Source organism: Chaetodon auriga, chromosome 2 (assembly GCF_051107435.1).
Source record: "Chaetodon auriga isolate fChaAug3 chromosome 2, fChaAug3.hap1, whole genome shotgun sequence".
Classification (NCBI taxonomy): Eukaryota; Metazoa; Chordata; class Actinopteri; order Chaetodontiformes; family Chaetodontidae; genus Chaetodon; species Chaetodon auriga.
Genome location: NC_135075.1, coordinates 9352924 through 9476246, shown reverse-complemented (window position 1 = coordinate 9476246; position 123323 = coordinate 9352924). Strand labels below are relative to the sequence as shown.

The following is a 123323-nucleotide window of genomic DNA, read 5'->3' as shown; positions in this document are numbered from 1 at the left end:
CACCAACTCAAGGCCTCTAAACAAAGCAGGGGGTGAGGAGGTAAAATGGTGGCCTGTGTAGGAGCCACAAATCATTGATGAGGGTCAGACTGTCTCAAACTGTGAGAACTCACCTTGGGTTTGCCTTCTTGCAGCCCTATAAATGAAGAGACTTGTGCTCTCTGATGGATGAACTGCAACAAAATGAATTAGAATTGCAGCATTGTTTGGCCATGATAAGGACTGTTTGAAAAAGCTGCAGACTCACATATCACGAGCACATATTTGTACAAGTAAGTAAAGAATATTCAGCGGATTTTCAGTTATCGCTATACATGCAGAGCTGATGCTGACATGACGAAGTCAATCACACTAATTAAACTAGATGGAGCTGTTGCTTGACTGTGTTATGTGTTGTGTAATGAGGGTGCTAATGATGCTTTAAAAGTGCCCATCGAAATGTTTGTTGCTGAGTGCATAGTTCACTCTTTTATTTCATAGCTTCATGACTAACTTCAATATCTTCAAATGACAATATTTGTCTTTGTGATTGCGAAGAAGGATGTCGATCCACTGCACTGGAGTTTGCAAGCAAACAGCACTGAAGAGAAGATTGCTTTCTACTTTAAAGCGCATGAAGAAAATAAAGGTTTCATGGGTAATAAATCCAAGAGAATAATGACACTAATACTTCATATGCATGAAAATGAAATGTCAGTTACCGTAAACACATGAACATTTCAAGGTGAATTTTGTAAAATGATGGTACTCAACTCTAAATCACAATGATGTAGCAAAAAGAAAGGGAGCAGGTTGTGAATTCTATATTGTAGTTTGAAGGCATTTGAATATGAATTCCAGTTTAAGACAGCTTGTTTTTTTGTTTTGTTTTGTTTTGTTTTGTTTTGTTTTTTTGTTTTTTGGGGGGCCTCAGGAGTACAGGGCACACTCGTGGTCTTCAGTGGAAATAAAGCGACACTTTCTCTCCAATTAGTAGGCTGCAGGCAACATGAAACTCATACGTATGTTGTTGGAGACAATGAAAGTATTTAATATACGACTTTATTGATGCCACGCCGGGGAAATTCACTTGATGTAACAGCAAGAATGAAAAAGAGAGGTAGAAAAAAAAAAATAAACAATAAAAAAAGATACAAAAGTATAAAAAATATTGTCTTGTGAGGAATGGCTCAATTTCAAAATCAAAATGCAAAACAATTAATAACACAAGCAGTCCCAAAAAGTTGCCTATCAATCAAGCTTCGGCAGTTAGTCTTCCAAAGTCTGCAGGCAGCTTGGAATAATATCCACCGGCTAACAAGCACTGAGTCTATTATCTGACTCTGATACATGAATGAATCTGGTGAGCCTAGAGGCCCTGGAGAGGTCTCTTCAGCAAATGGGCTGCAGCTTGGCATACAGGTTGAGGGCAGCGTGTACGTGCAAGAACTGGTATCAGCAGCAGCCAAGTCGAGTCAGATTGAGTATACAGGTTTGTAGTCGCGAACGGTCTCAGCAGCGATACAGCTACGATGAGCCCCGAGGGGAAAACCTGGGTCAGACAGTCACCACCTGCACTGCTTAAAGCAAGCTAAACTCTGCTTCCATTTAAATGACTGACAGTTAGTTTGGTAAGCTATGAAAGTGGAGAGCCTTCATTGGTGTCAGACTTTAAAGTGCAAAAAGAATCAGCAGAAGAAAATAGTTCCGTCGCAATATTTCAGAATAATAATTAAGCTAACATGAGCAGTCGTTCCCACTTGGCTGCTTGTAATTGCAGTTTGAGTCAGATGATTGTTCACACAGAGTTTTTCTCTGCAATGAAGGATTATTACAGATATTTCTAGCAGACTTCATTTTGGTTTTAATGAAAATGGTTCAAATAATCTGTGTTGACTGTTATCTTGTTAATCTGATCATGTGATTTGTTGCCTGATGTGACTTCATAGCTGGGATGTCACAGTGTTTACAGATATCAGCTGGTACTTGCAATGGCAATATATTCAAAAGCTTTGACACCCAATTTCCATAAACACCTCTTCTGGTGTCTTTCCTGTATGACACTGACTTTTTCATGCCACGAGCAAAGGTTCAGTCTATATGATGTGATAGTGTCATGTTTTGACAGCCAGTCCCTGTACACACTCCAAGAGCTATAAACAGTTTTTGAGCAATTCCAAAACCCAGGTCCCAGGTGGCGTCAGTGTTCCCACAACCGGTGAAAATGTGGATTTGACAGTTTCAATAACACAAATCCCTAAAAGAAACACGTTCTACCTGCAGAAGGCCTATGTGTCGTGTGGGAGTGGTAGCAGTATTAGTGCAGTAGTGGACTGATGACACATGGTGAACAATAACAGACATCAAACATGTTGTGGGCTCATAATCTTACACTGCTGTGTCCTGTAGAACAAAAAGTGCAAACGTTGCTCCTCCACCGGAGTGTCATGATTTTGCATCAGGTATAGTCTTGTCCTGTCTCTTAGCAACTAATTCTGGATTTGATGTTGGTAAAAGATAGGCACCTTGCACCTACAGTAACCAGCCTTTCCTGTGCTGGGTCACCGTCACAAATGGAATTACGTTGTAGTACAGACGAAAAAAAAAAGAAGAAACATACGTATTGTATGCATATTTACATGATTTATAATATAGATTTTGCATTTTTCTCATTACACACTGCATGCATTGTTTTGAATAAGCTGTATGATAATAAAAAACACCTATGGTCCTTGTTTTTTTTTTTACTTAACTCAAGTGTATCACTGGCACATTATAAAGTATGACCTTATTAATTCATCTTCATCAGTCATCATTGTCATTGTGACGGATGGAGACCATCACCAAAAAGCATGGTGGCCAATACTGTTGACTCCAATCATCTCAGCAATTGCATAAATCATTAATGGCAATTATACCAAAGTATCAACATGACTTAATGGTTATTTGAAGCAAAATGAAAATCTCCAAAAATGATAAAATCCTCCAAACAAACAAATGATTTCAGTGCGTTGGCACATCAGTAATGTTTCACTGATTATACACACTCTTGTTGTTAAGACTCCTCTGAGATTTAAGCTTCTCTCTGGCTCTGGTTATTGTACAAGAGAATCGTAAGAGGAACACATTAAATCAGCACCTGCCAATTGCAGCTGATATCTGTGATTCTAATCTGTGTGGTCATAAACAATCTCTGGTAATACACATTTCAATATTTACTTTAATACCGGCATCCCTGGATTATGGATGCTTATAACTGTGATCGGAAGGATTTTGAGTACGGAGTCTGTGCTCAACACTTCTCTAAATATCTTGGATATGTGGGCCGCTATTTAGAATGATTAGGCTCCATCTGTCAGTTTAAAGACAACCTCCACTGACGCAAACTCCAACCATAATGCACAACTACAGAGTACAAATCATTCACTGATGGGGCAGAGCACTCAACACTATGTACAGTGGAAACATAATCAAAGCTCTGTTTTGGTCTCCACCAACTACTTGAATCATGTATATGGCTCTTTAACTGCAGCATGATTCACCAGCAAGACTCTAACTTTATCAGCTGAGCTGAGCAGGCAGCATACAGTGGATCTATCACAATTTTCTTTTTTTTTTTCCTTTTAATAAAACTGTCTGTTGAGGCAGTAAAGAAGGTTGATGAAAGCTGTGAGAGTGAACCAAAACAGTTGACTTACAGACCATAAAACCTAAACAATGAACTGAGAGACGCTAACATGCATCGTAAAGCTGAGGGGAACTGCATGGTCGGGTGGTAATTCTCATGTGGGTTTGTCACTACAAGCAGTCTCTTTCACATAGTAATTTGATGCAATGATAATGAGAATGTATTGAGTGAGTGCAGCTTTAAAAAGAATAATGTCCAATGACAAGGATGCAAAGAGCACTTTGTCCATTGATAACTGAAAATGTATGTATGTATGTATTATGTAGAATTAATTCATCCAGATAATTTGCGAATCTGGAATGAATGAACGATTGTTTGTGAGCATCAAACCCTCCTATGACCACCAGAGACTCTATCAAGAAACATTTCTGACTGATATGATCAACAGTGAGCAACATTTTGCTGATCAGATTGAGGTCAGTGATGTTCAGGTTTTGGTCATGCTGAATGCAGCCTCTAGCACGTGTGCAGGGGCCGTGCACTTCTTGGTTGATGAAACTGTGGCTGTTTTTGCGCCTTTTCACTGCTGGATGGTACATCGCCACAGTGATTGAGCACAGGAGGTAAAGTTTCCAAAAAAGATTCATTTTGGAATGAATAGAAGTGAGTAGTTTGCACATCGAGTCTCCATACCTGACAAAACAGGTTGTTTTTCTGTGTTCTGCATAACATGTGTTATTATCCCAACAGAAGGTGCATGAGCTGATCATTCTCCTTGAAAGAAATTGATTCTTCAGATCTGACAATGTGTTGTACTCATGTCCTTTCTTGTAAAAAAAAAAAAAAAAAGAACAAAAAAACAACAAATTAAGAATCTCCACATGCTGAAAAGAGGGCACAAAGAAATGCAAATGTAAATTCAGGGTAAATCTCTTTGATCCTCTTTCTCGCGTTCTTTACCCTCTGCCATCTTAAAGAGGGTCAGAGATTACACGTTGAAATGCAGAAAGCCGCTGTGGCTTTTCACAAGACACAGCTGAAAGATAAAAGCTGCATTATACATCCAGTCCTGATAGAAACCGGCAGAGATGATCTGGAAGAACTAACAGCTTTTACAGTATGAAACTCTGTGAGCATATGGAGTTCATATTACGATGAAACAGGCTGTGCTGGTAGACATACTGTAAGTTAAGAGACAGCGGATAAGAAATAGCTGGCTATACATTACAAATCCCATTTTGCAGATGACAGTGGCAATTGCTTTTTGTGCTTTTATCAAGTGGTTCAGGCTTACTACGATGTGCAGAACTCCAAACTGTGAAAATTGTCAGCAAAAGCAAAATCCCACCCCACGGCAAATAAGGCGTTTCCCATTTCCCCAGTGTCAGTCACATAAAAACAGGGAACAGCTCTGACAAATCTTTCTCCTCTTCATTTTTTCTGTCCTTAAATCGACTGTCAACAGACACTCAAGAATTTCAATTCTGTAATATTTGTGGGCGAGCAATTCGAGGCTCAGACTGACATGAAAAAGCATTGATATCCGCAGAGATTTTGAGAATATGCTACAACATTTCCCAAAAACACAAAACTTGCAATTGAAAGTTTCAGAGAGGAGGCAATGGCCTCAGACACAGCTCAAAGACATGGTTACTGGACTGTTCAATACTAAACGAAGACTTTTTCTCTGGAGACCACTGAAGCCTTCCTGGAGCGCAGCGCTGCAGACTTTTCCTCTGTGGCAGCTTTCAAGGTGCAGAAGATAAGAAAAATGAAAAATGACACTGTGGGGAGGCTGAGCACTGTTGTTCTGAAAAAAAAAAAAAAAAAAAAAAAAGACATGCCCTCTCCAAAGCATTGTTTATTTACAGTTTTTGTCCTCAGGATTGGTGTTTTTTATACTCCTGGTAATACCTCACAAAGCTATTCACAGTGAATGTTTGTCCTATCTTATAATCCTATTCCTATAGTAAAAGTGTTCCTATTGAAGATTTAAAATGTCTCACAACATACTTTTGTTATTATGGTTTCCTACAGTATCATTAGACTAGAAGGTCAGTGTTAGAAGATCCTGCAAAACTCCAAATTGTGACAATATTTTTTTGGAACAGCCGCACATGGCAACTACAGTATGGCTAAAGTTAGGAAAAGACTGCTTGAAGTTAATACAAATACTTTGTTGAATGATGCTGAAACATGGGCAGTGGACGTGAGGTGCAGAATCATCCGATATGGACATAATGCTTAGGAATACATACATACATACATACTGTTTGGTTAGCAACTGGAGCTGCAGCACAAAGAGAGTGAAACACAGTTGAAAAATCATCACCTTTTTAAGTAAATTTTTGCTAAAATAATTTTAATAGTTTCTGTTTGTGACTTTATTATTCTGTTGTGGTTCAAGTATGAAAAAGGATAAACATATATATGGTTTTCTACCCAATACTGACACCTATAAATTCCACCAGGAGTGTCTCTGATTTAGAAATGTCCCAGAAGCATATACCCTGCATGCAGTCTCCTATTTTTGAAGGACGATGCATCAATCTGCACAGAGCAGATCGAGCAAGACAGGAAGTCAGACACCAGAACAGTGAAGTGAATCAGGTAAGTTTACAAAATAAAATAATTTTTGCAGACTCCCGATCATACATCAACAATAAACACAATTAAAACAGACAAATAAAGAAACCGTTTAACTACGAAGCCTCCTTGCTCATGGTAGAAGTACAAATATCAAGGCAAAATAATGCAGGCAAAACACTTGCACCCTGTGGGGTTTGCAGCCACTTCGAGGAGAGAAAAAAAATGTGTTGCATACATGACGTCACAGACCCAGTGGAACCTAAGGGTAATGCTGAGTGGCGATGCCATATCCAGTTCGTATAATACATGCATGCTTGCAGGTTTAAATATCCTTGATCCTTTGGATCATACAGTTAATCCTGCTTTTTTCATGCTAGTGTCAGATTTTACAAGCAAAATGTATCACAACTCCGTCCGATATTTATTCTTAACATTTAAACCCGAGCTGTCATATGCATGAGGCTGGACAGCTTGTGACTTGACACTGGAGTTCATCGTTTATGTCCCATCTCCTGGCAAACAGCAACGTTGGACTCTTCAAATTATTAAGTAAATCTATTTGTCTATATATCAACCATGGCTTTGAGAATTTCCTAATCTTAACAAAGTCTTTTTAGATTCTTAAATCGTACCGGACCTTAACCATAATGTCATGCCCAAGATTTCTAACCTTAACAAACAGATTTTGTGTCTTCATCCTACTGATGGAGCACAAGATCAGCAAAAATTGGCCACATTAAAAACTACAGACTGATTTTGTCCGTCAGGCATGAGGACTTGTTGTAAAGGAAATAACAGCGACTGACTCCTCAGCTGCCAGAGACAGATGTTTCCCAGCCACAGATTTCAATTGCAATTCAATGCAATTTTATTTATATAGCGCCAGGACACTTTCCATACAGAGCTGGTACAGACCATGCTCTGTATCTACAGAGACCCAACAATTCCCTCATGAGCAAGCACTTGGCGATTTCAGCTGCCCACACTTGCATCACATGTTTAGACTGTTGCTTTTGAGGCGCTGGATACAACGGACATAACTGAATTCAGAGCTCGTCCAAACTTAGTCAACTTTCTATTATCCCCAGTTTGCACAACCCGTCATGACTTTTCTTAAGTTCTGTTATTTTATTATATTTCCATTCTCCAGTGGCCCTCTAATTAACCTCATTTCATTCAACCTGCAGGCAGTGATTATCTGGTGAACACACCCGTTTAATGGGCGTTTTATGAAAGTATTATTTGTTTTATGCCTCGTCTTGAGGCGATGATGCAATTATGCTTGTAATTATGTGTTATTCAGAGATATTCCACGTCATTAGATTTGATGAATTGTGTTTTATGTGTTATACACAATGCAGCTGAGTCCACTCTAAAGGTACGGAGAGACTGAAATAAAAGTTGCAGAATGAAAAGGATAAACTCTCAGTTTCCACCACGTGAACTCTGTCGAGTTTGTGTGGAGCTACATTTGGGGCTTCTCACCCATCGAGCAGGAGCCTGAGCTGGAATCACAGCTCTCCAATTTGAAATTGGCTTCACAGAGGGTTTGATGCTCCCTGCATTGGCGACTGTGTTGAAGGGAATGGACTGCATCTGTGCTACAAGCTGAGTTGACTTAAGCCTCCTGGCAAGCGTTTCATTTGGAGAGCGGCTGCGCTGGAGGGAGCACAACACTTTTCTGTCTTTGCTTTTGTATTACATGGTTTGTTTCAGTCAAACTTCTGTCTGTCTGTTTGTCTCTTTTAGGCAAGACGTACAATGGTTGAGGTCTTGGAAAAAGGTTGCTTAGCAACAATGGCTGCCATCATCAGTTTTATACATAACTTGTGTGTGTTGTTGTGCCAACGTTTGCAAGACTGCTTCCGAGAACAAACCTGAAAAAACAAATATGAGAAAGAACACCATGAGAGGACGAAGATGTTAGCACCCACCTCTCTCTTATCTTCTCAGCATTTAGCATTTCCACCTAAATACCTTGATTTGTCTGAAGTAGGACAGCACTAATGGCAGTGCCAACCACATGTGTGGCAATAATGAAAATTTATTATTATTGTTATTATTCTATCTAATATTTCACCAACAATGAGTGTCAGTCAACCAACACATGCACATAGTGGCTCCCTTTGCTGAAAGGTGTCCTCAGGATTGCCTTTGTTAAAATTTCACAGGTGATCAATCAAAGCAAACATTTAAATACATGCACAAATACAATACAAGTACAATAAGAAGTAATATCAATGTGAGCCATATGGCCGAATGTAAAACACAAGACACATCTGTATGGTACGCAACAACGAACATATGGTATGAGAAAAATGTAAACATGCAGGTTGTGACAGGAAATTATCATCATTTAACTGGAGATGGCATTTCATGTGGAAACTGAAATGTTTCTCTGAGTCTTTCTTCATTACTATGTTTGCGTGTTTGATCAGGCAAGTGAATGAAAAGAGCAAATTTTTCCCCTTTTTTGTCTGTGGTTGAGCCCAATGGTTTAATGATAAAAAGGTCAGAAAATGTCTGTCGAAAGTATTAGTTCAGAGCCAAGAATGACATAAAAATGTTCGAAACAGATAAAATATGTTTTCTCTGGTCCAGCGTTGGGAAGTGTCTCCTCTTAGCTGTTCTTTTGCTTAAAATCTACAACATTACATAATATGAACCCCCCATATTGATCTCAGCAAGGAATCTGCTGTGTACGAGGGCCATATTTCAAAATTGTGGCAAAAAAAAAGCAACTGTGTCCTCTGGCGTACAGTATGAACTATTACGCCATCCTTATTGTTCGTTCTCTACAGTTTCATCAAGCCATGAAGGAGATGAATGATGTGTGAGGAAGCCCTGTGGAAAGCTCGGCTGTGAAGCGGCGGCAGCTCCAGCTCTGTTTACTGTTCTTTGTAGTCGCCAGGCCCACAGCCATTTGTCACACGATTGTCGCATCGGCATACAGTAGAGCACACAGCCCGAGCCGTTCTCTCATTCATCAAATCGAAAGCTGATGAAAGACTTTTGACTCAAATTGGGCAAAAGTGAATAGAGCCGTTGCATCGTCCCAGCATGAGCATCCTTTGTCATTTAAATGCATAATTTCAAATAGCCCATATTGCTGTCCCGGCTCTCTGCGTGCATATAAAAATACACAATGACACTAAATTATCATTTAAATGAGAAGTACTGTAGCTAGGTTATTTGTAAAATACAATCATCTTCGAATGTGCCAGGCATATAATTGCAATATGATGATTTTTGCCCGAATTCTAATTTAAACAAATTAGCATGACACTGATATGAGCAGCTTTAGTCGAGGCTGGAGTTTGAGTGAGTTGTTTGAGGAAATGTGTTTTGACATGAAGAACAAAACCAGCCAGAATAATAGTGCTACTACAGTCAATACTGGCAGTACAATAAGCACAAACGTACTTATGTTGGAGAATACTGAGAGGTTTCATCCAGCTGTAATTTCAAAACAAGACAATTTTCTGTGTTGAAGGAAATGTGTTGACTACACAAACTGTTGTCTATGCACTGCAGGGAAAGTTACAGAGAAGAGCAGCAGACGGGTCACTGCAGTGCAGACAATAGTGTCAATAGTCCATAATGCAGCCACAAGACTAGACAATGTACTCTGTGTACAACCCTTGTCTGCAGGTCATTAAGTTACTGTGTGAAATATAAGAAATCAGAGTTCATTAATGTGAGTAATACTGGGTTCAAAGGCAGCTTCTGAGGCCTGAAGCCATTTTAAAAGTACGCCCCTTATTTTTTTTCAAGCAAATTAAATAAAAATATAGATTAGCCTATTATTACCTTAATGAATATACAAAGAGGTAATATATGCAATATGCTAATTAATAGAAAGCTATCATCTGTGCCACACTGCTTAGTTTATTGTTATGCTAAGTTTCTCTCTGTGTCTAGTGAATTCTAAAACTGCATAAACTGTTTTTGTTTGTTTGCTTGTTTGCTTGGGTTTTTTTTTTTTTTTTTTTTTTTTTTTAGCCATTTGAGGTGAAACTCCACAATGAGCTTAGAAAGTGCACATTGACATGTTACGACCTTGTAAAGTTCATATGGCTGACATTCTAACAAATCTTTAGCTCTGTTCTGGTTTCAATCAACTCTTGGGGAAAACATGTGGGTCTTTATTTTGCTAGATTCTCAGAAAGTCCATTAGCTCGTGGCTATCTTTGTCAGTCTGCCTTTTAGTGTCCTTGAGTACCACTTTAGTAATATTTGAAGTGTAAATAGTATGATACATTTTTAACTTTCAAGTGTACTGAAGTACACCAGTGAAAATCAGGATTCATCAGCATTCAAAACACAGTTGCAGTACACTTGTATTATATCACCAACGTGTTGGAAATGTGCTTAAGTATACTTAAAATGAAGTGACATTAAAGCACACTTAAATCAATTGCAAAGGACTTTAAAATAAATATACTTTCCATGAGTACACTTTATTACTATTAAACCTATCTGTAATTTAGTATACTTTTTATAAGTACTTTGAAATACCACTTTAGGTATTGCATTAGTTATTATTAGTTATTATTAGATCTTAATTGGGTAGAAGTATACTTTTTGAAAGTATAAGTCAAACATACTTGAAATTAAGCACAGAAAGTAAAAGTGTACTCGTAATGACTTTTATGTACTTAAATTACATTTCTGACACTGAACTATTCTACTTTATGAGCTGGGAGTGTTGCAGTCTCAAAATCAAAAACAGAAAGATGCTAAAATACTGAGGGAAACTTCAGGAGGAGGTCTAATTACTTAACTTCAGTTCTCTCGGTCATATTATATATAATCATTTGATTCATTACATATAAAAAAATGTGTGTTTGGTGCACTTTTAAAAAGGAGAACTGTCACATTAGTCTGTACTCATTATCAGCTGTATTACTGTCTGTAACACCTGTTTGGAGAGGGATTTTTTAAAGCTTCTTGGCCTGCCTTCTGCCTGTGGCTGGATCAATATCAATAATCAATTCTTCATTCTAGAAAAATACTCATTAATGCAGCTTTAAATTTCCAGATATTGCAGGCAAGGCTTTATCTCCTCTTTTCAATCAAGACCGTGATATTGATGTGTTGTCATTCGTGGAGATGAACGGAAGAAGGGCTGCATGCAGTCATGATCCGTTGGTGTCAAGACACCATCTGAAAGTTCAAATCCAGATTGTACAGCCTCCATTTAACTGAACCCAAGATAACGCCTGCCTCCTCAAAGGTGATGCCTTGTGGTTGGGAAAAGGTATTCAAGATGTGTAATATCTCAGTGTCTCTGTCCTGATGAAAGCTTGATCCAACAGGGCGTATAATGGAGCACAGTTTCAAATACACGAGTGCACGAGAGATGTGAGAATAGCAAAGAACATAGTGTACATGAAATTGAACAAGCATACAACCAAACTAATGTGATAACCAAACAAGAGCTTCTATCTTAGCACTACCAACACGAGTACCTGCAATGACTGTAACATTAGAGCTATAAAATACACAAACTTTTTTTTTGCCTTCTTCTTTCACACCCAGCTGTTTGCTTCTGTAGGACAGGACAGAACATAATGGAACAATAATAATCCCAAAAGGGGATTTTGTGCATTACATCAGCTAGAAAACAGCATATAAGGACGAGGCACCAATAAATGATAAACAATGCATGTAAAAGCAATAAAAGATTGGAAAGCTAAGTTGAGAGAACAAAGGAGCATAACGGGTCCAGAGAGGCATGTAAGAGACTCTAATTAGCGTAGTAAAGAGCAATAGTATGCGATAATATTCACTCTATTTATCCTTGTGAAGTTTCTATGCCATGAATAGAAGCTTAAACACCTTCAAAAAAGTGCTCAATGGAAGTTCTGAACACAAAACTGGATCCAAAACAGAATTAAAGGAAAATGATGAGGGATCTCCCAGGAACGTCCACCTGGGACACCACCATGTCTTTATGGTTCACAGCATCATGGTCATCATCTTTTAAATTTGAGGACAATCATGACTTGGCAGCAGTTAATGGCCGAGTCTCACCGAGGATTTTCTACCGGCAGTTCCTGCAGTTTAGCTTTCAAATCTGTCTTTTAATTATATCATCGCCATCCTCTCATGTTCACCAGCTGAGGATGGGACATCATTTTGGGGTTTAATATTGTAGCTAAAATTCTAATCAGAATACTACACAGGGAGGTCTCCACAGAGAAATTCTAACCATGGACACATGAAGACAATCTGAGCCTGTTTATTAGACTTGGACTTCCTACCACTGAGATGACAGACAGCCTGGATCTCATCATCAAGATCCCTTCTCATCTTTGATGGTATATTAGTTGTATTATATAATGTCTTAGAGTATATTAAAGTTAGAATCCTAAAGATTTTCATGATATCAAACCCTGTTATTGATACTATTTATGATGGACATTTCTCTTTCTTGCATCTCAGCAATAGCCGGTCAGTGCATTTGCAGAATGTAATTACCTCTCTATATTGTAGTTTTTATTGTTAGTGGCGAAGTCTGCCATTCCCACAATTGCCTTCACAGAGAGGGATTCACATGAAACAACACAGAATCCAGGGATGCTGTTTTTATTGGATCTGATTTATAATAATAATAATAATAATAATAATAATAATAATAATAATACATTATGCTTATATAGCACTTTTCAGATCACTCAAAGATGCCTATAGCCTCACACTTTCCTGTTTACTCTCTTTACATCATGTCAGAGCGTCACATTAAAAGGGTTGAACTGGTGAAACATGAGGTGGCTTTAATTGTGGAGCAGCCATAAACAACAGAATGCCTTTGTTTCTAAGGAAAGGAGTCTCAAGCATTACAGCTTTAATGCTGAAACTGCTGCTGCACAGTTGATCCATCCTGCTATTGATGGGATGGAACTTGAATTTCTTCTATTTCCGACACCAGTATTGTTTTAAATATCACTCCTGTCTTGGAGAGTCTGGTCTAATGATCCGCAGCATATGGCTGAATTTATCAGTGACACATGCAGGTAGTGACGCCGACAGTTAAATGTGTGCTGTTTTTGCCACAATAATTTAAATCCTACAAAAGATAAAGCTGTAATCCTGAACAAAGATGACTCTGACTCTTGTCTCCATCTATTCTCCAGAGCAATACCCCAAACCCCATACTCAATCTAACTAACTGGCAAAGTAAAAATCGTTCGCCAGGAGCACAGGTGAGGTGTCTAAATTCTGGGGGAGAATGCCATGTGTTTGCCCAGCAGGCACACACCGCATTGCAGAGAGTGTGATAGTGTTGATGCACCGAGTTCGTGTTGCCACCGTCATCTTGCGATTGGGTTGGCATCCTTTTTTTCAGATGTTAACAAACCTTTAATACAATTTAGCATCTTCATTATGGCCTTTTGTTTCAAATGATGCATTAGTCTCTCGTGTAAAACTGAATATAAAGGAAACGCGTCTCTGCAAGTAAGAATTCTTTATCTCATAGCAAACAGTATTAGTCATTGTTTATGGCGTTTGCTCCTTTGTCAATTCAAACGCCATCTGGGTAAACACAGTTCCCGCTGCCCATCTGTTTGCCCAAATTCATTTTCTGTTAATTTCAAAGACAACCAGAGTGTACGCTGCTTATAACTTGACAGGTGGGAAAGGTGTGAAGTTGGCAGTGTTCCACAGCATCACAACCAGCAGCCCAGTTGCTTGTTTGTGTGATAACCTACATTATGTTACTGTACTCTAGACAGAAGCCAGTGGACAATAATGACAATTTATATGACTGGTGTCAGAAGCAAGTAATTAAGACATATTGAGATAGTATGTGCAGTTCAAGCAAAGTGAGGCAAAGTCATGAAATGTGACAGAATATTATCAACTCAAGGCTCATGTTCAAGACTGGTGTTGGTCTATGTTTTCCTTATTGTAAGCAATTCCCATGAAAGACATTGTGCTCGACCATCTACTGTCTGCATTCTGACGTCCTCTAACCTGTCTTCAGTAGGTCCATTGGTTCCTGTGTTGAAGATTTGAATTAATAAAAATGTTTCACAAATATTCACTTAAAGAGAAAGAAAGTCTTCACTTTTTTCGATTTGGGCTGTGACACATAGACTCTCGTTGGCGTAATGATGCAAATACAGGTGAAAACAAGCATTTTTACAAAATCCGTAGTGTGGTTAAAACTTGTATTTTCCTGCTTGGATTTGAAAATTTGGTTCTGCTAAATTCTCTGGTGCCTCTCTAGCCGTGACCTTGCTGCAGTTTCGATTTGTTTTCTTGCACGTGGCTGCTAGTTGCATTAGCATTCGTAAGCCTGATGCCTGCAATTAGATTTATTTCTCTTCTGTGGCAATAAATGCATCTTGGGCCCATCAATAAATAAACTGTGCCATCTTCAAAAGATGTGCAGGGCTGACAAAAACTAACTATTTTAATGTACAGCTATGAACTGACACTCCCCCCATAGACGCAGACAGTAGGAGCTCAACACAAGTACCCTCACAGTGATGATCAGAATGGGCCACAAACACCCTACTAGTAACTGTCAATGCACCAACAGACTCCCTGTTTTCCCAGCACATACAAAGACAGTCTGGTTGGCTCTGATTAGCAACTCTACTTTGCTGTCAGTGCTTCAATGAACAGTGGTCAGTCAGTCCCCCCCTCCCTGTCCCCTGACTCTCATACACTATGTAGCCATAAGGGTAGTGCCTCCTACAGTCACTGCTCCCTTACTCCTCTGTTGCGTGTCTTGAATATAATGGGGAAGAGATTCTAGCCGAATTTGATGGTGGAGTTATCCTCTAAAGGACTCAGATTGGGATCAGGACCAAACATACTTGTTCAGTACGTCCCTAATACAGTATGCATTAGATGGTCCAATCACAGACTGTCAGTCACTATTGCTAGTCCACACATCATGTTCACAACACAAGCTCACGCACATTAACTTAAGACAGACAATGTGAGAAATAATAAAGGAGATGATTTTGCAGTGCACCATCCTTCAAACCGTTAACTGACTCGCAGCCTTGCAGAGACTGTGCAGTGTGCAGTCCAAGGCTCAGTAATGATGAGCGGTGGTCAAGCAGCCAGCAGCAGAACATGGAGGCCTCCCTTTGAAAGGAGACTCCGATAAAAAGAAGTGGATGGAGACAAAATGAAATACTCCCTCTTGCAATGAGAATAAACTGGCCTTTGCTGGCTCAGCAGACATGAGATGATAAAGGGAAGGCTGATGCACATTTGATTGTGAAATCTCCGCTATAAAAGAGAGGATAAAGTGATTCTAAACCAACCATAAAATTGCAGATGGTAATCCAGTGTATGCCCGTAAATACGTTAAATGACTAGCATCATTATCGCCTCTCCCTGCCTGACCCATGGCATACATCATTACCTTACCAATGAGATGGAACTTCATCTTTCTTGGAGGAAAGTGCTTTATTTGATTCTCACAACAAAGCAGTCATTGTAATACTTTGTCTTGTGGCATATTTTTTTTGTGACGAATGCAACGTATATTTAATATCCGCAATATTATTGGACCAAGAAAGCATATGAGTCATATATTACTGCTCTGATGAGGCTGTGGAATCACTTCTCGTCTGTCATCAGTGAAGTTTAGGCATTTATGGATTAACCTTTTCTATTTTCTTGAACAGTCTCAACACACATAAATAGACAAAAAGCCTCAAATTGATTTATAGACTGAGATCAAGTTAAGATATGTGAGCTCTGCAGAAGCAAAACAAAAGCAGCAGGATTCCGGTCAGTTAGACAATGAAATCAGATAATCTGCTCCAACATCAGATAAGCTTCACCTGTTAGCTTCTTTCATCCCTTCTCATGCAGAGAAGATCAATGTCAACAAGGTCATCATTCCTGAAAATAATCTTTCCTGTGGCACTGCTGGCGTATGATGCCTTCGTTTGAAATGTTATTACATCTTTGGCTGTCTGCTGTAGCGCACAGTCACACTCACACTCACTCGTGGACACATCACAGTATCACTACGTGCTCCTGCACACATTTTGGGTTGATCTGCTCGGAGGTACAGAATTACGAAGTCAAATGCATGATCACAGCAGGTGTATGCAGATTCATTAAGCATTAAGTAGATATTCCTTGGTGAGTAACTTACTCGGCAAGAAATATGCAACATTTTTTCTATAATATGTGGCAACCTTTTATCAGCTATATGGAGAATGTTCCAGCTCATGATTGATGATCATCTGCTTGAATGCTCTATCTTAATGTTTTTTTGTTTTTTTTTTAATTGCTATGTCTTAATTTATTTTATTGTCTGTTAGTTTATCTTTACATGTCTGTAATGCATAGTGAGCATTTTTGTATTGTGTGTGTGTGTGTGTGTGTGTGTGTAAAAAAGGCAGACTAGGTCACTCACACAACAAAACGCTCTTCATGAATGTCTGGTCCTCTTGAACCTATGGTTTCTATTTAAAAGTCTGGTTCAACCCCTCAATCTGTCGTGAGTTTTAGCAGCTCAGATTTTGAGATCTGTTTCCACCTAAATTCATGACAGGAAACAAATTAAACAGCAATATCTCTTTCCATAAACGCTGCCCTCATTTATCTGGATAATTCACAGAGTAGAGGATCTTGCACTGATCAGTTTTTTTGTGGAAGTACTTTCTAACCCAGAAATAGCACCTGTCAAAACTGTTGGCAGTGATGTGAGCAATCACTGAACGTGGCAGGATGCAAAGTTTGCCCCTGTTCATTTTCTATGGCACGCAAGGGAATTGCTTCGCAGAGGTATTGTGGGTTTCCAGGAGATGCAGGGCTGACCAGTGACGCGAAACAGGTGAAGGGTAGAAAGCTGAAAGATTTTACCTTTTTTCAAAGTCAGCAAAATCCGCTTGGAAGCTCTGCATTGATTTCTTCTGTTACTCTGTGGTTACATGTTTGCGGATGAAACCACTAAAGGAGCAGAATAGGTTATATGGCCATTTGTGGGGTATTGGCAATGCTAATGATCAAATCTTATGAACACACATTTGGGAGTTGCCACTGCTCTCCAACACTGTAGTGGGCACTGTGGAGTAATCTACATGATGATGTGTTTCCAGAGGCCAGTGCAAGGAACATGCAACAGGCCTACATGGAACACTCTCTGACACAAAACTGTCTTTTTCTTTCCTTTTGACAAGACATTAGACAATTAGAAAATTGTATACTTGAGTAAACGACTTTGCAGCTTTGGGTTGGGTACAATGTAAAAAATGCATGTAAAAAAAATTCTGTTGTTTATTTTGTTTAAAGCTTTTTTTAGCCTGCACCATTTTCTTTGGTTCAATTCCAAAACATGGAAGTTGATGACTAAAATGTATTTAATTGGCTGAAATGTTGGAAAGCGAAACAAAATGCGAGCTAGCTAGCTTTTTATTTCCTTAACTGCTACACATGCAACTTTCACCAGTTAAGGATTTGGCATCTTGTCTGGAATTTTCAAATAAAGTTCAAACAATGCCTCCATGCCAACATACATTTGTTATGAAGGACGTGCCATTGGCTCTGGCAGAATAGAAGAAAAATATTGCAGGAGGACACACTGTGCATGACAAATTTTTGGTGAGGGAGAGAGAAATTGGATTTTAATGTGTATGCCACAGATGAACTATAAAGCCCGAGCTGCATGTTAATGCCAGGTGAAAAGGGTGCCACCGCCTGAGGAGATTTCCCTCTGAAACAGAGAGAGTAAAGGATAGACAACGACTTTTGACAACCAAAACTCTCCCCTCCTGAGTTGAATTTGTGGGCTCAGACCCCCTTCTGTTCTCTGGAGATTTACAGTGGCCATTTTGTGGTACACATCAGCAAAAATAAAATCTTATTTAGTATTTCTTTGCTTACTGTTTCATCTACTCTCTTTTCCTCGCGAAGGTCAGACGCAACAGAGCCTAAATTTCTATGACTGATCCTGATCCTCTCAAAGTAGGAGGGTATTTCAAAGTGCCATGTTAGGAGCTCAGCTTAGAGCTTATCCAGCAGTAACTGCTGTGAAAAATGAGGACTGAATCTTTGACAGACCTGTTCCTGCCTCTGGAGGCCGCAGCCCCTAGTGAGGCGGCCCGTGCAGGTGGTTGGCAGCGCAGGTGAACTCGCAGCAGATAGCACAAGGCCTCACCTGATTGGATCAGAGTGGAGGTGCCTTCTCGTTGGCACTGCAGCAGCTGGGGGGCAGAGGGACGGTCCACAGCAAGGCTCAGGCCACTCAAGCCAGAGAGCCATTAGTCTTACCCCGAGCTAAGACTGGGACCCAGAGGGAACACCGCACCTCATACCAAGCAGGGGGTCAGAAAGAGGCTTCGTCTGATTGATTATTCTACAGTATTTCTGCAGGATAACATACATTACTAAAATGATCAGGGCAAAATTGGCTTCACAATAAGTATGCTGACAGTAGAACTGCAGCAGCTGACCACAACACGCTGGATTGATATTCTGCTAAAAAAGAGTGTTTTCCACAATTAGTTCCAATTTTTTGTGTTTCACCCTGCTTTGCCTGCACATTTGATGCCTCATTTTAAGCTTTGAAAATCAAGTCTAGCACAGGTGAAGTGTCAAGAGACCATGTATCTTCCCCAGATTCCTTACTGCACTGCAATAAAACTTCATTTGAATGAGCGCTGCTAATGTGTGCATCAAAACCCCACATATTCTAATCTGGCTGTTTACATTATTCTTCCCCAGATGGTCCGTAAATTCAACTGCTAGTGCTCTGAAAAGCCTTATGACCACAGATATAGTATATTAACATTAGTATTGCATGCACTTACATTGAGAAGTCTGCTGTCCATTGGAGAGGATGTTGTATCCAGGGTAATAATTGCCAAACCAAAATACAGTGACGCAGGACTTGAAGGGGCCATTTGGACAATAAAGAAAATTTGTTCAGTGCCCTCACCAGCACTTCAATAAATAATACAAGCAGCCCTGAAATTGCATTGTTATTGAATACAAGCCGCAGGCCACTCCTGGATTACCCTTTTTCCCATGTATCAATTCATATTACACAGAGATGGGGAGTATTTACTGTGGAGGACCTTTATGGGATTTAATCATCATTTGAACTTTTGACTTTATTTAAGAATCTGCTAATCTATCCGTTACATGTAATAAGTGCTGTGACAGTGTTTTTATGATTTCAGGTGTATCCACCACAGTTCCTGCAATAACTGATTTTTTGGCCATTTGGGGGCAGCTTTTTTACACATTCAGCTGTTACGAACAACATTGCCATTAATTTGAAGTCATTTCTAACAAGAAGAAGAATAGAAGAATCAGAGGGACAATCCCCTTTATTTGTCACACAGTAACATCCACATGCACACACACACGTCATGCACTGGTGAAATTTGTCCTCCGCCTTTGACCCATCCTGGTCGTCCTTCCTCCGCAGCAGACCAGGAGCGGTGGGCTGCCATCCCGCCGGCACCCGGGGACCCAGTTCTTTTTGTCACCATTGGTCAGGTGGTGATCTTCTTGCATGTTTTTAGTGGGGGTATATTATGGAGGATACCCCAGGTGAACACAGGGAGAACATGCAAACTCCACACAGAAAAGCCCTTTTCCTCGAGCAGCAGGCACCGAAGGCATGTTGGAGGACACGCCCCCGGCGCCCACAGCGAGAATCCAACCCGGGACCTTCTAGCTGTGAGGCAACAGTGTTACCAACGTGCCACCGTAACAACCATGTAAGTCCAATATTCAGTTTCTTTTTTCTTTGTTTTTGGTCTCTTCTAACTCATAACTACCAACACTGGGATTTGAGAATACAGGAAGTTTTCCGGCTCGCTGCCTTGGACCATCTCACCACCCTTATCACCGCCCACATACCCCTCACATTTAGACAAGAGTACATACAGTCAACCTTAAAACTCTTGACTTTGACTGATGTTGTTCTTCATTGAGTATGGATAAGCCTCCTCCCATTTGATGAGATACTTGTACACATGCTTAGCCTTTTTATGCTGATACTCCATTAGTCCATCTCTCTCACATTCATCCTTCTGCTTCTTCTTCTAGCTAATGTTTTACATACTGCCATCTATGGGAGAGGAATAGCAAACATATCAAATCATTAACCTTTTTTTATTTTTCTTGCAGAAAGGTTAAATACATGCGGAGGAGCAGAAGAGAAGTGTAGAAGCATAGAATTCTGGGAAAACCTGGGTTGACAGGTATGACCAACTCCCATGGGAAATATCTTGCTTCTCCAGGTGATAAATGCTCCACTACGTTCACTAGTCAGTCACTAACTGTGTCTGCTGTTTGGTGCTGAGCAGGTAGTGTACAGAGGCTTTTAAGAGCTTTTTCAGACCCTGTGACAAATGTAAGGTATATTTACAGTCTGTTATGCTGATTGTCCATACTGTCATTTTACAGCGTTGGTCAATTCTGTACACAACATCTATTGCACATCTGCTTTTTCTAAGGTTTCTTCCATTTTTTTTCCCTTTTTATTTGTCATGCTCATCAATGCAGTGCAGAGCAAGGCGTGAAAGCGTGGCTGCAGATGAATGGAGAAGTGAGGTCAAACATGGAGCCACCTGGATCTGAAGAGGCCAGTGCTTCACTCTCTGACCTGACAGTGTTGGGCAGCATCCGGGGAGAAGCAGAGCTATCTGAGATGTCTAATAGAGGCCCATCTGCCTGCCTCCCCTGAGTCCCCTGCTACCTTTGCCCCGCCATGTGTTCCCCCATAGCCTGCATTCCCAAATCAGTGGCAGCCGAGCCCACATTCAGCATCTGTCTGTGCTAGATACGTCAGTCTGTGCTGGCCCGCTCACAGCCCCTCCACAAACACTCAGAGGATATTCTTCCACTCCAGGCTTCCCACACCTCTACAGTAAATTATCACCTCCCCAGAAAGAAAGCGCAGCACTGCCTGAGAGTTTGGATTACACAGCATCGAGTGCTGGGCCCAGACAGTTGACATTGCTGTGTAATCATCATTACCCTCACAACTGCCTCTCAAGTAGGGTCACAAGGAAGTCAGCGCTCAAGTATCATACAATAAACGCTATGTAAATGCTTGAATGTTCAAACTGCCCCTCGTCTGAGGAGGTGTATGTTGAAGTGCCTGGTTAGCTGAGCTCTAAAGATTTGGAGAGATTGTGGTGATAAAAGCAGCTTCACAGCGACACTGAAAGTAAACAGTCTGCAGCGTATGATGAAATATGTTTTCATTGAATTAAGTGAAAACAAATGACAATGGTTGGCCCAGAGATGGTGTGCCTGGTGTGCCACAATATGGATATTTACCTATGATGCCTCGTCTATGCATAAACTTTTACCCTGCACTGCAAAAAGCTTCATCTTGTCATTTTTGACAACAATGTTGTCAAAAATTTGACAACAATTTTCTTTTAAAAGTAAAAGATTTCAGTGCAATGAGATTAACTCCACCTGACTACAATCAATTGTAACCTTTCATGATTCTAATGAAATTTGCTTTATTCAGTCACCTTTCAAGAAACTGACTTCTACCAAATTCTCGAAACAACTTGACTGGTGTTGGAAGTAAATCTTACCTCAGATTTTTGGGATTTTGGTCCTGTTTCAGGTCAACACACCATGTCGAAAACGGAGGGGAGATTTTTATTTAACCTTTGTTTGTCTCACTGAGATTAATAGAGAGAGAACTATGCTGTTTGGTACTTTCCTTCTTCTTCTTCTTCTTCTTCTTCTTCTTCTTCTTCTTCTTCTTCTTCTTCTTCTTCTATACAAATAATGGCTGATGCACAGCCTAGAGGTCAGTGTACAGCAGATTATCTGAACATGTAAAAATGTCAATTGGACAATTCAACGTATGTGGACAATAAAGTTTCCAATAAAAATTAATAATCAAATATCGACTTGGTTTTAAATGGTTCTTCTCCATCAGAGAAGTGAATATTTTCCTTAGAATTAGTATCAAATGACATAGTTTTTTTTTTTTCAGGAAGCTTCCTGGGAAATTTTACCCCGTGTGCACACCCAAATGCAAAGTAAGTACATTTTGCATGGGACATATTTGGAGTGAGAATATTAGTTTTGCGCCTTACCTGAGAAATGCGGCAACCTACAGACTATAGTTCATGATCTCGTTCCACAGATGTTCCACAATGCCACATGGATATTCAGCACGCCAAAAAAAAAGTTTTGCTACATTTCTTCCTGACTTTTTTTTTTTCAAAAGTTGCTGCTCACAGGGAAAAATGTGTTGATGAATGAAGCTCTCATACAATGTGAGTTGCTGACAGCTCTGGAGACCTGGGGGACCAATTCATTTACAGCGCAAGTGCGATATGTTGAGATCAGTCCCTCAGATGTCCCAGATGCCTGAGCACTTTGAAAGAGTCACAGGCCTGTGCTGGCACTGGAAATTCAGCTGCGCTCCAAATGCATCAGAGCTTTAGAGCGCAGAGCCTTCTTCTGCCACTGTAATGCAGGATTTCTCATTACTTGACTATGAATCAGGCATCCACTAGTGGAATTTCCACTTATAATTTCTGCTGTAGAGTACAACAGGCCAGTAAGTGGCTTTACGCGTCTGTCGAAGAAAGGGATTGTAATATCTTGCTTTATCAGGGAATATAAAGTCATCTAGCAGGAGGCAACAGCACGCAGACCCCTACCCTGTGAAATGATAATTGGATCCACTGTTTCCTTTGCTTTTATGATGTTTGCCTCACAGCATATTTTGGCAACATGGGAAGAAATTTATGTGGCCAGGGAAGGAGTCCATTTTCCCTCTTTATTTAATTCAGCTATTTTTTCCCACTCTGAGCCCTTCGAGGCAATTCTGACATTCATTTGAGTCTTGTATTATTTATAACTCTGATTTCGATAAAACGCTGTTGGAGCGCTTTGTCTGAAAAAAAGGCTCTCTCACGTCATTGGAGCTCTTAAAAGTCCACCTTGTGCTTTAAGTCATTGACCCTCCTTCTCCTCTATTCATCACTCAACAAACGGCGATGCCTGAGAGAGGCTCGCTTCTATTCCCCACTGTGAATTCCATTAGAGGTACGGACACACAATAGAGCATTTTTTAAGCCTTTGACATTGCCATTGTAATGGACTGGGGTCATGGAGTGATATGTAGGATATAATGCATAAAATGCTGGTTAAATATATGCAACTGTGCTTTATGGCTTTCACATTACACGCAAATCCTTTCACCTCTATCCTAAGTGCTGCTCGAGGGGTGTCACAGAGGAGTTTTCACAAATACATCATCGTCAAATTAATTATGTGACCCCTACGACCCAATGCACACAACACAATGGGACTGTGTGTGTGTGTGTGTGTGTGTGTGTGTGTTGACAGTGATATTCACATAAGTCATGCCCAAGGTCCTCCTGGTACAGACACAGTGAGCAGATACTATTATAGAAACGACAGCGTTAAGCCAAAGTATTGAACTGAACTGGTGTTCAGCATGGTCAGCGCTTGAATTGATCAGAAAAATGCCCTTACTGCTACAAAGACATATGAGACATATCTTAGTTGATTTTGTTGAACGCGTGGTCCCCATTAACCACAATGTTTAATTTAGTCAGAAAGCTTAATGAATCATGATTAAATATTTTTAAAAGGCAATTGATTTAGGTTTTACTTTTGAAGCATTTTAATACTGCTTCAGATGAAGTCATACAATATAAAATCAACTTCAAAAATGTTTTGTATTCTTTTTCTGAATGGGCGCCATCCCAGCGAATACACATTATTTAAGATTAGCTTCTATCTAATATAAGTCAATGTGTGTAAACAGGGCGCAGGAGACCAGTGAAACAATGATATTCATGACTGAGCAGCATTTCATCAGTCATTGTAACTTATGGTCAGAGAAACAGAGACTTTTAGCCACTCGGTTCCACTCTTGTTAACAATACGAGGCACACACATTACATTTGTTCAACTCGACATGTAGCATGGTATGGTAGATTTGTATGAAACACTACATATGGCCATTACTACAATATGAGCCAATTTCCAGCTCCAATGGTCCAGTCTAGCGGATAGTGACAACACAAGAAAACGGAGCATTTGATGTCAAGACGGCCTGATAGGCTGAACTGCGACTGAATGAATATTGAGCTTTTATGTTCAATATGAAATTAATATTTATTAAAATTGAAACAACATTTTCTTTTTTCAAGTCCAGATTTGTTCTGTTTTCAAGAGGGTTTTCATTCTCAGTGAGAAACGAAACAGAAGTAGCAAAGCTAAGCTGCTGGACAGACTGTGCTTGCTCTTCTGATTCAGTAGTTGAGGAAATGTATCTATCGTTTGAGTCTAAGCTCAGACAATCACATTGCTTGTGTGTAAGCACAAGCCCTGACCGCCTGCAGCCCAACTCAGGCAAATAATCACCAGCAGAAAAAAGACCCAGTTGTCTTTTGGTCTGAGGGTTACAGTGATTGCTGATGCAACATCCTCATTTGATAGCACTGTGTACATAATATTTGTTATTTTGACCGGTGAGCGTCTCGTGTGAACTTTTTTCCTTATAAGATTCCATCATGAAACCATCTTCATTTATTCATTGTTGATTCTTTTTCTAAGGCCAACAGCACAGCACAGCCAGGAATATGTACAAACAGCAATTACTCAGGAGCCAGTGATGTGAAGCAGGTGCTGAAAAATTACCCATGGCAAAGTTCTCCTTGCAAATATGGAGTGAATAATTTGACTTCCTTGTATGATCCTTCATTTTGGGCACTCATATCTTGTCATAGAAATATTTTATAATCTTGTGGTCTGTCAGTTCTTCAGTCAGGTGGCAAAACCAATTGGATATCAAGCAGGTGTATTTTAAGGAGGCCTAAAACAAAACTAAATAACAGCATGTGTAAAAACTGATGCATTAAAAAAAAAAAAAAAAAGACACTGGTAGAATTATTACTGAAGATAGGTACAGCAGGTGTGCTTCCCATGAACATGTGTGTTTCTCAAGGCACAATGCAGATGATCCTGGTGTGACGGCTGTCAGTCAGAGGTGTCTCATTGTTACACACTTACACAGATACTCCTGTCCTCACTTGAAGTGATAACCAAAAGGCATCTTTCTCATATCAAATACTCACCCTCTGTAGGCTTGAAAGGTTTGTCTTAACGACTGGCAAAGCAAGGCAAACTTATTTCACACACAACAGAGAACTAAATGTACATCATATTAACATCATAAGAAGAAAAGAGAGGGTTACAATTACAGTGATTGATGCTAAAAATACAATCGTATGTAGCTGATTATGTGTGCTTGGAACATGCTGCGCCTACACTTGAGGTCTGGTTTCAACGTTACCTTCTCACCTCTACCCCTGAAAACTTTCCTGGCTCCCCTTAACCTCCCCTCCCCTCCCTCTCAATGTCTGCAGACATCATGTCAGGCTAAGAATGGAATGGACAAGTACTGTGTGGCCTTTGTGAGTGAATGATGCCAAAACCTTCCTGACCACTTGAGGAAGAATCCTCATGGCCATATTTTTTAACTTTTGAAGTGCTGCATTGACAAAAGATGTTGTACATTTGAGATTTTTAGCATTGCAGTTTCATTCCATTGTTACCATGGTGAAGGCAGTGTGTGCAAATGCCGCAGCCAGTTTCCACGAACTTTCACTTTTTACATTTCTGTTTTCGTTTTTTTACTTTTACTGTTATTACTGTAGCTTGTAATACTTGTGACAGAAAGACAACATCAGAAAATGAAGCGCAGGGACTGGATTAAGTGCAGCAGACATTGAGACGATCACTGCCCACCACAGCTTCCAACCACCCAGCCAGACCAGCTGTACCAAATGCTACCGCAAGTGGTGTGATGACCCCGAGCAGAGAGGGAAGAGAGCCGCGATAAGCTTGGACTTTAGGCTGTTCCGCCACCAGCCCCCTCTTGACAATTGTCCAGTCACAGGAAAATAAAACAAGTAAAATAGACTCAACAATTAGGAATGCCACATCTTCACAGAGACCTTGCTCCACCACAACATCTTGTATCAAGCTACTGGGATTTTCATTTCCCAGATGTTGACTTTTTAATGTCGACCATGTGTAGATATTTCTCCAGTGTTGTTGTTGCTGCTGTTTGTCTTCCCACAGATGCACATTCAAAAAACGCACTAAAGGAACTATATGAGGTCATCAGCAGTCACATGACAAAACATCTGGATGGTATTTTTATTTCGGCTTGTGATTTTAATCAAACAGAACCATTTTATCTAAATTCCACTGGCATGTCCACATCCCCACCAAGAGAAACCATTACCTGAAGCATGTTTACACCAACATTCCAAGCAACCACAAAGCTCTCCGACCCCATTCTGGTCCCTGCGTCTCCTGCCTGATCAGAGGGTCAAACCATCAGAAAAAAACTCTTTAAGTGGCTGCCACAAGTGAACCACATCAATCTTGAAGAACATCATTCTCCGTTCAGAAAGCCTGGATGAATGCAGAGGTGAGGACTCCATGCAGAGCCAAAGAAAACTGACTTTCAGTCAAATGACAAGGAAGCATACAACACCACCAGAGTGAGACTGAAAGCTGGCATCATGGAGGCAAAGCGGAGACATCAGGAGAAACTAGAGAGAGACCTCAACACCAACAACACCAAAGATACGTGGCAGGCGATCCAGACCATCACAGACTATAAAAGCAGAGGCACCTCCATCATGTGTGAGGCCACATTGCCAGATCAGCTTAACACTGTTTATGCTCACTTTGATCTCCTCAACAAAGAGTCAGCTGTCAAGTCTACTCTGCCTCCAGAGGACCTGCCACTGTCAGTATCCACAGTGGATGTGAGAAGAATATGAAGATGAAGAATAAAGATGCTGGGAGTGATGACCTGCCTGACTGTGTACCAAGAACTGCTGTTTCTTGGAGTGACAAGGTCTGGGCTCAAGTCCAGACCATCTGTGGTCAAGGACAGGATGTGCACATTTTTGGGGGGCGGTCCCTTGCTGTTCTGCCTGAGCGGTCTAAATTTTATTTTACTGCTGTGTATGACAACTGCAAACATGACATTTCATTTAAAACTGAAGATGTAATAGTACTGTTGACGCAGATGTTCAGGACAAAATGGACATCTGCAGGGCAGCTGAAAATTCTCTTACCAAAATCTCAAATTTGGTGATTTAAATTCTGTCTGATAAAGGATGAAGTGTTGCATTGTGAGTTGAGAAAACTCTCCTACTTCTTAAAATGCTAAAAGCTGAAAACAGGGCTGTTTTTCTGAGATCATGAAAACTTGACTTTTTAGAGATATGTGGCTCTCATAGAATGCTACAAACATATGATGATCTATTATATTTAATATATCGTAATAACACTAAATAACTACCCACGCTCCATCCACACACAGGCAGCGGTAGGGGGTGAGGGTGGTTGGTAATTAAATTACTTACATTCTGTGATGATTCTACATTTTTCCTCTGTCTGAAACATTCAGAGCTGGCCAAAAAACAATCCCGGCTAAAGCACTGGAAGCTCAACGCTGACGATGCCAATGACTAAGAATGTGTCCCAGTCGGCTAGTTGATGTTATTACTGACAACAGTGTCACAGGAGAGTGTTCTCACCTGCTCAGACAGCCTCCGTCATCCCTGTACCTTAAACAGAGTGCAGTGTCTCATCGAAACGACTGCACCCAGTAGCACTCACCCCCACTCTGATTGGAGAAACTGGTCCTCCAGCACACATCAAAAACAAGATTCCAGCCACCCTGAACCTTCAGTTTGCATTCAGAACCAACAGATCCACAGAGGATGCTGTGTCCACTGCCCTCCACTCAGTCTTCACACACCTGGAAAACAGTAACACCTACAGCATTGCCCGTGAAGCTCACAACATCACCTTCATCATCATAATCATCATGGTTCAGGCTAAAATAAGTACATGAGTTATATCAGTTAAGTTGCGTATGTATAATAATGGGCCTTCAGAGCAATGGGCGTTTGCTTTGGGAGTAACTGGAGTTGGATAACTGGGCTTTTGGTCCAATGGGACATTTTTCAGACCACTGGGGTTTTGGAATAATGAGACGTCAGAAGAATGGTGTGGCACCCTGTGGTGTTCAGCTCAACTTGTGACTGAACTCAGAGGTCAGCAGAGACTGCACTTCTTCCTGTGATTTCCCTACACTGTCTCTCCTTCTTCTTCTCATCACATTCATTAAGCCCTGTGCTACACAGACTTCTAACCAAGTTGAAACATTTTCATCTTGTGCAGATATTGCATGCACACAGGGTCTAAAATTTGCTGTGCTTTTTGTCTGAACAAATAATAATAGTGAGACTCTAATCATCAAAAAGTGTTCGTAGTAGTAATAGACTCAAACCACTTTTGATTTGATTAAACAGAGCTTATATTACCATATGAGTGTAGAAAGACTTATTGGTTGATTTTCCAAAGACTGTAATCTGGGGATACTCTAGGAACTTCATTTAGCTGACTGAGCCTGCTGAAGCCTCGTATTAGTTTCGGTTTCAGTATGTACACTTCACTGCCAGTGTGGACAGCAGGAATTCTTACACTGGCTGACTCTTTCAATGTACGTACATATGGCAATGTGAGTGTTGTGTGAGTGTATGATAAATGCTCAAATCCAACAAATCCTGTAACTGTGTATCATTTTGTCTTTTTCAAAGTATTTTCTCGAAGAAGCTTTGTCGAAACTGTATTTCTCTAGCTGTGATGTAATTACGTTTCCCTCAGTAATGATCAATAATGGTTATGTTGCAGTATTAAGCTCTGTAAGTAGCTTCCCACACCAGACTGCATGTGCAGAGACACGTCCAGCTGTTCAAACTGTTGCCAAAGAGCTGAGGACTTTCAATATGGCTAGCAGAGGGTCTGTTGTCAACACCTGAAGGTCGTATTTGTGAAAGCTGGAGCCTCTAACTGAGGCAAACCTGGCTGAGTGATGACAGAGTATCTGAGGCAGATGTGACCCATGTGGTGAGAACCCTCACACTGACACTTTCCTCTCCCTACTATCAACCATCAGACATGATTATAGCTCTCGCTCCACGATCCACTGCTTGCCTGAGCCCACTCGTTGATTTCTCACGATTCTCTCCTGCAGGCAAGGTAATCACACGAGATGCTAAACTCAGACAGAGAATCGACCCCGGCACGACATTTGTTAAAGTCATACCGCAAATGGGAACAATTTGTCAAGCATCCTCTATTTTATTCAGAGGGAATCAGGACGTGTCACCGGGAACTGCTGTGTCTCAAGTCATATCTGCTTCTGACTGGAGAGATAAATTCAGTCATGTGTTCATCTGAGGAGGAAATACAAACAGAACTTTAGATATCAAGAATGTTAATGACCCTCCTTTGATGATGCTTGTGACCAAACAGGCAGTCAGACCATTACCAGGATGTAAGAAAGTAAAACAATTTTAATGACATCAAAAACACCAATTACCATTCTGGACATGCAATGAGTGATTTTTTTTTTTTTTTTTTTTTTTTTTTTACAGAACATTGCAATTTTTCTGAATATGGTGCTGACGTTAATGCAGAACATGATGCTTGTGTTTTGAATGGCAGGACATTGAAAGTAACAGAGTAAGGCCGGTTTAGACTGATGTAACAGTGACTACACTATATTTATCTCAGCAGGGTTGGAAAATGTCAAATGCAACCAGATTATAGTAATCTGATCACAAAAAATCCATTACAGGTATTATGCACTCTTCTTAAATGGGCACTCCACCAATTCACACATGGAAGTCGTTATGATCATGGACCATGGAGAGTTTGATTCAGTGTGTAAATACCAGTTCTGTTGCTCTGGAGGAGTCAAGTCTGCAAGAATAACCCTGATAATGTCATTGTGATGTCACCACAGTCTTAATTTGGGTTATGAGACTACAAATTACTGCCTTACAAAAAGGTGAATGACTGATTTACAGAAGTTTGAATGGTAAACGCGAAGTGTAATGGATTACATTTTTGAAAAACTCTTCCAGATCTTGTCGGCAGTGATGTGTAATGGGCAGTTATAGTAAGCACAGACTGAAGTTTGTGATTTATACTGACCAATGCTAAATGCTAAACAAGACACAACACTAAATTATATGTTCCGCTAACTTCACAGGGTGATTCAGGACTCAGAGTTCATGATATGTAAGCATACATGATGTAAATGTCCTTGTTACTTTGTCAGGTAGAAAACCACAGGAAAAAAATAAGTTAATAGGCAACTTTCATACACATCTTACATCAGATTTAATGAATCCATTTCAAATATAAAAGGTCAGTAATCTTTGCTGCAATCGAAAAATATCAACTTGATATCTCCACTTCTTGATACCCACATCTGTGGTCTGCTACAAGATGACGTTGGAGGCAAAGCTGCATATAATGGTGTGCAATGGAGACTGAAACATTTGTACAAACAGTACTGCAGCTGAAGTAATGGAGATCAAAATCAGAAAAACCAAGCCCTCTAAATTTGTTTGTGTAATAATAATTATAAAAAAAAGACACTCCGCACACACAATATACACTATATATACACAGTATTTAGTAATGGTCATTCTGTTGCAACTTGACAAAACAGAGCTTTATAAAATGAGAGTGGCAGTGTGCAAGTGGCAATGACGCATTACATTTGACACAAAACTTGTGCTCGGTATGGATAATGTTCATTTCCTCCTTCATTTGTTCCTCCCAGCAGGTTTAATGAAAACGGGGTCCAAGGGACGATGGATGGCGGTTCCGCTCCTCATGCTGGGGTCTGAACAGTGGCTTTGATCTCAGTGGACACCCTCTTCTCCTTTCGCCCGGCATACTCGCCGATAAAGGAGCCGTCCTCGTTGAACTGAACGTCCTCATCACCGTAGTCCACCAGGCTGTCCCCGCTGTCCTGTGCTTTGATCTCTCTGCTCAGCGAGTGTTGGCTGCCATTCAGCGGCTTCTCGTCGTTGTCGCTGCAAGAGAGGCACAGTGGATTTAGAATCACCTCATTTCACCCATGGCTTCACTCTATGGCTTATTGCAGAGGATGGGAGTGTGCAGGCTCGAGCCATCACTGCCTCTACCATGAGCCTCTGTGACTGACATTAGCGTTTACCTCTGGCTGACCAATGGGAGATAATCACAGAGATGCACATGTTGAGAAAACATTAATCATTACACTACATCTGCATCAATGCATGTGACAAAGCGATGACTGGAAGAGAAATGAGATACTGAAAGGGATATTATGCCGCTGCTGCCTGTTCAGGCTGCACATGATGTGGTCCTGTAATGCCTTTGAACTGCCACACTACTGTGAATGATAAGACTGATACCACTCTCATATCTGTCCAGTCAATATGAAGCTACCACCAGCAGCGGGTTAGCTTAGCACAAAGACTGGAAACAGACGGAAACAACTAGCCTGGTAATAAAATCCACCTACCAGCACGTCAAAATGAACACATTACATATTCCATTTGAAAGTCTTCCGTAGCTGGGAGCAGTCACTTCCTGGTGAAACTCACGAGTCGTTTCTACTTGGAAGGTCTCTACACACAAACTTTGTGAAAAGTGTATTAATAGCTGGTGCAAACAGCTCCTGGAGTCAACGTGCCAAAGTATAAATCCTGTCACACTGAGCCACTTTTGACTTCATCACATCAGCATGTGTTGTGCTGTGCAGATCCCACTGATTGGAGAATTACACTGGGACTCATACTGCGGTAGACTGTTATGAATTGGACCACTAAAGGATTAATGAAACGTGCATAGATATTACTGCCCTGGAGATGAGCTGCTTTCAATTACACTGATTGGTTTTAGCCTCCTGCTGCGTGTTGGGCAGCCTGCATTTAGCTCCATCCGGACAGAAAATGGTAACATCTTGAACTGCCCCGCGGCTCCCTTTATGATGCAGCGTCGCGCACAAACACCAACATAACACCGTATCTAAGCTCACGACGTCCTATAAAGGGATGCTACCACTACACTGATGCGTAAACAGCTCAGGGATGCTACCGCTGTTTATCACATACTTTGCAGTTACTCAGTCCATCAAACGTCTTGAACAGAAGAAGTGTAAGGCTCCACGTGAACCTCGTGCACGCTGGGTTGTCTTTTCAGCGAGGGGAGAGATGCAGAGAGAATTACTGAGAGAAGGGGATGGAAACAACCGCTAGCAGGAGAGAAATTCATACACTGTTGCGCCTGAATTGCAGTGAGGTGGTGAAATAGTGCTCGGAGGGTTAAGCTTACCTGTATTCACAAAATGTGTCGTCATTCATGCCCTGGGACTCCACGTCTGGGTGGAGGTCCTCTTTCTCTTTTACTGTTCACAAAAAAAGAGAAGATATCAGTGATTTCCACAAGAGACAGCAGCTGATGAAGATCACTGTGTCCCCTGACTGATACATTGTTGAGTCTCAGTCCCTGATTCCCTGAACTTATTCAATGACTGAAAGATCAGTGCAAGCCTTCGACAAGATTGCAAAATGTCAAAAAAAAAAAAAAAAAAGGTTTCCAGAAAAGTTCAGATTCATCTCTGTATCATATTTCTAATAATTAATGTAAATTCATAGAAAAATCAAGCTTTATGTTATGTTAAAATATTTGTATCCGTTTTCCTTTTAATTCATGCTAAAAAATAAATACAAAACAAATGAAAATGTTTGGTTGTGTAGGTTATGTAACGCGAAAAACACACATGGCTCGAGCAAATGAAAGAAAAGGCTGTTGGAGCTACGGGTGATAATGAGAACTTAATGAGAAAACAAAGGACAGAGCTGCATCCCGCTCTTTCTTTCTGCTGACGAGTGGAGCGATCACTGCCCAGACGACAACCTGATGGCCATTAGCTGTGAATAATAAAGCCGATAAGGGCTCTCGTGTCCCCAGCAGGAGGAATAACACTGAGATACCACGGAGCTTATGTCATCATTCCCTGCGCGGCCACCCTATGTGCAGCATTTGCATTTTGTCTCGCTGTGGGCTGCACTTTGTTTAGATTGTTGCTGGAGAAAGCTGCGTGTCTAAACAATGCAAAATTCAAAGGCTGGACATACAGTAGAAACGCTCATTTTCCTATCAATACACGAGCCTTTTTTCTGTATAAATTTGCATTAAAATAATTTTGTGGACAGAAAGAAAAAAACGTATCAGCTTACATATTCCTGAAATGGCTTCTCGGATGATTGATAATTTCTATCATAGCAACAAACTGCAAAATGGAAATATAATGAAGCTCAGAGAAGCGATTAGTATTCAAGCAGGGTGAGATGTGTGTGTGTGTGTGTGTGTGTGTGTGTGTGTGTGTGTGCTCGTGAGTGAGCACCTACCTGAATACTTTCCTCCTTTATTTCTGTTGACAAAGCAAGCAATCAACACAATGAGCGTGAGGAGAGCGATGGCACACATCAGGCCGATAAACCAGCCCTGGGTGGATATTCCTCCGTGGATGCTGGCCAGACCTGAGGAGAACAAAACCCGGCGACTTTGACACACCTTGGCCTTTTCATCAGGACACTTGATTGAATGTTTACAATCGACAAAGCCTATCTGATGCAAAGGCAGAGGTGGAAGGGTGAGCTGCTGCTGCAAATGGTCCAGTATTAATATTAAACAGCTAATCCTGCTTGTCTAATTAATCAAGTAAGGAACGCTGTACAAATGTAATTCCTCTCAGCGAGTCTGTGCGGCTAAATTAAATCCTAGTGACACGGCGAAGGACCACACACCGCGGCTTGAGTCACTGCTCAAGGACGCGCTGGGTGCACCTGCACTCTGTTCAATGAGAGGTCAATTAGTTTTGCCTGCTTTTCTTTAAACTTGTTTGTGTTTCAGCCTGAACGATTTTTCTTTCCCTCCTCACCTGCAGACCTGGTCGAGATAATATCTTCAAATATACTAGAATTATCAACCCGGCTGTTAGGAATAAGGCGCACAGTGTACTCTGTCCCAGGTTCCAGCCCATCAATGATGTGGAAAGTCTTAGAAGTGTTTAAGGCCTCTGATATCTTCCAGAGACCCTCACCTGTGCAGAGGGTGGATGATCAGAGGGGTTAGTACTCATGAGAACATGAAACTATTGAGTCTAGTGAAGCCATGAATAAACAGACACGAAGGACCATTTCAGACACAACACATCTAAAGGACTGAAACGATTCACCTAAAGCATCTACTTTGAATCACTCTAACAACATCCAGAAACGAACAGAGAAAATATGAGCTTACGGTTGTTCATATATGCAATATAAAACTTTGTGTGCTCTCCTCCAGATATCCAGCTGATATTTGCAAAGCTGTCACTAACAGCTGAGCTAACATTCAACAGGGCCGGGGCTGACGGAGAAACGAGAGAAGATGAGAAAGGAGAGAAATGGTAAAGAAGGGTTAGTAAAGGATGAAGCCATCATGGAGGGGTAAGGAGTGCTGTCATTATGAGATGAAGGACGCTGCTCTTCACCTCCTATAAAAGAACCAAGTGTGCTCTTATGTTTCCTAACACGAGTGTAAGGAGGCATCAATTACGCCTGACAGAGGCGGACATCGGGTGAGTCCCTCAGCAATAAAAATGACACCAGTAATGTGGATTATGGAAATGAAATCACAGGTGGAGCCTGTAACACTAAATGGAGATCTGCAGAGATCTTGTGAGAGATGTGCCATCGAAACTGCCTGATGATTTTTGAACGTTCTATATTTCCATATCGTTCTTATTTTACATCATTATTATATTATATTTCACACACACGCACACACACATACTGGTCAGCACTATTTCAGAAACTGTCTGTTATACTCAGGGGATTGAGAAATACTGAAGTCAATTTAGCCCAACAGAATTTTTATGAGCCAGAAGAGATGATCAAAACAATTCTGGTGAAGACATACTATACTACACACATTCATTATATTCTGTTTAATATTATTTTCCTAATAACAGTCCCATTTAAAGATGTTTAGTAGGACTGCAACTAATGATTATTTTCACCTGATTAATCATTTAGTCCATGAAAATAATGAAAACTAGTGACTCAATGGTAGCCACAGACCTGATTATATTCTCTTTTCTCTCATGTATCCAATTATTGGTGGCCATTAATAATCCCATTTTTATGTCAATTGCTCGGAAAGCAAGAGCACATTTCTTCTGTGCTTAGTTTTATCTACCTCAGACATATCACGTAAAGTAGCCTTTTGATCCCCAAGAGGGAAGAAAAAAAAATCTAATAATGTAGAGAATGATGTGCATCATTAGTATGGGAAAAGTATGCTTTGACAGCAGCTGTCTGAAGCTGGTCAACAAAGCACAATCCACTCCATTTCCCCATGGCAAACATGCAAATCTTCTGCTGTGTCTCCAGCTCAGGTGCATTATTTGCTCAGGTGATAATTCAGCACACAAGGACACCTGCGTCTGTGCTGCCCATCCCGACCACTGCAAATGACACTCTCTGACTAATGTTGATAGATTAGTCTGCAACTACGGTAATTCCAATCATTGGAACTGCGCAGTGACTCTGACTGACACAGGCCCCTGAACTAAAAATATCCCAAGGCTGGCTGCCGTGGTTTGTCACCGCGCTCCTCAGCTTGCTATTATATGCTGCAGAAAGCAGATGCTCACCCAGCAGGTAGCTGATGCCCTGCAAGACGCCCCTTCAAAGTCAGGAGGCTTTTTTTCATAAGGAGAGGCCAGAAAATATTCTGATATAGGAGCTTTCAACAGCTTCCACTTATCCACTTATCTCAGTGTCCTGTAAATATCACCCTCCCAGTATGCGCTCACACCTCCCTGGCATGGCCCAGGAGGACGTTCCTCCTCGCTATTTTCTCTCTGCTCAGATGCTGCCACGGACAACCTCTTGTCCCAGAGCGGCGTTGCTGTTTACTCCGTTGAAGATTATATGGAAATGTCAGATGACTGTTGGGTCAATACAGTGACGTGTACAGGGGGGGGACAGGGGCCCAACAAATCAATCACTGACAATTAGACATATTTGTCCCCCTCAAGTGACTACACTCTACAGCTACACTGTCGGCTCAGGATATAGATCTAGTTTCCTAGATTTCCCCCGTGGTACAGCAGAGAAACTAAAACCACCTTTTTCATCAGTATGCGCTTGTCAAACAATAAAATTGAGCTGTTGCTTAACATTACCACCACCTTTCCACTGGAAACAAGATAAACTATAGAACAATACCTCAAATAGCTTATTAGCCTACGGAATATAGAGCAATTTTGTGTCTTTGTTTTTGTGCTATCGAGTTACTTTGAGCCAACAGCCAAGCAAATGAGTCCAGGGGGTTATCATGTGACCCGGCAACGGCAAAATGTCCTGACGAAGCATGTATCTGGTTTCATATTTTTCCATATTTATTTCACTGTTTTTCTTTGTCGCTGTGGTTTGATGCTCGTTGTGTCAGAATGTGCTGCAGCTCTACCTATGGTGGAACGAGTGGGATTGGTCACTGGGGGCTTTGGAGGGCTTGGAGGTGAGGGGGAAGCTGACTTGCCTGAAAAGAAAGACAGACCTTGTGGTTATCAGTTGAAATAGAGCTTGGGGCGCTACAGTCTACTGTTAGCATACATGCTGCTGTCAGCTAAACTCTACCATTAGTAACTAATAATGAGGACTACATGTCTACGCTGAAACATAATCTAGAATCCAAAAACTACTTTGAACATTTGGTTTATACACGAGGTGAGGCGTCGTGCTTTCAATTGATCTTGAATTCATTTGCTTTTTGCACATCATTAAAAGGAAGAAGGACAGATGTGTGGCGTGTCTGACACTCTTCCTGGGTTTGGCTCTTAAAGCATCATTTATTTCCTCAGCTTGAGTTAGACAAGTTGTACTCAGTCTGCTGTTGCTAGGATAAAAGTCAATATTCGTTTACAGTCACTAATGAGCCTAGATTAATGTGAATTTATAATTAGGTTACTCATTATCATTGCTATTCGAGAGGAAGCCACAAACTTTATCTAAGAAGAAGTAGACATTTTTCTAATGAAAGGAGGCATCAGAGTGCTCTCTGCTGCTGGCAAGGGCAAACAGCAGACAAGGTCAATTATCTGCAGAGGAGCCGAGTGTTTGGAGCTTTTTAATTCTGCGCAGGCAAAATAAAATGTGTTGAACTGTTTGACGCTTGAAAATCTGATGATGAATTCAGGCCTGTAGCATCCACACCTGTCCACATTCCTAAATCTAAAGCATGCACCAACTACCTAAAATAATACTCCAGACTGTTACACATGGCAAACCAACATACAGCATATTTAGAAGTGCTAATTCTAAACTGAAATGAAGAGTTTTTCAGGGCAGTTTGAGACTGTGTGAGTTGGTGTGACGTGCTACAGTTTCTACATGAACACAGATCTACATACTGAGGTGAACAGTGGAAGCCAAAGTGGAAGCTGCAGGGAAAAAAAAGAAGAAATGAAAGAAAGAAATAAAAGAAGGGACAAGCAATGCATCGCTAAGCAGACGTTCCACAAGCATTACCAATACACACTGTTTGATCAAAAGCAATGCTCAAAGCAATGTGCTTTTTAGTGGCGTCAGAGAAAGCAGGCGGAGGACAATTAACAGAAACAACATGGACACACACACACAGATAGTACAGCTGCCATGAATAACTTTCAGGCTCAAATCTTGAGAGTCTCACGCACACACATGTAACAGCGACACAAAATTGTAATTCAGTATGTTAAAAAAATGAGTCCTACTCCCTGTAATCATTTTTGCTGGCTTTTCAGCATGCAAATAAACAACCCCAAAGAGCCAATTAAGTTTCTTTCTGTGATTGTGAGGCTTCTTCCAGTCAGCACTAAGTAATCGTTCGCATATTCAACACCTGCAGTGACTTCTTGTTGTTGCATAACACAACTTGAATGACACACTGAATTTCTTTGCGGTGCATGTGTATTAAAAGTGCCACCCGATTGTTTATGCTGACAGTGTCTGTTGCTGCAGTCCATTTTAATGACGCTCAGGTGAATCCACGTACGGTTTCCTGTTTCATTTCCCATCCAATCGTTCATGCCGCCGCCTGCAAGCTTGACTTGATTCTGAGCCAGCTGAAGTATGGCGTGCAGTCCTCTACAAATGATATGTAATTGAAAAGAAGGGATTACATGCTACAAGCTGGCTCATTATGATTACTTACCCACCAACTCTTCCATGATTACACAATTTTCAGAATCAAAACCTTCAGTTTCCCCCCTGCTCAAAGCAATTTTCTTTCTTAGCTGATTGTTTCATAGCTCGCACTCTCCGTCCAATCAATAAGCACTTGCTCTCTCATGACAGTGACAAATGAAAACCTCCACTACACCCATATGAAATTGTTTATCCACAAAAATTACTTACATGGAGATATGAAAAGCTTGGCTGCCCAGGCATATATCATATTCTACTAGTTCAATGCCATTCTGAAATAGTGAAATGGCTTTGTCACCTGCTTCACTTAGTCTGAATTCTACCCAGCCGCCTCTGCACCTCAAAGCTCGTCTGTGTTCTTGTTGTCTCCAACAGGAAGCAACTCACTCGCCCATCCCACCCACACATGCACCACCTAGTCCACTGCTTTCTGGATCCTCCATCACTCACTTGTTTCCAGGGTAGTGGTGCACTCCTCGCTGACAACTGGCCCGCAGCCCACCGTGGTGCAGGAGCGCAGGTAGAACTTGTATTTGCTCACAGGGTCCAAATCGCGCAGGATCCACTTGGTTGTGTCGGGGTTGCTGATGTCTACTGTCTGCAATGGCCCCACTTCCTCAGTGTCATTGACTAGATGTGAAAATGGCAACAAAAAGGTTAATGCTTAAGATTGGAGTCCAGAAATAATAGCGTAAATATCATGCACACTAGGGGTATCTTATTGGAAGCTGGTGGTAGGCACAGACGGGACATACAAGGCGTAAGGGGGTAACAAATGATCATTTAGGAGATCATTTAGAGATAAAATTGTCATAACATTGAAAATGCAGGAAAACAAGGAACATTTCACGGTCCGTAAAGCAGCCCGTTCTCAGCCTTCTTGCTCATTATCAATTATTTGTCCTGATGGTATTATACTGTCGCTGAGGGTTAGCGGCCATTAGCTCAGCTGCAATTACTCATGCTTGCTTTTCAAAGAAGGCTGACTGAAATAGAGAAAAAAAACCAAAAGGTTCTTGGATATTTTCTTCACTTGTTACTGAGTGATTCCTGTACTTCCTGTACACACTGAGATGTTTAACTATCAGCTTGCGCTCTGATGGGAAGCAAGAAACTCTCCACTGGCATTTCAAAACATTTCCAGCTGACAATCACAAGACATTTCAGCAATGCCAAAGAAAGCAAATGTCACTTGTCATTTTGGCTTCCGCATTTGCTTTTTTGGCTTTAACAAAAGACAACTTGTCATTTGCTTGTTTGGATTAACACGACTTTAAAATGTTATTTGCATTTGACAGACAAACAGATTGTGCCCTGCACATTCACCACTAGAATTTATCGGTGTTGTCTCTGTCTACATTGTGATGGGATCTCATTTTTCAGTACGTAAAGCAGCCCAGTAGGTCAGGAGGTGGCATTTATGTTCTTTGTAACAAAAACAAACACAGCAGGTGTCGAGGTGACCTTTGCTGTGAAAGAGGTGTTACGTCTCTCTGGTAGGAGGCAACAGAAACAATGAAAAGAATGTATTTGTCTGTTTCTCTTTTTGCCTGGACACCGCCCACTGTTATCAGACATCCTAACTTTTTTTTGGTTTGTTTATTTTATGTTTTGTCTCAAGAGACAAAAATGGTCTATTTGTGGTAAATCATGCAATCCAGGCTGCTACAGAGAAGAGGCCACAAGCATCATGTTTCTGCCCCGTGGATGGACACTTTCCCCTTTATCTGGAAACACTCAGGCCTGACAGCTGGTGGATATGATCTTATGGGGTAAACTGGCTGAAGGCTGCTGACTTTGGCTCTTCCACCGACTTCAGACAAAAATATCTCCAAGAATTCTCAAGGCCTGCTGGGCCAAATATGGCTGGCCTGGTGCAGTGTGAAACAGACCAAGACTCACCAATGCTGTGATCTGAGTGACCCGACAGTTAGAATGAGTGGAGCTCAAATGGGAAGAGAAAGGGAATGAATTGAAGCCAAGGCCATTTTTCAGTCCCACTTGTGTAGATATTTCAGATCAGTGGAGTTCAAACTTCACTTGGTACCCCCTTGTTACATCGCTCTGCAGCAACTCAAGTAAAGAGGAGCTGAAAAATGCACCGAGATAAACACATCTGCTGTGTAATGCAAACTGCAACTACTCTACTCTACTCTACTCCGAGAACAATAATGCAGCGTGTATTTTAAGTGTGTAACCGTAAACGTTTGTGAGCAAACAGGAAACATATTTTGAAATGACAGAATAGATGGAGTGTGAGCGCTCAGCTTCTCCTTTGTGGCACCCTTATCTTTGCCTTGTCAAGTGGTGTGACCAGCTTCCTGAGAGGCAGTCTAATAGTTGTTTAGTCTGGACTAGTCTACTCTGCCCCAGGCTTTAGAGTGGGTTAACAGCTCTTTAAGGCAGTGTGACCATGCCACCCACTCAGTGAGGGGAACTTTAGGATACATTTAGCCTTTACATTCAGAAATCTATTTAGGAAAGGGTACTGACAAAACCTTTCTGTACGCGGTCAGTGAATAGCTATTATCATCACCACAAAGTGTACTCATAGATGAAAAATCTCAAGTGCAACTTGATACAATGATCAATAGGTTTAAGACAGAAAACGTGCAGGTTTAGTTTAACCATTTACACCCTCTGGTTTTGCTGCAAGCTCAGTGTGTTGTCACACCAGGCAGTCCTGTGAAACCTGTGAGATGTGAAGCTATTAAAGGCTGCTGTGAAGATGGGCGTAGCCCTAAAACAGCTGTGCTGCAGCTTGAGATTTCACTTGTCACACCGATGATCCACTGACAGCTGGCTACATTATCATCAACATTTCACGCATGACTTCCTTCAAGGAGACTTCAAAAAAAGCCCCACTTCAAAGAGTCCATCGGCTTTATTGCTGTGGCACAATGAAAACGTCCTTTCCTCAAACACTGTATGACACTTGGACCTCTTGTGCAACCACCAAATCAAACTTAATTAGCCGGGAAATGCGGCACTAAGACGTTGTTTGAAGTTAGTCATTAGCTTGGTTATGACTTTTGCTTAAGGACAGCAAAGTGTGCGCACACATGGGATGTGTTTGGTGATGGTGTCCCCCGGGACTGAGAGCTATGGTGAAGATGTCCCCTGCGGACAGGATCGGGTCAGTAAAACTGAACCTTAACAGACTGTGACACAGTGGCCTTGGTCAGCACTAGCCAGCCATGATCGTGACATGCGGGCCAGCAGACATCAACCTGACATGTCTCCTATACACACACTCTGATCTCAATATGACCCCAGCCCTATTAGAGCAGCACAATGATTTTCCTTTCTGTGCTGAGGATCATGGGTTAGACAATCACCAACAAGCCAAAGATCCTCTTCCTTTCTTTTACCAACACACTCCTGTTCTGTACGTACTGTATCAACACAATACAATACAATATGGAGCTGGAGGCTGTGCATTTACAGTAAAGCAGTGAGGCTCTTCAGGTCTCTGATATGCAGTCAGTGTCTCCAAATTGAAATATATGGCCTGTGTGCTTTTGTACGTACTCAGTTCCTTTTTTTTTATGAAGAGGGTACAAGCTGAAAAGGAACAGAGGGATGTAAACACTATTAACCACAGGAGAAAAACAATCCATCCCTGTGGCATCACCATTATATCCGAGTTAGTTAAGTATAAGCATGAGGCGTGGGGATACGTACTGTGCTGATACTCGAGGAGGTACCCAGTGAGAATCCCATTAGGCTCCAATGGTGGGGCCCACACCAGAGAGACAGTGTGCTTCTGTACATCAGTGACCCTGAAAACAGGATTTTTCTCTGGGACTGTGGGGGCAAAGAAGGTAATACACACAGTAAGCAGCGAAATCCTGCAACCCAGTTTCCTTAGCTATTATTAGATTTTCTCTTCAGTAGTTGTGAATCAATACACTCCATGCTGTTTTTCCACAATCCTACCTCCCTCTGGGGTTTTGAAGTTGACGGGATGGCTGCCCGGGCCGTTGCCCCGCCCGTTGAAGGTCATGACGATGAGGCTGTACTCAGAGAAGGGAGTCAGTCCCGGTACTGTGGCGTGGTTCCGGTCCCCGGGGAACGTTAAAGTGTGTTTGTCTCCGTGGCTTTTCTTTGAGTCCACCAGACTGCGCAGACGCCACCAGCTTATCTACATTGGGAATGAGAAACAGAGAGGCATCCTCAGCAGACATCTTTGTAAATATGTACAGTATATGTGTGAAGGGATGCTGAATGAGTTATTGTGTTTTTTTTTTTTCCGGCCTGTGCATCGAGCTGGCCAAGTACAGGAGACAGAGATGGGTAAGAGAAGCAAACATTAAGAGCAAGGTCAGGGCCATTCCTTTTAAGCTGTGTCTAAGAGCACAAGTCTGTTTTTGAGGTATTACCCTGTAGCCTCCCAGATGTCCATGTAACTTGTCCTTGTGTACACGCGTCCAGCTAACCTTGACCACTGAGCTGTTCATCACCTCCACGGCTACATCATCAGGTGCAGCAGAGGGAACTGCAAAGGCAAACACACATCACAATCTACAGTAAGCTGAAAGTGATTCAAGGAAAAACAAGAGCAGTGAGGAAAGACTATAATAAACCAATCAGAACTGAACAAATGAACAAAACAAATACCAAAAATACTATACGACTAGCTACACTGTGATCACCTATTTACAAGAATAGCTATTGGGGACTGATATCACTGGATTTCTCTACCCACAGTTACAAAATCTAATGTAACTGATGAAACTATTGGGCTAAAGGGTGTAAAAACTGCACTTAATAACACCACATTTGAGTGAGGACACAAGGGGAAGAGTCATGACCTGAGGTGACTTCCTGGGGGCAAGTCCAGAAGAAAGCTAAGCACAGGAAATACAGCAAACGTCTGTACAGACTGAGTTTGTTTTGAGAAGCTGTAAATACTACAGCACAAAGCCCAACTTAAAAATATTTCAACAAAATCACAAAGCTTATAAATAAATCATTTCACAAAGTCCATCGGAATACTGCAGCTGAAAATATCAGGGTCTAGCAGAAAGGGAAAAAAAAAGTTTTTTTTAATTAAACCGCATCTTTCTCCATAAAATCACATATCCTAAAGCTATGCTGGCTGCTTTGCACTCCGCCAAGAGGTGAGCGGAAAGTTTGTGAACTTCAGTACTCAAAAGCACACAAGGTGAAGTCAGTAAACTCCAGATGCATAATCAGTTTTATGCACCAGGGCTACTGCAATTTCTTTTCACCGATAAAACAGCAACAAGAAAACAGATGTAAATATTCAAAGGTCTGACTTTCTCATCAGGACACACTGTATTCAATTTGATTTGTCACTAGAAAACTTTCCTGCTAGATTTAGTTTAGACCCATTTAGCAATGCTTTTTTAAAAAAGCACCTGACTTTTGGAGCAAGCCATACAGCCCATAAAGACCATTTAAGTTTTTTTTTTTTCTCAAAATTACTTAAAGACCAAGTTAAAAAGAGTGAGTTTATTCCAGTGAGTGGATCCTCTCTATTAATGCCAACTTAGTTCAACAGTCGATATCACAGTCTCCATGGAAAGTATCAGTACTGAGAGGCATTTAGATTTAGATTTAGACGCATACGCATGAGGATATATCAACTCAGTTAAATGTAACTTGACATATATTTTTTTTATTTAAAAAATCTTGTATACGCGGTGTGGAGTGGTGGGAAAATGAAACAAATTAAAAGATAGTAAAAAGACAGATCAGTCCCTAGAGCTACAGGGAACTGAGCTGCATGAGATTTCCTTGTGGGTTCGTCAATGTGAGCGACCCCTTTCCCCTTTCCCCTTTCACTCATAATCAGCTGTTCCATCCAGCCAGCTAATAATAATAAAAAAAAATATATATTAACAACAAAGATCATTACTGGCTATCATGACTCACAGTCTTCTCCTGAGTAGCCAGTTGCTATCTTGGGCTCGGGGCCCCAGCCCTGATGGTTCCTGGCTTGGATCTTGATCTCATAGGGCACAAAGGTGGGAGTATTCTTCACCACAAATGAGTGTCTCTTCACCGTGTGTTCCTTCCAGTCCTCCTCCATGTCCTGTCTCCTGTAGCTCACCTTATACTCCAGACCAGGACCATTGTGCTCAATGGGTAACAAGGGCTGAATAATGGAGGGAAAAGAAAGGAAAAATAAAAAGGAAGAACAATGGTGTGAATAGTTTCATAGAGATATTCACAGTTGCATAAGACGCTTCTTGTATTACACAGCTCAATGTCACTGCCTCTGTGGGATTAAAATGACAAGCCAGCCCAGCGAACTGTGCTTGGAAGGCTGGCAGTGTTTTATCCCGCTATCTAATAAAACAATGGAACAATTGACCTGGTCTAGCAGCATGGCTCTTCTTTGATATAGGCCTTGCTAAAACATTGCAGATGAAAAGATTCATCTCTTCACTGAAGTCAGACCATGAGAAATAGAATGAGATACCATTATCCACAAAAGCAAATCATTAACAGTAGGAGAGCTCATGAATCCAGGATCCGGAGGCCTACGTTACCATAACAGGGCAATCAGATAATAAGTGAGGGAGAGATTTATGTTTCAACAATAAAGCTGAATATATTACTGTACGTGTTAAAAGAAAAATTCTGGTTCCATTGCTCCCTTTCTCTTTCTAATCAAAGCAAAGGAGCAGCTTTCAATGGAAACTTATTCAGAGTGATCCCAGAAAATTGTGTTTCTAAAGATCTGTACCAGAGAAGGAAATTTCAAAAGTGGGTCTTTTCTATTTCTTATTTTCTATTGGTAATTGCCCATGAAACATGTGCAATTCTTTGACTAACCACGTAAAGGTAGCTGCTGATGATGATGAAAGACCAAACTCTGTTTCTTACCTCCCAGTTAATATCCATTTCATGTGGTAAATGACCTTCAATTTTGATATTTTCAGGGTTCTTGTCAGGAGCTGCAGAAAAGAAAGAATATAGATTTTGTCAGCATTGTTACTGGAAGAAATCTCTGATGAATAGGCACACAAGAGAGCAGATTTTCAACAAAAATGGAATCAATTATGTGGCAGGTCTGAGTGTTTTTTTGTTCACAGGGCAGCAGTGTTGGCAGCTCAAGTGGCCTGGAGGACCTTATGAAAGAGTATAATAGACAACGAAAGGAGGATGTCTCAGACCTGCCGGAGGGGTTTTGTATCTCTCTGTGGGCTCGCTGGAAGGACCCCTCCCCACAGTGTTAACACCAGACACGCGGAAGCGATAGTCGACGTGGCCGTGGAGTTTGAGCACAGCTGAGTTGTGGTTCCCGGGTACTCGGAGCAGCTCCTTCCAGTTTCCTGGCTCCCACTGGCTTTCCTCGTACTCGATAATAAACTCTGTTGACAGGCAGAAAGACAATCAGAGCGATCCCTCGCTGCTATGGTTCTTGCCAAAGGATTGCTTATCTAACCACCAGCTGTGCAGAAAACTCCTCAAACCCTGCTTTGGGCTTGTATATTCCTCAGGGAGACTAATCATAACTCATGCTTGGATGAATCAATAATAGATTCATATTGTACAAGATGCTATCAAACAAATCCATTTACATGCAGAATGATGCCCAAAATTGTCATATTAATACCATTCACTGCAAGAAGCAATGATTTCAGCGTGTACTGTACTTCACGTGCTGACACCTGCACATGCAGATGCTCCTTTTACCTGTGGTTGAGCTGTTGTGATCATCCCCAGGGATCCATTTCAGTTTCACACTTTTGCTCTTGTGTTCAGACAGTACCAAGTACTCAGGTGCATCAGGGACATCTGAAAACCATCACAACAACATGGTTTTAGAAAATCACAGACGCATCAATCTACTGCAGCAAAAAAAGGCCAAGGGAACAAATGTTCAATCAAATCATCCCGAGTGCCAGAGGATGTGGAACGAGCTGCATCGCTGCATGGGGCTGCCACTATTTCTTTTAGACTTTAAAATGTCAGAAATATCTCAGAAGTGTGATTGTCAGACACAGCGCTGCACTGCACTAATAAAGCCATGGTCTGTATGTACATGCTCTGCTTTGGTTTCCTGACATATTGATCCATTCATGAATGTGTGGCACCAGGGCTCTCTGATCTTTTGGCTCGGAGCAGAAAAATTGGTCATACGTTAGCTCACCTAACACCATGAGCAGCACTGAGGCCACGTCTTGGTCTACCGGAGTTCTTGCCACACATGTGTACACACCCTGGTCCCTGTGGCTTACATTGATAATCTGAAGAATACCATCCTCCACGAAGTATCTGTTGACAGAGAGACGGAGACACAATATTGACTGACAAAAGCAAAATGACTGGGATTAAGTCCACAATGCTGTAGAAGAAAATCACTTGCCTACCTTGAATTCTCAGTGTAGTTGAGGGCTATCTCCATATCATCTTTTTCCCACAGGAGCTCAAAGTCGTTGCTGAAGGACTTGTCGTACTCTGCGAGGCATGAGAGCTGGGCTGTGGTACCTATTAAGATCCTCAGGTCCTCTGGGGGCACGGCTATTCTAGTGGGATCTTCCATAGGCATAACAGTATTAGTTACATTTGAAGGACGGTGAGCCACTGCAAACGCTTTTACAGTTAAAACTGTTTACCTTTCACATAGAGCATGGCGTCGATGGCAGATGTTCCCTCTATGTTTTTAGCTAAACATGTGTACTGCCCCGAGTCATCTTTCTCTACGCCGTAGATCTCCAGCGACCCATTGTCGTGAACGGTAAACCTCGGCCCCTCCACGGATTCAGAGGAGTCCTCTTTGCTCCTGGAATACATTCAGGAAAAACACTCATTAAAGACTCAAAGTTCTCTCGGGTCAAATTAAATATGAACACAGCAGCAGGTTAAACGGATAAAAACTACACTGTGGTGTAATTGCTGAATAGAACATTAGCGGTGAGTGACAGGGTTACTTTGGTGTGTTTTAAAGAAACAGCAGGCCGCCAAGGAAGAACCACGCTGTTTTGAGAGGGACTGTGTGCACTGACCAGCTGAGATCTACTGCTCTCTGCTGGTGTATGGGAGACAGGAACAAACTGTCTACTTACTTCTACTTACCAGGTGATAATAGAAGGAGGAGAGCTGAAGACCTTGCAGTGCATCATCACTCCCTTCCCCTCCACAGCAGAGTACTCCTCCATCGCCGTGGTCAAAATCATGGGGGGCAGATCTGCAACCGGCATGTACAAATCTCATCATCAGTCAAAGTGTGTCAGAGAAACAGAGGATGCCCTAACACAGGTATTACACCATGGAGGACCCAAGGTGTGGCCCTTGACTGCTGTACTTTAAAACAATACAAACAACACTGAGCACTAACAGATTTGCAGTTTAGCAGTTCTAAAACCAGATAAAACACAAAGGACTGAGGCAGATAATGGTGGGTTAAATGAGGCAACAACACTGTTGCCTTCGCTGCGTGCTAATTGTAGGCTCCTCTGTGACAAGAAATGATTCAGCTGTCAGGTTGTCAGAAATGTGTCAATGTGAAAATGAAATCAAAGAAGAAAACAATGGAATAATGAGTTAGCTGAGCACGAGTACCTTATCAGTTGAAGCCAAAGCCTCCCATTAAAATGGTCTGTCTCTCCTAATTGTTTACAAAGGCAGCAGCTGGGACTTAGCATTCAGAGACTGTCCAGCCTTATTAACTCCTGTGTCACCAAGAACAAACTCCCCACATTTGTGCAGAGCGACAGAAAGCAACATTCAGTCTTTTTGGTTTTTTTTTATCTGCACTTGTAAAGCAGCACATGTTTGTCTTATGGCCCTGATATCAGTGTGGAATTGAGGGGGAACTTGTTAGCATATAAATGGCAGGGAACCGGGCTTGTTGCTCCACAGGGAGAACCGCTAGCCTGAATGAAGGAGTACAGCTTGTAGGCAGCCTTCCTTCGCTGGGCTCCTCACTGCTTTATGGGCATATGCCAACATCAGCACCAGCTCTCCATCTTAACAAATCAGTCAGCAGTCTCCAAATGACTCACGACAAAGTCTGACATTTACAAACACTGTAAAACAAATCATTTTCACAACAAATCTTTAGATCATGTTTTCATGTACTTGAATGCATGATGAACACTGAAACTGATGAAAAGCACAAACTGAAAGCTGTTGTACTTACTCATAACCATGATGTTTGCATTGGACAGAATGGTTCCATGTTTGTTGGAGGCCTCACACTGATAGACTGCACTGTCAGACGCTTTGGCATTGTGTAAAACTATGGTGTCATCTAACACCTTCCTGTTGGCAGCAGGGGCCTCTGTGAAAGACCAAAGATACACTCAGTAAACACAAACGTATGAGATCATCATCTGTAATGTAGTTTAAAGACAGGTGATAGGTGAGAGTAACTCCGAACCGCAGAGAGACCTCAGAACCGCAAAACCATTCCAACTTCAACAGACTCTTCACCTCTCGCCTGAGAGTTTCTATCTTGCATGTGTCTCCCAAACACACACAATAAAGGCAGCTGTTTGAGTTGTTGCTGGATTGTAGCTAATTAGCTTGTTGGATGATGTTTTCACAGGAGTCTAAATGGTCTGATTGTTTATCCTGTCAGTGCTTAGAAAGGTCCATCTACTTAATAAGAACTATTTAACCTTGTTCCTGAAGCTAATATTCAGTATCAAAATTTGAAGAATACTCAACACATTTAGCATTATACCATTTTGACTCAGGATGGACAGTTTGAAAAAGATTCAGAATTGTTGCACCAGAACCAAACGTAACACGCTTCCATGTCAAAATCTGACATTTCGTACTTTCCATCAAAATCTGCTTTGAAGATAAGGCTTTACTGGTCACTAGTGGGGTAATTCACAATAACAAGACTCCTCCAGAATTTGAATCCAGGACCTCTCTCAGCTGAAGAGTCATACTCATCGTCCAACAAGATCGGGATGACCCTTGTGCCTGCTTTTCAACTCTCCCCCTTATGTTAGATATTATGTAGTAAGGTGTATTAAAAGGTAAAGCAAGACAACATCAACATCTTTTTGTTCATTTAAAATAGCTCAGTCATCACGACATGTTGTCAGGACAAAAGGTTCTAAATACTGAAGTGAGTCTAGAGTGAGGTTGCTGTGGGGCTGACCCTGCAGAGGTCGACCGTTCACTCTCCATGTTATAGTCGGCTGGGGAGTCCCGGTGGCAGAACACTTGATGGGCACGTCTGAACCAATCATACTGAGCTGGCTCTCAGGCTCAAACACCCACTCTGGAGGCTCTGGGAAGACACAATCAGCATGATATCCGATTGGTGAGTGTCATTATGAGAACATTAAGCATTTACAGACAATCAATCACAGGAACAGTTCTGCAGCATATGTTATTCAATACAAGAGTCATGCTGCCAGACATGCTACATTCATAGGTCTATCTATGACAGACAGACATGAGGAACTTCAGCTGCTTACTGTCTCAGCAAAGTCTTTGTTGGGACTCCTCCAACCAGTCAAATTGCATTTTCATCCATGTCTGTCCAGACTCATATATGTAGTGAGGACTTGAAAAGACTTTGCATTTTTTGGTGAAATGGTGAGTAATTTACAATGAGAAGCATGCTGTCTTCACTTAGAGACTATTTTTCCAGAGGAGGACAGAGGACCGATAAAGAGCTTCATCACATGGTGCAACGACAATCATCTGAAGCTCAATATCAGCAGAACCAATGAGCTGATGGAGGACTTCAATGCTTCAAATATGGATGCCGCAGCAAAGAAGCTACAAATTGTAAAATGTGGATGCCTCACACACATCTTCAACCTGGCAGCACACAAGATCTGTACAATCAGCTCAGTTTCAAGATGGACATCAAAGATTAGTGTCATCAGTTCAGTATCAGACCAAATGTGGAATATGGTCACAATCTCTCCTTCTGTTCCTGAGTTTTTGCCTTGAAAAATGGCCAGAAAAAGTGTTTCTGTAGAATATTATGATGTCACACTGAAGATGACCTTTGACCTTCTGGATATAAAATGTCACTGCGTCGTCATTTTAACCTATGAGACATTTAGTCATAGTCATAGACATTTAGTGAAATTTAGTCATAATTAGCGTATGAACTCTTGTGCTATGTCCAAAAACATGTGTTGTGACCTTTGACCACCAAATTCTAATCAGTTTTTCGATAGTTCCTCGAGTCCAAGAGGACATTTGTGCCAAAATTGAAGAAATGTCCTGAAGTTTTCCTGAGATATCGCATTTATGAGAGCGGCGTAGATGGAAGACATAAAATACAGCAGATTGTTTAATATTAAATCAGTGTTTTCCATGTGTGAGCTGATAATACTTATGTACTTAACTTGAATACTTTTCTGAATGCAGGACTTTTTCTTGCAATGCAGCATTTTTACATTGTTGTGTTCATACTTTTACTATTGGAGCACTTCTCCCACCTCTCAACCTAATCTTGCTCCTTTTAAAGAGTCACTGAATACTGCTCTATCAGAGCTACTAATTCTGCTTTAACAAAGAAAGTGATAGATTGCTCCCATATCAAATAAAAAATGATGAATGAAGTCAGACATGACATCAGTGTGACTTCACAGCACGCTGTAGTTACCTTCTACTGTCACTGTGAAGTAATGCACAGTTTCTCCAAGTGCGTTCTTTGCCTTGCACATGTACTTCCCGCTGTCTTCCTGTTCAACTCTTGGCACAATCAACAATTTCCCATGATTCTCAAGTCTTGCTTTAATGGGAAGTCTCTGACCTATCTTCACCCACTCGATCTGTGGAGTTGGACTAACAAAAAGGGGACAAAGAGTTAGATGTTGCATTTACAGTTTCGGTTCCTAAAATGAATGCTGACAAGCTTAAAAAGGTGGTATTACTTACAATCCCTGAGCTATACACTCTAATTTCAAGTCCTCTCCTTTGACCATCTGTGTCTCTGATTTGGCACTAGAGGGCGTCAGAAGAGAGGGTCTTCTCTGTAGGATTGCATTAGCTACAGAGGAGCAGCAGATAATTAGACAGTGTAATAGAAATCATATGTGTAATACAGTTTCCAAAAGGCCACATTTCTACATTTCATACACTTCGATTCACACGCCTGCCTTATACACGCAGATGTTTACTGAGCACAGCACAGTGGTGTTTTACTACTAAAACTTACCAGTTTCAGGACTCATGTCGCTTGTTTCTGAAATGGAGGTGGATGAGACAAACAAACAAAGAAACCAAAAAAACACTGAACATGAGGACAGTGTGGAAACATTATGACAAACATCACCAAGATCAAATTCACAACATATAACCAAGGAGATGCACAAGAACAGGACAGTGTGGCACTTGGATGGCTTCTGAAGTGTGGCTATGAATAGGGACATCAGTGCACGTGTTGAAAATGATCAATGCTCTGAAAACGTCATGATGCTTCGACAGAACTCCAAACAATAATGGAAGTGAAGACGCAGAAGGAGTCGGAGTGACGCCTACTTGTCTTAACGATGACAGACATGGCCGTCTTCTGAACAATGGTTCGTATTCTTGGGAAGGCGGCGAAGCAGCAGTAGTCTCTCCTGCTGTCCTTCTCCACAGCGTGAGAGAAGTAAAGGTCTCCATTCAAGCCCATAGACACCCTGTCATCCTGCTCGATGTGCTGCAGATCTGAGCGCAGAAAGAGGATGATAGATCTTATTCTATACTTTTGATCATTTGCCTTTAAACGCAAGGATGAACTTTTCTCCCCATTGAGCAGTGGTAGAATGTAACTTCAGACATTTACATCTACATTTGGAGGGGGTCACGAGGCTTTACAAAAATATTCTGGTTAGGCATTGAGCATCAGTATAAATCTCATATGTCACATATAAAAACACATCGGTCATAGGGGATATTTTGTACAGAAAGGGTACTTTTGCTTTGATACTTTCAGCACATTTTGCTGATAATACACCTGTGCTTTACTAATGCAACATTTGGTATTCAGGACATTGTTGAACAGCAAAGGAGCTGAACATTTGATCCACCACATTATGTGCCTTTAAGTTAGGAAAAATCATCTTATTCCACACTGTTTGACAGTATCACATATGAAGTGTGCTCTGTATCAGCTTGTTCCAGCTTTTCACTGAAGCTATATGATTGAAACACAATATAACACGTATTTAGTTCAGGAACTTTGGCACCTCTATTTGAATCTAATACTAATTTCAATAGTAACTATGAGTTACTAATTATTATCACTATTAATCAAGCACAATTAAGAGGCATCACTTACTGATCGTCATCCAGTAGATCTGCAAGGGAGGTATTCCTTTCGGTGGGTTACATTCTAAAATAAAAGGCTGGCCTTCTTCCACCACAACAGGATCGAGTGTCTCTTTTGGAAACTTTGGAACATCTAGGGAAAAGGCAGAAAATACAGTGAGTGAATGAAACCAGAATTGATGCAATTTACTGTGCAGTTGTGTACATGTCCAGAAGGTGGCAGTAATATCCTTTGTAAATGTGGTGGGAGGCACAGCTTCTCTGAGCTCTGTATCATTCAGTACATAGATTTCTCTGGGGGTGCTTTTCAGTTCTTGGCCAGCAGAAACAAAACGGAGATCACTACTACTATTGTGTGTGGCTTGTCACCACCGCTGAGTGCTTGAAGCCCAGCCAAACTTAGTCAAACACGCTTTCTGGAGTGGGTTTTCTTAGAGAATTTATGGACTGTGCTTGGGAGCAAACTGAAAACTGTAGCAAAGGAAATGATTGAGAGGCTGGATGATCTTCGGTGCTTTCTCCAGTACAGAGTTATAGGTGAGATGCTGCGAGGGGTGGGTCGCTCAGGAGCCTCAACGACTTTCTGCCACATCCAATACAATGAAAAGCTCACAATGAGAGGTGCAGTCATGACACACAACTGCTTGCCCTGAATCACTCTGAAAGAACTGTAACAGAGCACCCACCACACACACACACACACACATACACACACACACACACACACACACACACACACATACACAGATGGACTGTATGTTACTCACTGGGCACAATGAACTCAATCTCCTTCGATATGGCGGTCCCCAGTTTGTTTGAGGCGTAACAGCGATAGATTCCCTGGTACTCTGTGAGGTTCCCATTATTGGGTATCACAAAGGTCCCAGAATTCTCCTCTTTCATCAGCCTGGGGTCTAGAAAGGGGTCGAATTCCTGGCCATTCTTTGTCCATCTGAATCTACATAAAGAAAGGCAGTATTGAAATGTCAAGTCCTTCAGCTAAGACTGCAGAATTTTACTGAGTCCCTAACCAAGACATCCAAACATGACATGTTGATGGCAAACTGTTGCTGTTGTTTGTTATCACTGTCTGTGCGGCTGCTAACAAGCTCTCTGTCCTCTCTCCCTGAAGTGATGCAGGCTCGGTACTCACTCTGGATCGGGATTCCCTTTGGCTTCACACGTCACGGGGAAGCTCTCGTCAAAAGGGAAGGCGATCAGAGAGCTGGGCGACTGAGCTGTGATGGTGGGCAGCTGCTCAACTGGGCAACAAACAAACAAGCATGAAACTGTGAGAAACACGACACAGGCCTCAGCACAGAGCTCTATTCAGAAGAATCTCAAATTCTACAGCAGTGGCTCCCAACCTTTTTGGCTTGTGACCCCTTCAAACAAAGCAAGCTCTACCTGTGACACACCTATGAGTTCAACTCAAGAGTCATTTCTATTTGTCAGATTGTGCAATTTGAAGAATTTTAAGATGGCTGGAGTGGTAAAAATGTCCAGTATTTCTTAGGAAATAGCAAAAATTAGAAAAATAACTGTCGGACAGTCATCACTCACCCACTCACCAGAATCATCTCTGAGGAGCCTTGACCCCCAGGTTGGGAACCACTGTATGATGATGTTAATTAATGTATGTCTCTGTATGTAGAGTTCTATCCCAAAACATTACTTACTCACAAAATATTGACAATAATTTAAAATAAACAAAACATGTTTCATTTTGTCTACAGTGTTGATGATTTAAAGGAATGGGTCATTTGTGAGATTGGTCCTATTTTGGCATAAAACTCTCTCTTTGGCTCTTGAATGATCTTACGATGAGTTGTGGCGCATGCTAATAATGGAAAAAACACAATGGGTCCTAACAGTACTGTGTGAGCATGTGTCAAGGAAAATGAGGACATGGGATGAGTCCTAGAAGCAAAAATACCAGGATCACAGAGTCATGACACAGTGATGACACATGAGATTCAAATCCAACACATGTGGCTGTAAGTAAAGCTGCCGCTGTGCTCAACAGTGATCCAGGAGATTAACAGAAGAGAGCTGAGGATGTTACTAATATCAGCTACAGTATGGCAGAGTGAACTTACTGTTTACATGACCTAAAACTACAAAATCCATGGCAGCCGGGGGGAAAATAAACAAAGCAAAAAAAGTGAGCAGTTTGGGAATAATTCCTTCATGTCACAGGCATTCTCTGAATAAACCCTATTCAACACACACAAGCCATGCAAAACACAAGACTGAATTAAAAAGACACTCTGACATCATTGAGCCCAAAAATGCTTTTGCCTTTTCACAAAACCTGTTTTTACTGTTCTTTATCAAGCCCTTAAGAGATATTTCTGAATAATTTAGAGGGAGAGGTTTGATGCGTTGCCAGGGAAACTGGGATACATGCAGATCCAACACAAAAGAAACAAGAAACCTGATTCAAACAAGATAATAGCAGTAAATATATTCCATTCACAGAATGCTTGATGAGTCTAACTGTTCTCCATGGTGTGATTTATTCGTCTCTAAATTATTCAAAAGTGCTTTTCTGATAAAAGCACTTCAAGTTAAACCAAGGACAAGTTCTCTGAAGATGAGACTACTTATGCATAACCTTCCCTTATTTATACACTTGACTGAATCTTCTTGATTCACCAATGACTGTCTTCAAGTGGCCTATAATGTGTGTTTAAGTACAATTAAGTGTCTGTTGTGTCCAAATCCGGCTGACTCGTGCTGACTCGTTACACTGCAAGACACCAGACGGTGGAAGCACCTCATGTTTTGTCATTCATGTCAATGTTTTGCTATTTCCAAGATACTTTAGTATACAATTTTCAACTGTATGTAGTGTTTGAGTGTTCACTAAACTCAGCCAATGTTGTATCTAAACAAACAACTGTTAAGTGTTAAAACCTTACTGCAACATAATGGAAGTGAATGGAATTTTGTTTGTTGCTCTAACAACATTGAACATTTCCATTTAAAAGCTCAGCAGTAAACTAAGAGTCTGGTTAAAATGATGTCCTTGTCTTTTAATAGCGACCATTTCTTTGATAGAGAACAGTCATTATGAAAACTGCTGACGGTGCAGGAGTAATTGAGAAGATGTGTTTTTTATTATTCCAGCGAACACCCCTCTGACAGTCACTGAAACGAAGACAAATCTGCACTCACCCTCCAGTGGGATGTCCATGGCTGCAGTCGTATGAAAGGCACAAATACAGGTGATCACGCCCAGCACGGCGACCAATCCCAGGCTCTTCTGCAACCTCATGGTTTCACTGTGAATTGTGGACGTCCTCAAGAAACGAGCGCTCTCTCTCCTACGTCCTCAGTTCATTTCTCTGGCGTGCTGGAGATGCGGTACCTGTGAAAGCAGCACAGACGGAGAAGGCCCCATGAATCCACCCACGCGCTGGCAGACAGAAAGGCAAACCCCAAACACAACAAATCCCCCGTGACTGGGAGCCCGACTGCTCTCTGCTCAGCCAGGCACAACCAGGCACACTTTCATTTGCATCAACAGGGACTCTCTTCTGCGCTAGTTCAAATTTCGAAATATTCACATTAAAGCCTCCTATCATCCTCTTCCCCTGGGACTCCAATTGTTTTGTAGTTGGATGTGTGTGGAAGTAAGCAGCAGAAAGTCTGTCTTTCATGCAACAATGGAAATAAATAAATAAACAAAATTGAAGGAGCCTGTGGATTTATTAATGCATGGCAGATGTTCAGCATTACTGGAAGAAAAGGCATTTGCTCCAAAACCAAGTGAAGTCAAAATTACCATCAAAGTTAAGATACCATTCAGCCGATCTAATCACGGTGCTGTTTTGATCTGTGCCTGCATGCTCCTGATAACAATGAATCAAACAGATTAACAATGCAGCAACACATTTATCTATTATTGCAGCAAATATGGCTGCCTGCGGCGGTGTTAGGCATAAATAACATACATAGTTAGCAGTCAGAGAGAGTAAGCTGTCTCCATTCACACACCAACAGGCTGCCTAGTACAGACCACTGGATCATTTTCCATCTAACAGACTGGAGTCTGGACCATAATGAGCACATGATTAGTCCAGAGTGCAGGACGAGGACTGAAAAGAGGATGTATGGGAATCTTAGTGTCTGTAGCGGTGCTCTGTAAACCCTCTGGGGTGTCACTTCATTAGCCTTCCTCGTGTTGGCTGTGACCCAACTCAGTGGGTCACGCCGGAGTAATTAGCTGAACAGCTAACGCACACTCTAATAATGAAAAGAAAAATAATAGCAACATTAGAGTTTTAGAGAAATGTGGGATCATAAGGCTGTCGGTCTATGGGGAGTTTTACTGAACAACGTGAAACAGAAGTGGTTTAACATAACACTGATACAGTCCAGCAATTGGAATTACTGTATGAGTGTTGGTAGGGCATCCCACTGATGTCAAAGGACGAGTGTGTGTTGTTAAAAGTTGTGAACAAGACATAAGCTGTACAGTTGAACAAGTGTATGCTCAAGCAGCTGTGCAGTGTCTAGAAAGGAGAGCTCACTGTTCACGTTGGTGTTGGACTCCAACTGCTCTCTTCTAATCTTCTCGCTTGGCAAATTCAACAGGAAAGCACTGCGGAAACACTGAGGTCAAACTCCTGTTCAAGAGATGTAATTGAATAATTGACCAGGGAACAAAAGAGTCGATTTCATGCACTCAGTGCAGGTCTGTTTTCAGATGAACGTGCACTCTGAACTTTCCAACCGTGCCTCATGTTAATGGTAATAACTCTGCCTGTGACTCAATATTGGCCTTTCTGAAGCAACTCATGACCCCTGTCCCACCCACCTACAGCATCACCAACGAGGCTCCAGACTCTGAGTGTACACATCAGCCCCACTCAATCACAATTCAGCCCTATTGACTTTATTTCCAACCGCAGATTGGAGTCTCAGAGTTATAAGAAAATGCCTTAGGCTTTGCTTTGTTTCAGTCGTTCCCAGACATGGTGATTTATGTTGCTAAACACAGATTAGAATCAAAAGGTGAGGGCTTTGTGCTAATTGGCTTGTGCTTTGTTGGTAAGATTGGCCTGGTTAAGAGGAGAGTGAGGGGGGTTACAATCCCCACAAGACAATGTGTTCTCATTGTCCTATTGTGCTGGCCAAAATCCTTTACCAACCTAGCGCCACCTTAGATGGATTACACTTTGTTCACGCTGTGCTTGATCATTTTCCTTCTGATTTAATTTGTTCCCCCCTCGTTAAACATTTATTGAGAACCAGCTCGGCCATCTGGTTGAGGGAGGTCCGCTCTTAGAGCTTAACTGCTGTGAGCGTTGATATCTACATTGAAGTCCTAGGGTATGGTGCCTATTGGACCTATATGATGCACACGAGAGGGGCCCCCTCAGCCTTGCCTGATTTACAGACCGCAGGCTGTTCTTAATCCCCGCCCCTCTCAGTGGCAATCACACCGGCCTGAGATTGATGAAGCTGGCAGGAGGTTAAAAGCTGCTCACTGTGGGAAGGCCAATATGAACCCTCACCTTACTTAGCCAAGGCTCAGAGGGGACAGAAGCTCTGCAGAGGAGGGGGCACAGAGAGGGAAATGAAGCCATGTGGGCCAAGTGAAATCTCCCTCTGTACTTTAAAGCCGCCTCTGAGTGACAGATGTAGAGCACTCTCTGACAAACTTTCTCATTGTCAACAATTCCAAATCACGTTCAAGCCAATTTCATGCAAATGCACTGTAACCTAATTTTCAGAACATCATTCTTGAATAAAACATAATTTTATTCTCATTGTTAATGCCTGTCACAATAAAAAGCTACTCAGTTTTCAAACTTACTCTCCCAAATCCTGATTGATCACCCTCATTTTCTTCATAGCAGTCAATGCTGATATATATTATGACATACATGAACTTGATATTTATGATTTGCACCATGCAGTTTGCTGTTAAAATAGCAAAAACATGTGTGAGGTGTCTATTAATGGAGTACAAGCAGACAGAAATGTTTGAGTTTGTTACTGGGGTGCCTCTCTCCTTCCAGGGGAGCATTCTAATTGCTAGCTTGCTCTCTGCATGATTTACTGGATGACAATGCTTCAGATGATAAATGTAGTTTATGCTATTACCCAATCAAGATACTATCACCTCTTACCAATCAACCTGGTTACCTGTGGAATGTTCCAAACAGGTGTTTTTGGAGAATTCCACAACTTCCCAGTCATGAACATCAAACATTAAATAGATTGACTTTATACTGTTGCAAATTGAGGATATGTCAGAAAGGATTAGCAAATCATCACATTTTGTTTGGTAAACAAACATTTGTGACAACACTATACAGTATGTGCGATTGGCCAGTATAGGCCTATAAAATCTCCCAGCTCCATTTGTTTTGTGAAAAGTTTCTTCTCTTCATTTCTCTTGTTATTGTGATGAACTGAGGCTCAGCTTTTCCTCTGTTGTGTACTGTTTCTCTGATAACTGTGCAGCTTCCACTGACTTTGGCACACGTCTATGATACACTTGGCAGGCTCTGTCTGTTTCTTGACTCTTGTAGTTCAGCCATCTGGTCTAGTATTACACCTTAAGACTGACCCAGAAACACATTTACAAATATAAAGCAAAAAATAAATAAATAAATAAACGCATGAGGGAAAACAAAGTGGAAAAAGCACCACAACAACAACAACAAGTTGTTTCCTCAAGCATTCTCCACACTGGTGGATGTGTTGGTTAGTAACGGGGTGGGGTCCAAGCGCAGCCATTCAGAGTTCACTACAGTAGGCTCTTGAGCTGGCACCATCTGCTTCTTTCTCACACAAAGACAACAGGCAGAGAAGTGTGGGCCTACTGTAGTTTAATGTGCAAGCTTGTAATAGGATTAAGCAGATCCTCGTCTTGTCAGGCTGGATTAAAATATTCTCTTTGCTAAAGACCTGAGACGGGAAGACAGCAGCTCCACACCCCCCTCTCACAGTCCCGATAATGCCTCCACACTGATTCCCATTTGATCATTCACGAACAATTAAAACAACGGCCGAGCTGATTAACATTAAGCGGTAATTGACTTGCGTTGCTTCTGGTGTGGGCGTTTTGTTCTTTTTTGGTCCAATCAATCACTAATTTACCTTGCAAATCCGACACTCTTGACATCTCCTTGAAAAACAAAACTTGTACAAGTGGTAAAACTTATTTATGTAGCAATTAATTTTCCTCTGCGTTCAAAGATCTCGTTTTTCCTCCTTGCTGTTCAGAATTTGAAATAGATTGTATTGTAACCTTTGGCAATGACTCGCATGATGAGCATTCTACTACAAGCTTAGCCATGCAGTTCATCTATTACTAAAATATTAATAGAAACAGAAACAAGACGCTAAATGAGATTAGGAACTGAGAGCAACATTAAATAATATGCTTGTCTAATTGAGATTTGGCTTGATTTTACCCCACTTCAGAAGGCATGACAGTTCAATTATCACAGCATTAATATTTCAGGGGTCTGTAGCTTTTGCAGGGTGAGGGGACTAGAGACTGGGCAAAGGAGTGACAGGAGGAGGAGGAGGGTGGAGGAATGAGAGGAGGCTCTCAGGTGTGGAGGAATGAGGCTCGGTTGGAGAAAGCTATAGAGCGGTTGCAATGATTAACTGTGGGGTTTGTGACCCCTGTGGTGTGTATGAACTAATGAAGAATGACCCGCATGACCCTACATGAAGTCTCTTCACCAGGGAGAGAGTGGGAGATACCATGTAGAAGCTGCAGCGACCCTGCAGAGCCTTACGGAACCACATACACCACAGCAAGATGATCATGTCACCAGCTGGGATTGGACATCCTCAGTCTGTGATGTAGCTCATTTGAAAAGAAAGAGAGAACAAACAACTGAAGCTGTTTTCATCTGGTCAGCGATGTGCATTTTTCTTACAGCTTGTCATTTTTTTTCCAAACAAAGAGCATGAAGTCTTTCCCTGCCTCTAATTAGTTGCTCTTTTGTGTGTCTGAAACCTGTTTATCTCTGTAAAATATGAAGCAGAACAGGAATAAAAACAGCACTGAACACACTATGCTAGCATCTCCATTTCTGCTTCGAATTACTGACTTTTAATTCTTGTCTGTTGCATAATTTATACGCTGAATGAAACCACTTAAACTGATCACCAGGCTGTGTCACATGACGTGATAATAAATCATGTATGTGAATGTATGTGCTGTGTAGGCTGAAAATACATAACAGATGCTGTCAGAGTCCTCACTTTGAACCTGTTAATATGTTTAAAGCAAGAGAAAAGGTTTCAGAAAGTGCAGTGCACCTGTGTGCATCACAGCTTACAGCTTTTTTTCATTCTCCCTCTGATCTGCTCTCTTTGAAGTCCCACAGGAGTGTCCCTTGCCCAGGACAATAATCACATTAGCGTGTGATCCTCGCTGAGTAGCCGGCAGAGAGATGAATTCACAAGTTGGACTGCAGGGACTGGAATATTATTTTGTGAGAACTAACACAGCATGCTCCTCTCCACATTCATTCACTCCGTCTGACTGATGCTGGCAATTTCCCCAGACGAAACTGTGCCACGGCAAGACATGATCGATGGCTTTTATATCCCAAATCCTTACCTCCATCAGACCCCGAAGCAATTTATTTCTGCCAACAACCAACAATTTCTGATGTCCCCACAGCACACACAGAGCAGCAGCAGAACCATGGTTTTACAGAAATACCTTTGCCGCTTCATTCATTTTTAATCCCTTCAGGTGTTCTATATACATACAGTCAAAACCATCATTTCAGCTTGTGAAATGAGAGGTCCTCTGCTGACTGTAAGTCTGCATTTGAATATCCCGTTCCATTCTCGAGCCGAGCATCTGGACAGCGTAACTCTGGGTAAGCTGTTTGACAGAGCTGTCGGATGTGTGGCCCAGTTCCTGTGGCTCTCCATCACTTGACAGTGCCGAGCTGAAGTTATGTTGAGACAAATCGGATGAAATGTGCTAAATATTTTAAATATGACAAGCAAAAATCTCGACAGACATAACAGAAATAAAACCATAATAATATGTAATTTAATCTAAACTGCTGAGTTCTTCAAAATGTGACGTAAATCACAGCAATTTTAAGGCTTTTGTTTACAGTCACTTCTAGAATCAAGTCTCAAAATTAGCAAGCTGTGTCAAATGCTACCTGATTAAAAAATATGCCCAGTTGCCAGGTTAAAAAAAAAATACTCCAACAATAAAGGTTGCAATATTTAGATTGTGTTGAAACTGTTTCAGAGAGGTGTTGATTCAACTGTATGGTCATTTTGGAAGATGCAGTTTGTGGCGCTGTGGTGGTGTGAATTGTATTCTGTTATACTGAAAGGTGTTTCTATTATTTTGCTCAACCCATTTATATCAATGTGGGTAGGCTAAACGACAGACACACCTCTTTATATAATGCAATACAGTTCAACAGCACCACAAACTGCAGCCTCCAAAACGACCACATAGTTGAATCAACACCTCTCTGAAGCCTTTTTTCAACATGAACTGGACATTATGAGCTTCATATTGGAGGATGTAGTTAACCCTAACCCTAAATCTCTCTTAGGTCGAAAGCCAAGCTTTTCCACTTAGCGCTGCTCGTAGACGCCTGGAGAACTTCCACTGCGTTGACGGCAGTGTTTGTCTGTTGCATTTGCTTTTGGAGTTTGTGTGTTTCAGCTTGTGCATCATTTCTGTATCTGCAGCGTGTTTGCTGTGAATGCATTTGTTTCGGCTTTCTGCTGCATGTTTTTCATTGCAGCACACTTCCACTGCTGAATTTGTGTTGGAGTTTTGGATGTGTTTTTGGATTGGCATCATCTCTGCACCTGCAATACGTTTCTCCTAAAGGAAAAGATTTGGGCCATTGCAGCACATTTGCACTCGCTGTACCTTAGAGAGGAAATACATTGTTAGTTATTGTGGTTATATAAATGCAACTTATTATTTTTGACTGTTAGACTTAACAACGTTCTGGAAATATTAGAAATTGGATCACACGAGTCAGAAACAATTCTACGCAGCCACCACTGGAATCTAAATCCACAAATAGAATTACGCTAATAATGTTGGTGTAGCATAATCTTTATCTGCTAATAACTTAGAGGACTAGAGGAACTATTATTTCACATTTGTTGCACACTCCTTTCAATAAATCTTACATAACTGGTACAATTCCAAATTTACGCCTGCAAATAATGCAGATGGTTCTCTGAACTTGTCACACATCTCCCATGACACACATAAATGTTTCATCATCTGACTCAGATGTGGCACATCTCATGCAGTAAATATTTTCAGTACTATAAATTGTTGATTTTTTTGTGACAAGTGTTTGCATTTGGAAAGTTTTGAAGAGTACTTCCCTTAGTCACAGACCTGATTTGGCTCCGATTTTGTTGTTCAAAACTATCTAAAATGACCCCGACTGTTTGTTCTGAAGAAAGGAAACATTTGACATATTCACTTATGATAAAAGAATTAATTATCAATTAATAAACTACGATGACAGATGTTTCTACTATATGCTACAGAGCTCAGTTTTCATGTTTAAGTGTATTTTACATTTACGAAAGGCAAAAAAACAATCTAAGGCAACTATGACATTCAACTAATTCACATTGTGAATCATAAGCTAATGATTTTTGTCTCAGCTTTTGTCAAAAGATAATCTACTGAATGTCTCCCAGAGTGTCTCCTGCATATGGAAAGACCAAAACACGCTTAACCCAAATCTGCTACCACAGCTTTATACACATCCCTAGATACTATGGGATACTTACAGGATTTTACTTCATTCTCAACTCTGGTCCCCATGAGAGGTGTAACTATTCCGATCCAGGTAATAACATCCACAAGAAAATGAAAGCATGAGTTAGGTTAAATCAGATTTGCAGAAAACGGTGTGCTGAGCCTGTTCTGTGTTGTGTCATACAGGCTGGAGACAGAGAGGAACAGAGGCACTGCAGTCACATATGTTGCCAAAGCCTCTAGCTTGGCAAAGACGCTCATTAAGCTACTGACAATCATTCCCACAAAGCCCGATCTAAAGGCTATTCACCGGGTGTGTACAAAGGAGAGTGGAGGAATGCAAGTTCCATCTCGTCCCCCCTTCAGCATCATGAAAGATGTTTGCTGCACCTGAAGGCTCAATGAAAAGTGTTTCTTTGCAATGATCAATTGAAGAAAAAATATGAACAGTGGAGCTGGGGGAGTGCGGATCACCTGCTGTGTGAAAATCTGCTAAATTTCGGTCCTGCTGCAATCTTCCTCTGTCAGATGGTGACAATCTCCTTAATTGCTAATACTGCTGAAGACTGTCGACCCGCATTAGTCCAGTACACTGGAAGGTTTGAAGCATACTCCTCTCTTCCTACTGTAGAAAGATATGAATTAATCTGTTTTAGATTTTTTATTTTAGTATGCCACTGGATTCAAGTGGACCTGACTGCTCCATGCTGGTGAAAAGGGACCTGACTCCATGAACATACAGATGGACCTGAGTGGAGGCTGGGTGACATGTCAGGGGAAGGCTCAGCGCACACGGAGTGCTGAGACTGTCGATAAGAGCCTTCCACCAGCCCAACACAAAACCCCGCAGTCTTTCTCCCACGACACATGAGGGGGAAGGGAGGAAGCAATCCCAGTCTGGATGATGTATGGTGTGGACCCTAGTCTGAGACTCGGGCTTTAACCAGGAGAAAGGCAGAAAATGAAAGGGGGGAGGAGGGTCATGCTTGAATTATGCTGATGTGGGTCGTAACCGCGCTGAAAACCCAACCAAAGGCATGGCTGCTTAGATGGAACTTGCAGCCAAAAATAATAAGGTTATTATCACTCGGGCCTCACAAATGCTGACATTTGGGGTATGGTGGAGGTGAGAATGTGTCCCATTATAGGATTGGATAGATATATTTAGGCAGTCCACAGCTTGCTATCAACATTTTAAATATATTCATTTTACTACAATAAAACGAACTTATTTCAACTGACTCAGCTAATTACATTTGAAGTAGGCTACATTGCCTGCCTTTTCTGTTATATTGAATATAAATAATCTTGATTTAACTCACAGATGTAGCTTTCTTTGCTGGAGTAAATGAAGGGACTGAAGTGAACAGACTGACTTTTCATTTTATCTAGCTTGAGGGTTTTAGTAAATTAGGTTTGAAAGACAGACAGAAAATGATGATGGGAATGCTGATCCTGGAAGCTGAGATTCAGCACTATTGGGGGGACTCTGGTCTTTTCATAATGAGAGCAGTCGGCCAAAGTCAGTAACTGAGAACACTCACACGCCTCTGCAGCGCCAGTGCAAGGCCCTTAGAGCCCATAAGCACTCTTTGAGCTACAACAGGATGGAGCTGCCATTATGGCCACACAAACAGAGGGAAGCCTTATGAACTTTGCACAAATGCTTAGTGGTCCGGGGCTGGACAGCTCTGGAAGCCGGGGGAGATGGGTAGGTACCGGGGCGGGCTGCCAGTTCCGAAAAGCTTAGTGTTCATGCACTTGGGCCAGACAGACCTGACATTGTCCTGGGCACTGCCCCGGGGAAAGCCTCTTCCCCTTTCTCTCCGCTAGTCCGGCTCATTCACACTTCCAGCCCAGTTGATTCACTGATTTGGACATGACTTACAGAGGCAAGAAGGCAAACATTTATTCACACTTTGAACCAATTGTTAAAACCCCATAAAGGCAGTAGAGAAGAAAGTGTAAGCAGATCATACAGCTCAATAAACTCTCATAAATTCAAGCGGCTTATTCTCTGCTGTCACCATGATGTGTCATTTGTCACATTTCCAACTCTGATATGGTTTGGAGCATACACTCTGACTTCACTTGGGTAGGACTCATTCAGAAATTCAATTTAAAATGAAATAATCCACTGCACTCTCAGGGCAAATGTTTAGAAGGTCTTTAATTCATGACACATCTCTTATCTCCCTCAAGCAGCAATCACTAAATGTTATCTGACCAGTACAAGATGGGGGTCTGCAGCCGTATCGTGTCAGTGGAATTAAAATAATGCTCTCTTGACCTGCTGCCCTCCTTGTGCAATACCACACCAAATGAGAGGAAAGCACAAACAGCACCAGGCTCATTCAAAACTAAAGCCATGTTGCTCCTTCACTCTCTGCTTTGAGAGCAGAGAAAGAAAAATGAAGCTTGCACAGTCAGTTCATGGCCCCACTAAGACCTCCAAATGAAGCTACTGCTGTATTTCCACTGCATAGTACAGCTCAACTCAACTCACTTTCGGTACCAGGTATTATTCTTGATTTTGTTTTCTGCTGCAGCTGATATTCCCTCAGTGTAGGCATGATTCTTTAGCTGACCGCCACAGCAATGCTGGCATCTTCAATGTGGCATGTATGCACAGGAACAATGAAGGATGTCCTCTCCTTTTTTCACTAACAATCTCGGTAGGGTGACTTAAAAAACTGCAGCTAAAATTTGAAGGCGATGTGCAGGATGTCCATGTCGTCACATCAAGTGATGATCTAGTGGCGGTTCTCTCTGACCAGTCGCTGGTCTGCAGTACCCTTGGAACTTTGGCTAAGATGATACCAAAACAAAAAAAAAAAACACCAGGTACTATCCACAACTTTTGACAACGGAAAATCAGAAAAGAGTTAAGTCGAGCTGAGTCATACCATGCAGTGAAAACAAAGCATGTATCCAAAGCACGTGCTCAGGTGAAACCTAAAAATCTGCTTCAAACTGTTCAGAGTAGGCAAATGTTAATACGTTGAAGAGTCTATCAATATCCCTGAAGGACACCTAGATTGCTGAGGCAGCATGTAGACTGATTTACACTTTTTCCACCATTTGGCAAATATGCTGGCTACACACAGCGTGAGGCTTTTAATTGAACTTTGGGCACACAGCCCGTCTCACCAAAAAGTCGTCTGTTACTCAGTCTGTCAAAAACGGTCAATAAGCCTCTAACCTGGCACTCACAGATAGAGGGAGGGCAACCTGCCTTCGGCTGATACCGTGTGCTGTATTCTCTGAGCTCTGAATCAACGGGAAAAGCACTGCATTTCTCTGTATGGTTTTCTTATAAGTTGTCATGGTAACATTGTGTCCCTATCTTCATGCTGATCACTTAGGCAGTGATGAAGAGTTGTCCTGGGTTGATGCATTGCGGAGCTGTTTACTGCAGCAGGCTACATGAGCGAGTTCATGTGTTTATTTCAGGTCACAGTTTGGGAATTCCATCACAAACTCTATCTGAACTCACCAAGCGCCTGTGCATTACTGCCAGGGACGTGACTGGCACTGTTTATGATCTGTGACTGCAAATGAAAAACAGACAGAATTCCAGCAATGACATTGTTCACATTTATGTGCAATTCTCTGTTAACTGTGGCACTTTAACAATGTCCTCAATTATTTCCAGATCCCTGCTGACAGCAGATTTATTCAGCCTGGCACACTACAAAGAAACTGATCAAACAACAGATATCTAAAAACACATAAATCAAAGACATCAAAAACATCAGAGGGGGCCTGAACACTGTTTTTTCTGAACTGTACAGAATGTTTAATATTGTAATAGTGGTGTAACTTTAGAAGTGTCTGCAAGCAAGTGTTAAGTGGTTCCATTTCTTTCAAGACAAGTGAAACCACTCATAGGACGGTGAGAAGGCAGAGCTGACCGCAGCCCTGTGAGGACAGGGACAGTACCAGACTGTCATCCAGCTCTCTCAGCCAGACTGCCGGCCATCAGAGCATCACAGATGGTCCGCTCAGTGATCATGGCAGCGATCAGGGGATCTCTACTACTGATTAGCACACCTACTGAACACAATGTGCAAAACAACGTCTGTTCCATCTCTGGCTGAACAACACCTACCCTTCACTAAGCAAGCAAACAAGACTTTACCAGGGAATTTAAGGAACCGCTCTGTCTCTTATAAGGCCACACACATCATGTAAATGTTTTTGATTGAATTACAACTATTCAACAGTACAATAAATTATTGCACTCTTCAACAGTGCCAAGATTATATGTTTAACCAAAACTCTGTCGGCCATTTTTTTAAATTAACACTTGAAGTCAACAGAAATGTCTCAACCTATTTCTAAAAAAAATAAAGGGAAGCAATGAATTTAACCACATGAAAGAGGAAATAGAGGACCAGAAGCAAGACAAAAGGAGACTGGCTCCTTTACTTTCTTATCTTCTCTCCTGTAGAGATGAAGTTCAGATGAATTGTCCACTTAGACCTCAATTTAATCATGTTTCCCCCAAGAATCAATAAGCTATTTCCCCCAGGTCACATTCAGCAATAGAAAAGGCCTCTACTCTACAGCTATTTAGAGTGTGTACACAGCTGACAGAGAAGACAGAGGCAAACATAAGCTTGAAAATGAATTCATTAAGATAAATGCAGTGTCTCTTAGTAAAATGCGTAGGCATGGTAACCAGACTTGGCTCTGCTTTGAGATACACCCTGGACACACAGCCTTCCAAATAGTTGGAGGGATCAGCACACACACACACACAAACATCGACACACACCCGCTGTGCACCAAAACATACACACGCATGCACAGACCTGGTCTCACAAATGTGCACTCTAGTCTGAATCAAATCCCCTTCTCCAGAGAGGGTGGCTCAGTGGTAATGTGATTGAAAGGTCCAGCAGGCAGGAAGCTAAATGAGAAGATGATCATCTCCATCAGTACCAGCCCACCTGTCAGAGAAAAGGGTCTAGCATGTCTCTCCTCAACATTATTATGCCAACAAGTAGGATTAATTATTTCCGGAAAACAAGCTTTTTTTTCCGCCTATAGTGCAATGACAAGGGAAAGCAGGGCTAATAATTCAGTTGCACACCCACTCATAATAAGCAGTAAGGATCTAATAGCCTTTTAAGGAGAGTCCTGCTGGCCACCTCTTCACACACACATCTCGGGGTCAGCCCTTTAGGAGCACTGAGGCAGAGCAGCCTGTCGCGCTACACAGTTAATCCTGCAGTGGAAAATGTTGGTGGGATCCGTCTCACATGGACGCACAGCAAGAGATGAGGAGGCAGACCAATATTTGAGACGAATTAAAGAGTGGGTGTGTGTATCTGTCTAGATGTGTGTGTGCGCGCATGTGTGTGTGTTGTGCATGTGTGTGGAGAATTGGGGGTGTTGAGAGTAAGGCCTTGTCTGTGTGTGTTTTTACACAGACATGCTCATCAATAGGTTGGCTGCACAACTTTTCAAGCTTCATCCTCAAGGCCATTCACTGACCACATAAAAAGAACACTGGCGGGTCTGCTTCAGTGTGTGTGGGCTGACTATGTTGCTTTGCCTTAGCAACACTGAGAAGTCGTTGATTCTCCAATATTTACCTTAAAATGTGTCCATTTAGGAGAATGTACCATGCAACACTACCACACATTTCTTTGTTGTCTTCACTTTTGGCCATGGGAAGCATGCAGTGATGGGAAACCTGTACACCCATTATTCCCAGAGCCTCTCCTGGTAGCCAATTAGCCCATGCCAAGGATAGTAGCCCACAGGCACAATTCTACAAAGCACACCAAGAACCACACCTACAATGCAAATGTCCCTTCTGACTTGATGGATTGTTCTTATCAGTGTCTGGTTATAGTTTTATGCTACATATATTCCAGAAAAGTCAAGAACAGCACGGGACATTTGGGGCTGAGGGTAGCAGCGGCTTATAAAACTTAAAATCAATATGAACTATTCACTGTGCCTGGAGGGGCCTGTTGAGGAAGTGCAAGACCCTGACATTTGCCTACAACCTCATGAATAACATGGACAGATGAATAAATTACAGAGTAGCTGAGTAATTTATGGATGAGCATAAAACAGCACCTGGTGACTTGAGGCAAAACAGGTACAGGTTTGTCACTGGAGAAATACTGAATGGCCAATCATAAAAATGCCCCAGTTTCCATCATTATTTTACAATGGAAGAAAGCATAAAACAGGAAATGTAACCACAGGACAATGTAGGTATGCTGAAATATCTACTCAACATCAGATGTGGACTATCTCTGCAAATCAAAAGCTTAAAGCTCTCAATGTTTCTAAAAGCTGTTGCCACTTGAAAGGATGCTCGAACAAATGAAACAAATGCCTGCTTCATACTGAAACACAAGGCACACCCAGAGAGTTATCTTTTCACAACTTGAAAGGGCACATGCGGCATTATAAAAATCCAGTGAAAGGGGCTTTTGGAGGTGGTGCTTTTGTCAGGCTAACATCAAAAGCTCTGCCTGAAGACAGAACACAGCTTTGTGTCTTCTGTGTGTGGGTGGAGGTCTGCAGTTTGTTGTACTAAAAGTCATAAAGAGAACTAACTGATGTGTTTTCTCCACATGTTAGTATGGCATCCTGTTAATACACAACATCAGCTTTTCCAGATGTACTGTATCTATGCTGCTGTCATAGCTCAATAATTATCAGCACATTGTGGTTGAACTCTGGAGGAGACGATTATAACACCCCTCTGCAGGCCAATCAATGCAATTTGTGTCCAGATTAGAAGAGTCACGAGTGGTGACATTGGCAGCAGTTCTCATGTTTCCATTTGGCAAACACTCATCTTGTTGGAGCAGAATTTGAGAATTCAGAACATACAAGAAACTATGCCACCTCTAGTTAAGCCAAGCAAAATATAATATAAATAAATAATACAGCATTTAGTTTTCATTATTACATGCTGCATCAGGAGTTAAGCTGTGGGAGGTTGAGAGGCAAAAGCTCTACATTTCACATGAGCAAAGAAGGAGTTACTTCAGATCTCAAGAGGTATCAAGTAAGAGCAAAAGGAGACCGGCGTCCTTAGGTTCTGAGTATATCTTTGAGTACTGATGCATCTGCACCCAGTGGGATCAAATTGAATTTGCTTAATCATAAAATCGAACTTACAACATGCCAGGGTGAGGAAAGAAAATGGAGATAAAATCATTAGTGCTGCCATGCAATCTGTATCTATAGACTTGGAAAAGAACGGTGTGTTGTAATCATGACTGCTACTTCAAACGTTTGTGGAATATAGATTTGTTTTGTGGTTTGGACCGCATCCTTGTAACAGGTTGGCCGATGGTGAGCCAGACACACAGCTGACCTCCCGGTAGCTCCATGTGGTGGTTGGGTAATCAGGTTAACTTGTGATTGAACACAAAGCATTGTGAGGGCCATGACAGGCCATCCAAAGGCAAACAACATGCAAGCGAAGAGCTCTTTTGGACTAAAAGGTACCAGCAACCTCAACCTCATTATTTCTTTTGATGCACTTGTCACCAGATTAAAAGCAATGTCCATGATGTGATGGGGATGATGTAGTGTACACTCAGTATTATGTAAAAAAAAAGAACTGTGGGACAATGACAACAAAGGTGAGTCATCAAAAAGGATGGGATGTTGACTAAGCAGTGATTTTTGTGTCGGCACAATAACAGTCCATTTGTTCATGGCATAATGCTTAAACTTTTGACCAAATTGTTCTAAAGGTTTCTTTGAACAGCAGCCTTTAGACATGGTGAGAGACTTGCACACCACTGACTTAGATTCAGTGCTTATAACTCATCATTTCTGATTTTAAAAAAACAAATACTGAGACATACAGGCTTATTGGGATTCATTTTGAATATTGAAAACTATGTTTTAAATAAGGGATAAAAGGTATGGAAATCTAAGGCTCCATCGATGCAGCTTTTCTCAACCAATACCAATTCCAACGGCTCCACTCATGGTATCTACCTGTATACTTAACTGCCATTGGAATCATGTTTGTGTAAGGTCAGGGATTACTGTGGCACAACAAAGTGACTGAACGGCCTTTTGACACACCTGAGCACGTATGTTGATTGTTGTGTGTAATACATTTTTTGAACTTCATAAATGGTCCAACAGTGATATTGCTCTGGAAAAGACATGGCAAAACCACTCCCATACAGTAATTCAGTCTTGATAAAAAGTGGCATTGATGGCAACTTGTCACTCCGTTGTCCAAGCACTGCACAGTCCATTTGGACTAATGTTTATCATGTATTCCCTATTAAAACATCAATAGCATTATTGAGAATGTAGTCTACAGAGATTTCATCTCATCCTCTGAATAGTTCAATAATGTCAATCCAATGTCTAGTCTGTTTCAACAAGCTGCATTCTTTGGGTCATGCAACGACATATTGAAAGAGGGGTTGAAAGAAAAGTTTGATGTACTCTGTTGTCTAATCATTCAAACTGGTCAATATAACATTGAACCTGTTCCATAGGTTGACCAGAATGTCACTCAAGAAATACCTTTGAGCAGTTGACATAATATCAATCCAAAAGGGCCAGGAGGCTGGAGCGTGGCTCTGCAGACTGCCTTCCAGCACCCATACCGATAAGAAGTAATTACTTTCCCAAGCAATCACTAAACCCTGCCTGCCCTTCATTATTTGCTTGCAGAAAGTTTTTCCAATACAGAACCTTGTGTTGCCATCATTTACATAAAGGAGCACACAGTTACTGGAATTCAATATTACCTGCTGGAATGGCCAGCAGTTCCAGTGACAGCACCTGTGCTGTTAGTCACTATATTGCCTCTTTTTTCCACAAAGTCTACAACTACACTGATCTGTCGGCTGTTAGTAACAAAACCACAAAGCGCTAGTAACTTTTTATAGATATTTGAAATGTCACGGTCTACGGTCAGTTCCAAACAGATGTTTCTGTGACTGCAGGCATTGTGAAGAAAAGAAACCTCAATGTTCAGTGTGACATAACATGCTTGCGTGCATCTTCCAGAAGGAAAAAAGGGGATTCAGATGGCCTGTTCCCCAAGAAACTAGCAGGCTTGTTGTCATATTTGTCATGTTCGGTAATGTGTCTGGCTTTTTCATGCAGTCCCCAACCACAGCCACCATTAGGGAGGACTATGCCATGTCGTGACATGGGAACCCTTATAAACGTGTTAAGAGCCGGAGGCATTAGCATTTTGGACGCTACTGAATAGAGGCATTTGTTCCTCTTCCTGTGCCTCCCTGAAAGACTCTATTAAAGGGAGGTTTAGGAATTGCTCTGTTTTGGACATATTGAAGTTGGGACAGCATGGAGAGAGCTTTGACAGTAGATTTGCCTAGAAAATGTTTTGTTTTTATTCAGCATTTATGCACAATTCGTGACTTGTATAATATTTTTTATGTAAGCATGAAAATGCCACTGATAAAATTGCAAATAAATATTTTCTTGTCTAAACATCTTCACAATGTTTCTAGGAATGCTGCTGTGTTTTTGCTGTGAGTGCCTGTTAAAGCTTATAACATGGAGTACAGATACAAATACTGAATGTTAGTGTGACATATAGAACAAGTCAATAAGAGCAGACTGTGCCTCATTTATGACCTTTTCAAGCTGTGACAGAGGACAAATGTCTCTAACAGATCCTAAATAGTTACAATTCACACTTCAATTGGCACTCTTTTTTTTCCACATCCCTACAGATGTGAGATATCATAAAGACAGAAGTGCTTATTGAATTCCACATTCTTGCTTTTTGGAATCTGTTGATGGAATCAGGCAGAATTCCCCTCTGCTGTTGGCTCCATTAACGAAGGCTTTGATTGATCTGATTCTATCTCATGCCGTGTTCACAGCATGATCTGTAGTCAGTCTGAGGGAGGCTCTTCACTGTCTGACATCCTAGCTTTCATCTCAAAGCCTTTAACTGTTTATGTCTTACATTTAGAATGACCACATCATCCATTATGCATATTCCCCAGCACTGCCTAATGAGGAACAATGGTTGGTACACTGCATCTTAGCAACATGTGTACACTCTTAAATTTGATTCTGTATCATGAGTTGTCTGCAGCACCTAACCGCTCACCCGCTAATTCAAAATGAGATTATAGAAAAACAGAATTGATCAAAATACAGTATACTTCTCTACCAACCAACTGTAAAAATATCTCAACACATTTAGTTCTGGGCCTGTTTTGTAATGTTGGGATGAAATTTGTGTTACTTTTTCTATTTTATTATGAACAGCTTCAATACTAATACTTGTGCTACATGTATCCATGGAGATAAAAGTATGGCCACTCGACAGTAGGAGGGTTAAGGAAAGGTCATCAAGAGATAAGTAATATGTTCTTGCACAACCTTTATTTCAATACCCTAGTAACAAATCCGAGCATGTCTAAAAACACATTGAATCTACATCTTGGCAAACGTTTTTGACTGCATTTGTGAATAGCAAAACAGGCAAAGGACAAGTTTGTCACAGGACATTTAGAGGGATTAAACTACAACAATCTGTCTTGGACAAGCGACTGTAGTGTTCTGCCAGAAAACACAATTATGTGTTTTCGCTTTTTCTGTTTCCTTAATACTAATGAGATTACCTTTATTGGTCTGGAGTCAAAGGTAATATGATTTAAACAAAAAATTGGAGACCGGCTGATCTATCAGAGGCTTGATAATATTGGCAAATATTGACTTAACAAAGACAGATTGGAGTATAACAGATGTGAGTTGGCAGAACAGAATATTATAGATGAGAAAATTAAGTTTATTTTGCTGCTGTAAAACACCCCGCTCTACCACTGTCTTTGTCACTGCTGTTTGATACTCACAATGAAAGAAACATTAGCTGATATACTGTCCTTTGAACATTTTTCTCTTGAAAAGCCTTTATCAGCATTAGTCCCAGCTTTGGTCAGACTCCAACCAAAAAGCAGCACTGTCGATACCAGCCTCTGACCCATATGGGGGATTGATTGCCTGCAATATGAGTATTGATTGGCATCAGGTAGGACAGAGCACAGCCATTGGGCTAATCACCATCAATGACACCCTATTTGCCGAAATCACATTGGATTCAGAAGTCACGTCATAAATCATGCATCTGGAGCAAAATCCTGCTAAATCCTGCCAAACCCAGTATCCTATTTGCTTAACTAGATTAAACAGATTGAAATAAATATATACGCCAAAACAAAACAAATAGTCTTAGCTAAGACATCAATTTACTGGCCTATTCAGTGGCCAGGGCAACTGGGAACCACGCTGATTTAATTCTACCTATGGTATAGAGTGAATTGCCCACAAACTCACAGGGGCACACAGAGTAAAATTTCTGTGTACGCTTATTGATTTGTACAGTGTACATTTGGAGTTGGGAATGGTTGTGCCTAAAACCAGGCAAAAGGCCAAGCACAGTGACTGCAGGCTCCTCTGCAAAGAGTCCATTTGGATGGCTGAAAATCTATACTGTCACTACAGAAACAACAGAGAGGGGGTTAGAGTATGTCCAGCTTTGCTTGTAATTGGAAAAAGATGGTCATGTAAAGCTTTTCACCATGACTGAAGAAATTAAAAAAAACTTGATGAATGTGCCTTGTCATGACCCTGTATTGATTTTTAAATATTGCATTTAACACTTTCTTGAGAAATTGATGAAATGATGTGATAAATCTTCATTCTACAGAAATAATGTATGCATACAGATATTTACTGCCCCACCTTTTGATGCTGGATTTTTTTGTTTGTTTGTTTGTTTGTTTGTTTCATTTGAAGATGCTTATATCCTTATGTGGAATCTTAAAAAGCAATTAGGAGTGCAGGGGTAGCACATCTATAGCACATCAATTTTACTAGCCCCATCCCCCAGTTTAACACTGCCACCACTGTTTGTCTCCCCTCCCCACTCTTCCTTCTCAATATTGAAGCGAGTAAACAACGCCATCTTTTCTTGCCTTTAAATGAAGATAAATGAGGACAAACTCCCCAATTAGCCTCCTTTGATGAGTCGAGGGTGGTTAAGAGAGAATTCACCACTAATGCACTTGTGGTGGGTCCTTGCTACCAAAGGTTGCTACAGCTTGCATCCTGCTCCAAAGTGGGAACAGGAACAGTGAATTCATCTCTCTTGAATTAATTCATGTGTTCACACCCTCAAGTCTCAGATGAGCACTCTGAATGTGCCTAGGCAGCAGAACAGGGACAGCCATTAGGGTCCACAGCAGTACAGCTCTAATGATGATGGCTATGGACTTGCTGTGCTCTGCATTCTCGGCACCAGAGCTCCTGGCTCTGGTCAGGCAGGATGGATTCCCCAACATGCTCTACTGTAGAAAGTAGCCTTGCTGTGTTTACAAGGCAGGAACCAAATGACTCAGAACAACATCCTTTTGTGCACTGAAGCACATAAAGCCTTGATCAAACCTGTTTTTTTCTGTTTCCCTCTCTCTTTTTCATGTGAATGTTTTACTCTACTGTCGAAGTCCTCAGCCTTATATCTCCTGTTATAAAAGTGAGCAGTCTGTCCAAAGAAAACGCATCTACCAATTAATCAAGCAGCAGATTCCAGCGACCAACCCCAGCCTTCAAACTGATGCTGTTTACTGACAGTGACAGAGAAGCAAAGCTATGTCATCAGTTAAATGGCCCCACCTCCTGCTTTAACACAGCAGCAGGAAACTGGAGACATGTGGACTTACAAATCAGCCACTGTGTGGGGGGAAAACCATTCTGATACCATTTTCACCGCTTACTGAGCAAAACAAATCCCCCTATGATTCCTGTTGGAACCAATGTGGGGTCTTTTCAGGCTGAACATCATAATGGATTCCCCCACCCAGAGCTATGCTCATGGTTGGCTTGATCAGTATTGGCCCCCATTTCACAATTCACAGAAAGGGGACAGACAGACAGACGTGACTCCACTGGCAATATGCGCACTCCCAGCAACAGTATGCTCCTCCAGCTACATACAATATGAATCACCTCGCAGGCAGTCTCTTCAGAGCAGATGAATATCCATTACTCACACCACGTACAGTAGTCAGTGTTTTTCCATCTCTCCAGGGCAGTAAGCATGCAGTCACAAAAGGACATAGCAGGGTCCAGATGTAGTGGGTTATTTTATCCTTTTCTGACTAATTCATTCATTCACAGCTGTTTTACCATCTGTGTCGGAAAACCATGTAGGGAATTTAGATTATAGCCTGAACATCAATTAGATTAATATTGTGAGATAGGTAACAAAACTAACCTCATAAAAAGCTTCAAGTTAAGATCAGTGAGTTTAACATTTTTGAGTGACAGCAACATGTTTGAATAATACATCTGAATAGCACAGACATTTCTCAAAAGTGTCATCAGGAACACAGCGTGTGTGTAAAATGCTATCACACAAGTGCAAACAGCATCCCTGTCGTACTTTACATCTCCCTGATGCGGCAGATCAAAATACCACTGCTGTGATTGCTAGAGAATCCTCCTCTCTTCACTGTGATGCTAACATGCCTCTGTCAACTTACAAACTGAGCATCAGTCTTTCTTTGTGAAGCTAAGACACACTCCCACACGCACTGGAGAAGATTCATTGTTTTTCACGCTGTTTGAATAGTTCTTTACACTTTCATTGTATAGCAAATGAAAGGAAGGATGTTGTTTACTTCATGACTGAGGTGAAACCAACCCAACAGAGGAGCAGCTTTGTCTTAACAGGGCTGAAAAATGAGGGCTGTGTAAGGAAGAAAAGAGTGTCCACTGTTGAAAAATCTGCATGAAGGTTCTTTGAGAGCCAGCAAAGTATGTCCATGCTTACTGAGAGGAATGCAGTCTGTTCTATTATGAACAGGGGAAGTGTCTGCCAGTGGACTGCCCTTCATAGAAAGGCACAATGCACAGGGTTAATAGCGCTGCTTCTGGCACACTTTCGACCCCAGCTAAAATCCCATCACACTGCAGGTGGTGAAGAAAAAGAAGGGCTGAAGTCTTAAAGAGGCCTCCGTGTGTTAGTAATGACATTCGATACGGCCCAATGGAGGAAGACCTGCCCATGACCTTCACACTCTCCACACCTCTTCCACTGGTGAACCACAGGAGGAAGCAAAGCCATCTGTAACTTTAGTTTGGCTGCAGGGACTGCTCACTGCTCAGGGATATGATCCAAATGTTTCACCAGCAGGTGAGTTACACCACACAGCAGTGCCAAGGGGCCTATACAGCACCAGTTCAACAAGAAGACAAGGATACACACCCTGGGGGAATCAGACTTGTACACAGACTTTCATGAGGGCATGTTTGCCAGTGCTTCACCCACTTCACACTCTGAAAAGGACAATCACAAATCCATGACACTGGGTGCAAACTGTGCCTCAGCTGGTGCAAGTAGCTGTTAGAAAGGAATTACTGAGGTGTAAAATGGTTTAAAAACAGGAGGCATGAATTTGTTATCTATAGGGGAGGGAAGGCGCACGTGAATTCATCAGCTGTCAGAAAACTGACAGACCTCAAGACTAATGGTGTCAATTATACGTGCTTTCTGAGGTGATCTCTGCCAACATCCTGTGTCAAACTGTCATCCCATGTACACCATGGGCCCCGAAATTATCATGACCCCTGCAGAGCTGGCAGTCTCTTGTTGCTCTATTTTCGTAGGGTGGATAAATCGGAAAAGTGACATCAGCATGACTTGAAAGAACTTTGGATTAATAAACGTATTTCTCGAGTGGAAACATACACTAAACAGGTGTTATTCCCCTTTCAGTGACACTGGAGCTACAGGGTGAGATTAGTGTAGGAGCACATGTAAAAATGTGTGAGAATCCGTCAGTCTGCACTGAAAGTCAATCTGCACTGTACAGTCAAAAGAGACCCATACTAGATAGTGACTGTGTGGTTTTTACCTTCTAGTCCTTGAAAGGTAAAATGCTCAAAATTCACAGGAACACCATTCTGTACTTTCTTTGAGTTTAATTTTCTCGCCAATGTGAAGCCAGATTTTTTCTTTACTACAATTAATTCATGAGAAAAGCCATCACGCATGACTGACTAGAACTTAATCTGCAGTTTTGAGAGAATTTGTGAGACACAAGTGGTCTTTGGCTGGTGTGTGTCTCTAGCCCACTATGAAACAAAGTTAGACTACAGTTTCAACCAATAATAATCCTGTTTCCGTTATCATACTTGTGGCAGATGCAAGAGAATTAGAGGCAAAGCCGGCGACAAAACTCTGTCACTCTCAAGAAAATAAATCACGGCAGCATGAAGTCAATTTAAATGCAAATGTCAATGTTTAAGACAACAAACTGCCTACACTACCATATCTCAAGTAGCTGTGCTGCTGAAGTTGAAGACCACCCTGACTTCCTTACCGGGAAGATGACACACTGCCTCTGGCTTGTGACACACCACCGGAAACCAGAAGGGTCAGCAGAAAGCCGCAGAGAGGTGAGCATCCATCCAGACAAAGAAGCCTGCACTACATGTCACATGAAGACTGATGGGAGCATTTCCAGGCTGAGGCCCTGGATATCAAAGAAGGATTTCTCTCAGATCACCTCTATTGATCTGTTTTTGTTTCTCAAAGCCATTGCCTCAAGCCTTTAAGCCAATTCTAACTGGCAAAGCTCTCACATTGAAATGGCACAGGGTTTGTTCATACACAGACTTAACAATTTTGATAGAGCTCAAAAAACCAGAGCCTAAACCAATGAAGAATCTGACTCAAACCAGATTAAAACCAGATTCGTACAATAGCCTGCAGATGCCTGATGATGAACAGGAACCAGAGGCAATTTTATCTTTTCTGTTGAGGAAAAAATGTCTTGTTGTTTTGTCATTTCCTCAAAGCTTTTTATTAATGTTCTTTTGGCATAAAATAATGTGTAAAGTCTGCCTAAAACAATTTGTAAGGAATAATAATACAAGGGTAACCTTAAATAAGACGATTCTACATTGATGAATGTATGCAGACAAGCCAAAAGAAGTTATTACTGAGCTGCAGGGCAGTAGTCTTATCTATAAAGTATTTGTTCCTCTTAATATCAACAGGATTAATCTGAAACAAACATCTGCTTTTTACCCCAAAGAATATCTGCACTTCCCCAGCGCAGTAAATTAGCATTTGACTGTTAATCATACATTGCCTCTGTGACAAAACAATGTCATCATTATTTTCCTAAACCCTATTTGTAAGACATTTCTTTCTTAGGTCGTGCTAGGGTGAGGGTTGTGTTAAGTTCACTGTGCTAGCTTATTACAAATATTCTGTATTTTTCTTTCTGCTCTGGAGAAACACAATAGTTCACGCAATCCATAAAAACACAATGTTTTCTCACTCTTGGGATCATGGCCGAGAGAAAGACCCCGCAGCTGTATGTCTGTAAAGGAACGAAGCAAGGAAGCTATTTCAAGACAAACCTGAAAAGACTTGTTGGGAGAACTCTGGATACATCTAACTGTGAAACAAATATTTTACCACTCTAATATATTTTCTACTACATTACGAAAGAGTGACAAGTTTCAAATAATAAAGGGCATATATGACATACACAAAAACTATCGAAGTAAAAACATATTGTCATCTATAGCCTACACTATCCAATGTCCCAGACGGGTACATTACAGTGTTTGCACGCTATTTTCTAAAACAAAAATAATCCTATTCCAGTGGATGTTAAACTGGTTGCCATTTCATAAAGAGGCCTCCACTCAGAATCAGCATTACTTTAGTAGCTGTTTTCAGGAAAGCCTGCATTACACTGATTAGCTAATGCAATTAAACACCATTTACCCCTACCACTGCCCTCTTGTGTGTTTAAATGAGTCAATTTGTGACTAAAATACTCAGTTATATTGCACCAAGCTATTTTCTTTAAGCCTCTACATCATAATAGCTCTACCTTACCAGAATGAGACATCGTGACTGCTCTCATTTTGCGGGTAAAACCATCCCCCGACACTCATTAGAATTCCAGTGTAAACCACAGAAAATGTTACAAGGTGAGATCGTTTGCAATCTGATACGAGGCCATAAAAACATGCTCTGCATGAAGTCTTGGTTTCTACCCAAAAAATCTGGAGCTGTAAAAATAATGAGGTCAAGAAGGTCTGTGGTTCATAGCTGATGGTCTGCAGGTCACACTTGTACAAATGGAGAGTGGAGCTCCCCCAAGCTGATGAATTAATTTGGATCCCTACCAGCTTGGCAAGATTCTTTCACAAAACATTCACTCTATCTGGGGGTGAGCACTTTGAGAAAGAGGCATGCTGAGTACTGGCTCTCTGTAGAAGACCCTAAAGGACAACTGCAAAGACTTTCACAAACTATCACATTAAAGCCCCCCTGCAAATTTTAGTTATGTGGAAAATAGTTAAGTTCTGACACATAAAAAGACTCCTATGGTTACCGCGGCAAAATACTGCAATGGCGTACCTAATGGCCAATAACAGAACAATGTTGCATGACCAGGTTTTCTCTCTTTCCACAGTTTTGTATTGTCAATAATGGTCTATAATGTCTTGTATCACCATGAGGATGAAAAGATCAGGTAACCTTGTCTGCACATTCTCCAGATATGATTGAAGCTAAGTGACATTCCGGGACAAATTAATTGATTTAACTGCTGCAATAGAAAACAAAAAAATGATTGCACTTCTTCCTTGTGCGTTAGCCCACTCAGCAAAGTGACCACTCAGCAGCACATCCTCTGTTTCATGATTCTAATCATGTTTGATCTGCTCTCTAATCTTCCATTTGGAGAATAGTGCTGCTCTTGACTCCAGGCCTCACTGAGCCAGTAAACAGCCTCTTACTATGCAAAGCAGACAGCGAGCTTGCATGTTCACACCAATCAACATACATGGAGCTGCGCTGGCATGGGGTTCCCAGCAGTCCACTTACAGCACCCAACGGAGTCCAACACTATGTAATGAGGTCCCAGGAGAAGCCTCTGGACATAGGGCACTGTTGCCTTCGCTGCATATGCTGTCACACTGACATATATTACTCACCCACTTCTAGACAGACTCCTACAGCACTTAGGGGGTACATTATCTCATACAAATGATCAAGAACAGATTTGTACGCTACCACATCACATTTTTGACAGCAATTTTTTTCTGCCTGTGAAAAGAGAATTGTGTGAAATTTTGAAACTATATTCGTCAATGGTTTTCTAAAGGTTGAAAACTATGTCAAGGTTTTAGTGAACTTTAACTGACCGTTTTCACAGCAGGCATTTTGACAAATCATGGCAAGGAATGCACAGGTGTAATTAGCAACATTATAAATGACTGCAGTCTTGTTAGTTGAGCAACTTCCAGGGTATTGTGGATGTGGCCTTAATGGAACTGAGCCAATATTTACTAGATTTGCTTCATCTGTGCTTTTCCTGCTATGACATGTCAAAATATGATCTGACTTTCAGTAGCAAAATCAAAACTGCTTCTGTCCTTACATACCAACTTAGCCTTGCTAGCAGCATAGCTCAATGGGTGGAGTGCCACCAAATGTTGTACACGTTGACATTCATGGTCCCCAGATGATAAAGCCAACCTCTGGCACCACAGTGACATTCCCATTTGTGGTTTTGAGTGAAATGTCTCAACTGCTGATTGAACTGCCATGAAATTTGATTAATGCATGTCCCCCTCAGGATGAACTTCATTAATGTTGGGGATCGTATTTCATCTAGTGCCACCAACAATTCATCAGATTCAGTTGTAATACTTTAGTTTATGACCAAATACGTGCATAACTAACTGCAATCCCATCACCCTCAGCTGTATTTTGTGTTTAGCACTAATTAGCACAAAAAATTTGGACGATGAACATGGCAAACATTACATCTTGAATACAGCAGCATGTTAACGCCAGGGAAGGCTGTCAATGAATATTCTGAATTGTATTTATATTTGAATTGTAAAAAAAATCCATACACTCAACTGACAGTACTGCATTAGCGACAGGAGTCACAAAACCTCCAAAATCTCTCCTGTCATAATGTCCTGTGAAAATAATTCCTGAGATAGCTGTGAAAATATTACATATTCCGGCTCCACGCGCTGTTTCCGCCGCTGCATCTCTGATGTATGCCCTCTCTCTCTCTCCCGAATCAGTGAATTAAATTAAACCAATCCAGAGTTAGTGATGATTGCTGAAACAGTGAGAACATGAACCAAGAATGTTTTGGTGAGTGTTATTTTCGTTTGGTCACGTTTAAACAAAGTGTGTTTTACAGTGATAAAATCACTGTTTCTGTGAATGTAGTCTGATGGCTTTGGCCAGAGCAATATAACAGTTGTTTCTGGTTAAACAAAATGATCTTATTCTTTAACAAGAAGGTATCTTTGTCAGGATCCTTTCCATAATTTGTCAGACACTTAATATGACAATCTGAGAATGTCAGTGGTTAAAACAAACACTTGTGGTGAACGCAAGTTACACTGACAGTATGCAAATATCTGGAGTGATAAAAATTTGGAAATTACAATTTCAGGGTTTTACAACATATCTTAAAATCAGTCTACTGACAAAATGAAACAATAAGAATCTTGAGAATTGATTAACATTCATTGAGTGAAAATGCAAAACACGCTAGTTCCATCTTATTAAACAAGAGAATCTACTGCTCTGTTTTACATGATGTGAAACTGAATGAAGTTTTGAGTTTTGGACGGCTATTTGGACAAAACAAGTGATGTGGGGTGTAGGAAATTGAGATGGACAATTACACCAAATTAACCGGCAAATAGTACCACCATCACAACATCATCATACGAGGCGTGTTTCACTTCTGTCCCGGTACGTCCTCTGTGTCCCCTGCCTGTCACATGCGTCCTTCCTCATCCACGGTGCCCTTCACTTCCTTGTCCCTGGGGTCCCCTTGCAACCTTATCCATGCAGCCACACACAATACCCTTCATGGGACACAAAGCCAATGATACAGCCCTCCTCTGTTCCATTCTCTACATTTGTCACTTTTATTCCTACGTTCTTTGTTCATCTTACCTCTGTATGCATGACTTATCCCAAATTGAGCCCACAATTGAAATGGAAATCATCCCTGTATCCCAGTGGCTTAAAGGCAATAACTTCTTACTCTTTGAGGCATAGCTGTCACATTTGTTGTTCCTTGGAGAATCTTATGGTTGTGTTGCCCTTTTCACCAAGGTTTTTAACATAAACATCGAATTTGGAGGATATGTACCCTGTGATTCAGCAAAGCTGTTATAAATCTGAGCGGGCATGCGAGAATCAGGACAACACGACTGGCAAATGAGTTTGAAGTTGACAGCAATGCACAGTGGGATTAGAATTCTTCTCATAAAACATCCCCTTATTGGTTCTCTTTATTGGTTATGGTTTTCATGTGAGCCTAATGTAAACTGATTAATTAAACATAAAAAATACTATTCTGAAGCCTTATGAGGCAGAATAACAATACATATCACTGTCATTGCACTGAATCCAATAGAGGATGGAAAATTCCCATGAAAAACACATTCACAAACAGCCTGGAGGAAAGGATAATAACACAACAAGTGGAAGATATGTGTAAATGTTGTCGCTTGGACATAATAATAACAAGTCAAGTTTCCGAATGATGACATGTCAACACAATGCATTTTAAAAGACATGAAAAGCTTGCAAGTCCTGTAGCTGGCAGCACAATACATCTGGATAAAATGTTCCAGCTTTAAGAAAACAATCTCAGTCCCACAGAAAAAGGAAAATGACAAGCTAAACTATACCTTCGGGCAGAGACATGTGCATAGCACATCGTCAGGGTTGGCTGCTGACCTCTCATCCCTCCTCCTGGGAAAAGAAGCACTGAACATATGAGATAACATTGACCTCACTGCCGGTTTGTCCTTCAGTATTAACTTTACTGATTAATTGTCCGTGCAGCGCAAGTAGCCATTGATCATGTTCACCCAGTGGCCCCAATGATGCAGTGGCCTGTTAAATAAGAAATAAACCTTGATTCTGATGATCAGCACCTCTTATCCTTGCATCTCCTCTCCTGGTCCATGCCTCATCACAGGCTGCATAGAGGGAATCATTTCCAACACTCCTCTGTCTCTCCTCTGAAACGGTCACGTATCATAAAAAAAATCTGGCAAATAAATATGCACACTGCCAGACAGCAGGCAAGGGAATGAATTTTTCATGTAACCAAACAAATTTCCACAACATACTGGCTAGAATGTGCCTTTCCGGCTGTCATTGGTGACAAACATGAAAGAGGAGGGCTCAGGTATGGTGGCTGTGCAGCACTCTCAACTCTGCCTGCAGCACAGGGAGCACGAGTCGTCACTGTAATTGCTTGTAGTGCTGGAGCCTGAGCTGAACCTCAATTAGGCCCTGGGTACTTGCTAGGCTCCACACCTTTCTGCCATGTCTACCAGCCACGCAGGAAACACATTCGCTCTCTCTCTCTCTCTAACGTCTCAACACAGCTTGGTATCAGTACGTTTGTCATTTTCGCAGTTTAGGTTTACACTTTATATCCATGGATCAGTGTACTTGTTCAAACAACTGTAAGACAGACCCTTCCTTGAGATCACTTTTTTTGTATCACCACCAGCAATAGATAGTGTGATAGCAGGCAGCTTAAATGGACGATTAGTTTGATATAGCAAGTAAGTCCTGCTCACTTTTAGGCTTCTTTTTCCAATCTCTAACAGCCATCTGATGACTGACTGAATTTTAGCTCAAAATTGCTGCACTGCTGATGCTGATAAGAGATGCATCGACGGCAGACTGTGCACAGATAAGACACAGACGAACGCTTTAGAGTGGTTTAATGCAGAAATTTGCAGACAGGATGTATCAGATACTAAACCCTCTGTATCAGACATGAAGAATTCAGTTTCCAGTCTTCCCTGGCTCCACTTGAGACTGGGCGCCTCACCTGAACTGAATCTTGATACATACATCTTTCAGTCTGCTCTGCTAAAGGCCAGGTGTATACAGTGCGGACACAAAGAAAGGGCTCTCTGTGTCTCTCCTTTTCACTCTCAAGCCTTTCCCCTCTCAAGCAGGATAATAGAGCGCACACACATACGGTGAGTCCAAACATGTCTTTTACAAGGCAAACACACACCTATAAGAACATGCAAAGACAAAACTACGCTCTGCCTCTGTCTATCACATCTCCAATGTACTTCCCGCCACTGAATGTATTTCTAGTTTGTGATGCTTGTGCAGAGGAAGACAACACCATAGTAAGGTGTAAGCTTAGTTTTATCACTCGTCTGTGTGACTGACAGACTGTTTCAGTCATGTACTGGAGGTCCCAGAAGGATCTACATTGCTTCATATTGTCAATTTATCACTTACGACTGGCACTAGCTTCAAGTCTGCTGCGGTTACATCTCTACTTAAAAAAATCTGAATAATTACTGATGAGTCTCTAACCTTCCATTCTTTTCAGAAGTACTGGAAAGAGTTAGTGTCACAGCCCATATATCTAACAATAATGTTTTTGAACCTTTTCATTCTACTTTCAGGGCCTGTCTGTCCACCTAGACTGCACTTACTGAAGTGGTAAATGATCATCTGCCTACTCCAGATTTGGATTCCACCTCAGTGATCTATTACTGGTTCTCAGAGCAGCTTTCAACACCACAGATCAGTGTAAACTCCTACACTGACTCATTCTGGTTTAAAGTATTACATATCTGAAAGAACAGTGTATTTCCTATAATAATACTACATCAAACAGTTTTGATATATGGAGTACCTCAGGGCTCTGTTCTTGGCCTATTGCTTTTCTCTCTTATATTTCACCTCTTGGCCAAATTATACACAGTTATGCAATTAATTTCCTCTGCTATCCTGATGATAGTCAGCCTGAAAGTGTCTATAAAGGCAGATGATCAATCCAAAATCATTTGAGGCCTGCATATTAAAAACAGGATGTTACATAATTTTCTAATTTTCTGCTCATAAATTCTAATCCAACTGAGATAATGGCCATTGCCCCTGCCTGACATAGATGGCGGTTTCATCAAGTAACAGTAACTCTCAATAACTATGTGATTTCTCAAAGTCTGACAGGCAGGAATCTAGGTGTTATTTTAGATCCTACCCTCTCTTTTGATCAGCACATTAAAGAAATCACCATGACCTCCTTTTTTTCTAAATACGCACACCTGTCTGATCTCCTTCAACCCCATATACCTCAGCTCTCAGTATACAGGACTCCTGTTGGTCCCATGGCTAAAAAGAAGTCAGTGGGGTGCAGGGCTTTTCCCTATTGTGCCTCTTTTCTCTGAAATAACCACCCTTCTCACGTCACTCTGACTCTTTTGAGACTTTTAAATCCAAACTTAAAACTCACCTTCTCACTTTGACTTTCAGTTAGTTGCTTCTTTGATTACTTCAGGCCTTGTAGCCTTATCCAACCAGTAGATCAATTTCAGTCTCAGTGACTATAAGAAGCAAATAACTTGCAGTCCATGTTTGTCCTGTACAGTAATATTTCTGAAAGCCACTGCAGCCCTCTAACCCTCTGTTTATTGTCCCACAAGCACATGGGCGACAAAGCTGTGTACCTATCTCTCTCTCTCTCGTTATTTTCTCCTCCTTGTCCTCCTTGTCCCCTGTGGAGGACCATCGGCTGTCCTGGAACTCTCTCAGTCCTGGTTGTTAGTGCCTCATTCCAGGTGTTTTGGATCTGGATCTTTGTCCTCAAAGAAATTCAGCTGCTCCTCTTGCCTCTCTCTCTCTCTCTCCCTTGTGTGTTTGTTTCTTTTCTCCTACTTGAGTGAATGCTGTGTTTGAGCTTTTCCTGTGGTTGTTTGTTTAGTCTTAGTCTGTCCTTGTTCCAGGACCCATATTCTTCATGTGTCTACAATCTATCCATAATTTTGTCATCTTGATTGTCCATGTTTTAATTGTACTATGTTGGTCTATTCTGTAAACATGACAGATATTTCATGTCTGTCTGTCCGTCTTGGGAGGCGAATCCCTCCTCTGTTGCCCTCTGTTTTGGGTGAATTTTTTCTTCATCCAAGTGAAAGATCTAAGGATAGAGAATGCTTTGCATATTGTAAAGCCCCTTAAAGCAAATTTGTGATGTTTGATATTGGGCAATATAAATAAAACGAACTTGACTTAACATTTACATAATCTCGACATATGAGCAGAAATTTGTTAGCAGCTGAGTATGCCAGCCACTAACATGTAAAGAATGAGGCTGTCTGCAACGACAAAGGATGTTCTGTTTCCTGCATTTTGTAATCTAAATGATTAAAAGGATGAAAAAGGTCCATGAAATGCGTCAGGTCAGAGCTGCATATTAAGTGGTGAGAGGACTGGCTGACATGAACCGGCTGGGAGATGGTCGACACTTTGCTTGTCCAATTATTGGCTCTCACTCAAATTGTTTGGTGAGAAGCATTCGACCTACTTCTGGACACAAAGCACCACTGCCCTGAATACAGAGAGGCTGGGGACCACGTGTGATGACAAGTGCCATTAGCGGCTCTTGTCTTTGGCCTAGAAATTAAATTCAGGCAACTTACCTGATGTCAGATAATTCTGGCTATAAACACTGGAGAACTTACGTGCTTGTGGCTTGCCCTGATGGGATGAACAGGGGACAATAAAAAGAGGATCTGCTCTTCTTGAAGAGCAGCTTGAGATGATTAGATTCACTAATTGCAGTGTGACCTTCAGAAGGTCTTTGTGTTTAACATTAAGCAGCCTCAGGATCAGCATTAGGAGTAGCAGCACTGCGAGCACTACAAGAAGTGGTAGCAGGAATGTATTTAGCCCAAACTTTGTTTCTGGAAAATGTACAACAAACTGTGTTGCAGACAATATAGACCAAGCCAATTGTGTTGTGAACAATAGGAGAAAAGCATCAAAAGGAATACATATATCAAATTATGGTAAACTATGAAACAGTTCTGTTTCCTGGGATTCCCTCAAAGGCATAATCTGTAATCAGACACCACACAACAACACGGAGGAAACCAATGAATATACAGCACTTGCACATACTGTGTGATAAATTTGCATAGCTTGTAAATATTCATACTGAGGGAATCACTATGTTATACATGTGAGATATATCTGGTCTATAAATGCCACACATCAAGCACAAGCCTAATGCACAACTGTTCCATTCACATCCCCATCAATTACCACAGCTATAGGTAACAACCACAACACCAATCTTATTTAAATGTCATTATAATGTGATTTTAATAACACCAATTGAAGCCTCATCAGTCATTTTAATCTTGGGTCAGGCGTACTTTATACTTGTGCAACAGCAATGCATGTAATGAATACCAATTTCCTTACGCGTGGAGGAAAATTAAAAAAAGAAAATGTCATTTGTCTGTGTTTTTTTTCTTGTTTGTTTTGTTTTGTTTTCTGTGCTCTGAAATGCAAAGTGTCAGCTGAGATAGAAAAAAAAAATAGACTTTCAAGGCTGCTTCTAGTACCACATAACACCACTTACCTTTTCACACTACGAGAATAGATCTGCTGAAATGGCATATGCAGTTTCTCTACATTATGATCTGCACACAAAATATGTCTGTACTTCAAGCATTAGCAAGGCTTCCACACAGGTGTGTCTTCATGCATTTTTCCTAGTAAACAACTATCCCTGTGCCTGCAACAACACATGCAACACGAAATTCATGCATGCACTGTCAATAGAGAATGAGATAATGCTATTCACCACACTGGGTGAGAAGGTGTGATTCAGTTCTGCGGTTCTGCATTCAGCATGAGAGCCAGTGATAAGCAGGCTGAGATCACCACTGTGTAATGGACAGAGTAGTGGTAAATAAGCAGGATGGCAGAGTGTGATCTTCAGTTACTAATAATTATGAGGCATCACAGGCACTCATACAAATAAACAAAAACTACTTAGAATGACATTCATTCATACTCTGGAACCCCTGCATCATATAGTTCATTTATAATGGTCTCAAGGCTCCATGACCAGGTTTTCTGCTAACTAGTGGGATCATTCTGCCTCTGCAAGGTGGGTAAACCTGGTTAAGCTAGGTTAGCCCTCCACTGGTCCATCTCCCACATCACTGCTATGACTTCACTGTAAGTGTAGTAATAACTCCACTCGCGAAAAGCTGAATATATTGCAACAGGAGTCGTGACTACATGTGTCTGTAACAATTTTCCCTCTTTTCGTTCTCCCTTTTTTTTAATTTCAGTTTAAAAACCACCTGCCACGAAGAGCAGCATAGCCTAAGGTCCGTGCAGGCGCGTGCTCAAATCATGGCACCAGCTGGGCGCTCCGTGTTCAAAGCTAGCTTAAATTAAAACAAGTGCAACAACTAACAGCACTCAACACGGAGAACATGTGAAAAAAAAAAAAAGCCATTCATTATTTTCCTTTTTCTTTTTTCTTAGGCGAATTGAGAACACAGAAATTGTGGAAACTCACCTTCAGGTGCAACTCATGCCGTGGCAGCCGTTCAGAAAGTTGACTGTTCTCCACCGCTGGAAGAGGGCAGAGGGAGGTTTCTCTGAGAGCGTAACGCCGCTTTGCCTCGCAGTTGGTCTGAACCGGAGTACCTCCCTCCCTCCTTGGATGCTACTATCGCCCCCCTCCCCGCTCCCCCGCCTCTGGAAGAAAAAGTAATAGCGGTTTCTTCCTCCTCCTCCTCCACAAAGACAGACTCAAAGAAAAGAAGGGAGCCTGTCGCAGTCAATAGGTTCCACAAAACCCCATGGCAACGCAGAAAAACCGTGAGCAACTTCCGCACGTTGTGACCGGGTTCACGCGCTCCCCCAGCCCCCGAAACAGTGACAGCGACATGATTCCCCCGCGTGAGAGAGAGGAGGAGGAGGGGGAGCAGCGAAGCACTGCTGCTGAGGATGCTGTTCAGAGAGGGATGAGAGGAAATAACATTTCAAATTACGTGGAGGTCCGGTGGGTTATAGGCGTGATATACAAGTATTTCAGGGATTCTCAGCAGTGAACTTCAGATACTTGCTGATGTTCATTTTCTTCTCCTTCCTTATATTCTGTAATATCCCTGTTGGGATGGGTGGTTATTGATTCATTTGTTAATAAGTTTTAGGTTTAAGTTACATTTTTACAGAGGAGAAACATTTCTCTTTCTTTTTGCCCCAGTGTTTCCAGGTCTCTAAGCAAAGCTTGTGCGACACCAGTGATGAAGGATGGTAATAAAGTAGTCTTCACTATGGGCTTCATCAAAAAGACACTGAAGCGGTTTGAACCATGAAAGATAAAAATATCCAGAGGTGTTAAGAAGACTTATTTTTCAGTTCAGTTCAAGTTCAGTGCCAGTACTGTAATTTGTTTGTTTGTTAAAAATATGATAATGATAGGTCGCTGTCAGTTTGCATTTTACATATTCAGATTTTTTCAGTGAGGGAGGAGTCGATGCAGGCTACTTGCAGAGTGTTTAACTCTGCAGTGAGCCTTTAAGTGAATACCTGAAACATTTCTGAAGGTGACCTTTAAACCTTTTTTATAAGGATCCATTGAATGTGGTCATTTAAGATTCTTGACAAAGATGTTTCCTTAACCATACAGCTGTTAAATAAACTTGGCAAAACCACACAAACACTAACAGGAAATACAACTGAACATTTGAAAGAGTAAAATTCAGTGGAAATAATGATTCAGTTAAAACAACACAAATATAATAAAAAATATTAACAAAAGCTGAAATAGGTGAACTGTGACTAGGCGGCATATAAACCTTCAGCACAACTATAAGAAATTCTTGTAAATGATTTCATATTAAATGATGAATTAAAGAATCCTGTGTTATTAACATATCCTCAGGTATCATTTCTTTCACCATACTTTTTATCAGTGTGAAGTGGAATTGGCCTATAATATAAGCTCAGCTGATCTATCGGCCCTACTCTTCCACTACATAGTCATATTTAGTTTCTGGTAATGCTGCTCTTCATGTCCATGAACAATAGAAAACTTCTCTCTCCGACAAATTAATGCTATCACAACACTAAAAAAGACTGCTTCAAATCTTACCATGAGGTTGACTCAACCATTCTGAGGTCTTTTTAAAATACAACATTTCAAGCTTCAGAAAGTATTCACTGCATGGCTGTTGTATTGGATTGCATTACACTGACAAGTGTTCATACTGTTGCATCAACCCTCTGTGTATCAACACTGTTCGCTCCTTTCATCATAATGCCAGCCTGTGTATTGCAGACTAATAGTCTCTGTAGGGATCTGTGATTTCAGCACCTCTGACAGCACAAGATCATTAAGAACTCTTTGCATCAGAGGAGCGGGCAGTAAAGGTCGGCCAGAAATCAATTTATCCAATAACCTCAGACCCACAGACAGAAAAGGAGTGGATCTCCAACCTGGAAATGAGGAGGTGTGAGGGGCCTCTTACCATTTCCAGTCATGTTCAGAGACTCACTTCCTGTCATCTCTGAGTCAGTGGCTGAATTTATATCTGCCTGACAACTGCACTACCAAGTGATGGGGTTTAGAGGAAAAAAGAAAGATTTTGTATTTAATTACATAATGCAGGAATTGTGACTTTTTCTATCTTCTCTAGATATAATGTGTGGCTCCTACCTTTAAAAGCTCTCATCCATTTCCTCCACTCATATCTGTGACTGAACGTCAGTGTCAGGAGACAGCTGTCACCTGTGCTGTGGCCTGTGATGAATTTCAGTGTGGATCTGAAACCTGTCAAGCCTTCTTTCCTTCGCCCAGAGCTACTACGAGGTGTCATTTATTCTACCTTTAGTTAGTAGTGTTTTCTGTTAGTTTGCCATCACTAGTGTTCTTAATATGAGTAGACTGCTGCTTGTTATAATCCATGCTGGACCACAGCCAGGATTTTAGAAACAGTGATTCTTCTCTACACTGCCTGGAATAAAGTTTTGAGAGGATTCAAATTCAGATTAAAATGTATCAAGTCAACAAATAATGAAAAATGTCTATGAAATAGCAAATTGCAATAAATGCTCATTTCTTACATCCAGTGCCAACATTTTTGACATTCTCATTTTACACAATATCTGTTTATAGCAGGAAACATTAATTACATTCTGTCAGGGGACATAAACACCGGTCCAATGAGTGAAAGTCGGGCTCACTCCATGTTCATCCAACAGCCTGACCTCCTTAAGACCTTACTGTCCACTTTGCCACACATAAAGCATGCTAGTTCCTACTGTTAGTTGGCACTGAACATTGGCATTAGTCCTACACTGAGAGGAATCATCCAGTATGGATGGATGTGAGTGTGATTCCTAGGATACTGAGGACATGACCTCACTGTCTCAAAGGATATCTAACGCCCTGAATCCTTACCTTGATGTGGTTTCATTCTAAAGTGTTTGAATATACTGTCGCCCAGGTGAAAAAGTTTTCCTTGCAAATATCTACCAAAACCAAGAAGAACAGAATCTCCTATGGCTAACTGGTTCAGATTTGCAGGCCATAATAGGGCTAAAGGTAACAGAGTCACAGAGTACTGAGTTTTGAGACCCGTCATCTTCCTCTCCTGTCCACAGTGGACTCATCTTCATCCAACTGGCACCACAAAAGGAAGACTCAGACCTCTCTGTTACACAAAGGAGGGAAATGAACAGATTGACTTGAATTGAAATAACCTGATTTGGGGTATCATAATCACACTGAATGGATTACACAATGGCTTGACTGAGCAGTAAGTGTAACAAGATATCTTTGTGAGGTGCTCCGTGTTACAGTGAGTGCTCTTATCAAATCAAATTAGATTTGGTGGAACATCTGCTTCCTTTTTTTTTTCCAGCAGGAACTACCTCATCTTTAAGAGGTAAATACGATACAGTACCTTAAGGCTCAATTCTCAGCTGACCCCGCAGAGGCCCAGGTTAAAAGCAGGAATTGTAAGTGAGCTGATTCATTATGTTGATGTTGTATAGACAGTAACATCCAAAAAAAAACCGATGGTCCTGAAACTTATTTTCACAATCAGCCTCATACTTTGGTGGGATGTTTTTGATCCTACATAGGAACACAATTTTGCTTAAGAAGTTTTTTTTTTTTTTACAAAGTTAAACTTCCATGCTATTTATGGTTGGCATTTTTCCCAAAGCAATTCAATGTATTTGAATTCTAGAATTATTTGTCTAAATGGCATTTTTGATTGTTAGTGGCAGCTCTGTCATTGGCCTGCTGGATTTAAATTTCTGTCACACACACAAGGGATTCACAGGAAACAAGGCCTGCAGACAAATCCAGCATAATGTTATCTCATTGTCATCATTGTCACAGTTTACTGTTCACTCTCAACGGCTGTATAAGAGCTGTATTAAATTACTGCTAATGCAAACAGTTCCACTTTCACATCTAAAGTATCAAACTAGTGAAAAATGAAGCGGCTTTTATTGTGAAGCAGCCACAGGAAACACAATGCATTTGTCACCAAGGTAAAAACTTACAGCTATCATTCATCAAAATACATCCACACAACAAGACAGTGGACACAAGGGGCTGCCACAGTGAGCTGTTGGATGAAGAGCTGCAGGCGACACCTCCAGCTACTCAGCAAGGCAACAGACATTGCTGCTCCCTGTTGTTGGTCCATGCACAGCATGAAATCAGATTGCAGTTGCAATTATTATTGACTGTCTTCTTTATTTAAACAATATGAATTTGTTTGATTACACTGCAGAGAGATACACCAGCTGCTCCTCTGTTGTGTGTACTCAATGAGTTTATGCTATATATTATAGTCTATGCCTTAGTATTAAACTGCACTTAATGTAGCCATGGGTACTGCCAAATAAGCCTGGGATGAATTTGTTCGGATTACACCGTAAGGCAGAGAAATACTAAATTTTTGAAAGCGAGATTTATTTCTGATCAGTGAGCTTATGGTAGTATTGTTGAAAATTAATTCTCCTAAGGAGAAGCTATTGAATTTTAAGGCTTATTTGTCAGCCATAAAGACAGGTTTCACGGGGTGTCATTAGTAAGCTCTTCACCAGCCTCGTGAATTGTTATGCGGACACATTATGGGTGGACAACCCACACTTTTGTAATGCATGTTATAAAATACCCTTGAACAACAGTTTTCCTTCCTTTAAAAATAGAATATGTTCGGACTTTAGAATTTCTTACGTGACATGTTGCTGGCCATATAAATCCTAATCACTGGAAGGAAGTAAACCCAAGATATGAAATCATGGCACCTCCCCAGCTAGACAGGGCAGGGCCTCATTAAGTGACAGCGAATGCGAAATTTCCAACAGAGACTGAGCGAGGGGAGAAGAATGAGCTGGTGCCGTCAACGTGGGCTCTGAAAACAGACCGTACGTTGTCAAAGGTGTCAAAGTTCACGGGCAGAGCATGAATGAATGCACCCCCCATCGCCCTGCTTCCTTCTTGTTTTTCCTGATGTGTTCCCCCATCTCTCTCTCTCTCTCTCTCTCTCTCTCTCTCTCTCTCTCTCTCTCTCTCTCTCTCTCTCGGAATATCACTGTGGGGCAGAAATCCCCTCATTGACGTCTGCAGGGCTGCATAATGAGAATAAATGAGCTGGAAGTAAATATGCAGGCTGTGTGCTGTTTGCCGCTCTATACCAGTCAGCCCATAGGCTTTCATCAAAAATTAAGATGGATTGTGTCGCCAAGAGCCCATGACAATGCTGCAGTGTTTTATTTATCTAAAGCAGAATTCAAAGGCCATTTCAAAGGTTTTAACATGCACATTCATTCCCATTTGGAACATTCTGTTTATATGCTTTTATCCTTGTTGCTTTTATTTATTTTAAGTGAATAATATGGTGATGATCCAACATGTTGAACTGTGTTAGCGGTGCCATTTCACACTTACACAAACAAACAGTTAACATGTGTTTTTTATCACAATGGAGGTAAGGGTATTGAACCTTTTGAAGCTGCGGTGCTCTACTGATGTGAATCACCCGCTCCTTCAGTTGCTCCTCCCCCAGCCTCTTGCAGCAAACTTGGTGGCTTTAATATATGTAATACAGGCCACACAGGCAAGTCATCAGGTTCTCCTAAGAAGACAATGCAAAGGAAAAAGTAAATGCAGCACAAAACCCCACACTTAATACATTCATGAATATCATCAGGAAAAAGAGTTATGACATGAGCTTCTGTGTCTAAAGCTCCAGGCACAAAATAAATTCCCATCTTTTTTCATAAAAATGAAAACACAACAACACGGCACCGGCAAAAACTCCGCCAGACCACAATGTAAACAAACAATAAGTTGTCAGGAAGGATTAAAGTGCGCTTGTCAGCTCTGCAGCCACTGGAGAGTAAATCTCCTTTTGAAAGAGTGTGTTATCAAATGTTTGTGCTCCAACCTGCAAGTTGCTTCAGTTTGAGGGCCTTGATATTGTTCATGTTGGCTCACTGTCACACTGTCATGGTTTACACATGGAGACAACACAGCCAGGGGTTATTAGCAATACCTGTGTGTTTCCTACTATGACAAATTCAACACTTTGGAAAAAAATATTTGCTTTCTTTCTGAGAAAGAAAGGACTGACACCACTATTATAGCTGTGCGTCAAGTGCAGAGCTGAAGTCAGGGCAGAGTTAGCTTTAGCATTAGCACTGGAAACGGGGAGAAACAGCTCACCGTGATCTGTCCAAGCACAAAAAATATGTGCAACAACACCCCCAAAGCTCACTAATTAACATTTTGTACAATGTCTATTTTATTTGTAGCAAACAAATGAAAAGTTTGAGGGAGTTGTGCGTGGAACCAATTATTATCAGGAAACAGTTGATGTTACAAAGCTTTCAAAAGTCTATGTTTTAAATATGTGAGACCTATACAAAACCTGTGCTTCACGATCATATGTACAGAAGTACTGCTCAGATGGATAAACTGTTGTTTGTTCCAGCCAGTAACTCCACCCGACTATTGTTGTTTTTTATTTCTTTCTCTCCACAGATCAAACAAACAATACATTCACCATGTTCATACAACTACGTCAGCTGAAGAGGTGTTGGTAGGCACATTTTTTTTAACGTGGGTAACTGTTCCCCCACGGTTCCAGTCTTTATGCTAAGCTAGGATAAATATGTCCGAGCTCCTGCTCAATACTAATGCCTTCACGAGAGCGGTCTCATCGTACTCTCAGAAAGAAAACATGTATTTTTCCCTAAGTGCTTCATTCTTTCTTTGAAGTCTGCATTTTGTAGTCCAAAGGTGATACTGAATCCAGATCATTCAATAATATCACTGTGTCCCTGCATAGCGGATGAGAATGCAGATAATGCAGATCACATCGTTTTAGGCATATGCTCTTGCAAATATGGTTTATTTATTAATGTATTATTTTTAACCTTGTAGGCATTAAACTGCTTAATGAAATGGAGCTATTGCACCCATAAAGATGATCCACCAGGAACCAGTCGTACACCAGATGAAGGTTCCGAGCAAAATTTTTTATTCACGATATGCTGAAGGCTATATTGCAGGAATACATCATGGGCGTCACCACACGAGAATCTTTGGCTGATCACATGCTGTATGATCATCGAGGGCAGCTGTGATTTACTGCATGAAGGCTCTCTGTTCAGACTTCCAGTGGCTCGGCTCTTACCAATCCACCTGCAGCAAAGAGATCTGAGTGAAGCAAGAGCCTCTCCCACTTTCTACTATAAGAATGTGTAAGCAACATCTGTAGTTTCCCCGTGGTGCCTGTCGAGCCAGCCTCGTATCCCCTTGCAGCATCGCACAGGAAGTGCTGGAGGCACAGCCTTAGCTTTCGATTCGTAATTAATATCAGCAGCAGGTTGGGAGAGGGCGTTTTTCTGTGGCAGATTGCTCTGTGCGTAGGCGCTCTCCCCAGAGACAACCCACTGTTCTGCTTGTAGAGCTTCATCATCTGCCTTCGTGGAATCATTTACTCTTTATGAGAGCGACAAGGAGCATCCTCTCACCCAATAAAGGCTGGGAGATACCGTAGTGTCTGCTAGTAGTGTCTGAAAGCAGGAGGGGGGCTCGCAGTATGAAAGCTGTTTCCATAGCAATCCAAATATTGCAGCTATGAAATTTGAGCTGAGATGAGAGACTGGTGCCAAACGGCCGTCAATCTTTTAACAAAGGAGGAAATGGGGAATAAGCTTTCCCTCTCTTCCTACAGTAATATAACTGCTGGACCGCTTGATAAAGACAGTGTTATCATCAGACGCGAGCGTGTATGGTTTTTATGAATGTGCATGGGCATGCTTGTCTCTTGAAGCTTAGCCTTTTGTGACCACTGAGATGAGACAATTGATTTGAGTGAAGCTCCAAGTGTTGAGTGTCCATGATCCAAATCTATTACGAAATTTACTATCTTTCATTGTGAGAATGAGAGAGAAATCCTGGCAGGGGAAACTGTGTGCACTTCACAGCTGTGAGCTAAACATTAACACCATTTCACTGCCAAGCTAAGGGCGAAGTTCCCAGCCTGAATTTCACATGGAGCAACTTATCTTGACACTTAAGACCTGTAAATGCAACTGACCACTCTGTGCTGTGAAAGCAACGGAGCACATCGGCAAGAAAAGATGGGGCCGAGTCACCGCTCTTCCTCTGTGAAAGAATTTACCATTCGATAATTAAATTTCTGTGTGGTTGGATGCAACACAATGACTGTGTGATCATGCAAATAATTGCCTTTCCGCTAGTACTTTGGCAGATAGGTCGACAGGCATGGCGGTATCAGATCTCCGAGAACACAAGCGGGACACGCATTTACACACAGCGATGTTTGTATATTAATTCATTATTGTGTGAACGGATGCTGAGGATGAACAACATCATCAGGTTTCTGATAAGCAAGATGTCATTTTACTATTGTACGAAAGAAGAAACACCTCTCATGACTGGCCCTGCAGGCTATGATCATTCCAATATGAGATCTGAAGGTGTGAATGGTGCACCAGTGTTACCCTTGGCTTGCCACTGCACACTGCTCTCAGGGGAGGTGCATAAGAAGGTAATAGAATTGAGCCCATGGGATAACAGGGGTGTTATTTTGTCTGTTTCAATTAAATGTTTTCGGGAGCCATGCGAGGGGGTGACTACATGTTTAGAAGAGGGGCAAACACTGGCCACAGGGGACCTGGAGGGATTGGTAATAACCAGCAGAGTGGCTTTAAAGGAGTCTACTAACAAATCAATAACTTTAGATCTAGAGCCCCATCTAATCAAGACTTAAACCCTGGAGCTAATTAAAAAGAAACAATGGAAATCGATAAAAATAATCCTTCACATTTGCTTCTGTGTCTTCACACTTTTCCTTGAATATCTGGACCATCAGTCAGAGGGGAAATTCACACAGTCTCTTATCTGCTAAGATAACGCTGAAATTTAAATATGGAATGTGTTGGCAGAAATGCACTGCTCAAGTATTTCCTCCCTCCCTCCTCCCATCTGTAATCACAAGCAGCTGTCTGGATGGTACGTGACGACATTTGCATTAGATTTTGCACACGACATGACATGATGATCTCTGTGCCCTAATGGCATTATTAAATGTGAAAAGTGACATTTTCAGCCAGTGGCAAAATAACTTTTTCAATTAGAGGACATTGCATCAGTGTTTCTCTGTGTTTTTCTGGACTGCGACCCTGTTTTTAGGTCCCAGAATTCCCAATTGCTGAAGAGTTGTCATGCAAATTTCAGAATGATATATTTTGTATTAAATTAAGAACAGCATGGAGGGATCTTAATTTTAACGCACTGCATATTAACATGGTGCAACATGGAAAACCTTAGTCTGCTAGTAATGGGGAACACTGCTCAAGCTTGTAAAAAAAAAATAATTCAACACTTGATTTTCACATTTTAGACATTTGATTATTGTTAGTTTGTTTTTCCAGTGTTATCCGACAAAAACTACAGACATTTTAGCTTAATTTTCATCAGTAGAAATGTCTAAAATTTGCCAAGCATCTTCAATTTTTCTGTCATCTGCACATGGTTGCAGCTGTCAACATCTTTGATGTGAACAGTGAACATGGATATAAGTCTTGAAGTTTATATTATATTATTATTATACTGCACTCATTCCTACCATTAGCATAGAAACACAAAAGACAGCTGACTGAAAGCAACGGTAACACTTCAACCACTTAGAGAGCTCTTGATAATTTGACGTTGATGTTGGGTTTTTGACTGTTCTTTTACTCTGTGCCGTTGAAGAACTGGTAACATTTGCAGACATAGCATTACTGATAAACAGATTGCTGCTAATTAACGTGACAGGTCAAACAGCTAAATCAACATCTGAAAAACAGATATTTGGGTTGTTTTGCCAATCAGGAGCATGCACTGTGTGATTCTGCACATGCATACAGGTGGCTGAATAAGCTGATGATTAGATAGTTTTTGGCTTTTAAGGCTTAGTTTTATATTTAGGTTTTAGTCTCATTGATCCTGTGATGAAATCAACACTAATGAAAACTTTGAAAATGACTTTGAATTTTTTGGCCTTTAACCTTTAAGCCTGGGTTACCAGCCTGAGGCATGGGTATAAACGATGTAGGCATCTAATGACAAGATGCTATCAAGCTGCAGTATGGGAATTTTATGCACTAAAAGTGATGATCTGCCAGTCTTGACCTTTACTCATTTTGGTCATTCTTCTTTTAATTTGTAACTTGCCAGTCTCTCAACTAGTCTATATGTGAACTCATATATGTATATGTATGTACCCCTTAAATATGAAAGTAACAAAAAACAAATCCATACTGAATGTCTTTGAAATCTCCTACAAACCCAACTGCTTATATCTTTTGATCCTACATGGGGTCCTGATACTAGGGCTGAATAACTCTGTATGAAATATAATATGTATTTTCAATTTACAAGTTTACACTGATGTTCACGTCAAACATGAGCAGAGGAAGTCAAGCTTAGCAAACCAAAAACAAATCAGGAGTTTGTTTGGAGGAGCCAGTGTCTGCAGCATGTTCTCGTACAATTTACAGCGTGTTCCTGCAAAGCTTATTTCCTGTGTCCCTCTAGCAGGACGAGACATCCTGGATCTTGTTACCCGTCTGATGTGGACACATGATCTGATCTATGGGGGGGTCAGTGTGTCAGTGAGGGAGAGGGATTCACAGAGGCGCCATGAGGAGGAGGCCGGCAGCAGCGATTCAGGACTGGTTGATGTCACTTTGACAGAGAACAGAGAGGGCCATGTTGGTGTCAGCGGGGAGCCAGACACTCCGACAAGCTCTGCTCCTCCTCCCGCTCCCTCCACTGCAATCTCTCTTTTAATGGCCTTACCTCAGAGTCTCTTCCTTTCACAGTCCTACATTGTACATCTGCGTCATTAATACTCATGCTCCTAACAGATAGAATCTGTGTAATCATGTGCTGCATTGATTAAACCTCATTATTCCTCTAATAACATTAGCAGTTAATAGTCTGGAATGAGTACAGATTTGAAATGTAATCATCAATGTATTATCCAGACAAGAAAAGAGAACACAGTGAATGGAGGCTTAAAAAAAAAAAACTTTTCTTTTCCTACGAGTATGAAAAGAGATGGCTGCTTCAGTTGCTATGGTGATATAGGCTACGTGGAATTCGGGAAGTCAATTAGCAATCTGGCTGCATCTCATTAAATGTTGTCTGGCAGTAGGGAGTGGTTGAGTTTGGGATTTATTTTTATAAGGGAGAATTACTCTTATAAGCATTCATGGAAGTCTTACCCTGCGGTTTGCTTCAAAGAGCAGCGGCTAGTTAAAAATATGTGCATCTGTGACCTGTCACTAGTGTGAAGGTTGACAACTCAGGGCTCCATTTAAAAGCTCTAATGTGGCTATTGTACATCTCAAATGAAGTATAATCTGTATAGAGTGTGTTTGTCTCCCTGTGCTGGAGCAAGAGGTGCTGGAGGCTCGGGACCGTCACAAAAGGCCCTGCTGATAAATCTGTCTATGCAACAAAGTCCTCGAAACACACACACACACACACACACACACGATTTGCATGAGCCTCCAAAAATACTCTGAAGAAGCTCCTTGCTTTTCTGTCTTGTAGCTTTTGTGTCTCTGAGGCTCAAGGGTGGAGCATGAGCGGAGCAATTCCAAAACGAAAGCAACCCCCAGATGCACCGAAGAGCTTCTGATATTGCAATGTGAATTCCAAACAGCATTACACTTGCACTAATGAAAAGCAAAATGGATTCACCAAAAGCGGTGCAGGGCTTATCATCAGCACAGGATATATCATATCAGGTCACAGGTATCCGGGAAAATGCTGATGTGTTCTCTGTCCATTATCACTGCTTTGACCAGTTTCATTGTAGGACCTGATGAATCCACCTATAGAGTCCATTCATTCATTCATTTACGTGCTGCTTCCAGCAGCAGCGACGCTTCCTGTCATTGTGTCTGACAGGCAGATGACATCAGCATGCCCTCAGGCAGCTCTGGGGAGGCGGCATCTCTTCCTCATCAAGCAAAATAAAGGAGAACTTTGATGGTATCATCTTGGAGTCACAGCCCCCCAATACTGTCACTGTCACACGACAGGAGACTTCCATTTCCCAGTAATTGAGTTTCTGTCTCGTCTCTTTGTGTTCAGATGAAGATCTGATGAAGTCCCCCCCTCCACGAACCTCGACCCCCCCTTCTCCGTATACAAAACCACCCCCTGAACCGTGTTTGTCTCTACTTATTTCCCACTTCAGTACACACAATGAATATTTATTATGAAAATTAGCAGTCAGAAGCCTTGCATCGCAATGCTGGCTGGACTATTTTTTCAATAAAAGGATGTCAATTTTAAATAATTAATGGAGAGCATATGTATTTCATTTACTTGTCAGTGTAGGTAACCTCCATATTTCTTTCAGTCAAAAGTATGACGTTGACACTCAGTGTAAATCTGAACAACATTCAATCCACCTGCTAAACTTTCAGCCAATCATATCTCCCCTGTCTCTTAAACGAGAAAGATCAACAACTGCCACCACGTTCAGCCAGTCAACTGCCCGTTTAGGTAAAGCAAACAACATCGAGGCAATTCTACATCTGCATCAAATTGAAGAGACAGTATTAGCAATATTAGCGAGCTCTTTTTGATTGCTGTTGTTCTCTGAGGAACAGATTCAAAATGTGGAGGAATAAACTTTAAACAGCTAACTGCTGTTGTTGACAGTCTCTTTACTATGATACAAACTCAAAACCCAGCCAAGCGAGTTAGCAAGTAAGCTAGGTAGCATGCGGAGGCCATACTTGTTGACTGTCCCGTTTTTTCCAGGTATTCCTGTCTTGCCGTTTAAATATTTTCATGGAAATCTCCTGTATTTTCTCCTGTATTTTCAACCTTTCAAAACAACAAGAAGTTGACAGGAGGTAATCACCTATTTGATGGTGGCACGGTGGGACAGTGGTAACACTGTCGCCTCACAGCTAGAAGGTCCTGGGTTCAATTCCCACGTGGCGCGCTGTGGGCGCTGGGGGCGTGTCCTCCACCATGCTTTCGGTGCCTGCTCCCGTGTTCACCTGGGGTATCCTCCATTAAAAAAAAACACTAAAAACATGCAAGAAGATCACCACCTGACCAATGGTGACAAGAAGAAACTGGGTCCCCGGGTGCCGCCATGGCTGACAGCCCACTGCTACTGGTCTGCCGTGGTGGACATATGTATCGAAGTGCTGGAAAATTCCCTCATTTCAAATCCCAGTGTTGACAGGTATGGTGCAGCCCTGTTAAGATAAGTAAAGGGACAGCTTTAGTTGCTGTGTCTGGTACTGTATGACCGATTCAGAATTACTTGGGTAACTTGGTTACTAAGATGAGCAAGATTGCAAAATTTGATGTGATTGGCTGAAAAGTGAGGGTGGGGTGAGTAACATTTAAAAAAGGACATTTTCAAATACAATGTCTAATCAAATTAAACTCCAGTAACTCCAGTAAAGGTCAACAAAACTAATGTGGCGAAGTATTTCACAAATTGTTCATTTATTTAAATATTTTACACAATTTATTCATATGATTGTTTTTTCACTGCATCTTTTGTTAATTTAATGTTGTGCACTTTGCCGTTTCCAAACAGAAAAAAATGACTTTTCCTTGCTCTTGTTGAATCTGTGTGGTGCCTTTTAAACTTCCACACACGCTCTGGTGTGCTGAATTGTTAATTGGCTGCTCTAAGAAGCAGGCTTTGATTAGTAGATTTGTATCCGCCCTGTGCTAATAGTGTGTCACAGTGTGACCTTGCATCAGTGGTAAAATCAGTGATGTGCTAAGGGATTAATGTTTAACAGTCTTCTTTGTCAAACATCATCTTAATCCTGAGAGGATAATGTGAATTTGAAGGTGAGTTGTTGAGAAAAGATAACCTCAGATGTCTCCTCAGTGGTCAGTGACTGACACAAATTGATTCATGGACTACCATCCACTGAAACTGTGGTGGTTTTCAAAATGCAACCTCTTTTTGTTGTGCTCTGCTTCCCTCTGTTGGTTGCATGAAGAATTACAAGTTTTAAGTGAAACCCATTTTCCTTTCATATTTGTTGTCTCAGTTGCCCTCCTCTGGCTGTGTTTGTTCCTACACACTTGAGACAGGTCCTTAAAATCCAGCATCCTTAAAAACCATGGGATATCATTTTTATAGGCGATCAGTGTGCTGAAAAAGCTGCTTTCACATGTTTTTAACATCTGTGTCTCACCATGCTGAATTATATCAACCAGTGTCAGTCTGGTCAAATCCCTGAAAATGATCAAGCATCATAATTTAACACCTGCCCACAGAGGAGTAGAGGGTACTCTCACCATCAAAAACGATGATGTTTTTAATTCAATATTCTTTTTAAGCTCCTCTTGACTTTGAGATCCCCTTGCCACTGGGGTATCCCATTCTTTCCCCCTACCATTTTCTCTTGAATATATAATTAAAGTCCCTTTTCTACTGTGTCAGCAGGGGGTATTACATTGGGTCAATAGCCTAGTGATTTAACACTGGGGAGATGAATCCAAAGAGCCACTCATATTCATGCCCTTGAGCAAGGATCTTGTCCTTAATTGCCCCTGTAAAAATACAGTTGTTGCAGCGTGCTTCTGAATGTATAAAACGCATCATATTTCTTAAAGAGTTATGGGCTGGGATTGTTATTAATGAACTCCAGCAGCAGTATCATCCTACTTTATGGTAGCAATAACATAAAGAAGTCTATTTTTCCCAGCGCAGCCGTATGCAAAATAGGACTGGTCAGTGATTACTTAGTAATTCATCCTGTTTTATATATAAACTTCTGGCACACAGTTCAGTCCAGAGGGAGAAATGGAGCATAAAAAGCATACACTACTCTGTGCTGACTGTTTGGATTCTTTTAAGAGAAAAAAATTGCATTTAACATTCTTCCCCTGAGGTGCTGGAGAAACACTGTGTGGAGCTGAGCTTGTGATACAGACACGTATGTAAATCTACTCCTCCTCAACGCTGGTGCTAATTCCCATGGAGAAGATCTCTGAACTCCACTCTCACCCACAGCAACTTCACACCAGCGCAGCCTCCTGCCATGTGTCAATGCCAGTCTAATCTCACACCACACACCATCTGCCGCCAGCCCCCCAATTTGGCATTGGTCGCTCTGTGGGGACAGACCAAAACATGCAATTCATGCCTCTGCACATATTGACCACTTTTCTGACGCTGACTGGAGCATGCAGGTTATCAACCAAGACACAGGCAGCACTTCTTACAATGAAATCATCAGACTATAACATTTAAAGCTCTTATGGCATCATGAGTTAATGAGTTAAGGGGTCAGAGCGAAAATGTTTTGACCACAGAGGTTTCATGTTATTTTTGGTAAAGCCTGTGTGACCTGCCTATTCTGACCTTGCCTTTTTTTCCAGCAGCTTTTGCACATCCATTGCTCTTTTGCTTTACTCCTAGTTGTGTCTCTTTAAAACTAAGAAACACACTTGGCCCCACTTTCAGCTCTCGAGACGATGTAGCTCTTAACACAAAAGCAGTTTGAACAGACCAACAGATAGTGCTATCCTCACTCACTGTGTTTGTGAAACATCAATGACATGCTTGAGGAGTTGGGGAGACTGTACTTTTTGTGTCTATGATCATTTGTGTATGTGTATAACTACCATTAGCTACAACCCTTATATATCTATCTATCTATCTATCTATCTATCTATCTATCTATCTATCTGTCATGTCCAGGAAATGATGTCAAGTTATGTTTAGTTTTTGTCTTGTGTCTATGTTGTCTCGTGGCTTTTATTTTGACATCCCTCTCTCCTCTCGTTTCAGGTAACTTGCCCTTCCCTCGTGTGTCTCTGATTGTCTGCCCCGCCCTGATTATCTCCACCTGTTTCCCATTACCTTGTGTGTGTATGTGTATATATAGTGTTTGTCTCCCTTTGTCCTGTGCCGGTTCGTCTTGTCTGTAATGTCAGTGAACCACGCCAGCCCAATGCCAAGCTTCTTGTTAATCCAGGTCTTGTATTACGTTGATACTTTGTTTAGCCTTTGTCTTCGCCTTGCCATTCGTTATTTTGATACTTTGTCTTACCTTTGCATATTTTGATACTTTGCCTTTGCCATAGCCTGAGTCGCTTTCCTCGTTAGAGTGTTTTTTGTTCTCGTTACGTCCTCATAGTGAGTGATTCCTTATTTAGTGCCTTTTGTGATTTTCCTTGAAAGAGTGATTTTCTGTTGATACCTTGTCCTTAATAAATTGTTTGTGTTAACCTTGTCTCCTGAGTCGTGCATTTGGGTTCACGTCCAAGCTCAGTAGTGACAATATCTATCTATCTATCTATCTATATATGCTTATGTGTATATACTTACAATCAGCACTGGAGGCATATCATGGAAGTAAATGGAATTTGTTGATTACAGTGCAACAGTTCATATTGTCAAAGTGGACTAAGTGGGGGATATGGTGCCAAAGAAGCATACAAGAAAACCCAAACACTCTCACTACCGGCTGTCTTGAAAGGAACCCTGTTGATGAATAGTATTATATGGAGGTCCTACAGTATGATCCACTTTTTCCAAATATTAACATTGCTGCTAAAATATGGCTGACTTCATGGCTTCTGTTGAGGTTGCTACAAGCATCGTTAGCATTTTAAGTGATTCATTAATGACCTTTATCGATAATGACCATTAATGACCCACAGAAGGAAATGCAGTTGTGTTGTCCTCCATTTTCAAGTAAAAACAATCTAAGAACACAACATAGAACACAACAACACACAAACACATACACACATCATGACTTTTTAAGTTGATCTGGCGAACATGGCAGCAAACAGTTGCTCATTTGCACATCCAGGCAGTTACAAAGCAACATTGTCATTCATTTGGACTCGTGTAAAAGGCTGTGTGGGCTGGTTTTCACGCACACATGGGATATATAAAAATGAATGTGACTTGAGACTGTGTGGCCCGTCCCACAAACTCTGGCTCCGACAGCTGCTGACAGCAAACTTCATAGCAGTGAAGTTTGCTAAATGTTTCAAAATAACGTTTACACTCCAGATACCGTGCTCTGTCTCTGAAGGAGTCCACGAAAAAACTGGATTATGTCTGCTGAACCATAAAGGTTTGATCATTTATGTGGATGATGTGTAACATCAGAAAGGCGAAAACCTAACTGGCATTGTCATTTCCAATTTACAGTTCCCCCAACACTGGAGGAAAATGCTGCGTTTCCCACCCTCCGTAACTTGTCTGAAATATGAGGGTATTGAATGAAAAAAGTCACTTAGGAAATAGATACAGGCAGCCATCTCTAAATCCTCTACATTGCCACAATGGTTTTATACGCCCTCCTCCTCGCTTCAAGAAGGTCTGGCTTATTGAGCACAATGAAAACCTATTGAAACTATTGTCCCACAGATGACATGCCTTATTCAGTATGACCAGTAAAGTGGACAGTCAGGGACTGTACAATTGCTGCATCCATGAGGCACAGGAGGTGACGTGCACAGATCCATCTTCCCGGGAAGAAAATGCTGAAAGTATTGGGTGGGCAAATGCTCTCGAAATAAGTCCTGTGTGATGTGTAATGAAACAGAATGTGAAATTAAACAGAATGTGAATTAATTGTAATTAAACAGAATCTTAAACACACAAGTGGTAAGTTGAGACACGGCATGTATTTTTTAACCACATCTATTAATGTGTCACTTATGTCATCGGGAACCTTATTCATTTTTCTTAACTCCTTGCAGGTATCTGTCATGGCATTCATTATTTTGTCTGTGACTCCAGCACAGCATTGGTGAGGACATGGCCAGATTCCCGCCCTGCACCACTCGAGGCAGCGGACGCCATGGATCCCGGCGGGTGTGCACAGTCAGCTGCCGTGGAGACACTGGTCTCATAATCATGGTCCACCCCTCCTCCTCCTCCTCCTCCTCCTCCTCCTCCTGATTCGAGTTGGCTCGTGGAGATGTGTCCCTGATGCCAGACTCCCCAGTTTCCACATTGCAGTCTGTGACAATAAATGGCATTACATTGTGTAATTCAGTTTGTCCAGCCTGCTTATTGGACATAAATTAGATTGTGACATGCAACACTGACAGATGTGTGGCTTGTTGTCACTAGTCTGTAAATGTAGCTGCAATGTTTGAGTCTTGATGTGTTTCATGTGCTTATCAGGAGTAACAACACATGTCTGAGTCGCCTGCACATACTGGCAGAATGCCAAATAGGAGGCTTTTCTCCAACAACTGCAGCGACCCTTTCTTCATGTGGCATCAGCTCCAGGATTCCTGCGCCCCCACCTGTAGCAGTGGCCCTCTGCTGCTGCAATAGCGACTCGTCTTTTGACGTCTACTTTGATATCAGACCTTTTTTCATTTTTTTTGACCGATGTCCGTGTCTCTGAGCCAGCTATATTGACATTACCTTTGTGACTGTCTGCCACGCTGTCAATTTGCATTTGTTACTGATTCCAGAGTACAAACAACCAAATAATACATTTTTGCTGGCCTCCACCTCAGTGAACAGCACCTCGATCTCACACTCAGTGAAGTTTTTCTCTTTAGTGTGTTGAGCAGCAGGATTACCCATTGTTTTTTGAACAGAAGTTGACAGGTGGAGCGTATTTATTTTCATTTGCATGTAAGTGGCTCATACACATGTGTTCAATTACAAAATGATTGGGACATATAAAGGACAGGTGTGCAGGACCTGGCATGGACACAGTTTTATACAGGTGTAGATTTCTTTGCATACATACTTCTCACATTTTGTGAGTACGCCATCTTTCACTATGAAAGCTGCGTAGTCATTTATCCTCGAGGCACCTGATGAAACTCTAATATTCCCTCTCTTATACCTCTGTTTTGGTCTCTACCAACCCCTGATGGAAATATGTGCCTCTACTGTGTTCACCAGCTAGTCTCTGTGTCTGTCTGCCATGCTGTGCTTTGAATTGCACTTACAGATCAGTCATTATCACTTTTTAAGTTGATATGTTTTGCATTGCACCTCAGAGATCATCAGTACCATGCTGTCTTTTTCCTTTTCTGTTGTCACAGTTTTAGATGGTATTGGTGCTGCTTATTACAAATCAACCACTGTGTTTGCTGTAAGCAATAAAAAAGAACAATCTTATATCGAAGGGCAACTGTAGCGCAGGAGGTAGAGCGGTCATCCACTGATCAGGAGGTCGGTGGTTCAACCCCTGACTTCGGCAGTAACGGAACTATCCTTGGGCAAGATACTGAACCCCAAAACTGCCCCCCGATGCTGTGCCATCGGTGTGTGAATTCATATGTACGTTGCTTTGGATAAAAGCTTCTACCAAATGATTAATTGTAATATTAAAATCAAATATAATACTATTCATCAACAAGGTTGAATTGTGGAAAATCTGCTTCTAATTATCAACAGAAAATAGACATGTACTGTATTCTGACTTAATCAGACTGACTTCACATACTTGCACGCCGAGGCCATGTGAGAATGAAAACATCTGTTCATTTGGACTAACTGAAAACAGCTTGTCTGCCTGGAAGGTTATTTCTAAAATCTGTACAGTCAGTAGTGAGTGGCAGCTCAAATACTTATTCTACTGTAGCCACAAACTTCAAATAACAATAAAAAATGAATTGGTTATTGCTCAGTTGGTGCTATTGGGAAATTGGGAAGACGTTGTGCTTTTACTGTCACAAGTCATAATGGATCATTCTCAGTCAAAGTACAGCTACAGTACATAATATTTCTTATGAAGATATGTTTTGAATTCAAATCCATACATTGAGCAAAACTTTTCAGTCCTCTCCTCAATCTGGAACAAACATTCTGGAATTCAATAAAAGTGCTCATATGGTAGTCTGGCTCTGAGTGCGCATACACACAACGAGGAGGCTGTAGGCTGCAAGATGTGGTCTGTAATGAAAGACGGCTCAGTCAGCCTTGTACAAAAATGAGTCTTTAAGAACATGTGTCCATAATCTGCACGTGCAAACACTGCTGCTCCTGCAAATATTTAATTATAGCATTGGAGCACATTCGCCACCCTATTTTAGCCTTGCTAACAAGGCCAGCAGAGTTTCCAATTATTACAACCGTCAGGACCACTTCTCAAGGGCTACAGCCCTTTAAAAAAAAATGCAAAAGTGAGCAGCAGAAGGCCTTATTTGATTAATCGGTGCAGCCAGTGTAAAGTGTGTGGCAGGCCCAGAGGGAGCAGGGCAGTATAGGGAGCAAGCACCCCGGCTGGCTGGAGAAGCACTGGGGAAGGCTGTTGACAGTCACCAACCTCATTAGAGGGCTAGTCAGAAGCAGCTTGTTGCAGTGCAGTCTGCTGGAATGTGTCTCCACCAAAACACTGGGAGGGCTCTGAAGACTGCTGGTGCGTTGTAGCCATGTCAGGCCGAGAGCGGAGCCCAAGTCTGTTTGTACCACTGCGCTGTTTTGACATTAATTATCCTCCCACAGCCTCCAGGCTGGAGCTCATAGACAGCTATTGAGAAATTGTTCTGTGGTGGTGTCTTTAATTTACACTGTTAGTTTTAAAATGTTCTTTGAAAATATTTTGGTACGGGTGCTACGTTAGCATTTTTGTCTATCTCTGGAATTTTGGTTTTCCTATTGCCCTGTCAAGACATCCCAAGTCTTTGGGTTGCAGAATTATTTGATATGTAAAAAATGTTTTTTACGGTATATGCTGCAACCATATCTTCACCATCAAGTACAGATTCTGCTAGTATTCATGTAACGATGCAATGCAGATTGAGACACCCATTTAAGGAAAGCCAGTGTGCTTGAACAAAGCAGACATTAGCAGCCGTAGAACAGTGGCCTGGCTCCAGCATCCCAGAATTGTGTTGAGACTCTGGTGACATCCCGCAGCTCCGGTAATGTGAGATAAAACTGACAGAGCAATAACATTTCTACCCTCTCTAAACGGCTGCGATGGGATCAAGGTATATCCTGAGGAGCAGACGAGGTGGTGAAAGCGGCACTTGGGTACTTATTTATCGCAGACTTCAATAAAATGGGTTGAAATCAGCCAAGCCTACCTCGTATCCTTGGTTTAACTGCAGCAAAACAAATTAATGCAGCTTTACCTGAGAGAAGACACATCACCAGTGAATTACCTGTTGCAGGAGGAAAGTACTGTAAAACGACGACAGCCATGCATTCATTCTTTTTTTTTTTTCCAAGTGAAAAATAGTGTTGTGATGCTCCCAGATTGCAAGACTGAATACAACAATACTTCAGCGCTCCCTGGAGAGAGAAACATTACACTATTTACAGCCCTGCTCTGTCCCAAGAAGCAGCTTGAAAAACAACCCGTGTCACCCACCGATGGGATATGGGGCCGAAGTGATTGCAATGCAAGGCGCAATTATCAGTGCAGGGCGGCATGCAGAGGCAGCGTGGCATTAGAGGAAACTGCTCTCCACAGCCTCCTCACGGCTGCATGAACAGCACAGCATCATACCGGTGATGTAGAGGTGTACCAAGACAATGAACTCCAGTTGGTATCATAATATGAATAAGTATATAATATCCAAGTAGAACAAATATTAATCAGAATGATAAACTATGTAGACCACATCTTGCTCAAACTAATGATTTTTGTGTTTTTCATGAGAGAATATCGTTTATACTACATTGATGAAATGTAGTACAAGATATTAGAGATACTGTAACATATCGAAGAGAAAATTGATTACATCGATCAAGTTCCTCATACATACAGACATCCTCCTGACTACCAGTAGTTCAAATTTGTCCTCTGTGGAGGACATTTGTCAACCTGAATATCTCCCACCCACTGCATACTACTGAATTAACTCCCTTTGCTATCTACAGAGAACATTTAGGGCTTTGGTACCTTTCTCTTTCTCATTAAGGGAAATGGCGTCCATCAGTGCAAGCACATTTTATGGGAAGAGGAAAAGTAAGTGCATAATACTTTTTATTGAGCAAATTTTGGCTTGAAATGTTGTTGGCATATTTTAGATAAGTCTCTTAACAACACATTAAAACATTGTCTGAATTATTTTAACTGTATTTTAGCATAGTAAGTAAGTATTTAAGAAATGTCAAAAAAAAAAAAAAAAAAAATGTTTCTTCAATCTTACAATGATTGGGGAATTTAAAAAAAATGTGATGTGCAGTATTTTTTTCCTGGTAGTCAAAAGGATGTACATTATAGGTACAATACAAGGTAGTAATTTAAAAGGGGTTTTCAGAATATTTCATGTGATTAACGTTGACACTGCCTTATTCTTTATACTGTTGAGTTAAAGCTGTAAAGAATTTGCAGTTCATGAACAATCTTTAAACCTGCACTATTCAATCTTTTCAAATAGTGACAAAGCCACAGCAAGTTATATAGTTGTCTACAACTAAGTATTTTAGCCTTTTTTATCTCATTGTTTTGGTTCTGGCCCACAAACACCGCCCTCATAAATCTCATTTACATCTGAAGCAGCAAACTGTTTTGAGCAAAGAAACCCCTGGTAAACTGTACTCTATTTAGCTTACGAGACAACTGCATTTGCGAGATGACAAAAGCTCATGCAAGCTGAGAATCCATCTTGCCAGGCTTCAAGTTATGTGCTTATGGCCAACCACAGTGGATTACACAAATCAGCGTCCTATGGGGAACTACCAGCAGCTGCCAGTGGCCATAGTTTAGGTGTGTCAACAGCGAGTGAAGCGAGTGTTTGTTGGAAAACAAAAAAACAACAACAAAGCAGCTCCTAAAAAGACAAGTGTAGCATCATTTGTATCAGAACAGGAGAGCAGGTCTTCAGTGGAAGAAGAGTGAAGAACAGCGCTGAAGGCTTTTCTCAATGGAAAAGATGTTTTTGCTCTTCTCCCAACAGGCTCTTCTATGTTTGAGCTACTGGAAGTAGGGGAGGATGAGATGAGCTAAAATTCATATCATGTTTTTTTTTTTTTTTTTTTTTTTTTTGCGTTATTATATCACAGTATTAAAGAAATAAAACTGAACTCTCAACTCAAAATAGGATTCTATCATTTACCCCATTAGCAATGTAAGAGAAGAAAGAAAAAATGTAAAAAAAACAGATGTGTTTATTGGCTCCAAAGAGGAATGGAAATGAAGTACAGCTGTATGTCTTTTGGAAGGAGTAACCTTCCCCATAATGTAGGTTAATTATTAAATGCAATGTGATTCATTCTCAGAGTTAGACAGGCAGTAGTATTTGGCATCTCAACAGCACTTGTCTGGCACAAAACCCAAAGTATATTATGTGACTGCAGCAGTGACTGTATGACAGAGCGTGTCTATGAAGTACACTTACATACAGCAGCAACAGACAAAGGTACGGACGCCGCACACAGCAGAGGAGGCATTCGTGTAACGACAAAACCAGCTGAGCTTGTCATGTAACATTACATGTGGAGACAAGGTTAGCTCTGGCTGTGTGAGACAACAAAGAAAGCAAGGTGAAAAAACGCATGCAGCCCACTTTTCTGATTATTTCACTGGCTTCAAGTGAGGTTTAACTTTCACACCGTTTCACTTGACTGTCCCTCAATATTAAATCCTCTAACATTGCACCAGCATGTGGGTTTACATACATTCTACTAGCCACTTTAGCCGTGGAACATGCTAGCCCCAGATTAGGCTAACCAGCAAAATAAACACTACAGCAACATAAAAATGGTAAAACTTACAGATTCAGCTTGACATCAATATTGATCCATCCCTGAACTTCAGTCTTGAGGCTTTGTGTTGGCCCTCAAAAGAAGGCTCAACTAAAATTATAAGTGCACACATAAAGCGTAACACTTTTCCATTTGTCGTTGCAGGGACATTTGCATCAAGTTTATTCACTGGACCTTCTCTTCCTCAGATGGCGGCAGCAGATGAAGACTTTTGTGTTGATTCTTGCGGCAACAACAGATAAATTGACGTGTATTGCTCGTAATGTTACCTTTCGCACCTTCCACCCATCCATTCACCCCGCTTCCTCCAAACGTGGACTTTCTTACTCTTTATGCTACGTCACCTGACTTTCTCCTTTGCTACCATTATAAATATTACATCATATTTACCACCAGAGGTCACCTCCTTATAATAAAAGTAAATATGACTTAAAACGACCTGCTTGCAAAGTTGACCGACACGGTTGTTTTCTTGGTCAGGATGGGTTCATTCCAACATAGGAAGGTTAATAGGGGTCCTACAGACTCCAAGACCCCTGGCAGCTTAATCTGACCATGCTAAACCTGCATACATAAGCATTTTAAATGAAGAATATACAGAGAATATTATATTGTTATATTGTTATATTAACAATATGAACGAGTGAATTCAGTAACAAATATATGAATATATCAAATTACATTGTAGGTTTAACAGAGTGTGGTGTGTGAGGAGCCTCCAATGTAACAGAGAGATAATTTTCCACCCAGTGTTTAATAAACAGTCACTATTGGCCCAATATATAAACTGTCGAAGCCAGTTTCCCCCATTCTTTTTCGACTTCGTGGGGACAGTGAAAGATATCTTATGTTGCTTCTGATCACAGATGAGTATTTGGAATCACCTTAAAAATAATGAAGTTCTGCTTAATGTGCTGATGGATGAGATCAGCTTCAGTGCAACACAGGTGGACTGAAATCTATTTCCAGTGTATGTGTTTCCAGCAGGCTCTTCACCTGGCTGTGTTTCACTGGTCCAGGTAAAACAAAGAGAATAGACAAAAATGGATGCACATCGATGTTTGATCCAGGTTTTCCAGCTCTGGTTGTAAAAAGGTAGATCTGGAGCCTGAAAGTACACCTACATCATCTCACTGCACCACAGAACAAAGAGACTGAGGTATGAGACTGCACTGTACATGCTACGCTGAACCGGGAAAATTGCTCTCAAGCAACATCAGGATCCCATGATGCCACTGGCCTAGGTCTCATGATTCACTATTGATGCAAACAGCATTATTGGCATCATTACTGTCTATTATTACTTAACCACAGACTAAGCTCCATAATGTACAAAAGCATCCACACTGTACAACTGAGCCCACATTGAAATGCAAAACATGCACCTCAGGATCATCCAAAGTGTCCTAACAGGGTATCACTGGACAGTCTTTCCCTTTCTAGGCAGCAATGTTCTTCAGATGTTGCTTGCACAGTAAGTGATACTAGTTGTGTACACATATCAATGTGTCAAGCCCTTTGTCCTTGAGTTGCAACCTGGAACTAATTTGCAGCTGCTGAGGAACGTGCAACGGGAGCCACAAATGGGCCAATTAAACTGACATTTGGCTTTCTGTTCACTTGTCTTTCAAAACACACAAGGGCTACTGCTCCAAAGCCCAGTGAGAAGAAGTTCACGAGTGAAGTCCCTCGATCCCTGAGAGAGAGCAGAGGCAATAATTACTGGCCAACACATTTGATTTATTGTAGCACTAGATTCCCCTGGCATGGTTATAAAACACTCTCAAGGCCTAACTGAGTGTGATGCAAAGAAGCATCAACATCCCACATACATACTTCAGAGGTACAGTGTATATCTGGTTTAAAACATTGCAGCATTTACTTTTGCATTAGGTTTACCAAAACTGGATGCAAGGTTTTAAAGAATAGTTCAACAAATTTAAGGGGTGATTCACGCAAATTTCACTCCTTCTCTTGAGATTTCAGTATCAAATGAACACCAAAGAGAAGGGGACATCTTGAGACAGCCAGATCGACGACATTATCGGTGCAGAAAGAAGGAAAAAGATTGAAGACAAACCTGATATCCCTCTGAAACCTGTGATTGAGTCCCTTCTTGACATATACCGATCGCTGAGCCACTCACAAGCTTTAAATATCAGCCAGTCGATACGATGTCAAAATAATGAAATAAAACGGCAACAGAATATGTATTAACCTGAAGAAGTACAGCAATGTCATTTTGAAAATATGATACACACCGCCTGACTCAGTCAAATTTGAGATCACTATAAAAATCCTTTTACCACAGATCAATCCTGAGCCATAAGGTCAGATCACATCTCTTCAAGAGCTCAACTCAAACCTCACGCAGACTCAGTGCTTCCATAACAGACCCTAAATAGTACAACGTACAGTCTTTCCATCAGCAGCGTACACACCATCACAGAGTGACATTTATAAAACACTAAGACACTTGCAGAAATATGTGGGTTGTGAGGGTCAACAGGCTCTAATGGGCAACGCATACTGTAATCATATATGACTGAAATTAACAATTGCCATGATGCTTTCATGACGGTTTCTGTCTATCATTTTTTTTTTTCCACATACCTGTGAAGGTTTTCAGAGATCCAGGTCATGGTTATGCGGGTCCATGACCGTGATAATGACGTCACAGAGCTTAAAGACTACTCAAAAAACAAAGGCTTGAACTGTTCTAACATCTATCTTTGCACATTACATCCATAAGAGGGAAAACCAATACAATGAGAGACATGCAACTTGTATATTATTTCAACAAACAAATAACATAACCGTCTCTACAGTGTTTTTGAATTGTGTGCTTGTTTCAGCCTGACCTACGTTACATTCTCAATCCATCAAAGTGACGTTGTTTGCACAGAGTTTCCAGTTGGTGTCGGTGTCCACGCGTTCTGGAAGACTTCAATGTCCTGGACAAACATGAGGAAGTCCGGTCGAATATTATTGCATTATGTACCCTATTGTAGATGATTTTTTGTGTCCAAGTGACTAATGGAGACAACAATTTTTTCAGTATTGAACAAGAGCACGGCAGCCGACATCCACGAAACACGTTACAAATTCAATCCCTGCGGGTGTTTGCGCACCATCGATGTACATCCACTAAAAGTGTTTGTTAAAGAGTAAGATCTGTTTTGTTTAACCAGAAACAGCTGTTATATCGCTCTAAAGCCACCAGACTCCATTCACAGCACAGTAATTCTATCATCATAAGACACACTCAATAAAACTCACCAAAACCTTCTTGGTTGGTTTCACTGTTTCAACGATCATCATGAACTCTGGACTGGTTGAAATAAATAAAGAGTGTGGACATCAGAGAAGCAGCCAGAAGCCAGAATATTTTCACATCTACATTTAAACATCTACAGAGACTTAAAGCGAACAAACAAACAAAAGAGAAACTGGTTTTGTGTCCGTCATGCAGTGCCTTTAATGCAGCCGCCGCGGCTAAAATTGTCATGAGTAATAACACAGTTTGAGGATTGCTCCATGCAAACAAGTGACTGCAGCAGCGTGGAGGAAGGAGCAGAAAAAAAGACAAAAGGACAACTTTAGGACAACAAATGTGAGTTTATTCATTCAGTTTCATTCAGTCAGTCTGGACTGGAGACATGAAAGAAGACATAAATTCTTCAGCTTGTGTTGAGAAAATCTAACTGGGTTGTTATTGTTATACGGTGGTAACATCATTTCTGTGCTGTAGATCTGTCCTGATGGTCAGGTGGAGAGGTCACTCTGAAGGAAAGATTCCAATTTCTTTCCGAACCCATTACCTTCTTGAGTTTATTACAAGTTTAAAGCTTCCATGATTAAAAGCTTAGCCTTCCCAGTTGCTGAAGGATACCAGAACACCTTCATGAATACAAAAGATCATCCTTAATGTTGCCCCTCAACAGAGGGCTGACAGACATCCACCCACCCACACACACACACACACACACACACACACACACACACACACACACACACACACACACACAGGCTCTCTGAGGGTGACCTGTGTGAGTTTTGGCAACTCAATACCTTTCCTTTCATTACAAGCTGTGATCAGTTTTCTGATTAAACATATCAACAATGCAAACACACCATCTAGGCTACGATAACTGGAGTGAGGACAAATGAATCCATCATACACATTGTAATAATATTAAGCAACCTTTAAACATATGTTTGAGGTTAAGAGAAACCAGACATTCATGTCCAACATTGTTTGAAATATCTCATTAGGGCTGAAGCAAGAGTACCACTAATGATGCTGTGATCAGCAATGGCACTGAAGGAAAGGGCTTTGTGTCAGTGACAACAAAAATGCTTGAGAAAAACAAAGAACACTTCATTTCTTCACATAAGGAATAACAAAGTTGACATGTTGAAACAAAATGTTATCCTTTACTTTTATGCAGTTTATTATACATTGATTTTAAGGAATTTACTGGATTCTCCGCACCATTCTGTGTTTGACTTCCTGTCTGGTTGTGTAGATTCACGTGACGTCCATCAGAAATAAATTCAGTACGTATTCTCCATGGAGCAGAGTAGAGAGCTGCTTCGGAGATGGACTGTCCCCAGTGGAATTGCACATGTTGTCTAGAATGGCAGCCATTAGCTCCATTGGACGCGTCGCGGATGGAACGCGCCCAATGGAATTTCGAATCTTCCTTGACCATGTGGTCAAGAACTTCAGCGGATTCATTCTTTTACCAATAAAAGATACCAAATTCATCAGCATCCATGTTGATTCAGGCTACACCGTCTACATGCTGATGTCATTACACTATGGCAGTTACATTATGCAATCAGCATTTACTTCATGAGAAATTAAAGCTAAATCCAGTTCAAATTGGTCCAATCACATCTTAATTGTCAATTTCTCTGATATCTATAGGGGGCAAACCTTTTTATGGTTAAAGACACATATGAAACTCTCTTACTTTCATACCAACTTATTTTTTCACAAGTTACATATGAGAAAGTTTGCATTTTAACAAGAAAAGTTTCTTTTTGTGATGAAACAATGAGGTTTGTCTCAATAATGTGAAAAACATGTCATTAGAACATGAAAGTACTGTACCTTGTTATGATGGGGAAAAAAGACATCAAGATTTTTTTGTTCGGGAATCTGTGACAATATCTTCTTGAGGAAATGTCAAAGATTAAAAGAGAGTGTGAATGCTGTGCCATTTCCCTCCTTATAATCCCCACTCAAACAGCAAACACCACACACTAAAAACAAAGACGAATGGAATATTCTGTGGACGCTACCACAGTTTTTTACTTTTAAATCATTTTAGGCAGAAGCTCTTATGCTTTTGTGGTCACCTCAAGGGCTTGAGCCATTACTTGCTAACAAAGAAGCAGTATCATCAGTGCAGCAATAAGCACTTGTTGCAAAAGGCTTGAAGCTCTCTATTGATCTGAATTCATTCAACTCTTCAATGTAATTGAGCTTTCATGGTGACTTCAGTTATTGAAGCGTGTACATTTCAGACAGAGCTCATGTGAGGTTACTCTAACAATATGGGTTTTTTGTTTTGAAGTTTCAGAGCAGAGAGTTCCATTTTTCTCCTTCTTCTTCTTTTTTTTTAGATCTTGGCTTGCTGTTACAGATGACAAATTCTCTGGCACCTGTTTCCTTTTGTGCTATCTCAGGTTTACAGAGAATAATAACAGCTGTCACCCCCTTGAGCAGAGCCATTTCAGCAGAGCAGCTTCACATCTCCAGACAGTAAAATGTCCTTGATTGAGTTAGACTAGAAAAGATACGGTCATGCAATGCTTCAGTATGCTCAGCTGTAGAGAATTAATGGGTAACACAAACTTTTGTATCACATTGTCTGCAAACTCTGAGATTAATCAAAAGCCGTGAATGAATCGATATTATGAAAAGCCCCCATTATCCTATCATTTTTATTACCTACATCAAATGGAAAGTACTCTTACAACAGCCTTGACCATCACCATCCTTTTTACAAGATATGTCTATTGTGCAATTTTTCACCCGGCTCACTTATTGATGGCCTCTCTACCATTCAACTCAATCTTTTCAGTGTGGGTGCCTTTAGTGTTCTCCATCCTGATAAAATCTAGATGACACCTTAATAAAGGCTGGATGGCCTTTGCCTCACAGCGTGGATCCACACACCGGGCTGTCTGGTGGAGGACCATACAGTCCTTTGGTCTGCATTGTGATGAGGATGCTTTAAGTGCGACTGATTGGGTAGAAAAACAAAGGATCCATGCAAATGAATTAGCCTATTTCAACACAAGTTCACAACTCCTGCAGGTGCGTCGTGCTCGATGCAATAAATTTACTGCCATAAAACCTGCGTTACAGACTTAAATGAAAACTATGTACGTTTTATAAGTACCTACAGTACAGTGTCTGCTGGTACTGTAAGAACGACTTTCCTGAGAAATTGTTATGTTTAACAGAGATATCCAGTGTGGGGGAGCAAAGGAAGGGGCTTGGTTCATAAACACAAACTGTAAATGTATTTATTATTTCTTTTATTAATTCATTTTAGCTCATGTTTTCAGTATGATGTTTTCAATACTGTATGAAACATCATAGTGATACTCAGCTTGTCCAGATTTGAAGTGTATGGGCTGGAAAACATTATATATACAATTTCATATGCATGTTATGTCAATATTAAAGCAGAAGTCATCAACATTGAAAACACAACATGAAGCTTGGTTTCATAGTAAGTACTGAATTGTTGCATCATACTTTACCTACATATCAGTGTTAATGTGGTTATGCGCTCTGCATTTCTTCTTTGTTAATTTTAGCTATTCAGTGTTGTTTGCTTTACACTTCTGACTTTCTTCATCACTTAAACTAACTTAGACTGTGATGGGTTCGCTATCTCTCAGTCTTTGTATGAACATTTATTTGGATGTCACTTATAATTCTGCTATTTCAAGATGGACTTCAAAATAATAATGCTAATAGATATGTTGAGTAGTGTGCTGTAGAGTTTAGAGAGTGTAGTGGTAATACACAGCAGAGCTGTCATCATACATTCACATTCTGGATCAATTTAGACACAAGTTTTCAACATTTAATGGCAGTGAAAAGGCTTATAATATAGTAGAAAGTAAACAAGATGTCCTCATTATTGGACAAGTTTGAAATACCATCGCAAACATGTTATTAAATACATTTTTTTTTTTTTTGAAGATGGGAGCAGATCCAGCTTGATATGACGTTAATGCCTAATTATCACTGAAGAAATGATTCATTCATTCATTGAATAATAATGCTTGGGTTGTTGTTGTTTACACATTCAACACAGGAGTTATGAGGACAAAATGTATCCATGCTTTTATGGTAATAATTATTCCTTTTTTTTCTCATGTCAGTAAAATTGCTCGCACTCAAAATCCTGTTGAAAGCTGTAGCACAGTCAGGCAAGATACCGCACAACATTGAAGTATATCTTGTAAAATGCAATCAGCACTGTGCATGTGTTGTGGTCTGTCATAGGTGGTACAATTAAACAGTATAATTACCTGTTTCAAATGGAATCAAAGGGTGTTAAAAAGAAAAAAAAAAAAAGCCGAAAAAAGACATGTTTGTCTCAGACTCACCAAGTCAAGTCTCAAGGGTTGGAAATGACACCTGCCATCCAAATACTACACATTGCTGCCTTGGCACTGAGTATAAAAATCGTATAAATGTGAAAGTTGTTACTGGCGTGACTGCACTGACCAGCTTTATCACTTTCAACTCTTTTATTCAACTTAAACGTTTCTATTTTAAATTGTCCCCATTGTTTTCTGCTGTTTCTGCTTTACAAATTTTTCATTTGGTCTTTCCTCTTCCATTATTGAACCACTATTCTCATTTATTATTCTGACAAATGACTGAGTGGTTTATTTTTACTTTCAAATATTTTCCTCCAAAGCACAATTTGTTCATTCCATTTTATTTTTTTTTATTTTTTCTTGTGTTGTCTGCTAAGGGCTACAGAGAGGCTTTTGAATTGCATCTGTGTTGCTATGGGTGCTTCACTTCACCAAGGTTGCCACATCGTGATGACAAAATCCTATGTATTCAGTGCTGAAAATCCTCCCAGTGCCTTATAAACTAGTCCAAATACAAACATTTTAGGCCACCCTATACATTCCATCTATCCTTAACACACAAAGGGCTTTTGAGCCTTAGCTGCAGATCTTTTGATCTCTCAAGACATATGTGGTCTATTCATCAAACAGATGCACCAGGGGTTGCAGTTTGCAGTCATTTGTGTGAGTGTCTGCAGGATACAGGTATCTGTCCACACTGCATATCCATTCAGCAGATTCAATAACAGGTAAAGACATGGTAACATAGGTTAGTTATGTATCCAGTTTGCAGTGGTCAGTTGTACTGCATGGGACAATTGAAAATTTATCTCAAAATGTCCCTTGACTGCTCCAAATCTTAATTATCAAACTGAACTTTTTCAGTTGTGCTTTTCTCTTCCACTGTTTTCTGTGGTACCTTCCGTGTGAGCTGCCTGATAACCTAAAGCACTGAAATGGGGGTTATGTGAAGTCTGAGCAGGGCTTTAATCAAGGTACCAAAAATCCTGATGAGTTTCTGATGATGCAGGGGAAGCCTGCCAGTCTGCTTCTCTGGCTAAGTGGAGCAGGAGGAGCAACAGCTGCAGCCCAAAGATTGGGGTCAAGCTGATGCCGTCTGAGATGTCTGAAAAATCTGACTGTTGTGGTTCCGGCTGCACAGTCCTGAAGTCCTGACCTTGAGCCAAAGATTTATGCCTGCTCAGATGTCACCCATCACCCAGGGTGCAGATGCTAATGGATCCATAGTGATATAGCTGTCAGTTAAGACCACCAGTATCTACTGATGCTGAGGCTTTTAAGTGTCCTAATAGAGGTCTATAGCTATGGCATCGAATAATGGTATTACTGAAGTTGTCAGCGGTCTCTCCAGGTCACTCTGAAACAGATCCCAAAATTAAGGGAAGTGCCTATGCAGCACAAACACTCCTGGCAAGCTAATATGATGAATTGGTGGGCTATTTTCAGCTGCGATCCCAGCAGTGCGACTGGCACGTTGCCACCAAGGGGTCGGCCTGACAACTTCTGATGAAGCCCCAGGGCAGGAGGGAAGGGCCGGGCAGGACTGGGTAGGGCGCATGGCTCGCACTGGGCCTCGGCCAGCTCTCTCAAGTGGTTCCCTCATGGTGGCAGATGGAGGACTATGTGAGCTGAAGCTGCGTTCCCACAGCGCAATCAGCTGCTCCAGAGGAATCAGCCAGCTGGGCTTTGAATCATCCCTGAGTCATCTGGCTTCTGTCGCTGCGGGTCCCACCAGTGAAATCAAAACTTGCTCTTCCAGATGGAAAGACAGACAATGCACAATATGTCCTGGTGCACTCTGTGTGACAGACTCGTGTCTGCCACAAATGAAGCTGCAGGAATAGACTGCAGATATAGAACAGCAGTGACAGCAGCAAGGTAGTCCTTTAACTGTCTTGGCATCTGATGCACTGTAATTACTTTACTGTGAAGTGTCTGCACGTACAGCATGATTTATTTGACAACATTTCCTCAAATATCTCACTGCAGTCACACCGGGATCAAACTGGCCCCTTAAAGTGTGCAGTTAGCAAACAGTAATAATTAATGTCCATAAATGAATCCTTCACAGTAAGTGTGCAGCCAGTGACAGTCCTGATGTTATGAATTCCATTGAGTCCCCTCCATGCCTCTCTCAGTACTTGTCACCGACTAGTCAAGGGCAGCACACACTTCATACCATACCTGACATGCTGTGTATCTGTGTGTGTGCGCGGGCGTGTGTGTGTGGGTGTTTCGGCGA

General features: G+C 41.2%; 1 protein-coding gene and 1 long non-coding RNA gene across 7 annotated transcripts; one reads left to right on the top strand and one right to left on the bottom strand.

The window, feature by feature from the left end:
* Positions 1-19566: 19566 nt before the first annotated feature.
* LOC143339227 (uncharacterized) lies at positions 19567-21509 on the top strand. The gene is made up of 3 exons (XR_013079314.1): positions 19567-19908; positions 20321-20394; positions 20699-21509. It is a non-coding gene; the product is annotated as an uncharacterized LOC143339227 (long non-coding RNA).
* Positions 21510-29580: 8071 nt separating this feature from the next.
* On the bottom strand, positions 29581-89884 carry chl1b (cell adhesion molecule L1-like b). 6 transcript variants are annotated; one of them, XM_076752966.1, is made up of 29 exons: positions 63334-63471; positions 55723-55915; positions 54642-54659; positions 53696-53804; positions 53310-53500; positions 52553-52675; positions 51769-51939; positions 51446-51472; positions 51166-51277; positions 50891-51072; positions 49421-49552; positions 48446-48586; positions 47380-47491; positions 46920-47086; positions 46674-46839; positions 46454-46578; positions 45997-46098; positions 45474-45671; positions 45184-45254; positions 44227-44449; positions 42708-42823; positions 42265-42469; positions 42010-42132; positions 38776-38955; positions 37551-37580; positions 36608-36679; positions 33499-33630; positions 32420-32492; positions 29582-31134 (listed from the first exon to the last, which is right to left on the bottom strand). In XM_076752966.1, the coding sequence occupies exons 2-29, from the start codon at positions 55820-55822 to the stop codon at positions 30930-30932; spliced, it is 3606 nt and encodes a 1201-aa protein (XP_076609081.1). In that variant the 5' UTR covers positions 55823-55915; positions 63334-63471; the 3' UTR covers positions 29582-30929. The 6 variants fall into 6 exon arrangements, with proteins under 6 accessions (XP_076609046.1, XP_076609037.1, XP_076609056.1 ...); XM_076752931.1 differs by lacking the exons at positions 36608-36679; positions 37551-37580; positions 63334-63471 and adding an exon at positions 89749-89884 and having other exon boundaries at positions 29581-31134; XM_076752922.1 differs by lacking the exons at positions 36608-36679; positions 37551-37580 and having other exon boundaries at positions 29581-31134.
* Positions 89885-123323: the final 33439 nt, after the last annotated feature.

Bases quoted from the DNA above. Each gene is read 5' to 3' on its own strand.
- chl1b (XM_076752966.1), bottom strand. From the start codon at position 55,822: ATGAGGTTGCAGAAGAGCCTGGGATTGGTCGCCGTGCTGGGCGTGATC. The intron at 45,255-45,473 runs GTCTGAGACATC...TCTTTTCTGCAG, and splicing joins ATACAAAACCCCTCCGGCAG to CTCCTGACAAGAACCCTGAA. The intron at 33,631-36,607 runs GTAGAGCTGCAG...TGTTCTCCTCAG, and splicing joins TCCCACTCGTTCCACCATAG to GTCTGGCCAGCATCCACGGA.